General features: G+C 31.3%; 12 protein-coding genes and 1 long non-coding RNA gene across 16 annotated transcripts in view; 7 read left to right on the forward strand and 6 right to left on the reverse strand.

Moving 5' to 3' along the window:
* The window catches only part of Pto (serine/threonine protein kinase Pto), an 8,902-nt gene extending 1,116 nt beyond the window's left edge, over positions 1-7,786 (reverse strand). Inside the window, 3 exon segments of the mRNA NM_001320229.1 lie at positions 6,959-7,383; positions 7,385-7,564; positions 7,661-7,786. Coding sequence (NP_001307158.1) covers positions 6,959-7,383; positions 7,385-7,522 — 563 coding nt within the window. The 5' untranslated portion in view covers positions 7,523-7,564; positions 7,661-7,786.
* A 12,778-nt stretch (positions 7,787-20,564) lies between these two features.
* Positions 20,565-24,152, reverse strand: LOC138348468 (uncharacterized). The gene is made up of 3 exons (XM_069297667.1): positions 23,888-24,152; positions 23,233-23,520; positions 20,565-21,223 (listed from the first exon to the last, which is right to left on the reverse strand). Exons 1-3 carry the CDS (start codon positions 24,150-24,152, stop codon positions 20,565-20,567), a joined length of 1,212 nt encoding a protein of 403 aa, XP_069153768.1.
* A 2,774-nt stretch (positions 24,153-26,926) lies between these two features.
* On the forward strand, positions 26,927-27,654 carry LOC101264325 (uncharacterized). 2 transcript variants are annotated; one of them, XR_741387.4, is made up of 2 exons: positions 26,927-27,190; positions 27,314-27,654. It is a non-coding gene; the product is annotated as an uncharacterized lncRNA (long non-coding RNA). The 2 variants fall into 2 exon arrangements; XR_011221121.1 differs by having other exon boundaries at positions 26,945-27,190; positions 27,293-27,654.
* Positions 27,655-35,508: 7,854 nt separating this feature from the next.
* Positions 35,509-45,366, reverse strand: LOC101264626 (AP-1 complex subunit mu-2). Its single transcript, XM_004239071.5, has 11 exons — positions 45,029-45,366; positions 44,382-44,522; positions 43,946-44,008; positions 43,667-43,843; positions 43,495-43,598; positions 38,807-38,914; positions 38,409-38,505; positions 38,215-38,312; positions 37,938-38,079; positions 37,711-37,833; positions 35,509-35,995 (listed from the first exon to the last, which is right to left on the reverse strand). The coding sequence occupies exons 1-11, from the start codon at positions 45,155-45,157 to the stop codon at positions 35,897-35,899; spliced, it is 1,281 nt and encodes a 426-aa protein (XP_004239119.1). The 5' UTR covers positions 45,158-45,366; the 3' UTR covers positions 35,509-35,896.
* Positions 45,367-48,034: 2,668 nt separating this feature from the next.
* LOC101264930 (peroxidase 39-like) lies at positions 48,035-49,850 on the forward strand. The gene is made up of 2 exons (XM_004239072.4): positions 48,035-48,779; positions 48,907-49,850. The coding sequence occupies exons 1-2, from the start codon at positions 48,036-48,038 to the stop codon at positions 49,651-49,653; spliced, it is 1,491 nt and encodes a 496-aa protein (XP_004239120.2). The 5' UTR covers position 48,035; the 3' UTR covers positions 49,654-49,850.
* LOC101243892 (protein POOR HOMOLOGOUS SYNAPSIS 1) lies at positions 49,842-53,877 on the reverse strand. 2 transcript variants are annotated; one of them, XM_010322628.4, is made up of 8 exons: positions 53,459-53,877; positions 52,017-52,133; positions 51,235-51,300; positions 51,018-51,121; positions 50,713-50,909; positions 50,575-50,627; positions 50,409-50,436; positions 49,842-50,119 (listed from the first exon to the last, which is right to left on the reverse strand). In XM_010322628.4, exons 1-8 carry the CDS (start codon positions 53,759-53,761, stop codon positions 50,061-50,063), a joined length of 927 nt encoding a protein of 308 aa, XP_010320930.1. In that variant the 5' UTR covers positions 53,762-53,877; the 3' UTR covers positions 49,842-50,060. The 2 variants fall into 2 exon arrangements, with proteins under 2 accessions (XP_010320930.1, XP_069153977.1); XM_069297876.1 differs by having other exon boundaries at positions 50,713-50,924; positions 53,459-53,860.
* Positions 53,878-54,802: 925 nt separating this feature from the next.
* Positions 54,803-55,501, forward strand: LOC104647464 (agamous-like MADS-box protein AP3). The gene has a single exon (XM_010322879.2). It carries the CDS (start codon positions 54,803-54,805, stop codon positions 55,499-55,501), a length of 699 nt encoding a protein of 232 aa, XP_010321181.2.
* Positions 55,502-57,098: 1,597 nt separating this feature from the next.
* On the forward strand, positions 57,099-65,415 carry LOC101265236 (glutamate--glyoxylate aminotransferase 2). The gene is made up of 14 exons (XM_004239073.5): positions 57,099-57,476; positions 59,256-59,456; positions 59,998-60,063; positions 60,151-60,268; positions 60,839-60,920; positions 61,010-61,097; positions 61,246-61,404; positions 61,840-62,013; positions 62,107-62,238; positions 63,598-63,663; positions 63,778-63,842; positions 64,542-64,633; positions 64,710-64,866; positions 65,120-65,415. The coding sequence occupies exons 2-14, from the start codon at positions 59,340-59,342 to the stop codon at positions 65,247-65,249; spliced, it is 1,446 nt and encodes a 481-aa protein (XP_004239121.1). The 5' UTR covers positions 57,099-57,476; positions 59,256-59,339; the 3' UTR covers positions 65,250-65,415.
* A 10,842-nt stretch (positions 65,416-76,257) lies between these two features.
* On the reverse strand, positions 76,258-82,659 carry LOC101244188 (pentatricopeptide repeat-containing protein). Of its 2 annotated transcripts, XM_010322630.4 has the most exons (6): positions 79,158-82,659; positions 78,397-78,881; positions 77,887-78,111; positions 77,731-77,753; positions 77,548-77,657; positions 76,258-76,819 (listed from the first exon to the last, which is right to left on the reverse strand). In XM_010322630.4, exon 1 carries the CDS (start codon positions 82,410-82,412, stop codon positions 79,269-79,271), a length of 3,144 nt encoding a protein of 1,047 aa, XP_010320932.2. In that variant the 5' UTR covers positions 82,413-82,659; the 3' UTR covers positions 76,258-76,819; positions 77,548-77,657; positions 77,731-77,753; positions 77,887-78,111; positions 78,397-78,881; positions 79,158-79,268. The 2 variants fall into 2 exon arrangements, with proteins under 2 accessions (XP_010320932.2, XP_004239478.2); XM_004239430.5 differs by having other exon boundaries at positions 77,548-77,753.
* Positions 82,660-87,648: 4,989 nt separating this feature from the next.
* Positions 87,649-92,382, forward strand: LOC101265542 (F-box protein At1g70590). Its single transcript, XM_004239074.5, has 3 exons — positions 87,649-88,912; positions 91,346-91,479; positions 91,880-92,382. The coding sequence occupies exons 1-3, from the start codon at positions 88,351-88,353 to the stop codon at positions 92,231-92,233; spliced, it is 1,050 nt and encodes a 349-aa protein (XP_004239122.2). The 5' UTR covers positions 87,649-88,350; the 3' UTR covers positions 92,234-92,382.
* Positions 92,383-104,542: 12,160 nt separating this feature from the next.
* On the forward strand, positions 104,543-105,100 carry LOC101265825 (transcription factor KUA1). The gene has a single exon (XM_004239075.2). The coding sequence runs from the start codon at positions 104,543-104,545 to the stop codon at positions 105,098-105,100; it is 558 nt and encodes a 185-aa protein (XP_004239123.2).
* Positions 105,101-108,545: 3,445 nt separating this feature from the next.
* LOC101244487 (transcription factor SRM1-like) lies at positions 108,546-109,178 on the forward strand. Its single transcript, XM_004239431.2, has one exon. The coding sequence runs from the start codon at positions 108,546-108,548 to the stop codon at positions 109,176-109,178; it is 633 nt and encodes a 210-aa protein (XP_004239479.2).
* Positions 109,179-109,960: 782 nt separating this feature from the next.
* Positions 109,961-119,705, reverse strand: LOC101266123 (amine oxidase [copper-containing] zeta, peroxisomal). Its single transcript, XM_004239076.5, has 12 exons — positions 118,970-119,705; positions 117,574-117,683; positions 117,185-117,490; positions 116,700-116,812; positions 116,252-116,582; positions 115,948-116,163; positions 115,609-115,845; positions 115,091-115,276; positions 114,192-114,332; positions 113,394-113,662; positions 110,913-110,994; positions 109,961-110,215 (listed from the first exon to the last, which is right to left on the reverse strand). Exons 1-12 carry the CDS (start codon positions 119,181-119,183, stop codon positions 110,090-110,092), a joined length of 2,331 nt encoding a protein of 776 aa, XP_004239124.1. The 5' UTR covers positions 119,184-119,705; the 3' UTR covers positions 109,961-110,089.
* Positions 119,706-144,179: the final 24,474 nt, after the last annotated feature.

Raw genomic sequence — 144,179 nt, forward strand, 5'->3', positions numbered from 1 at the left:
ATTTATGGAATTTGTTGCCTTAGAATACTTGCTTCCCATGATTGAGACTTGAGTACAACTTAATAACCTTCAAATAACATTATTTAAGCTATCACTGAGTATAAGATAATTTTCTGATTGTGTTTTACTATTCAGGAAAACAACTTATGGCACCTCCCAGAAATAATTTCACACAATATATCTATAGATAATCTGAAAGGATGAGAACAGAATATGTTGTGGGGTCCATCCAATTATTCAAAGTTTTCATTTGCTGCTCAAATGTCTTCAATAGCTGCTCAAATGTCTTCAATACCTGCTAGGGTGCAAAAGTGTCAAAGAACCTTTATCTCATATCATATCATATATTATTATAAGCATGAAGCTCAAAACTTAAAAGTTGAATTACTATTTTATTTTATACTAAATAAAATTATTATAAAAATATTAATTAAATATTCTATCATTAATGAAGAAAATCATCATATTCAATACTACACCATAATGTCCACATACATGGCATATTTAAATTTTAACAAAAATCAATTAAGTATTTGGGCATACAAAGAGGTGAATTAATATGCTTTCAATTGTCCTTTATTTCAGCATTTTCAATACTTTAAAATAACTTTTCATCTTACTAAATTAATTCAATGTTTGTAAGGTTTTTTCAACTTCCAACTATAGTTATAGAATTTTATAAATAGTCACTTTAGTGAAGCATGGTAAATTCATTGAAATTTTCCTCTGCAGTTTCAATACCACATGTCCTTTTCTTCTTTTTCATTATTTATCTTTAATGTGTCAATTAAAGGGTTCCATACAAGGGCCGGTAGATATAGTTAAAAATGTTATTGGCATGAATAAATGAAAAGTGTGTGTCTGTTTGTTCAAGATTTAAGCTGATACCTCTTTTTTTTTCCTATTGTTTTTATTTAGTTAGTTACGTTTGAGTATTATTATATTAAGATGTTTGATGTTTCTGATTTGAAGAAGATTTGGAAGTTGTGTTAATTGCAAGAATGTTATGACTTCGCTAATTTCTTTCATTTTATCTAATAATAATATTTCAATACTCGCGTGAAGTAGGAATCAAAATAAATATGTTGATTTCAGTTCATTTGTGAAATTGTTTTTTAAATAACCTTCATGAGTTATAATTATTATATCACTCTCTAATTAGTTCGAGAGAAGAGTATTATGAAGGATCTAATTTCATGTAGCAGTGATATTTTTATCCATATTGGATCTTAAAATTGTTGAGTCTAAGTCTTTATCTTTATCTTGTCTATGCCAAAAAAGAACATTATGAAACTTGAATTTTAATTATCAAAAAGTAGAAAAATAAAGAGTTATAAGATTTAGGAGCTTAATAAATTGCAATTTTTTAGTCTTTCAATAATTTCAATAATATCAGCTTCTTATGAACTATTCATATAAAAAAGAAAAAGAAAACATAATTAACAATTAATTAAGTAAACTAAGAATATAATATTACATCATTGTGTGTATATATGTTAGGAAAAAGTTAGATTACAATTCTATTCCTACATTAAATTTCAATGTTATAAATTATTTAATAAACTAAATATTGAATAGTAAATCATCATATTAGTACATGAATTAACCATTTATGCACTTTTAGTCAATTTTATAATTAAGGATTTGCGTTTTTTTTATTAGGATGATATATGAACTTTCAATTGTAAAAACAATGATTTTTTTAGTAAATACCAATAAATTTGAAGTGGAGAAAATATGTCATTTACAAAACAAAATTTATATAAAATATTTGGGATAAACGTGCAACGCACGTTTCTGAAACTAGTATTATTATAAGAGGGAACAAAAAAGTTAAAAGTTGAATTACGATTTTACCCTTAATACAAATTAAAATATTATAAAAATATTTAACTATTTAATTTAAATATTAAGTTACATTATTTTAATGGAAATGTTAATGACTTTTGCACTTCTTTAGAATAATTCTTAATTAAAATATCTAATTTAATTTATTTTCTTGAATTATTTACCCTTTAAATAGATACATGTATATGATTTATTTTCTAAATTAATTTATGTTCTTAATTAATATTTGTCTTAAATTTTTGTAACACTTGACCTTTCAACTTTGTAAGTGAATCTTCATATTTCAAAGCTATATTTTTTCCTATAAATACAATCTTTTAACATTATTTTTATAGGAAGATTTATATGTGATACAATTTTTGTGTGGAAGACTAGAGAAGCTTTAATCAAGTGAAGAAAATTTCAAGGTAAGAAAATTTATGTCAAGATTACAAGGCATAGTATGATTCTACTAAAGTATCGAAGCTTGATGTATTTTTTTTTACTTATTTGTCGAGATTGGAACTATGGTAAGACCCCACCATTTATGTAGTTAAATATCACTTCCATTAACTTGTCTTCCAAATATTTTAATTTTTTATGGTCAAAAGTTGAATGTTTATTACTAAAACTTTGTTTCAATTTGCATTATCAAGAAAAAATAGGAAAAAGATTGTCTTAGAATTTTTCTATTTTTCGTTGGTTGCGTTATGCTAAACTTGCTCCTATATATGATATTTTATCTTTGTATTTGTAATTTTGTTTTAAGAATATATTTGATTGAAGGGTGTGTTTTTTGCTTTAGAAAATGAGACAAATACAATCATAAAAATAGTGTATAAGACATGCAAAACAATTAACGCCTACAAGATTTTCTAATTTCAAATTATTAATAAATACGTTTATGCATTTTAAATTTTAAATATTTGTAAAGAATCATTCTTACATGTGCTTGTGGATAAAATCTATAGTTTTTCGATAATTTTCATTAAAATTATCATGAGATCCAAATCCCAAAGTCAAAAAAATGATACACCAAAATGCTTAAGAAGTTAGAAGATCTTCTATCCTTTGACCAAATATTGCTCATATTAATTTTTTAACAAAAAAATTTAAAATATATTTTAACAAACTTTTAATTGTAAGAATACTAATATTGTCATTTTGACTCTCCATTAAATTAAAATCTAATTTATTTAATTAAATATTAATATTTTATTTGTATAATTATATAATTTAAATATCAATCATTGCACTTTAAATCTTAGTTATTTCCTTCTAATAAGTTTTTTATTTATAAATTTGAATTACTTAATTGTCTTCTACTTAATGAGAAGGAGAATTTCATCTTTTACTAATTAATGTCAAACATTTTATCTTCTTGAAATGTATAAATATTAATTTAATTTCAACATTTTACAAAAAAGACATTTTAAGAAAGTTAATCATAAGATAGTGTGCCTCCATTTTTATTTTTGCTACTTTATTTTATCTTTTAAAACAAAATTATTTATCATTTTATTCATCCTTATGAAGTAAACGTGCAACGCACGTTTCGGAAACTAGTATTACTAAAAGCATGAACAAAAAAAAGTTGAAAGTTGAATTACAGTTTTACCCCTTTTATGAATTAAATTATTATAAAATATTTAAATATTTGATTGTATAAATTTAATTAAAAGGTTAATGACTTTTAGACTTCTAAAAATTGATTTCTAATTAAATATCCAATTAATTAATATTTGTCATCTATAATCTATATGTATATAATAATTATAATTATTTTTTAAAAAAAAGTATTTACTAAATTGCTATATTTTTCCTCTTTCTCATAACTTTTTTCTTAACCCCTCTCATGAATAATATAACTTATGTGGATAAAGTATTATCCTTTATGATAAATAACGAATTTAATAATATAAAGGGTGCAAATCTGCAAAATGGAGACACACGTTGATAATGTCCTCTCGATTATTATTAAAGAATGAGTCTATCTTCACAAATTTAAATTCATTAACGCTTAATTATGTGAAAAGAACTTTAGTTGTTCTTTTTACATGGTTTGCTAATTTTAACTTCTTTTTTCATATTCTTCATTTATTTATTATTATTTGTTAATTACTTATTCAACTTTATACTCTTAATATTCATAACTCTCATATTTTCATATTCATAACCTCCAAATATTTAAACTAAAACTTTAATATATCTTTTGATATTCCTTCTATTCTATCTATATAAATTCAACTTTTTTAATCTCATGAAACCCTACCAAGATTATTAGGCTATCATTTTCATTCTATAGTTAAAGTAGATGAAGAAACCTCTTGAAATTTGATAGGATATGAAAGGAGTCGATAAGAACTCAGAGAGTTATGTACTAATTTTGTACTTATTTTTTCATCTATACATACATCAGTCTTATAAGAACAATGTTTACATTAGATCTTTCTTAAATCTGTTTCTTTTTGTCTTTTTTTTTTTATCACCATCAGACTTCTTAATTTAGTTTTTTTTTATGAATGTTTTATTGCGTAAGTCTTTATTCTTATTTTGTAATTGTTACATTATATTATTCATTAATTTACATATATATTTCCTTAAAATTTTTATCATTATAACAAATCTATAAAAATTCACATAGAATACACGTGCGAAGCACGTCCTCAGAAACTAGTTTGTAAAAAAAATATCAAAGATATTTGAATTGTTGCTTTTCATTAATGACATTAATAGGATTTATTTTATCTTATAACACAAAAAATATAGAGAAAATATTAGAGAACAAAGTAAGTTTATTATAGACTATATAAGAAAATAGTACGGGAAGGAAAAATAGAAGGCATTATACATAAATATGTCCTTTAATTTGGTTTCGAATTATATTTATGTTCTTCAATTTTGGGTGTGCACAAGTAGACACTTAAACTTATATAAAGTTGAACAAATAGACACATATCCTACATGTCATCTTTTGTCCTATGTGATGTCTTATGTGTATCGTGTCATGTAGGACTCTGTGTTTATTTATTTAAAAGTTGGATATTTAAAGTGACTGTTTGTGTATTGTGAAAGTTGAAGGTCAAAGTTAAAATTTAAAGCCAAATTTAAAATTCAATATATGTATTATGCCAAAATAGAATATGAACAATATTTAGTGAGATGGAAAGATTATAAGAGGGTTACATAATACATATATTGGACCCTAAACTTGGTTTCAAAATTTAACTTTAACCTCCAACTTTCATAATGCACAAACAGACACTTTAACTATCCAACTTTTAAATAAATAAACACATGAGTCCTATACGGCAAAATACACGTAGGACACCACGTAGGACAAAAAATGAAATGTAGGATGACATGTAGGACATGTGTGTCTATTTGTTCAATTTTATACAAGTTTAAGTGTCTACTTGTGCATACCCAAAGTTGAAGGGCATAAATGTGATTTGAAGCCAAGTTAAAGGGCATATTTATGTATTATGCCTATATTTTTAGCGTATAATAATCACTTTAAATATTGTACTTGTGACTACACAGTGTAAAATTTCTTGTTATAGTGATATCAATTATATTCTCATTTTATCCAAATTATATTGATCTTATATAATTTTATGTTAGTCCTCATTCTTTCCAACAGACTAATATATATCAGAGTTGTATTCTTTTTTCTACAAAATTTGTATTTTTATCTGTTCTGAATACACATTTGCACTTGAATACAATTTAGATGTTAGTCCTCATTCTTTCCAACAGACTTAATATCAGAGTTGTATGCTTTTTTTTATACAAAATTTGTATTTTTATCTGTTTCGAATAAACATTTGCACTTGAATACAATTTAGATGAAGTGATATAAATTGTATATTCACTACAACAAAAACAGTTTTTAGCGGCAATAAATTAGATGTTAATATAGAGTGCTAAAGTGTTTACCGACATTAGTTATGTGTCATTAGAACCAATGTCGCTAAAGGCTTTAAAGACATATACAAAAAGTGTTAGTTACCGCTAAAAATACAAATTTAGTGGCAATTAAAATTAATTGTCGTTAATGGTCATTTTTTATGTAAAAATCTAAGCTAATACAATTTATAATACAATTAAGTTTAAAATATATATTCTTTTACTTTGTAATATGATACAAACAGTGAATGATTGAATAGTTTTGATTATTTATATATTGGATATTTGGAATACAAAATAATTTGAAATTCTATTCAGTTGATAATCTATAAATTAGACATTGAATATGATATATTTTTGAAATACATAACAATTAAGAAATACATTTTTTGTTTTGGAATCAATTTCTAAATTGAATGGACTTGAATTGGTTGGTAGAAAGTTTCTAATACATATTTGGATGAACTTTATTTCTTTCAACTTCATTACTGTTTTAACTACATTTAATGATGTCAAAAGGGTGAATATATTGTGTAAGGGGCGCAATCCAGTTTATTGTTGACATGGTCTATTCCTAAGTTATAAAGGAAGTAGATTAATATTTCATATTAATCTAAGGACGATCATCCGGATTTGATAAGATCGTCCAGATCTGAGCATCAAATGAGACTTGCAGTCAAGGGCTGAGCTACAGTTGTCTCTTATATAAATCAAATTTTGACATAAGTTAGAAGGTTTAGTAAAGTGGTTGCAAAAAATCGATGATGTTGTGTCTTCCTCCGATGCTAGCAGCATAATAATATTCTTAAGGAAAATCCTGACTCCACGGCTGCTTGCAGTCAGGATCATCTTAAATAACAGACTTTTGGAGACAAAGTGCATACTCCAGTTTCCACAACACATCACCCATTGATGGCCTATCTTTACCAGACATTTTACCCCTATTTCTCCAAACTTCGTGAGGGACTCAGGTCTTATTTTAGCTGCAAGATTGGGATCTACGATTTGTTCCAACTGTCCATTATTATGCGACTTCACTGCCCAATCAGCTAAAGCAACCATATCCCTTGGAAGAGATGGTTCTATGGTAGACCTACCACAAAGAGCTTCAAATAAAACAACTCCGAAAGAATAAACATCAGATTTTTCTGTCAGCTTTTGCCGTATAACATATTCAGGGTCAATGTAGCCGTAAGTTCCTTTCACGTTTGTGCTTACATGGGTTTGATAAAGCTGATGCCATGTCTTGGATAGTCCAAAATCAGTAATTTTTGGCACAAAATTCTCATCAAGCAATATGTTTGAAGATTTGACATCACGATGTATAACTCCGTTAGTATGAAGGTAGTGTAGACCTCTGGCTGCCCCTATGCATATCTCCAGCCTCTGCTCCCAGCTCATGGAGGGTAGATCTGAGCCAGTCAAATGGCTCTTGAGGTTCCCATTCTCCATGTAGTCATAAATTAGAACCATCTCATTTCTTTCATCGCAGTATCCTATCAATGAAACCAGATGCGGATGGCTACGGCGTGAGAGTATCTCAATTTCTGTTCCGAACTCTTCAATACCTTGCCGGGAGTCACGATTTTGCCTTTTCAGGGCGACCTTTGTTCCATCACGCAAAACACCCTTGTAAACCTTCCCAAAATGCACCCTCTCCAATGAAAAACTTGTCATCAAAATTGTTGGTTGCTTCCTCCAAATCTTCTAAAGGAAATCGATAACTTTTAAAAGAGTTTGAAGCATCACTTATGGAATTTGTTGCCTTGGAATACTTGCTTCCCATTAATACATAAATAAATCTACTAGTATTTGACAGCGCAAATTTCTACAGCAAAATCGGAGAGTTACAAGTAAATCTCATGATTCAAAACAAAAATTGAACCCTAATTGACAAATATCTCAACTACAGTAATAACATTACCAGAGCAATGGAGATTTGGAGGAGAGACTGACAAGTTTTACTGTGCAGCTTGCCTTTGCCTTTGGATAATTATTGCAACTTTTTTCATGTTTATATAATAAAAAACTATATTATAAAATATTTATTAAAAAATTTTATAATTTTATTTTAAAAGTGACAAATATGATAATTAATAGAGAAATAAAGGAGTACCATTTTCCTTTCGTAGGGTTAATTTAAGAACTTTGACTAATATTTGGTGAGTTATTTTTTTATATTAAATTTTTTGTTTGAAATATTAAATTAATATAATTTAATTTAATTTTAAAAAAATAGTCAAATATACTTTCAAAAAACGGAATATAATTATTAAAAGTGGACGATGTGAGTAGTTAGTGTTTTGAAAAATTAAATTCTTTTATCTTAAACTTTTGTTTAAACGTACAAAGGTCATATAACTTAGAAAGAAGTTTAAAAAAAGAAAGAAGATTTTTAATTTTTTGGTTTTAAATTAAAGTTATGTCAGAAATATCAAAATGTCCATTAATCTTTTAGTTTTAAACATGTCACGTGGTAAGTTAAAGTTAAAGTTAAAGTTAAAGTGTTATAAAAAAAAGAAAAAAATCATTTTTTAAACTAAAAAAAAATATGATCATTATTTTTTAAACGGAGAAAATAATTAAGTTCATCTTAATTTACTAATGATTAAATAATATGAGAGACAAGAGGTTGTTCCCATGGTGTGTGGAGTGCAGCTTCTAATAAATTGTGAAATCCATATCTTTCACTGGTCAAGCTGCTCCATATCTCTCTTGAACTCGAATGCTGTTCAAGAGAGATCGGAGGCTCGAAACTTTATGTTAGCTTTGAAAAGTCCATTATTACAGAGTCACAATGAGATATTAATATAGATCGAATGCTTGAGGGATTAAAATTCTTAAGGACACATAGTGAATTCTGAGGATTCGAATAGTTTTCGTGATTTTTTTTTATCTTTTATTTTTTCTATTTTGCTAATTTTAATACAGAAGATAATAATTAACGCTCTTTAAATATTGTCACTCTTATAACTGATTGATAGCAAAGATTAAAAAAAGTTACTAAGACTAGTAATCATTTTATCCTTCAGAAATATACTATTCGGTAATTGACTCTTCATAAGAGACTTTTGTGAATCACACCCTCGTAAGTAATCACAAAGGTATTATAATATAACATTCTTTTTCTAGGTTGTTTAAAAAAGTAATATTAACCTTTTAGATTTGAAAACTCATTAACTTGTGAAGTTCGTAATTTATCCTTAGTGACAGATAAATTTTCAAAGTCACCAAAATAGTATGTCATATGTAGGACCAAATATTTGGAAGAAAGTTTCTTTTTTTTTTACTACTTCCTAAAAGCTTTCATCCTTTATGATTATTTTTTTTATTTCTTTTGACAATTTAACTCATAATCTTAAAGTTAAAAGTAAAGGATACTTACTTACTATTCGAGCAACTATCTTTTTTTAGTTAGAAATTTATATTGATTTTTTAAAAGAAAAATGCACAGGTACTCCCTAGACTATGATCGAAATTCAAAGACACATCTTAACTAAACTAAGGTCCTATTATCTCTCTAAACTTTTTTTTTTTAATTTTGTGCACTTTTTGTCTTACATGACATACTCTGTGACCCATGAAATTGAGGCGCGTGAAAGATATTTGGATGTCATATAAGCCAAAAAAGTACACAAAATTATAAAAAAAAATATATAAGTTCAAGAGGTAATGGAACCTTAGTTTAGTTAAGATGTGTTTCTAAAATTTCAGTCATAATCTAGGAGTATACATGTGCGTTTTCCCTTTTTTAAACAAGATTTGCATGGCTAATGTGTGAAGGAATGTGAAAATCTTCTCAAAGGACATAAGATTTAGGGAAGAGCCATATTTCAAGGGGTGTGATGTATGACGTACTATCAATAATTATTCAAAGGAACATATGAAAACTCAGTCTTGTCTGTTGAGAACAATGTTTATTGGTAAGTTGATCTAATTCCTAGTCTATAAGTATTAGGATTATGCTTGGAAGCGGAACCTGAATTTATCGGTACCGGCCCCGTTTTCGTTCCGGCCCGTTACTGGTCCAGTCTCGTTTCAGCTAGTCACGGTATGGATCAATAGGTACGGGGTCCGAGACAGATAACGGGATGGAAACCGAATTTATTGGTTAATCCCGTTTCGATAAATCTCGATTTCGATCCCGATCCGATTTAAATTTTTTAATTTTTTTTTGAAGTATCCGTTGGAGAGCCGTTGGGTAACGGCTAGTGGGGCCCACCAATGGCTCATTGACCCAATTAACTCCACATCACACACCCCTACCCCTTAACTTTCTTTAATACCCCAACTTTTAAAAACTACATTTTAATCCCTTTTATTACCTATAAATACCCCTAAACTTTCATTTTCACTCACAAAATCATCTTCTATTCTCTCAATTCTCTAGTCTCTACTCTCTACTCTCTACTCTCTAATTACTCTTATTCTTGTTGAAATTACGAATTTGATACTTACTCACTTTTAATATTTAAATATGAATTCCGTTAAAAAGGTTGTTGAAAAAGATAAAAAAAAACATGGTTGAGAGGGTTAAAAATACGACGAACTTTAGATCCACCAATAATTAAAAAACAGGTAGCTCTTCTAAATCTACAATAAATTTAAATTAAAACTAATATTTAAAAATTATATATTTAATTATAATTTGAAAGTTTAAATTTTACAAGTTTTACAAACTTTCATACTTTAAAGTTTAAAAGTTTGAAAAGTATAAATAATTAACTTTAAAAGTTTGAAAAGTATAATTTTTTAACTTTAAAATAATAAAAGTTTTAATGATTAATTGATTTTAATGAACTTTTTTTACAAAAATTAATGGACTTTCTCGAAATCTGATCCGGTCCGATTCTGTACTGGTTTGCTAGCGGATCGGCACGAGTAGAGCCATTCCTATCCGTAACTATTGGTACCTATCCGTCCCGATTCTGGTACGATTCTGGATGGTGATTTCTGATTCTGGTTAATGCTTTTTCGATAGTCTCGTTACCGGTATCATTGCCAGCCATAATTGGGATTCACATTGTATGATTTGGTCCACTATTACATGTTGTGATCATGGCATTGAGGGCAATTGATGTAGATTGAATTGATATGATGATTATCATGAGTATGAAGTTTATATGAGTAGTCCTCAATTCTAATATCATGATCTAGGTGTATTAATGATGTGAAGTAGAATGTCTTTTGAATTTTCAATTTTATAATAAGAAAATAAGAGTATGTCAATTATAAAATTTTCTCATTTTTTTACTTAAAAAAAAGAAATAGTAAAATTTTCAATAATTCTACAAATAAATTTAAACTAAACAATAATAATATAGAAAAAAATTTATTATAATTTGTTATTTGAGAAAGATAACAACATAAAAATGATGATATTTTAGATAATACTCAAAATGAAATTATCATTCACATTATCGACTTCCAAAAATGTGTGGGGCACGTGTCAAGTCTAAAAGAGTTTTTTGAAAAAAAAGGTGAGGTAATTTTTAAAATAAGGTAATTTTTTTGAAATTAAAACATTGATTTAAAGAATTTTTGTAATTCAGTAAATATGAACTTGTTAACCGGAAAGATAATATATTCTTTTTCTTAGACAATAAAAATATGTGGAACTAAATAAATTTATGGTGAAGATTTTTTTCCTTTTTCTTGGCTTTTTTCTTTTTTCCTTTACAATTCCATAAAGTTTTTATTTTTAAGACAAGAGGAGGTCGAACATGTGGTAAACTTCTAGTCTCAATGTTAGTGGTTTGATTCACCAATACGGTAAGAAAGTGGAAGCTCCTAGGAAATGAGTTTTATATGAAAAGGTTCTTCGGTCATTTTATTCGAACGTTTTAAGTGAAAGATATTTATCATCTGAGCAATCAAATATTGTCGAAAAGAGTCAAAAAAAATTGTACATTTCGCAAAATGAAACAATCTCTCCCCCCTAAAGTTTTTCTCTGATATAATTAGTTCTAAGTTTCAACTTTAATTATTCTTGTCTTCTAATTGCAATTAAGATAACTAATCCTTTTCATCTTTTATATTTTACTTTAACCAAATTAAGTTTAATTCCAAATTAAACTTGTCTCACTACAATTATACAAGTGCAATAAAGGATCTATACTTTTGAGGATATAAAACTTTCTGTTGATAGTTAAGAAAAGAAGAAGAGATTAATGTCATGAGGAAATGTTTCCTTGTGTGAAATGCAAACTTTTTTGCTCTTTTTCCTTTTTTCATTCCCAACTCAACAACAACGGGATGACTCAGATGATAAGCACTCTTCATCTCCAATCTTAAAATTGCACATTCGAGTCGTCTAGGGAGCAAATAGGTGAGAGCTCATAAGAGTTTATGTCACGACCCAAAACGAGCCGCGAGTGGCACCCACACTTATCCTCCTAGGTGAGCGAACCAACAAATCTAAACTCCAACATTTACCAGTATATCATTTATGAGTAACAAAATATAGTGCGGAAGATCCAAACTTATAAATGTAAACAACTAAATAAACTTCCAAAATTCAATATTTATTAATCCCAAAATCTGGAAGTCATCACATCAAGAACATCTATCCTCAAATTTCTAAATCTAAGAGTATTTAAGAAGCTAAAATAAGTAAAAGAAATGGTCCATGTCCGAACTTCAAAGACATCAAGACGTGAAGGAGAAAATCCAGTCCGAGCTAGGAACAATAGCTCACCCTAAATTCTGATGTGCTGGAGACTGGCTAGAGTTGAGGGCGAGTCGAAGTCGATGGTGCACTTGCTGCACTCCACAAAACAACAAGAAGAGAATACAAGTAGGGGTCAGTACAAGGAACACGTACTGAGTAGGTATCATCGGCCAACTCAAAATAAAAAGCAATATATACTAAACAATAATATAAAATCAACCACAATACTTAACAGGTGGCAAACGACAAGTACAAGAACCCTTGGCAACAACACCAAGCACACCTATGAGGACTCAAGCCTCCACACCATACGCATTTGGGAAATAGGTTCTTCAAATTTGAGCATATTAACCTAATTCAAGATTCCTTCTCTTTATTATTATCGTGTCGGAACGTGACACTCCGATCTCATATACCGTGTCGGAACGTGACACTCCGATCCAATATTACCGTGTCGGAACGTGACACTCTGATCCATTATTACCGTGTCGGAACGTGACACTCAGATCCATTATTACCGTATCGGAACGTGACACTCCGATCCATTATTACCGTGTCGGAACGTGACACTCCGATCCATTATTACCGTGTCGAAACGTGACACTCCGATCCATTATTACCGTGTCGGAACGTGACACTCCGATCCATTTATCTCATTATTTTATTTCATCAAGTTTTCCTTATGTTAAGGCATCATCTTAATAAAGAGTATTTAAGATTAAAGGTTCAACAATCTCATCATTCTAACCAACCACAACTGCACAATCAAAACATACAATCACACAATCAAGTACATAGAAGACTATACAATACCACCCAATACATATCAGTCGCTATTTAGAGTTTATCTATCACATATAAATAAACCATAACCTACCTCCACCGAAGAATCGTGATCACCCAAGCTACCTTCCCAATGCCTTTGAACCTTTTCAATCTGAAGTCTAAGTCACTTGCTTCTTCTTCGTTCTCTCTCTCTCGCTCGTTCTCCCTTTTTTTTGTTCTTTTTATTTTTCTTCTGCAGATTCTTTTTCTTTTACCTTAATTATCATATAATCCATTATGATAAAAGTAACCCACTATTTATTTTCCTATTATCTCTTTTAATCCCCAAGTAAATAAATTATTAAACTTACCCCACTAATTTCATAATTATAATCATGAATAGTCCAAAACACCCATTTAAATTTTAGCTGAAATCCGACCCAGGGTGGGGTTACGCAGCGTGTGACGGTCCGTCGTATCTATGACGGTCCGTCCTGCAGGTCCGTCACAAAGTTCATAGAGTTAAATTTCAGTAGTGAGGTTACGCGACTTGTAAAGGTCCGTCGTATCTACGATGGTCCGTGCTGCAGTTCCGTCATGAAGTTCAGAGAGTCGATCCCAGTACCCAGGTTTCAGAATTGAAGTGTTTTGGAACGAAGACGCTCGACGGACCGTCGTGCCTATGACGGTTCGTCCTACCTGTCGTCGAGGGTAATGAGGAGAGCAGCAGAAGAAATTACACAAGTATGGGACGACGGAGTCCATCACGGTCCGTCGTGACCATGACGGTCCGTCGCGTGATCCGTCGACCCAGTCAGTTTTTATCAAAAATAGTTCTACTGCTCGAACCGTCTAAACAGGTCGTTACAGTTTAGTCCGAATAAACCCTAGAGTAGTGTTGTGAGAATGTTGGTTTGTAAGCGATTATGAAGTTGTGAAGAAAAAGAGAAAATAACTCCATAATTGTTTATAGCTATGGTTCTTTTTACTAACTCAATGATAAGAGCTTCCATCTATTTGTTTCACTCAAACCCGCAAACTTGAGGTTGGTGCTCTAAGAGCTCTCATCCTTAGAGCCCTCTAATGTTTTTAAGTAGTTGTGGAGTTGGTTTGAAGAAACCTTTTTTAATTCCGGTCCTTCTTAAAAAGCTTTCACATTTTTGCTTCTTTTGATGACTCGAATCCATAATCTTGAGTCTGGAGGATGAGTGTGCTTACTATGTGCGCAACCTCCTCTTATATCCGGAGAAACCTTTACCTAGTTGTGAAGGAAAAGAGCAAATAAATTTGCATTTTTCAAAAAAAAAATAAAATCTCATTAAGTTTTTCCTGCTAATTAGATCAAGTTTTAACTTTGTTCTTTTTTGTTAGTAATTAAGGTAATTGATATTAATTACAAGGGATCAAAAGAGGGGGAAAAGGAAGGATTACAATTTTAAGTTTTTTAATTCAATAAATAAGAATTTGTTAATGAAAAGAGTAAATAGATACTCTTTTAGTTAGACAATGAATGTATATATGTGTGACTTTTTTAACAATAAGATGTCAACTCTAAATCGTAAAATTGAAAGAAACTTTAAAAATTCGCATCAGAGGAATATAAATAAATAACACAAAGAAATTAACTTCATGTTGAAGATTTTTTTCCTTTTGAGAAATGCAATTTTTTTGCTATTTTCCTTCACGATTTCACGAAAGGTTTTTCTTTTAAGACAGAGAGTCTTGAACACAAGAGACAGTTGTTCATGTGGTAAACACCTTAATCTCCAACCTCAACGTTGTGGGTTCGAGTCGCCAACTCGGTAAGAAAGTGGAAGATCCTAGGGAATGAGCTAAAAAGATAGTCTCTAAAGAGCTCCCACCTCTATACCAAGTTGGTGATTCATACCTACACTTTTCGGCTTTGAGATAGACGATATTTACCATCTGAGCAACCAAATCTTTTGTCCAACAATACCTTTATGGAGTTAAATTTTTTTCTTTTATAATTAGTTCAAGTTTCAACTTTCTTCTCATCTTACTATAATGATTAAGGTTTTATAGTAAAGTTAATTCGAGAAACTTTTGTTAACCCCTCTTTAAGAGCTCTCATTTTAAAAACCTTTTAGTGACTCAAATTCACCATCTTAAAATTAAAAGTGAATGATGTTTACCATCTGAGAAACTTTCTTCTCTCCGAAGATCAAGTCTTTATGGAATTGTGGACTTCCAACATTCTAGTCTTCTTATTGTGTGATTTAGTTAAAAAGAGATTTTTTTTTAAAAATGATTATAATTTAGTGGCAAACAGCTACTCGAACCCCTTGACCCACATTCGCAGTTAAAGGGTTGTCTATGAGTTTGTGCAGTTTAAAAAATCTTTCATTACATATGAATTTGTTATCAAAAAGAATAAATTTGCTTTTTTATTAGACAATGAAGTTATATATATATATATATATATATATATATATATATATATATATATATATATCACCTTTTTAACTATGAGTATATCACTTATACGGTATGCGATATATAATGATATCATTTCGGATGGAACATTGTACCAACTGGTTCGGACATCATTTTATCGCTATACTCAGTGGTAAGGATGAAGTCCGTGTGGAAAGTTTTGATAAGAAGGGGATGTTCTTGTGTTCGAAACTCTCCTGGCTGAAAAAAATTTCTCAAAATTGTTTTCTCTTTTTTTCCTTTTCCTTCACAATTCCATAGAGGGTTTATTTTAAGATGGGGGAATTTTAAACACAAGAAGAGGTTGTTCAAATGGTAAACACCCTTCATCTCTAAGTTCAGTATTGTGGGTTCAAATCACCAACTCTGTAAAAAGTGGGAGCGAGCTCCTAGGGAATGAGTTAAAAGAAGTTTCTAAAGAGCTCCCACCTCTCTATTGAGCTAGTGATTCGAACCTGCAATCTTGATGCGGGTTCGAGTCACCAATTCTATATGGTAGTAGGAGCAAACTCCTAGGAAATGAGTTAAAAGGAAAAGGTTCCTAAAGAGTTCCCACCTCCCTATTGAGCTGGCCACTTGAATCTGCAATCTTGAGCTTAAAGATGAATGATATTCTTAGTTATTCGTAAATATAGTTCTTTTTTTTTTTAAAAAAAAAGACATTTATTTTCTTTAACTATAGTTTTTAACATTCATTTATTACATCAAAGCCACTAGATCACGACGTCTAAGGTTGACCTTAAGGTCGTTCTTCATTAATCATTCAATCATATCATCATATATTATTAGAAGTGAGAGGCTCAATTTTCAAAATTGAATTACTCTTCTTTTATGCCCTTTTACTAATATATATATATATATATATATATATATATATATATATATATATATATATATATATATATATATATATATATATATATATATATATAAGAGTGTTGATGTGGCAACTCTCATGGACCAGCATTAGTATTATATATTTTGTCTTTTTCCAAAAACATTTTTTCTCTTATTTTCATCTTGATATATTAATTAAATAAAATAAATACCCTTTATTAATCATTTCTCTTTAATTCCTCCATTAATTCTTTTATTAATTAGGTATATGTACGTTAAAAGGTTTACCCCTCTAAATATTTAAACATTTCTCTATTCCTTCTTAAAAGTATTACTAAATTATAATTAAGACACTAATTATAAATATAAGTTACAATTGTACGTATTGATTACTCCATTACTTTTATAATTTATATTATTCAATAGTTAAAAGTTTATTGATTACTATAAATACTAGAACCCTTACATCTTCACCAATATAAGAATTTTTTTTTATTTTATGTTTCCTTTCTTCATTATATTTAGGGATAATGTCCAAGTACCCCCTCAACCTATGCCCGAAATCTCAGAGACACACTTATACTATACTAAGGTCCTATTACCCCCCTGAACTTATTTTATTAATAATTTTTTACCCCTTTTTAGCCTACGTGGCACTATCTGGTGGGCCCAACGATGGTTGACTTTTTTCAAACTAGTGCCACATAGGCTAAAAAGGGGTAGAAAATTACTTATAAAATAAGTTAAGGGGGGTAATAGGATCTTAATATAGTATAAGTGTGTCTCTGGGATTTCGGGCATAGATTGAGGGGGTACTTGTGCATTTTCCCTTTTATTTATACTAAGTACATCACTTTGGTTATGTCAAATTTTATAATATATAGTTTATTTGTTACTAACTTCTATAATGTGGAAGATAAGATGAGTTTATGACAATTTTGGGAATTTAAATTCAATGATAACAATGTCTAATTTGTGTTACCAATATACATCACTTTGATTATGTCTAGTTTTATGATATTCTACACGACCTAGCAATTTACTGCTTTTAACTTTTCACCTAAGTGTGAAACAGGTTGCCTAACGTGTTCCAACAAAGCAGTAAAGACAGTAAGTAAAAGCACACTATATTTACGTGGAAAGACCCGGCTCAAAAGGTGTAAAAATTACGACCTATACCCTTACACGATTTAACTCCAACTTCACTAAATCAACTACAAGCCTCCACAAAAGATAGATTACAAACTTTGCAACCTACCTTAACTTCAAGTTACGAATTTGAATTACAACTCTTGTAATCCTAGGAACTAACTCTAATTCTAACCTTCAACACAAACCTCCCAAGGTATGTGTTCCTAACTCTTCGAATTATCACAACCCTAAGACAATACTCCTAGTTCAGTTTATAACTCACTGAACTAAGATTACATCAAGACTCATTCACAAAGAAAAGCTCCTAACACATAAACTCTGTAAAGGATTAGGTTCTTCGATGTGTTCCTTCAGTTCGTTGGTAGCACTTACGAAGTGAATTTCTCAATCGCTTTTTTACTCAGTAACTGCACAAGTATTCTAAACGACTTCACTTCTATTTAAGCACATTTATCATAGAGTTATTGTTCACTTCAAACTTCTTATTGACTTGAACTCTCTTGACTTAGAGTTCTACTTCAAGTAAGACTCCTTCTTCAATTTAAACTCCTAACTTCTTTAGACTGCTTCTTCAAATTACATTCATTGATTCTTTTGTATTGTAGTCAAACTCTAACACTTCAATTCAGCAGTAACTTGAAGAGTTCTATTTTAAGTGAGACTTATTCTTCAATTAAAACTATTTGTCTCTTTAGACTCCTTCTTCAAATCAAACTCATCAATTCTTTCTCTTCAATTCATCAAATGTTTATTTCCGTGGGGTTTTTGACGAAGTTAACATTATCCATTTTTTTATTTCTGCACTCTTGACTTTATTCATTTTAGAAGCTTTCTCGAATTCAACAGCTCGTGACAGTGCACCTTTGTACCATGTTGACTGACGTGTTTCTTCTTTCTTTGTCAATCATCAAAACTTCATAAATCCCAAAAAAATTGCCCCTTTTGATGATGACAAACCTCTTTTCTTTGTGCATTCAAACAGTTTTATTTGTAGACACTGAAGCATAAAATACTAACATGAAACAAGTTAGTCAATCGATTATAAACACTGCACAACTCTTATCTTCCCCCTTTTGGCATCATTGAAAAGTTATGTCAATCCTATAATATACAAGCTAGATTGATCAGTTAAACAATTCATGCACACTGACTATCCCAAGACAATCAGATAACGAGTTCATGCAACATAATAATGTATTATAGAGAGCAAGAACATGAGCCATTAAAGCAATCAATAATTAATCCATCAAACTAACAGATAATGTTTTATACAAGATCAAAGTCATACTGAATGAAGCAAAAACGACTGAGCACTAATCAAAAAAACAAATAGTTGACATGAGTAGAAAAAAACATAGGGACTAACATTGGAAGTGAAGCAAATAATGGAACAAGTGGAGATAGTAGTGTCAACAATCTTTATCAAGAACAATCTTTAGAGCTTAAAGTCATATCTGATTTTTTTTCCAAAAGCAATATGACCAACCTACAGTACAACAATCTTATTAGTGAAATTATTACTTCAACCTTTTCAGTGGAGTAGCAGTTTTCCTCATTGACGCATATAGGTTAGCATGGTTTCTAGATGAGAGTTCAAGGTGGAATAGAGAAAAAAATGTGTTTTAGGAGTTGATTCTTCCTCATAACTGAAATTGAGAAACTATCTGCTTTAAGCTTGCAAAAATAATTCAAGAAGACAAAGTGAGAGAGAACAATTTGAAAGAATGATACTCTTGCACTTGGACAATTAATTTTTTTCTGTATTAGAACAATTAATACATGGAACATGAGTCCTCTACTGTTTTACTTTATACAATATTAACCTCCATCAATATATAACATACCTGATAAGAGCAATTTTGTGATCATCATTGCTTGTTTTTACCATTTCTCTACACAATCTAATACAAAATTAGATTAAAACAAGTAAAAGATCTAAAATTGGGACACACAACTGAATGTGTAAGACTTAATTGAATAACATTTTAGCTCATAAAGTTAGGAGAATAATTATTCTAGCCAATCATTGAGGGGAGTTCATGCAATCTTAATCATCCCCAAGTCTAACTTATTCTTTTCATAATGCTCCCTACTTAGTGTGCACAATTCATCAATTGTCGTTCGAAAAAGAACAAGTTGATCCAACAATCACATACTTTTGTAGTCAAATCAGTTTTAAGATTCATTGTTCCCCCTATCAATGTGTCCTTAGTTTGTTCAACAAATGAAACATGTGGTACAACGTGTTCCAATTCACTCTTTTCAGTTTCACTTTAATCCTCACCTTTTTTTCGCTTCCCCCTTACACATGCATTACCTCCTTTTTTTTCTTTTTCCTTTTTTTTTTAAATGACACATTCCCCCTTTTGTGAAGTGAACGAAAGTAACTTTTATTTATCTTCATTTATATCTCTTACGCAAGCAATATTTATGAACTCATCACTTGCTTCCTTTCTACTTCACCTGCAAAATAACTTAGAGGTTAGTCTTAGGAACCCACACAAGCTTGGGTCCTTTCCTATGTTCAAAAGGGTGAATCAAATTTCTTCTCGCCTATCTAGGCCACTGGTTAGTGGACCTGTTTCTGCCAACAGACAAATCTGTTTCAATTTGCAAACTTAGTTTTTTTCTAAAATAATTAGCAATTGGACACTCACTAGTTGGATGACCAATTTTTCCACAAATATAACATAAATATTCAGAGATAATATTTTCTTTATGGAATCATATCCCAGTCTTCTCATTGTACACCCTATCACTCAATTTGTTAAGAATTCTAGATGAGTGAGTCCATCTATTTGTCTTCTCAAGGTTTACTTTTATTTGAGAGATTTCAATGTTTAATTTCCTCACCTTTTCTTTTTGTAAAAAAAAAAAAAAGAAGTCATTTTTGCATTTTTTTCAACTCTTTTTCCAGCTTTTCTTCAGTTACACTCATATTTACTTTTCCTTATTCAGTAATTGTCATCTTTAAAATTTCAGACTTTAGATCTAGGTTAGATGACTCAAGTTTTTCAACATGTTTCTTCAGACAATTATTTTGTTTATCAGTTACAATTTTGTCATCTTTGAGATTCATGTACTCAAGTTTTTGATCTGCAAAGGCTTTAAACAACTTATCTCTTTCACATGTTAATTCTTCAAGGTCATCAATTAACCTATTTATTAATCCAATTGATCGATTTTTAGAAAATGAGTGCAGTTTTTGTTTAAGATCAGTGATACTAACCTCAGAATTTTCATCATCTTTAGCGTCTGAATCGCCCAGAGCTAAGAATGTTGTTTCATCAATGTCATCATCAGATTCTCCATCTCTTGAACCCCAAGCAGCTACCATTGCATATTCCTCCTTTTTCTTTGAATTCCTTTCCTTTTCCATCCTTTCTTTCCTCCAATTAGCTTCCCATTGCGAGCAGTTCTTTACATGATGATCCATTTTTTCACACTTGTAGCATCCATTTTGAGATTTATCATTTACCCACTTCTTTTGATTGGTTTTCTTCTTTTCATTTTCCTTCTCCTTCCTGAGATACTTCTTATATCCTTTTGCTAGAAGTGACATTTGATCCTCATCATACTCAATATCTTCACCATCAGACACTTTCAGGGCTAATGCGTTTTTGATACGCTCAAACTTACTTCTCAAATAAGAAGTAAAGCGGTCGTGTCAAGTAAATAACCCAACTAGTGAGGTTGGGATCGTTCCCACGAGGAAAATAGTCTAGACTTAACTTCAACCTATTATTACTATTGTTTGGTCAATGACTTCCTTGGAAAGTAAAAACATAAAAAGGGGGGGTTTCTATCTCTAAATAAGTGAAAATAAATAACAAACTTGAAAGAGACACTTGACAGCTTTTAATGTTGGGTTTTAATCAATTAATCAAAGTAACTAGGGTTTACGTGTTCCCCACAGGTTCATAACTTGATAACTCTAACTATAACAATTCTTTCCTAGTATCTTGCATGCAAAATGATAAGTTATGTATTTCTAAATCCTTGGTCTGGCATCTAGAAAATCTCACTCCGCACCTTGGTCCGGCTACGTGTGTTGCTATCCTAACCCTTATCCTTACCTCATATTAAGCATCGTATTCGATATTTGACTAAGTTATTACCTCGTACCAATCAATACTAGCCTATTAGATAGTATATACTAAATCTATGTTAATAATTCTTTTCCTATTATCTACCTCCTTGGTCCGGCAAGTAGCATTAAGGCGAGTTCTAACGTTGACCATCCGTTAAAAAGACTTCTAAACGAAAGAATTATTAATACATGCAATACACTAATCTAGAATTGTTATTTTAGTTAGGGTTTATCTCATTATTTGCCTATGGTTCCCACAACCCTAGTTATGGAGTTTATTTACTCATAGCCATAAACACAATATTCAAATATATTAAATACGAATTCATGTACTTACTTCAATGAGAAAGAATAAAATCCAAAGTTTGCTTGATTAATATCCAAAAATCACTTGCAAGAATCTCAAAATCCAACACTAATACACAAAGTCTAAAAATCTGATGTCTAATCTCATAGAGTCTAACCTCAAAAACGAAGTTTTTCGAACTATTTATAAAAAAAATAAAAACCTAATTAAACAAGGATTCTAATTGCTGGAAATCTGCCAAAACGCGGCTGGGTCGACAGACCACACGACGGACCGTCATGGACTTCGTCGTCCCATACTTGTGCAATTTCTTCTGCTGCTATCTTCATTCCCCTCGACGGCAAGTATGACGGACCGTCATAGGCACAACAGTCCGTCGAGGGTCTCGTTCCAAAACACTTCAACTCTTGGAATCTGGGTACTGGGATCACTTCTCTGATCTTCACGACGAACCTGCAGGACGGACCATCAGAGCCACGATGGACCGTCACAAGCTTCGTAATCCCACACTTGGTCAGACTTCCCCATCTTCCTTCAGCAGCTGCACTAAGCTTCCACCTACGGACCGTCACAAGCACGACGAACCGTCGTAAGCTCCGTAGGTGGTCTCTTCTGCAATTCTTCGCTCAAAATCTCCGCATTTAGCTTTGGACAGATTTCCTGCAAAACAAAGAGAAACTTATATAAAAATTAGCACAAAAAGGCTTTTGGACACTCTAAACTTAAGGAAAAAGTATTAATAATACCGTGAAACCACGGTATATCAGTTTTCGCTAAGCATTTCCCCCTTCTTTAAGTCATCCATATTCATCTCATAAGTTTTGAGATTTTCCACAAGTTGATCAAATGTCATGATGGAGATGTCTTTAGCTTCTCTTATGGCAGTTACTTTTACATCCCATTTGTTTTTTAGGAAGGATCCTTAGCACCTTGTCAACATGTTCTTCAGTGGTGAGGATTTTTCCCAGTGATGACAACTAGGGGTGGGCATTCGGTTTTTCGGTTCAGTTTGGGTTTTTTTTCGGTTTTTTCGGTTTTCGGTTTTTGTAAATTGCGTACCGAATACCGAATCAAAATATTTCAGTTCGGTTCGATTTTTGTTAATTCGGTTCGGTTTTTATTAATTCGGTTCGGTTTTTTAATTCAGTTTTTTAATGGGCCTGTTTAGTGGGCTTTTTAAAATTTTAAACTTTACAATTTTTTCAATTTTTTGTTTCATACTTTCATTTTTCAACTTAATGGCTGCTGCTGAGTGCTGTCGCGGCTGGCGGCTGGTTGCTGCTGTCTGCGGCTGGCTGCTGCTGTGCTGCTGGCGGGCGGCGGCTGGTTGCTGCTGTGCTGCTGGCGGGCGGCGGCTGATTGCTGTTGTGCTGCTGGCTGCGGCTGGCTGCTGCTTCCCTTGTTGTGCTGCTGGCGGTGCTTCAGTGAAGACAAGAATGGTTGGAGTAGAAGAGGAAGAGGAGAAAAGAAGAGGAAGAAGATGAGGAGTGAATTGAAAGGAAAAAAAATCTGGTAGAAAGAGAAAGAGTCAAAGTAGGGTATTAGGGTTTTTACTTTTTTTAAAAAAAATATTTAATATTAATAATTATTAATTAATATAATATAATTTTTAAATTATTAAATTATAATATAATATTTCGGTTTAAACCGAAATACCGAATTCCAAAGTGTAATATGTACCGAAAATCGAACCAAAATACCAAAAATACAAAAAATTAAATCGAATACCAAACCGAAAACCGAAATACCGAAACCGAAATTCTAACAAAATTCGGTTCGGTTCGGTGTTTCGGTTTTCCGGTGTTTATGCCCACCCCTAATGACAACTCATTTATCAACTCAATGAGTCTAGTAATCATTTCTAACATAGGCTCACCTTTCATCATTTTGAATGTTTCATATTCAGTGAATAGCATGGCTACTCTGAATTTCCACACTTGACTTGTTCCTTCATGAGCATCAACCAATGCATCCCAGATTTGTTTAGCAGTAGTAGAGTTTGAAATTCTGTTGTACTCATCTGGTCCAAGACCACAAACAAGAATGTTTTTGGTCTTAGCATTTTTCCTGAGAGCTGATAAATCTTTCGTGGTGAAGTCAATCTTAACCTTTTGTACTTTAACTCCTTCGACAATCTTCATTGTAATAGTGGGTCCTATATTTATCCTATCCATAATTCATAATCTTCTGCTTGAATAAATCCTCCATGTGTGCTTTCCACCAGCCAAAGTGAGACCCATTGAACATTGGGGTTCTAACAGTTTACTGTCTTTCGCTGTGACTAATAGGTGGTGCAGAATTCATCTCGATCTTTTAACTTAGGTGTTAACCTGTAAAAGACAACCTGTTTTGATACCAATTGATATTCTACACGACCTAATAATTTACTAATTTTAACTTTTCACTTAAGTGTGAAACAGATTGCCTAACGTGTTCAAGCAAAGCGATAAAGACAGTAAGTAAAAGCACACTATTTTTACGTGGAGACACCCGACTCAAAATGTGTAAAACCACGACCTTTACCCTTAAAAGATTTAACTCCAACTTCACTGAATCAACTACGAGCCTCCATAAAGATAGATTATAAACTTTGTAACCTACCTTAACTTCAAGTTATGGATTTCAACTACAACTCTTGTAATTCTAGGAACTAACTCTAATTCATAACCTTCAACACAAACCTCCCAATGTATGTGTTCCGAACTCTTCGAGTTATCACAAACCTAAGACAACACTCCTAATTCAGTTTATAACTCACTGAACTAAGATTACATCAAGGCTCATTCACAAAGAAAAACTCCTAATACATAAACTCTATAAAGGATCAGTTTATTTGTTGTGTTCTTTCAGTTCGCTGGTAGCACTTGCTAAGTGAATTTCTCAATCGCTTTTTTGCTATGTAAGTGAACAAGTATTCTGAATGACTTCGCTTCTATTTAAGCACATTTATCATAGAGTTATTGTTCACTTCAAACTCCTTATTGACTTGAACACTCTTGACTTAGAGTTCTACTTCAAGTAAGATTTGTTCTTCAATTCAAACTCCAAACTTCTTTAGACTTCTTCTTCAAATTACCTTCATTGATTCTTTTGTATTGTAGTCGAACTCTAACACTTCAATTCAGTTGTAACTTCAAGAGTTCTATTTTAAGTGAGACTCCTTCTTCAATTAAAACTACTTGTCTTTTTAGACTCCTTCAAACCAAACTCATTGATTCTTTCTCTTCAAAAAATCAGATGTTTATTTCCATGGGGTTTCTCACAAAGTTAAAATTATTCATTTTTTTATTTCTACACTCTTGTCTTAATTCATTTTAGAAGCTTTCTCGAATTCAACATCTCGTGACAGTGCACCTTTGGACCATGTTGACTGACGTGTTTCTTCTTTCTTTGTCAATCATCAAAACTGCATAAATCCCAACATTTTATAATATATAGATTATTTGTGACTAAGTTCTATGGTAACACTTAACAGTGTAGAAGAGAAGACAGGTATAAGACAATTTTGAGAATTAAAATTCAATCTTGATGAGTACAATGTTGCTCTTTTCATTTCAATTTGTTTGATGCCTTTTATTTGCAATAATCTTTTTTGTTGTTTTATTTTTTGTTGCTTTTTTCCTCAAGTTGGTGATTTTATTGTACTTATTATTTTGTGTATAATTTTTTTTTTTGTAAATGATCTTTATCGTTTATAATGGAAGACATGACAATATTTAGGGATTTAAGTTTTAAGTTTGAAAAATTCACTAGGAAAAGGAACCCCTACGTTACTGTTTATGCCCATTAATCTTCAATGGTGTAGTGAATATTGAGAGTGTGTACAAATTGAATATTAGAGGCTAGGACAATTTTCTTTGGTATTCCTACAAAGATTATTTTATTTATTTGTTTAATTTTAGTTTATTTTGATTTTCTTTGGTACTCCAACAATGATTCTTTGATTTATTTATTTAATTGTAATTTATTTCTGCACTAAATAATATTATTGAAATTTCAGGTAAATTATTTTTAATTTTAAAGACTTGAATCGTTTGTTCATTATCCTTCAATATTTTTTTATTGTTTCAACATTTTATATATTTTATTGTGAATAATGAAATTAATATATATATATATATATATATATATATATATATATATATATATATATATATATACACACACACACACACACACTCTCTCTCTCTTTAGATTCTTTGGGTAATTGAGACAACGTATCTTTCAATTTATTCATTTTTATATAAATAATAGGCAGTATATTATATTCGTACTAAAATTAGTCAAGATAGAAAATAATTTACAAACATTTCATAATCTAAGATTGGTGAAAGATGGGGGGAAATTTTCATTATAAAGGAAAGAATAATAACTTTTGAAGGAAAAGAATAGATATTAGAAAAAACACCGTTTTTTCGTAAAAAAATATTCATTAAATATATTTACATTAAGTTTATTATATTGTTAAATTAAATTTAAATTTCATAAAGAGTTAAACTTAATACATTAAATTTACTTTTCTTATTAAAATAAAGAGAATAAATTTAGGATTTTTTCCCCATAATATCGGAGATTCTTAAGTGATTTAAAATTACAAAAAATTATAATTTAATACTAATAATAAACTTAATTTAGACTTAAATTTTATAAATTTCGATTAAAGATTATAAAGAATCTTTAGAAATATATTTAGTACTCAACTATTCAAAAAATTAGTTATTTAACGAGTAACTTTTTATCTCACGAAGCGCGAAGCGCGGCTAATTTCACTAGTATAATATATAGATCAATATTTTACACTCATTGAGCTAAGTGATGTTAGTAATTTCTCGAGTTATTAGAGGTAAGAGTGTAATTTCCGCCAAAGGCTTAAGTCACGTGATATTCCTCAGCCCGTCAGTAATAAAAGCAAAATATGGCAATAAATCCCTCTTTGTTGTACTATAAGAGTTGAAACTCGCCGGTGAGATTCTCCCTCTCTCTCGTCGGAGAGACGAAGAAGATAACATACAGAGAGAGGAATGGGACAAGAAGGGAATTGGGAGTGTAGTAGTTGCGGTGATAAGAATTATGCATTCAGATTTTTCTGCAATAGGTGTAAGAAGACTCATCTCCTTGTTGACAATACAACTCCTCATGATTCAAGTGGTTCCTCGAATTAGGGATTAGATCTGTACTGGTATGTATCTTTCTAAATTTGTATCTTTTTTTTTCAGCTCTTTGATTGATTGTGCTGAGTTGTGATATTGTCTTAGTTGTATGTATGTGAACTTACTGATAGATGTTGATAGAGGTGACGTAGGATTTGGATTTCAGTTGATAAGCTTCGGTAGCCAAATCGATCAAGCTTTTAAAATCGGTTCATTTTGTACAGTGTTACCTCAACGAAGTACTTTTGGTGAAATGGAAGCTAAGTTTCTGCTCAAGGCTCATGTAATAAGCTACCCGCCAAGTAGTGAAAAGTGTAGATCAATTAGTTCATAACCGAGTTGGACTCACTTGCACCCGTTAATACATGTATATAGTTAATTATGGATCATATAATTAAATGTGCACTCTCAAATATATAAGTTGAGTTGTTGCATTGGTCCAACACTGCGCTTCTTCGCAACTCACAAGCATAGTGTGCTGAGTTCGATTCTGGCTGTTGCATTTTCACTTTGTTTTTGTTTTTGTTTTTTTCAAAAAAAGACTTATTAAAAATCTCAAGCGAGATTTGAACTAGCAACCTCAGAGTGTATACTGAGTCAAGACCATCCACCATAAGGTGAACTATGTTAGCTTCTAAAAAATGACTTATGCTACTCTCTATAAGCACTTACTTTCTCCCAAAAGTTTGACAAAATAGAATAATTGGATCTGCACTAGTATATATCTTTCTGAATTTGTATATGTTTTTTCAATTCTTGGATTGGTTGTGTTAAGTTATGAAATTGTATTAGTTGTGTGTATGTGAACTTACTGATAGATGCTGATAGAGGTGATGTAGGAGTTGGATTTTAGTTGATAAGCTTCGGTAGCCTGTTTGGTCAAGCTTTTAAAATCGGTTCATTTTGTAAAGTGTTACCTTAAAGAGGTACTTTTGGTGAGAAATGGAAGCTAAGTTCTTGCTCATGGCTCATGTAATAAGCTACCCGCCAAGTAATTAGAAGTGTAGACCAATTAGTTCATAACCGAGTTTTACCCACGTGTGAAAGAGTGGGTGCACGTGTACCCATTAACACATGTATATACTTAATTAAGGAACATATAATTAAATGTGCACTCTTAAACACATAAGTTGAATTGTTGCATTGGTCCAACACTGTTCGTTGCGCTTCTTCGCAATTCACAAGCACAAAATTTCTTATAATTTAGTGATCTTTTATAATATTTATTCGTTTAAAGTAATGTAGGACTAGGCCCAAAACGGGAAGTATCAATAGTGGCTTGTATTTTGATATTGTTACATCATTTTAGTGGGTCGTGAGTGGGTGTGGGGTGGGTTGATGCCAAAAGGGGCATAGTCAATGTGAGGGAGTGAAATCAAGTATGTTACGGTAAAATGTTAGCACTAAAATTCAACTTTTAAATTGATAATGCATTTCCAAAAATTAATTAGTCTAGAAAAAAATCTTTTATTTTAGTAAGTATATAAATTTTTTAAATATAATTTAAATTGAATGTTAATTTTGGTTATTTTAATACATGTCAAAAGTTTGATTTTCATTATAGTTATTTATTAAAGCATTTACGGATCAAGTTAAATTGTTAAATATATTAAATGTCATTTTAAATTGAATATGTATGTTTAAAACTGTAAGTATATTACTGTACTTCTCTTTCCAAGTTAAATGATAGATTTATTTGAGCAAGTGAAAATGTTGATTTAATTACTATAAAGGAATTGAAAGAATTTAAAAAATTATTTACCATGATAATTAAAAATTTCAAGTCAAATATTGTAATGGAAGATAATCTTTTTTTCATGATGAAAATTATAGTACAACATTTATATTTAATTGACGCTCAAATCTGAGTTTTAGGGTAAGCAAATGTGCATTTTGTATGTAGTTAATAACCCATCAAATTATATTTAGAACACTTCATCATTAATTGATAAATTTCATTTAGTATATTAAATATTTACCTATTTTAAATTAAAATTTCAGATTTACTTACCATAAAGCTCAAATTTGAGTGTTAATTCAATAAAAATGTTTTACTATAATTTTCATTATGAAAAAAAAATTACTTTCCATTGCAATAATTGACTTGAAATTTAATTATCATAGTGCATAATTTTCCAATTTTAGTCATGAAAGAATATATTATGTGTGTGTTATATTTTATAATTTTGTTATTCTATTTCAATAATGGTACGTACTACACGTGCTTTGCAATGATTTTTATTAAAGATATTTTGTCTATTAGTATTTTGTGTCTCGTACATGTTAAATCTCTTAATAGTATATTATGCATTTGAATTATACGTACGACAACAAATAAGTTTTTAAATGTGTTTTTTTAAACTGGTAACTACTAGGATCATATTTACAAGTAAATTGGGATCCTAATGTTGAATTTAAGACTTCAATAATAGATACAAGATCATTAGACTGAATTTGATTACACCAAAAACATAGAATCAAGACACAATTTAGTTTGATTTGTTCCATATCATTTTCTATGTTCTCAAAACACTTAGAATTTCTATGCTTCTAGATTGTCCACTATATGTTGATTAATATGATTTTCCACGTACTTCTGCTTTTTGCTAGAACCCTACCTTCTTCCAAACTTTGAAGGGCCTCTGTAACCTTTCCTGCATAGTCTACGAGAAACCTTGAAAGTTTATGAATAGCCTCCAAAGTTGACATGTGATATGAAAGTTAAGGAACAAATGTCGAATAATTTCTGCTTGTTCTCTGCAAAAACATTCATCAAATTGTCTTGTGTAAGGACAACTTTCTTAGATAAGAGCCAAATAAAACATGATACATTGTAGGGTATATGCGTTTTTCATATAGTTTTTTTAGTTTCGGTTGACATTTTGTTGATTGTGACTATTCAACCATATGTATGTTTTGCTTACACTAAAGGTTCCTCTCCCTCTGCCCTGCCACCAAAGCTCATCTTCCCCTTCTTATGTTCCTTTAAACTGGCCAATAGTGTTAAGAAAATCTGCAACTGTTGTGATTTTTCAATCATTTGCTTGTCTTCTGAAACTGATTTCCCACCCATCAGGTATCCACGTTCATGTAATTGTTCTTTGTTGGTTTAACATTAAGTTGTGGATATCTGGGTAGATATTATTTAGAATCCCCATCTCATGCTAGTCATCTTCCCAGAAGCTTGTCTTTTCCCCTTTCTAACCTTAACCTTGGTTTTTATGAGAACCTACCAATTTTTCAATCACCCATTTCAATCTCTCTGTTAGTACTTTTGAGAAGATTTTATAGATGCTTTCTATCAGGCTAATAGATCTGAAAGCTCTCAACTCGGTGATACCTTTCTTCTTGGGAATGAAAGCAATGAAAGTAGCATTGAAGCTTTTTTCCAACACTTCTTGGTCATGAAAAATTTGGTATTCATTATGTCATGTTTTACGATCTCCCAGCATTTAAAGTAAAAATCCACGGTGAAACCATCAAGTCCTAGGGCTTTATACATTGCACATAGTTTTAAGACTTCTCAATACTTCATCTTCGTCAAAGTTCCTTCGTAAAAATCTATGATGAAATAACTGTATGCACATCAGAAAAGATTTATAAAAAGGCAAAATTATATGAATAATTAAATTTAAATGATTACGAAATGTATTGTTGGTTCGTTTTGTCACTATTTCATGAATATATACATTTTAGTCACCTTCTTATAGGATATTTTTTCCCCTATCTACCCCTACTTGTTCAAAATATTTTTATACTGTCAATCAAATAATACATTTACCTTTTAATAATAAATTAATAAATTGTGAAATATTATTGTAAAGTTCATGAATTTGACTAGTCCTTAGTTTATCTTTTATTTTATAATTATATGGACTTATCCATTAATTTTAAATTTGTTAATTCTTTTAATTTTCGACTGTTAGAATACTTTTCATGTACTCTATTAAGTTTTATATAATATATATAACATTATTGGAAAAATTATAAGATGCAGTTTCACAATTGATTTGCACAGTAATTTAGGTAAGTGTATTGTTATTTAAATTGAAAGCTAGATATTCTTCAAGTTGATTACTGATTTGAGGCAATAAGACGTGAAGCAGTTTTTGTCAAAGAACCATTTTGTGGTAGTTTACCTCCCATGATGTTGATTAATTAGTTAAAATTATTGTGCCTTCATATTGTTAATCTTTAATTTGTGTTACGCTTTAAGATGTAACATGGATAACTACAGAAAAAAAATGATAAACATGAGATTATATACTTTAAAGGTTTAATAAAAAATTTGAAGTTATTTGTCTATTGCAGTGTTCAAATGCGTGAAACACGTTGATTTTAATCGTTTGTCATATTACATCCGATATATATATATATATACACACAAAATATTTTATTAATTATTTATGTTAAATTCAAAGATGAAATGACTATAAGCTTAAATCAGACAAAAGGTAATCTTCGCTTTCAAAATTCATATAACTCATCGCAAGTTTGAGCTAATATTATTATTTTTAAAATTACTTAGCATGAAATACACGTGCAACGCACGTACTCGAGACCTAATACTATTAAAGGTAGAAAGAATGTAAGTCAAAAGTTAAATCATGAAAATACCCCTTACCTATTAATTTATTTTTCTTAAAATCATTTTAAGAAATTATTTCTCCATTTAAAAGCAATTTCGTAGCTATACCTCTTCATTTTCCCAACTTATCATCATATTACCATAAATAATATAACTAATAAAAATAATAATAATTAAAAGTGGAAAGCTCCAAAATTTAAATTTGAATTACCGTTTTACCCTATACTAAATAAAAAAGTTATAAAATATTTTATTAATTAAATATTTAATAGTAATCATATATTAATTTGTCACTTTTCCTTCACATATAAAAACAAAGAGAAATAACACTTCTATTAAATTACTCCAGTAAATAGTAGTATATATATAAGTGGAACCAAAATATGTTAAAAATTGAATTATCAAAATATCCATAAAATATTTAATGACATTAATATCCTTCAATTAAATATTATTCCCGCAATAATATTGTACAAGAATATAAATATACACCTACTTCAATGCATTAGGCTATTGAACATATATACATAAAAATATGCATTAGTATTTTTTCATTTATTTAACTCCTATTTATGTTATATTTTTTTGCTAAAAAATAAGTCTTTCAAATAAATATGAACTGGATAAATTAAAAGACATGGAGTTATGCGTTTAATTTATGTAAATTTTTTATTTTCCAATTTGTAATGCAAAATATAAAACATCTCTTCGTATTAATAAGCATATGAAGAATTTGAAAAGTTGGTTGGTGTATTCAATGTGGAGTAAATTTTTTTGATCAATTCAATACAATATATTCATTCACTAAATACTACTAATATTGTGCATACATAGTGAAAAATCACAAGACTACTATCCTAATTCATCAAATTATTAGATTATCAATACTAGTTTGTGTGGGTACATTTTCTCATATTTATTTTGTATTTGTGTCTTTCTTTTCTACTTTATTTATGTTCTCTATTCACATTATAAGTTACTGTCTTTAATTCGAATTATTCATATATGTTTTTTGATTAGTTGAAAGTCATCTTACTTGGATAGATAAATGTGTGTATCATAGTTATTTCACCTCTTTGAACATAGAAGGTAAGATTACTTTCTTTTTGATCATAACTTCTTAGAGTATCATGAAACTGTATATTCTTGTTTGTGTAAATTTTGGTTAGGAATCAATTTACATAATTTAATATATATATATATATATATATATATATATATATATATATATATATATATATATATGTTTTTGTTGAATTCACATATGATAGAACCAATAACTTTGAATAGGCAAAGCGTACACGTACCTATAATAATTATGATTCATATACATTGATTAGATATTTTAGCAATTATATTGTTATCACTAATGATAATTATTTTTTTAAGGTGTATATCACAAAATTGACAATGATCTACTAGCTATCATAAGAAAAGTATATATTGATCTAATTTTTGTGCAATTTTTACAGGATACAATTCATATTCGACAACAACTTCTTTATATGTATATGTATGTGATTATACAAAGATGGAGGTTACATTTTCTTAGAAAGAAGGCAAAAGTTTTAAAAACATGAAATATTTTGAATTAATAAGAGATATTTAAATTATGTGTTATGACATATTAAAAAAACTTTTATCAAGTTGAATATTTGATGTATTAAAAAAATTGGGAAAATGCACAAGTACCTCCTCAACTTATGTCCGAAATCTCAGAGACATACTTATACTATACTAAGGTCCTATTACCCCCTGAACTTATTTTATAAGTAATTTTCTATTCCTTTTCGGCCTACGTGGCATTAACTTGAAAAAAAAAAGTCAACCAACGTTGATCCCACAAAATTGTGCCACGTAGGCCGAAAAGGGATAAAAAATTATTAATAAAATAAGTTCAGGGGTAATAGGACCTTAGTATAGTATAAGTGTGTCTCTGAGATTTCAGACATAGGTTGAGGGGGTACTTGTGCATTATCTCAAAAAATTACATAATTATAATTGTTTTGAATATTACTTTTGAAATTCATTTGATAACAATATTTCAACGTGATATATCTTGTATTGATAATAATATTGATTGGATAGGCTCACCATTCATTAGTTTTATCTTGTATATTTTCTCTTCAATTAGTATGCAAATTATCACACAACGATCATCTACAAGACATAGATTGATCAACTTTCTATTGAACTTTTGCAAACGCTGCTCTCATTCGACAACGTCTTAATATGTATGCAAATGTGAAAATGTGGAGACTACAAAAGTGAAAAAGAATATGAAAAAACTCAAGACAAGAAATATTTTGAAATCACACTTGACATTTAGATTATGAGCTATGACATATTAAACAAAGAGAAATTTTTATTAAATTGAATACTTGATATGTTCTAAGAATTGTATAATAGAGCTTATATATTTCTCTTCAATTTTTTTGCAACTTAACACACACTTATTATAATATTTTTAAAGTTCTTGTACTTAATTAGCATGAGATACACGAGCAACAAACAAATTCGAGTATATAAATATCGTTATAACAACTTCACACAACTTAGCATTGGACACACGTGCAACGTACGGGTCCAGGACTAGTATAGTGAAGGAGAGTTTGATGTAACCTGATGACTAAAAAGATTAGATAACTCGTAACGAAGTAATATATTTCAAGATAAGTTAATTATTTAGCTAAACATATTCTTGATCCACCACTAAATGTTGCATACTTATATCAATCTTCATGCCTTTCTTGTTTCATTATTTCCGATTTAAATTTTAAGCAATCTTCTCCCCACACGGACTTCATCCTTCCAACTGAGTATGATATTCGAACTAGCTGGGACATATGTTCCATCAGAAAGAATATCATCACATATAGCATATCGTAGAACTGATATATATATATATATATATATATATATATATATATATATATATATATATATATATATCTTCATCGTCTAATAAATAGAGCACATTTACTGTTTTCGATAACAAAGAGTTTGGACTTACTAGTTCTTAATCATTATGAGACTGGCCAACTTGTAAAGTTATAGTGAATGCTTATCGAATTTTTGGAGATATGATGACCATAAATTTAAGATACATTTTATATCTATGACTTCGATTTTGCAAAAACTAAATACTCTCTTTTTTTTAAACTAATAGTTTTAAACATGTTAGTACGCTTGTGCAACTACAAAATTGGGTCATGTGTTTGCCAGTCATAGGAAATTTGCTATAAAATCATAATTATTATTATCAAGAAAAAGGCTGTAATCGTGAACATGATATTGAATTAGTTGTTTCCCTTGGAGGTTAAGAATTAAGATAGTGCTTGTTTACCAATATGGATATACTGTGGTTGAACTGTTTCATCTTTAATGAAAGGTGTCGAATTTAAGCTTTGAATATAGCGAAAATCTTGTTGAAAACATCACTCCAAATTAACCCTACAATACGCAATCCAAATTTAGTCTGGGCACCTGGAAAACCAAAAAAGAAAATGTATATCATGCTCCTTTAATCCCCTTTTATTTGATCTATCATTGAGTTAGTTTGCCTTGTATGTCATTTGTCCCAAAGGCTTGATCATAATTATATTTTCCTCTCATCCGATAAATTCGACAGCCATGATCATAATTGATCCAACGATAACGACGTTTCAATTTTCTCATAACAAGATCCAAACCGTTAAAAAGAAAGCTACTCAAAGACTTCCTACAGGCAAATGTAATCAACTTTAGAAGATCTTGAAATATAAAAATGAAATTCCCACCATTATTTATCACAATTATAGGCCAATGTTGTTGACATCAATCAACAATTTCCAATGCGAAAACACGAAGCTAACATGAATAGTAGCAGAAGATGAACAAGACATACAAGCAATAGGAAGTTGGAATCTGCCTTGAAGAAATATTGGATATGAAACTTACCGTCATAAGTTTATGATACAAGAAAATGAACACTATTACATATAAGAGTCGATTACAAACAACAAAACGGTCCCTGGAAAATATTGTTTAACATCCGGTTTGAACGAGCAGTTGCCTTTTGCCAAGCAGCTCAAAATTCTAGAACTTGGGAGTTAACTGAGGCCTTCTACAAACTCAATTGGCTGGAAACATCATCTGTGCTTTGACCTTATACTAGTCTTAACTCGTATTCACCAGCCATAGTAATATATCTCACCCATGGAAGAGCCTGATAGCCACTTTTCTCAATAATCTTCAAGTAGCGAACCTGACATTCATTAAATACATATTATTGCAATGTCAAGAACATGCTATATCAGCTATTCAGCTTAGAGAACAGATTAAAACAAAAATATGCTTGTTTTGTTATGGGCCTTTGAAGCACGGGGAACAAATCCCATACTAGGTGGCTTGTTTTATTTGGCTGGTAATCAAGCAAGCTTGTTCGACTCGGGACAGGCTGCAGAGGAGGGGAATACAACTTTGCTCCAGTGCCACTTATGTGGTAAGTATGCAGAAACAAAGAGTCACCTTTTTTTGTTCTGTAGAGTGACTAAGAACTCTGGGACGTACTTTTTGCTATGATTGGTTTGAATTGGTCAGTGCCAATGATTACACTGATGATTTCCAGCTAGAACAGAAAGGGAGGCACTAAAGATTTATTTTTTAAAAAAATAGATGGAGTATGATCTCAGGCTGCATATGGTGGACAAATCTAAAGAGGAAGGAATCTAAGATGTTTTGATGGAAAGAGCAACCCAGTACAGAAGTATTTTGCTTTTTTTGGTTTTGGTGTAAACAGGAGTACATATGTGACACTGAGACTCTAATCCAAGTTTTAGAGTCTGTTTAACATAGTTTTTGTCTAATTTAGGTTTTGCTCACACTCATTATAATTATGGCTCCACAGCCTCTTTTGAAATATAAGTTTGTTACCATCTCTCTCTCTCTATATATATGTATATATATAAATAAACTTCCAGCACTGAACAAAGGAGAAAAGTCATAGAAGGCAAGATATACTATAGGTGACAGCTTGATCTACACAGCAGAGCCAGATTAGATCTGAGGAAAAGTTTGACTACTGCAGATTGTTACTTCGTGTTCTTTGGGAAGGCATGTGGGGAACTCTGAGTGCCTAATTGGAATCCACTTACTAGTCAGTATAGTTGGTGTCTTATAAGCTCATCTCCCCACCTTTAAATAATTTGAAGTTTATTCGGCTGGTTAATTGTAGTATTACAGCCTACACCTTACCAGGAAATCAGATAATGTTGACCATGGTTAATTAGACTTTAGTATATGCAGTTGTTGGGCATAAAGATGACAATCAGCTATACATTGCCCTCTTCCAGCACAGAACCCCCGCCCTGCCTCTCTTTTCATATTGCAGTGTCAAGCAATACCAATAATAACCACTAGCAAGGAAAATAATTTAAAAAGGAGTTCAACTAAATGGACATTTTGTGTTCTGTTGTGCCAATTCTAAGATTTTTACAATGTGCGTCTACAGCAGAATCGAACCAGCCACATCACCTCATTATCCCCAATATGCCTTTGCACTACAATAACCCTTAGTTCCCAATACCATTTGAAGTGCCAACACTCACTGTAAGTCCTAATTCCTAATCCCATCTGACTCCCCTCCTGCCTTCCCAGCCTGAGAACTAATCAAGTACATAGAATTAACAGCTCATCCGAGACTCGGTGGTTTCTTAATATGATAGACCAAGCAAGGATATCAACATGGGCCTAAAGATTACAGAAATAAGGGGATGCAGACTTGGAAGTCTACGACTAAGTAAAACCAATGCTTTTAGGGGTTAGTACGACTATGCCTTTGTAATACTCTTTCTGAGAGCCACAACTGTGGAGTGTGGTCTTTACATTTACAATCAACATCTTTTGGAACCCTTCTTGAACAAATATATTTCTATGGATAAATTGCTGATCTTAGAATAGGAAAAAGAGTCGAGGGCTTACCTGTATACCAGAAACAGTAAAATAAGGAATTTCAAATTTCACACGTATAGGAGCTTTTCTCTCAGGAACTGATTCTTCTGCTGTAATACTGGGAAGAGTAAACTCCGCTCTCAACATATATTCCTGAAAAAGAAATGGCATTACATATAGGCAAATGTCAACAAGAGAACAATCAGAAAAGTTACACAATGAGTTAAAACTTCAACTATGATCAAGTCAACACTAACCTTACCACCTGGGAAAGATTTTATTTTCCAAATCAGTGCATCTTTTTCAGGTGCATAAGTAGATGATCCCATTGATGTTCGGACATTTGGATTTGTAGCATCCGTTGCCACAGGTAACTCAATTTCAACATTAGTTGCAGTACTGAAATTATTGAAGAAACTCATAACTGGACATGGAAAACTTTGTTATAACATAATGCATGCAATACACAGTATAAGTAAAATGGCGCATCTAATTAGCTGAGTTTTTCACTGTAATACTTGATACACATCATACCTTCGTTCCTTGAACTGGCTCCGTGCTTTAACCACAATTTCCATACGGCTCCTAGAATGCCTTTCCACTTGAGCTTCCACCCATATGAGAGGCTTTACCTGAGACAATTACCATCAAGGGTTTAAACAATTTTGCTTAAGAACATCCACAAGGGAACTAAAAGTAATACAAGACCCAACAAGCTCATAATTTACCTGAGTACCAAGTCTGTAGGTCATAAGATCAAAGGCTCCATCTGGCGGTATAAATGATATAGTGCGATCATTTTCAAATCGGGCCAAGCGAACACACCTAAATTAGTGGAAGAGAAAGACAAGGGCAATAAGATAGTGAAATGGGTTACTATTCAAAACTAGACAAGACTCAAGACATGGATAAAAGCCTACAGGTTGCTGGTTCAACAACCACATACTTCACTAAATTCCTTTTAAAGTGATAGGTTTGACTTTCCAGGCCGCGCTATTTAGTAAAGTATTTCATCTTTGAGAAGCATGTTATGCAACTAAATCAATGGCCAACCCACATAACTCCGTTTGGCAGGAAACCAATATATCATAATCCCACAAAAAGAAATAACTGAACAATTTCATACTGATGAAACTTGATATCATCAAGATCAATGGCCTTCCCCTTGGTAGTTCGCCCTTGTGCTTCCAGCAACATTCTATCATTAAGACCAAGCTTACACTCAGGCATGCCACTGCAAAAAAGAAACAAAAAAATGTATATTCAGATAACAGTCACTCTATATACAGTAGGATAATACCAACAATTCACACGTGAGGGACTGATAACCATGACGTTTAAGAAGTGGAACTAAGTGTCTTCTGAATCAACACGGAAAAACTACCTGGCATTCAACTTGTATCCCTAAAATGTCCCAGATATTCAAATAGAAGATAAGATAGTGACACTCCAACAGATGTGGAATAAAGAGCTCACCGAAAACTGAAAAAGTTCAGGTAAAAAAACAACTCACACACTAACAAGTAGACACATTGTTGTTGCTGTTGTTGTTATTATTATGTTGTTGTTGTTGTTGATAAAGTAATAAATACTATTGATGTTTGGGCAAAATGTGCCTGTATACAAGAAGAATACCAATAAGTAGCAAACCTACAAGAAAATAGTTTTTGTAACGAAAATAGTTTTTGTAACGAACGACACACAATCTTCTATTCTATACATAAACAGACCTCATCAGTACTCTAAAAGGAAAAAAGTAATAAGAGGTTATTCCTTATTCGCATAAAATTCATCTCTACACCTTTGAATTTCGAAAGCTCTCATATTTCTCTCCAGACAACTCACATAAGAGCTAGTGGAGAACGTTCCAAGACCTGTGTCTCTTCTTCTTCATTCTACCAAAACTCCAACTGGACATGGCTTCTTTCACAGTGTCTGACATCAGCCAACTGATTCCAAACCAAACTAGAATTTCCCACCATGACCTCAAAGCTACCTGACAATTATGAGAAAATGGTTGACATCTTCCTCCGAACCCTTACACATAAAGCACCAATTAATGCACAGAACCTTCATCTCCTCAAGCATCTCAGCAGTCAAAATCACCCCTCCCCTCTAATTGATAGCCAAGTGAAAAAACCAATGATAAAATGGAGATCCAACTCGAGTTATATGGAATGGCAACCTCCTCCCTAATTAGAAGCTTCCGATAATATGAGTTAATAGAAAACACTCCATTTTTCCCAGCCTTCCAATTCCATACGCCGTGCCTATCTTCTGAAGTACTTTGCTTGTGAAGCAAAGTAGTCAGATTTTGGAACTCTGGCACATTCCAACTATGAAAGTTTCACCTAAACCTCAAATCCAAAAAACCATCTCCACCTAGAAACCTCCAAACATGTTGGACAGTCATCTCCTTCTGGAGTGAAATTATGTAAATATTTGGGGATGTACTTCTCAAAGTATTTCCCCCACAAGTTGATCATCTTTGTTACAGAAAAAGTTACTCTCTGTAAGGTCGGGTAACAATGCTACTAAAATTAGCTCACGTTTTACCTTCTTACCCAATTTGACCCACTTTGTATATAACTTGATTGTTTTCATTCCTTGGGGCAATAACCCTTTTTTCTCCTTTTGTTTCTTTCTTCCTTCTGCTTCGTTCTTTTCCCAGCGCTCATTCTTTTCATCTTCAATGTTAATGAAGTGTCACCTCTAGTCCCTATTCACTCTCTTCAGTTTTAATCTAGTGTCCAAAGTAAAAAATTCATAATGATGAATGTCGAATCTTGGGGTTATTGCATATATAAACAAACTTCAGTCCAAAAGTTTTTCATTATGTTCTTTTAAGCAGTATGGAGCAGTAAAACAGATGAACTCATTGATGGCCTGAATGCATCACATATTACTCTGCAAGCCTTAGCCGGGTGGAAAGACAGATTGGAAGATGCTTTTGATGGGCTTTCTTTTTCACTTCTACTTTATTGCTAAGGTGCTTCTCTGTCATGCACTCGCCTTCATCCATGGTTGTATATAAATATCAATGCCAATTTTAGGGCTTTAATTTGGTTGATTTATTGTGGTTGATTGTGGTTGATTGAGAACTTGAAAAATAAAAGTTATCATTGAACCCACTTCAAAGCTATATTTGGAAATTGGGTTTTTTGAGTTTGTTAGTTGTTTGGGTTGGGTTTTGTTCCAATTAACTGGAAACTTCAAGAGGTCTTTGAAACTTAAACTTGAGTTAAATTTAAGAGGAGGCACTAGTAAGAAGAGGAAGTCAGTTTTTGTATAATCGTATATATGGGTATACAGCTTCCTTAGACTATTTCTGACAAGTTTAAAACACCACCAACTCAAAAATCCAAATTTCTCACGAAATCATATTTGAATTTTAAACACAGTTAATTAATTTTTTCCAGTAATGGTGGATTATTTTAAAAATCTAAATCACCACCCAAATGCATTTGATTTGTTGAACTAATGTTTGAGTCACAATTACTGATTCGGAGATTGAGTTAGAAGCTTGCGCTTTTTTAAAAAAAAACTGAATAGCAACTTCGAGAACCTATTAGGACTTTGATGTTGAATCTTGACCTATTATTTTAGGGCTTCAACTTTGCAAAGTTGTTTACAGGCCACCTGGTCACAATGTATGTGTCTGGACTATACTTGTATGTAATTCTCTCTTTATTAAATCAAAATGTTTGAAGAAGGGACTTGCACTCAAATATTTAACAAGAGTGATGAACCATAAACAATGGGCACATGGCCACCTGGTTGCAATGTATGTGTGTGGACTGTACTTATATGCAGTTCTCTCTTTATTAAATCAAAAGGTTTGGGGAAGAGACTTGCATTCAAATATTAAACAAATGTGCAGTTGGAACATCTTTGAAGGTGATAGAGAATGCACTAGCGCTTGAAGGCCTTGTATTAGTTTCTAAAAGGGAACATAAACAAAGTGGAAAAGGGAACTAATTTCCATTCTGACTTTGGTACTTAAAAGATTTAACATAGGAGTGCCAAAATTGGCCCTTACATAGTGTAACCCACCAATAAAAAGGTTAAAGTGTAGGATATGTACGCTCTTTAGGACATGTCAGTTATAGGCTCCACACATGGTGTCCCACAGATTTCTCTAGGTGGATAGGAGGCGTGAGAGTAAGCACATCCAATTGATTGTTGTTGTGGGCCTCTCAAAATATTTATTAATCATTGAGTTTTACCCAGCTCTTGACCTTCATCACCTTCATCAGGGGTGTCAAATGGGCAAGTTGGCTACATTTGGCCTGGTTAAAGTAAGTTTAGACTTTAGTCATATATAGGTTGGAATGTATAACCCACCAAATGCTTGCTTGGGTCAAATAGGCCGGCCAATTTGGGTTGGACAATGAGTAATAACTCATAACCCAATCTGCTCAACTCAAAAGGTTTTCATTAGTTGGTTTGTTCTTTTATAATTTGTTTAGTTATCAACTCAAACTAATAAAAAATGTTTTCTTCATTTATCATGACTATTTCAAATAAACCACACATTAAAAAGATAATATGTTTTGATAACTTTCTTACTAATCAATTTGGGCTACATATGCAACCAAATTGGCCCAAGCCTTTCTTTTAATTATTGGAGAAAGTATTTTGCTGAAGTGCTGCACAGTATTTACAGAGACATAACCCATAGCCGCATTACAAATCAGTAACAAGCTCAAGAATTCTATCATAACCACTTTCTCATTTGCAATTGCCAAGTTACACCAAAAAAAATTTAAAAAGAAAGTAGAAAAAATGCATCTATGCTTCATGCAAGTGATAAATTCCTTCTACTTCACAAATTCATGGGTTCCTTTCATGTAGATGATCCACCATGTGACTGAGATCACTGAATTCCAGGTTTTCAGTTTTTCCTTTCCCAGACCTTTCATGTGACAGCTTTGCAGCATTCACAGGAACTAAATTGAGCTATCCCAAAATGACAGACCAATGAGCATATACACAGCCCGATCTGCCCAAGTCTGGTGGATTATTCTATTATGAGCTAAATTTGACACCCCTAATCTTTATCTACAATTTTGTGACAATTGAAGCAATGAACTTCCCCACCTAAGTAGAGGGCTCTCTATCTAGACAGAGAGAGAGAGAGAGAGAGATCCTTGGAACTTCTACAGATCATCGCCTAGGTTACTCTAATTGTAGGTAGTTGTAAGATTAGAGCATAGAAGAACTAGTCCAGCGTGGTAATATAAGAATCCAATACACTCCTAGAACATGAGTATGCAATGAAACATTTAAAATGCCTAATTTTGTGCGAAAGATTTTAGTAATTCTAACTGCCACTTGAACACTTCGCAGATTATGATGATCAAAATTAGCTTGTATACCAAACAATTCTATTGGTGATGGTGAATTTCTTTGAGGCATGTATAAAAGATTGACGAAATTCAGGAAAAAAAGAATATTTGGCGAGCTCTTTACAGCTACATCCAGTGAAGAATAAACAAGTGGTGTCTGAAACTTAGATCTTTACATTAGAAGCACAAAAGAAGGTACTCAGTCAAAATTCTTCAACACCTATATGCATAAATGTGCAATGCATAATCTGTTAATCATGCTTCTGATAATACTATCTGACACTAACTAAAGAAGTTAAACTCTTGCAGTTGGAATTTTTGGAATCTTAGATAACCAAAGGGATAGGGGGGAAACGAAAAAAAACAAATAGAGGTAAACATTAACATGAATTTTCCTTCTGAGGCATGAGCTAGATGGTAGGTTCAGTAAAAAAAGGAAAAAGAATTTACAGTGCAAAGAGCAAACCTCAAGTATGCCCTCATCTTCAGTGCACCAACAACATCTGATCTCACTATTTGCCCATTGCTGTTTACAAGTATATTAACACTCTCCACAACATCCAAAAACACCTGAAAGAACAAACTTCCATGTAACCCAATGAAGAAAAATATCTTCTTAAATAAACATGTATACCTACTTCATTCTTCTTGTAATTTATCCCTTCACTACGCCAGGACACAGCATTTGTAACTGCCATTGGAGGCCTTTGTGTAACCTCCATCCTATATGCATCAGTTTTTATGAACTCACTAAGAATTTTTGCTTCGGTATATTGAGGATAACCAAAGTCCATCATTTCATCAAGTAGCTCATACTGCAAAGACAACGAACATCAGCTCAGTCTGAATGAGAAAATATGAATGACAATTTCCTATCTAACTTTTGATCTTAAAGAGACATGAAATATTCCTCATACCACCACAACAAAATTATCGCGAAGGGATTCTTCTTCTAGCTCTTCAAAATAATGCTTGAATACCTGTCAGAAAGGTAACATATAAAAAATGATAAATCTCCCCAAGTTCCAACCAAGAAACCATTACTCCCTCCATTACATTTTTACGGTACTATAACTATTAGAGGAGTCAAACAAAAAAAGTTCTTCCATTTCAAGAATAAATTTATTTTTAAAATACTGTGACGTAGATACATAGTTCAGTTAATATAGTTATAATCATATAATATGTAAATTTTACTTCAAAATTAGAGAAGTTGATGTCCAAATTGATATTGAAAGTTGAACAGATTGACCCTAAACTCCGAAATCTGCCATTATTCTCATAACTGAGAGAGTAATTGATTTTGGATTAACATAGTTAGAGTACAAATCCTCAAATATCAGCATAACTTACATCTACGACACGGTGTAGAAACAGAAGGAGACTAGCTGCATTACAGTTCTGCCTTGATGCAGTCATGAGATACACATTGTTATGCTGTATAAACATATAGGTCACGCCATTATCATATGCTACAGGATCCAGAGGATCGCCCTGCAATGGATAAAATCACATAACAATCAAATTACACAGCAAACTGCGAACTGCTCAAGCTCCTACTAAATCAAAACAAATCAACTTCCTGGAAAAGAAACAAAAATGTAGATGATAAAAAGGCATACATATCAGAGAAAAGGTAACTTTGTTTTAATATTAATCATCTTAACTTTGACTTCTCAATGAGATTTGCTCTTTTTAAGTAGAGTGGTACAACATTATTATTGATAGAATATAAGTCCTTGAACCTATGCTTGCACAAATTTACTTAAGATTTGAAACTTCAAAATTCAAAACACGTGAAATCTTCAAAAGAAATTATAACTCTTTCTCCGTTCTATTTAACTAAATTGGCATCATTTCACATCAAATTACACCAATCTCCACTCTCCTAAACTCAAATCTAACTCCAATTTCAAACTAGAACCATTTATTAGCGCATCAACTTGTGATAAATGTTTCAATTTCTCATATTAAATTCAAAAGAGAGAGGAAAAAAGAACCTCTTTTTCAATGAGCTTGGTGAAGAATCGTTCCGCTTGAACTGAAGTGACGTCTCCACGGTAATCACGCCAGACGAGGACCCGGCCTTTGATGTCAAGGAGGAACAGCGCGGACGCCGCCCCTGCCATGTGAAGTAGTACGGATTCCGATCAATATAGCAGATCGGAAAAGCTGTCGGAGAGAAGCTTTCCGGTGTAGATCTACTGGTGGTAGAGTAAAAACGATCAAATATAAGCTCCGCAGTGAATCTTCATGCGTCTGGGTTTTGAGATCGAAATATTTGATCAAGTTGTTGGCATGTGCTTGCAGTGAAATCATATTTGGGCCGTATCGGGTCAAGTAGTCCAACTTCTGTCGGGTTATTTGACACAATTGTCATTTTTGCACTGTTTAATTTTTACCATTGAGCTAAACAAAAATATATGTGGCAAAAAATATTTTCCATTCGTGACATAAGTTTATATTTTCATAAAAGTTTAATTAGCATGGATCTTATATCGAGGTAAAAGTTTAGTACATAACTCATAAGTTATATTATAAAAGACATAACTTAGTTCCTACAAAACTTATGTCAACTGAGGCAAACATCAGCTTTAGATTCCACAAGTTATGTCATATATAAAAGGCATAACTTATTTTTATAATACTTGTATCGTGAGGCAAAAAAAAAATCTGACTTCATATAGAGCGGATTAGATACTATTAAAACTTACGCCAAATAATTTAAGACTGATATTTTCTAAACTTATCTCGAGCGAAATTAGGTCATAAGTAAAGATGTTTGACCTACTAAGTTTCATTAAATGAACAATAGAGGCAAAGATTAAAAATCATCATATTTGAAGATAAAATTGAAAATCATCATGAAAGAAAATGTAAGTGCAAAACTTCACTTTTGTTGCCAAGTGTGTTATTACGTGTCTTTTACAGTCTCTTATATGCAAATAAATTAAAAAGAAAATAACAAATAAATATTTTTCAATCATAATTTTGGAGTTTATGAAGCTAGATCACATCCTCTTTTTAGATCCAACTTTTTTAGGTCCCCATATCTAAATATTGAAATGATTCCGCGACAAAAGAGACTCAATTTTTGATTCCATATTCAATAACTGACGAGTACACTATTTTTGAATTTTAGTGTATATGAGAATAGATATGATCAAGAGATTTTTCGAGGTTCAAATCACTTCATGTGCTATTCTTAGTTTGTTATATATAGGAAGAAATATTTGAAAGTGTATCAAATAATTTAATCATTAATCGTTTTTAAAATATGACAGTTTATCGAGTATGCACAATTATAATGGCAATGTCTATATTCATATGTTATGTATAAAATTTTGTTACTTTTCAAGTATACGTTGAATATTAGTACACATTTTTAGTCTGGTTACTATTAATTATTCAATTTAAAGTCATAGTAGAAAATTCATAAACATTAATTCTGAATATATCTTTAGGTAAACTACGTGTTTTGTCTTCCTATGGTGAATTTTTTTTTATAAATTAGTCACATAAAAATTATGTCATGTTTAAGACCATATACAAGTTTCAATTTAAATTTTTATACAATATCACAAATATTATGGTAAATTTTTAACGACAAATGATTTTCATTTTAACAATAAATGACAGAAATTTGAAAAGATTATTTTCTGTTATAAAATTTGTAAGTGGTCATAAGATATCATCTTCCAGAAAAACAGACATGTGATACAACTCTCAGCTTGATCAAATATGTAAGATTTAAGAGTACCACATCCAAATATAGCTACTAGTCTTCATTGTAAGGTAAAAATCATATCTAAAATTGAAACTCTCAGATGAAATGACAATAAATTCTTTTTAACTTCTTTCCATTGGGACATACAACAACCAACCAACATCAAGGAACTGTGGTTGTTGTCCCAAATAAGGATTTAGCTTTTCTATATCACCAACTTTAGATGAAAGAAGATTTACAATACTTGATAAAACTATCATATTCTTGTACTGTATAAGTAACAATAGGCTTAGAATCATCCTTTTCTCCACATCCACACAAGAGATGGAAAGTTACTTCATCTCCAGCTCTATAACTTCTCTCTTCTCTACCAACTTCCCAAGCTTCCCCACTATAAATTTGTCGCGATACATTAGGAAATGCATCGCCAGGCTGCAACGTGTACAATGTATCATAGATGTATCCTATGGTACCATTAACATTTTTGCAAGTACAAGGGACTGTGACTAGATAGTCTTGCTTCCCTCGCGAGTGAGTAATTGGTTCTATTTGTGACTTGTTGACAGAGTAAAATGTCGCGATTTGATCTTTGTTGAGACTATTGGTGCTGGTAAAGTAGAGAGCTACATGTCTTGATTTGATTCGTGCAAGGAAAAGGGTATATTTGAGACAATTGAGTTGGAACGCCAAATACAAAGTTTCTTAAGGACGAAAAGAAATGAGGAAAGAGTAGAACTAGTAATGCATACTTAGAAGACATAGCTATTGCTTTAAATTGTCTTTCTTGTGAGATTATGAAGAATAAGAAGTTATATATATATATATATATAAATATTCTCTATATACATATTAGAAAAGGAATGCGTTTGATTTTTCTAATGCAACAAGACCTTGTTTTTATACAAATTTTGGCTGCATCAAAATTAACGCGACCACATATATACAAGTTACACTACTTGTGTTGGCCATACAAGAATAATTTTTAGTGGTAATAACTCGGAATAATAATATATCAGTGAAATACGATGTACAAGATTTTTTATTTTTTATCCTAGCAGCTAGGGAACTGAGAAAAGAAAAAAGGAACATAAATTAAAGTTGTTAGATATGTCAGGAAAGACCCCCCCTTGTTTTGAGGGTTGACAAGATTATTAGTCCAACCAAAATGAAAAATAACTACCCAAAGATTTTTTAAGGTTTACAGGCTATTAACAATGATAGCCTCAAGTTATTCACAGTCAAAGCTTAATAAGTTTATAAATGGGATATATTGAATATCAATGAACAATTTTAATGCTATTAGAAAGATGGTAGGGAAGGCGAGGATTTTCGCTGGTCTTTTTCTTATTTGCATTGTCCTCCCTTCGCTGGCCTCAGCGTTTGTAGATCATCTACCTGAAGTTGGCCAAGTAAACGATAACAATGATGTACCGATCCATGTTAGTACTGTTGCTCACTTCAGCGAAAAGCAAGTTAAGGAGGCAATGATAAGAAGGGCAAAGGCAGTGCATGATCTGTGGGCAAATTTTGGTAATAATGATAAGGATGATGTAGCTAAAGAAGATGCTGCACCTGTAACTCCAACGCCTGTTGATTCAACACCTACAACTACACCTGTTGATCCAACTCCAACGCCTGTTGATCCAACACCTAATCCTGGGCCTGTTAACCCTGTTCCAGCTGATCCAACACCTAATCCTGTGCCTGCTAACAATGTACCTGCAGGATATCCAGGAGCAACTCAAGGGCCGCCTGTGGCGATGGGATATGGGGGTGCACCTATAACACAAAATCCATCAGACCAACAAACTGTGCCTGAACAGGCAGGTGCTGCTCAGAACCATCCAACACCGGAAGAAATTAAAGAGCAGCGCAAACATGCTGGATTACAAGTGGGATTTTACGATAGCACTTGCCCGAATGCTGAGAAGATCATTAAGGATGGAATGAACAGAGCTTTTGGGAATGATTCCAGCATGGCTGCTCCAATTGGGCGTCTTCTGTTCCATGATTGCTTTGTCAATGTAAGTTTTCAGTGTGCAGATTCTACAATGTACACCTCTGAAAATAGGTTTTGCTATGCTTTCTTAACAATGACAACCAAAAGAAACCCTTAAAAGTTTCATGAAAATTCATTTATCTAATGTACAGGGATGTGATGCGTCTATACTCTTAGACAAGACACCAAGTGGTGCAAGGGTAGAAAAACTCGCCCCCACCAATGGTGCAACAATTAGGGGATTTGAACTCATTGACGAGATCAAGGCTGAGCTTGAGGCAGAATGCCCTGGCATAGTCTCATGCTCTGATCTTTTGGTATACTTGTCAAGGGATGCATTTGTTGTATCAGGTGTCCCTTACTACGACGTGCCTGGTGGACGTCGTGATGGAATGGAATCCCTTGAAGCTAATGTTATTGGAAACCTCCCACTTCCTGATAATACAGTGGACAAGATGATTGACCTGTTTAAAAAGAAAGGCCTGACTGAAGAGGATTTGGTTGTCCTAATTGGTGCCCACTCCATTGGAGTAGCCCACTGTTTCAGCTTCCGTTACAGAGTGGATAATCCAGTGAAGGCTACTATGGTAGATCCAAGACTCGCGGGAGTTATGAAATTCACATGTACCACCCCAATGAGTACTCTGGCTTTTGATACCACCACACAGTACAAGATGGACTCCGTTTATTACAAACAGCTGTCAGGGAAGAGAGCATTGCTTGAATCTGATGCACTTTTGAATGAAGATCCCAGAACAAAGGACTTCATCCAGAAGTTTGGTGACGATGAAAACGGATGGTTCATTAAGTTTGGTAAGGCCATGAATAAGTTGACTTCAATACAAGTGCTCACGGGAGACCAGGGGCAGATCAGGAAACAATGCCGGTTTGTCAACTGAAAACTAGATATAAGTCTCTAACATGCAACAAAATCGAATTGGTTCTTCACTTCATTTTCCCCCCTTAGAAGCTCATAGGACTAATTTAACAAACATATGTAGATGGTGCATGACAGCTGTAGGTTACTCATCTGCAGCAAATTAAACACCATGTACAAAGCAATTTTTTGACTCAAATGAAATCACAATTTTTTGAACTTCTCCATTTTACTCGATAGCTAATCTAATTGCTTCAAAACAACAATTCACCGGAATAACTGTCCAGTACAAGTTACAACTGTTTGCTTGTTTTGATGTAGTATATAAGTAAATTGCAAAAGAAAACGAAAAGAATTCCCATGTTTCAAAAATTAAGAGGAAACCAAGCTATGATTTGTGTATATATATATGTCAGCCTCTTGGTGCAGCTACAGTACTGTATTATCTCCCAATTCATGGATGACTTTCTCAATTTTGACCAGCATATCTGTCAATATCAGGAATTTGGCCAATTAGTACTCTAAACCAGTCAAATCAGATCTGCATATGGCTGCTTTATGCAACTGCGAGTGATCATATTTACAACTCGTGTAGATATTACTTAAGCAGCAATTTTCACAATGGTTCGATGATCACTTCAAGAACAATTCCTTTAAGGCTTTCCCATCAAGTAAAAGGAAAAAGTAGTTGAATAAAAAGAAGAATGAAATATCAAATGATGGGCAAGTTTCACCGACCAAAACCTGGAAAAGGGCCTTTAGCATTTGAAGACATACCTTGGAATGAAGAATCTTCAAGATATTTCTGCAAGAATTAAGCAGGTGGATCATACATTGGAACATAGTTAGCTCTATAAGTTTGACCCAGCCAGCCAGCCATTTAAAATTATGAGAAAGCAGAACTTTAGCTGATCTTTATACAAGATCTAAACAGATAACATACCGCAATTTGGTCTTTGAGGTCAACCTCCTTCGTCATACTTGACTGTGCAGCAACTGCATCCAGTTAACAATTATTAATGGTACTAGTTTTGAATCAGAAAGTAGAGAACATTGTGACTAGTTGACCGGTGTAAAGAACCTTGATCAATTTCAGGGCAGCAGTTCGTCAAGAAGGACGTGAAACTGGGAGGAAAAGCTGAAAGAATCTCATCAGCTTCACGACTTAGTTTCGTTTCCTCTTTATGTGAATCTTGAGAAAATTCAGGTGCCAAGTTCAGTGGCATGTAATTGGGGGCAGAGTCACCGGAAGCTGCACATATCCATCCTTTGTTCTCCCTGAGAAAACCACACCTTCAGTAAATCATACATTAATAACTTAATACGGGTAAACTCTACATATCTTGAGATGGGATTTTGTGTTAAAGAAACTGTGGTATATGTCACCTGTGTGAAGCTCCATCCAAAGGATTAAACTCAGATTGGGAAGATATTGCTGAATCGAATTCAGCACATGGAATGAGTTGAGGATTTGCATTGTCCAACTTTCCCTAAGAATGTCACATACAAAAAGCATAGGAAGGAAAATAGTTGTAAATTATTTAGGAAACAAAATTCACTGTGTGAGAGAAACTCATAGAGAACATCATAGAGATTTAAGTACCTTTAAAACATTCATGAAATTCTCTATCTCATAGATTGTCAAAAACCGCAGGATGAATTTCTGAATCTGCAAAAACAAAAGGACAATTGAAGTTCAACATTAATGGTTTTACGCATAGAACCATGCATATAACTCCCTTCATAAGGATTTGGAAATGAGGAGACTGACAATCAACTTATCTCGAATTGTCCAGTATGACAAAGCTTTGATAGAATAATATCCTAAATTTGCAAGTTAAAACATACATTACAACTAGGAAGCTTGAGTGAACGACTCAATGCCTGCAACAGTTATGTCAACTGAACTTCCCAGGCTATTTCTGAAGACTGTCTATTATCTTACGTACTAGATGGTACAGATCTTGGATAAAATGCATTACTTAAGTTACAGAGCCCAGATCTGAGATGGTTCAAATTCTTTAAGCAAAGGATATCACCACTCTCATGTCAAATTATGCACTTGTTGAGGACAATCATCTTACTATAATAACTAATAGACATGGTAAACTAGCTAATTCAAGTTTCATCCATGCAATATTTGTATTTCACAACTATTTGCCTTTCTCCTTTTCTTATTATAACTTCAGCTATTGTTCACCTCACCTAATTAAGTTTTACTTTTCTTGAGCTACTTCTGTCTTAATCCATTTCTTAATCTCGTTATATCTCTAGCAGTCTAGTGTATCTTTCCTAGAAAGAAGACGTTTTAGCTGAAAAGAATAGGGGTTTAAAGAAAGCTTGATGTATAATTAACAATGACTTCAAAAAAAAACAAATGCTCACCTGACCAACAGAATCCCTATAGCTCACGAGGATGGCTCTACTTCCTCTTGCTGGAAAACCTGATACACATGATACCTGAGGCCATGAGAACATCAACCGTGAAATGTAATGCTCTTCCTGTGAGAAGTAGACAATGAAACCAGAAAAAAGTCAGAAGCATGGGATTTCTCTTTTAGCTTCTCATGCAGAAAACCTACTAACTGTCACGTCATCTAAGAGTTTATGAACCACAGCAAGTAACATCCATTACTTGTAGAACTGTAAGATGGCTAAGAAAAGAAAGCTGATAATGTAAAAGAATAATGCTTGTGGTCGGCATGAAAGAACTCTTCAAGCCGTGTAAGACAAGTTTATCTGACAAACAAGAGGTAACAACTGTGCCACATCTTATGCTACCAAACAGAGAATTAGTACACCAAGAATACATTAGGCCTCTAGTATTCAAGAAAAACCAGCATTGGCCCTCCTGCAATAGTTTCAATGATGCACTTAAACCTATACATGATTGCTTCTGCATTTCTCTGTGCCCGTGATATTTTTACTATCAGCAATATAACTTTCCCTCCTGGAAAAAGGAAGCATCATTAATTTTCCTAACATAGCAAGAAGAAATTGCCTTCGTTCAAGCAATTGCGGTGATTATTTTACCAATTTTAAACAAACCCAGAACACAACTTTTGCATTAAACAGAAGCAGTACCAGTTCTCCAACACAGTAAAAGTGAGATCACGTAGTGTAAACAAGTTCATGCAAAAATTAATTGACTCTACAATTTAAAGATAGATTAAAGTTAGAAATAAACAATTACATCGTAAATTTCATGATGGTAATAACATCGGAACTCGAAAATTATGCATGTTTATTTTCAAATTCAACGAGATCCTTCAGAAATTCAGCAAACAGATGCATCCATCCTAATAACAAGGAGTATCAGCAGGAAAGCAGCTGATGCTCACATTAACTCTGTGAGCGAGAACCAACACAAGGAAGAAACCGCTAGAAGAAATAAATCAAATCTTAAGATCTAATGATCAACAAATTCAAACTAAAATTAACTACTAATAGTACTATATAATGGAATGTTTTCGCCAATTAAAAGAAATTGCATCATAAGTTCACAATCAGCTGACAACTAACATTCAAATTCAGAAGTTATGCATTTTCATTTTCGATTTCAACTTCATCCTTAGAGAAACTCAGCAAACAAATTTTATCAATCAAAAAATGAAACACAGAAACAAAACTAAATTAGTTGTAGCGACTGCAAGGACTACAAATTACTGTAAATTCAAAGCAACATCAAATTAAAACAAAATTTTAGATCAAATAATGGAAATAAGTTCGAAATTGTACGTTTACTAATTCACTTCATCCTTTAGAAACTCAGTCGACAAATATATCAATCAATTAGAAGAAATAATAACAGAATTGGAAGTGCTCACGAGGATTCTATCACCGAGAGAGACGACGAGAATGAAACCGCCATTAGGATCAAAGCTGCTGGTGCGGAGTTTGAGAGAAACGATGGAGGCAGAGGAGATCCATTTGCCGCGTTTACCGTCCTTCCGTCCGATGGAAGAAAGAGAAATGAGAGACGAATGAGAGGAGTGAGGAGAAGCTGGACAGACAATGAACCGAGCATATTGAACTTCCCAGTGGTTGGTTACGGTAGCGATCGACATTGAAGAAGGCAGCGCCGCCTGCTCTGCCGCCGTAATCGGTGACCGTGAATGTGATCCCGCCATTTTTTCAAAATTTTAGTTGTTTGCTGCATATACTAGCTTAGATCATGCTGAAAGCAACACTCATATACTGCTACTAGCAAAGTGTACCTAATTATGTTAGGGGTCAAATTTGGTACAAAATTTGGAATTCACTTTATTTTATATTTATCGAGAAATACTAGCTAATTTCAAAAATATATTTTATAAAATATCCTTATTTAATCAATCTCACACATAGAAGTTTATTACTTAAAAACTATAAAAAGAAAAAAATAAAAAAAAATAGTCAAAAGTCTCCTCATCTATTATCGTATTCTCTACTATACACTTACACTTTACGAAAATTCATCACCCAAATTTATATCAAAAAATAAGTGGCACACGTCTGCCACGTCATTCACCTTTTTAAAGATTAAGAAAATATTGTGTGTTTTTTATTCTACTTTTCATTTTAATATTATCCTTCTTCTCTTTTATTTCTTGCTCTTTTTTTTCTTTACTTCGACCAAATGATTTTTCACATTAGCAGAGCAAGCTTATAATTAAAAGTTATTGAGTGAAATTTTTTCTTAAACCTTCATAACATTAATTGAAAATTTATCATGATTCTTGTTTGAAGAAATAATTTTTTTTGAAAAAGGGTCGACAATAATAAAAAAGAAAAAGTTATCCTTTGATGTTATTCGGTAGGATATGCAATGAATTAGTTGTACGAAAAATAAGTGATGATCACAAAAAAGATTGATAGTTTTCAATATTTGGAGACTTTAAAATTTAATTTTTTAGAATGGATTTTAAATTTTAATTTTGATTGAAATTATTAAAAGCTTTAGCAATTTTAAAAATGATGGAAAGAAAAAAAATTGTAAGAAAAGTTGAAAATTTTAAAAACAAAACAAAATGAAAACGGAAAGAAAACAGAAAAGCAATATAAAATAAAAATATAATTAAAATTGTTGAAGGGGGTAACAAGACCCAAAGCGTGTAGTTAAAGGGTTTTGACTATTTTGTCAAAATATAAACCCCTGAGCTTACTCTCTTTTCTTTCTTCTTTGGCACACAATGGAGAAGAAGAATAAGGGCAACATGCTAAATTACAAGAAGAAAAAAGAAACTATCAAGAAAAAAACTAGAGAGCTTTCAATCCTCTGTGACGTTAAAGCTTGTGTCATTCTTGTTGATCCTAATGGAAAAGTCGATACATGGCCTGAAAATCCCACTGATTTCAACCCCATTATTCAATCCTACAAAGAAAATCTCTGTCACGGCAAGAGAAAACGAATTGACGATGATGGGTGTTTTGAGAAAAAGTCGAAAAAGAATCATGCTCTGTTTTGCGATGATGATGAAAATCAGTGGCTTAATGATGTGTTTAGAGAGTCGAATGAAAGTTTGTTGGTGAAATTGAATTCGAAATTAGAAGCTGTGGATAGAAGAATTGAATTCCTGAAGATGATGAATTATGGGAATGGGGTTGTTGGAGGATCAAGTTCAAGTGCGAAAGAAAGTTTACTTGCTAATCAAGAAACCCATAATCGACTTGAAAACAGCAACGCGTATAATCAAGAAACAGAAATTGCTATGGCGGCTGAGTTTTGGGTGATTGGTGGTGATGAATCTGCTAATGATCGGGGCAAAGAAATTGATTTTCTGAGAGATAATGCGACAGTAAACAATTTGAATAATGTGCAGAATTTTGGGTATGATGATCATCTTTGGCCAGTCATCGCTACTTCTGAATTTTCGACTTGTATTAATTAAAACCACTGATCTATGTAGATTAACTTCTTTTCTATTGTTATTGAAGATGATTCCAGCCATTTGATAAAAAGTAAATTTGATTCCGACGAATTCACTCGCGTTTCTGCATATTTTATTTTATATTCGTATTAAAATATCAAATAAAATATACATATAGATATCCTAAGAATCCTATAGCATAATGAGATGGAGGGTTCAGTGGTCTCCGAGAATTCCACTCTCGGCTTTATGTTTTAGGAATTAATTTCAGATAAAAACATTGAATTTTTTTAATTGAAAAGTGGCAAATGATTATTTATATTTTTTTCAAAAAGAAAAGAAAAGAAAATGGGTATAGAAAATTAGCAAATGATAATATATATATATGTATATATATAAAAATACAAAACAGTTTATGATAAAAAAAAATCTTTGGGTTATACTCAAACAATACGATTTCTGCTCAGACATTCAAATTTTTTTAACTTAAATATATTTTCATTGATTTTTACTCAGTTATTCAAAAAATTTAATTCGAATTTATTTCCAAAAGAGGTTTAACTTTTATTGTTCATTTGATTGCTATCACTTGATCTTTGTCCCTTGATATTATACTATATACTATCGCCTTGCCTTTTTCATTTTTTTCTTATTTATTTGTTTTTACACGATACTATTTAAAAATCAATTTTTAATCTTTCCTAGGATTATCTCACGTATCAATAATTAATTATAGTGAATAATTGTTATTTGCTTTTTGAAATTATTGAGAGTTCTATCCAACTTTTTTTTAATTATTTATTATTTTACAAATTTGACCCGATAAATATAAAGTACACTTTTTGGGGCAAGAGATTTTTTTCAAAAGATGAAATTTGAATAGTTTTTCACTTTAGATTACTTAGTCCACCCCCATTAATAATTATTTTGAATATAAGTGTTAAATTTGAAATATGATTTTTAAACTATCATCAATATACATAAGTTACAATTACTAGTGGAAAAAAGAGAAAAGAACTTGTAAAATTAAGTCAATATTGACATGGGCTTGCAAGATAATTGCATTCAAAGTCCTAGTGCTTCAACATTGGGGAAGTTGAATCCCCATTCCAAAAATCATTTTTCACTATACTAACTTATCAAAGTATAATTTCACAAATAAAATATGAAATAAAAGTCGCAAATTTTACTCTTATTTTTGTTAGGTTTTTAATTCGTGATATGTACAACTCTAAAAAAAAGAAGATTTTACATGTTTGGACCTAATAAAATACAACAAAGTGTGGAAGCTCAATCAAATACAAGCACTTGTAAAATAGTGCCAGTCTATGTAGTTGGTGTCCACATTCTGAAAAATCAATTTTGAATCGATTTTTGGCTTATAACTTAAAAATAAAAAGTTATAAGTTAAAAAATTTATAATTTAGGATTTTAAATTTATTTTTATTATTTTAATTTTCAAAATGTGTTTATAAGTTTTTAAAACATTATTCAAACACTTCAAAACTATATAAAAAAAAATTTTAACTTAAAAACACCTCAAATAAATCAATTTTAAAAAAACACTTCATTTTTTTCCCTTTTTGTCTTAAATACACGTATACTAAAATTCCATTTCAAATAGTACAATAATATTTCCTGTTATGATTATGAAGTTTTAGTCCTTTTTTGAGTTTAGTTAAAAAAATAAAATAAAGTGTGATGTTGTGAGTGGATATGAAGAAGCAAAACCACAACTGTATAGTTTGAAGGAGCACCACTATTTGCTTTATCTCCAAATTTGTGATTCAATCAAATTTTGCACATTAATCCAATCTTTACAAACTGTTCAGTGGCTGTGGTTTCATCTTGGAATTTATGTCTTCACACTTGGCCACATATACAAATAATAATATACTATAATTATCCCCTTTTCCTTTACACCCCAATAAAAAATAAATTGAACTTCTCACTCACCATTCACCAAACTGACTCACAACACTTGCCTCCTAACTGTGTAAGTCATGCCCATTCCTTTTTTCTTTCTTTTTTTTGATTCTGCATATTCTTTGTGTGTTTTAATTGGATCGATATAATATATAGATTTTCTCTTTCATCTGCTATGTGTGTGTAATGGAGGGTTTTTTGTCGTCTTTTGATTTTGTGTAGTGGTGAATATATGCCCACAATATGCTTTCGGTCCAATTTTTATTGATTACTAGGCCACATCCTCGAGCGTGAATTTGTTAAATTTGATTTATAATTTGTTAATGTAGAATTTGATTTGGGGTGTGTGTGGTCATTTGCACTGTTGATTTTATGATTAGCAGTTTTCTTTTTTGATTTCTGTTGTAGTTGAAATCATGAATGACCCTACTGAAAGATTGACCAAATCACATTATATGTAATTGGGTTGGCACTTTTCCTGTGTATAATATGTTTGATTGTATTTGGTTTTTTTTTTTAAAATCAGAGTGTTGTTGGTATAATAATCAATGGGCTGAGTGTTTTGGTCAGAACAGTAGCTAGTTGTATTCTTAATCTTGTTGTATTTTCTTGTTTAACCTAAAATCTGGATTAAAGATTAACAATTAAATTTAGTGAGGGGGAGAACCATGAGGTCTTAGGTTCAAATCCCAGACCAATAACAAAAAACACTAGGTGATTTCACATTTGTTCTATCCTTGGAGGATAGAGTTACTTGGTGGTATCTACTGTTGGTGGAGGTGACAGGTATTCCGTAGAATTAGTCAAGATGTGCGAAAGCTGGTTCGAGCGCTACAATCATAGATAAAAAGATGTAACAATTATATTTATAGAGTAGTGTCAAAGGCAAGTGAATCATCTAACTAATAGTTAACCTCCCGATATTATGAACTTGACTAAAATGATATAAGACATACAATGAGAAGTGTGTAAATGATAAAATAGCAAGAGAGAAAGAGAATTTTTATTGGGAACTCGTGGTTTAGCTAATGAACAATGTATCTGAGTAAGAACACAATAGCTTGTTACAATTTAAGCAATAGTAGTCGTAAAAATCAGATGAGATACAAGTGGGGATAAGGGATATTGTTATAGCACAACACCAGAATAGCTAATTCCTAATATTTCGGTCCTCATTATGATCGTTATACACACATCCTGTATGTAACTCATACTGATTTGTAGAGGCGAACATAGGATTTCTAAACATGGTTGCACCACTTTAAAAAGAAAGAAAAAAATGTACAAAGTGGGAATTAATCCTCCTTTAGGCAAATAACTCAACATGCAATCAAGTGCACCATTTAGCCTTCTTGTAGCATGGGTGCCAACAAATAATACCGTACCAGTTTTAGAAAATACATACATTAATTACCTAGTTTTACGACGTTGACGAGACCACGGGTTCATATGCCCCATATTTAGCTATAAATTCACCACTGTTGACTTGTACCCGCAGTAGAGGATCCTGTATATTCCTGAGTTGGCAAGTCTAGATGCTTATCCTATCCATACATTTGTCAACTGACCCAATGTTTGATTGTGGGATAAGACTATCTTACTGCGGCATGACGAGTTCAGGGTAAGCTTGTTATAGATTCGGAGCAGACTTCCGAGGTTATTTCTAACCTCTTGCTGGAGCGAACTTTGATGACTTGGAGCTGCCTAGAGTTGTGCTGTTTTCGAGTTGTCCACATGTCGTATCCATATTTACCAATACATTTCTCTTTGGTTTTTTGGTGCCACTATGTTTTGTTGCTTTGCAGTCATTGTTCCCTTTACTGATTATAGTTTCTTCATGTAATTGTAGGTTTTGAGCCGAGGTGCTACATTGCCAGTACGGGCATCACTTTGCTTGGAATTTTAACTAAGAGGAAAATTTTAATTCCTTATAATGTCTTCTAAGGCATTAGACTATGAGAATCTGAACGAAAATGTCAAGAAGTGCCAATATGCTGTCAGAGGTGAGCTGTACCTTCGAGCTTCTGAGCTTCAGAAGGAAGGCAAAAAGGTATAAGTTGTCAAATTGTTCTTGTCTTTTCCTATAAAATATTCTCCTGGTGACATTTTATAGATTATCATGTACTGAAATTGACTAGATACTTTTAAAATAGGTATTATGGTCCATTTTCCCTCTGAGTCACTCATAGTTTGATATTCCAACAAGCACGAGGAATTGCTGTCTATCAAAACTTTGTCATCATGAATTTATAGGCCAACTTTAGGCAGCTTGCAAAGATTTGAAGCATTGAACCAGTCATCCGTATCGAGCCTAGATTTTTGCCAAAACCTGTTTGAATCCCATGAAATGCATACAAATTTATAAATTCCTCATCTAAATAATCCTGAGATACTACAAACTCTTATGATGTGATGCTACAGTTAAACAACTTACACAATAATAGTAATTAATCTATTCAAGAGTCCTAATGTCTTATGACCAGGAGACTTATTTTTGTAGATCCTAATGTTTTGAGGAATCGTTTGAATGAAGACCATTTAATTCATTCAGAGCGCTGATATACTATCTCATTGTTCCACTTGTTCTGCAGATCATCTTCACCAATGTTGGTAACCCCCATGCCCTTGGGCAGAAACCACTGACATTTCCACGCCAGGTTTGTAACAGTTGCAAAATGCCTGTTTTTATATGATGCTTGAGAAATGGTTACTTGATACATGTAAAAATACTGGACTCATTTCAGGTCATTGCTCTCTGTCAAGCTCCATTTTTACTGGATGATCCGAATGTGGGACTCATATTCCCTGCTGATGCAATTGCAAGAGCCAAACAGTTTCTTGGGATGACTTCTGGAGGTCTAGGTATCCTTCCGCAAATAACCTTTAATTGTTACATATGCACGTCCCTGTGCCATGTTTCTCTTCCTTCTGGCTTTCTTTTATGCCCTTGGCTGAGCAAATACACAAACTAGAATTTGTTTTTGCTTTTATGTCAGACGTTATTTCTTTTTCTTTTTTTTCATTTTTTTAATGTTTCAATGATATGTTATATTTTTGCTTCACCATTTACTCTTATTTCCTGCTTATAGTTTCTTCATTATATTATGTTCGTGAAATCACGATCTAGTCAGTCTCTGTAGTTTCTTATATCCTAAAGGACTACTTACTTATTATTCCATCGGAGGGGGTGGGAGGTGATAGTTGGTGCAATTTAACTTGTGAACTGTTGAAATTGAGCTTATGCATTTAATCCTTTCTCAGCGGACAAAGCTAAATTAGACTACAGAAGCTTGACTTTCTATCCATCACTAACTACTGATCTGTGTTCTTGCTATGACACTCAATTGCAAGCAACACATATTACTGTGGCCCAGTTTTGAGACAGTGATTCTTAGAGAGGGAATGATGTATTCTATATTTGCCGGTAATTAGGTGCTTATAGTGACTCCCGAGGCATTCCTGGTGTAAGGAAAGAAGTTGCAGAATTCATTGAGAGACGTGATGGATATCCAAGGTTGGGTTGCTCGTTCCATTCTACCTGCTCTGGTTTGATGTTCTCAAAAGTTGATTATATAACTGATATCTAGTTATTTTGTTTGACAGTGATCCAGAACTCATATTTCTCACAGATGGTGCCAGCAAAGGAGTGATGCAGATCTTGAACAGTATCATTCGCGGCCCAAGTGATGGGGTAACTGATAATTTGATATGAATAGCAAGATTTTCCTCTTCATATTTTCCGTCTCCTTTCATATATCTTGTTTTTAACTTAGATAACTCCAGGTTTTTATCTTTTACATGCATTATCATACTCTTAATGAGTGCATATTTGTTGCTAGATATTGGTACCTGTTCCCCAGTATCCACTATACTCAGCTTCAATACAATTATTGGGGGGTTCTCTTGTTCCTTACTACCTTGAAGAGACTGCAAACTGGGGTCTTGATATCAATGACCTTCGCCAATCAGTTGCACAGGCACGATACAAGGGAATAACTGTGAGTATGCTGAACTTCTGCTTTCCATTTACATTAAGAAAAATATGGTCTCATGTTTATGTGAATTCCGAGTATAATTCACCAAAGTCAGTTTTATTAGCGACATCAGGCTTGCTGGACGTTCAACCTTCTTTGTCTGTAACCTCAGCCACAACCCCCTCCTCGACCCTCTAGTAACTCCAAGAGAAGAAAAAGAATGGAATATAAAAGAGAGAGCACATGTGGGGCTGAATACTACAAATATTTTCAGAAGTTGGCAAAACTTAAAAAGCTAGTCAATGGGACTGGTTTCTTAATGTGACACATTTAGATATGTCTGCAAATAATAGCGGAATTACTCTTTTGCTTTTAATGCCCTAAAGTATCTGATCCTCTGCATTTATTAGGCATGTCTAACATTAAACTGTACATATATGTTTCTTTGTTTCTGCCTAGGTACGAGCTATGGTGATTATAAACCCTGGAAATCCCACTGGACAATGTCTTAGTGTGGCAAATCTTAAGCAAATTATTCAATTCTGTCACCAAGAAAATTTAGTATTACTTGGAGACGAAGTTTATCAGCAAAACATTTACCAAGATGAGCGCCCCTTCATAAGTGCAAGAAAGGTACATGTGCAAAGTTTTTGCCTGAAGAATTTATAAGCCAACCAGTATTTTTAGATCCTACATACTCATTATTTTATTCACGAAAATATGAAGGTTTTATTGGATATGGGACTACCATTAAGCAAGGAGGTTCAGCTTGTCTCGTTTCACACTGTCTCCAAAGGATATTGGGGTGAATGTGGACAGCGTGGAGGATACTTTGAGATGACCAACATTCCTCCCAAGGTTTGTATTTTGCTTCCATTAAAACTGTAGGGATACGAATATATTTGGTAGTTCTTGCTTATTGTGAATTGCTTATTCTCGGTGCCACATTGTATGTCATGGTTTGAATTGGAAAAACTCCAATAGTGATAGTGAAAAGTATAGTGATCTCATGACACGTTTTATTGGAGTGGTGCTATAATAGTCTTTTCTTTGTAGTGCTTATAAATGACTTATTTCACATTTTGGGGAAGTCTTAAAAGACACATTCTCCAATGTGGATTGTGGATTAGCTAAGAACATTGGCTAAAAAAAGAACAGGAAGGGAACAGATGATCCATATATGAGATATCAACTAGTTGGAATTAAGACTTTAGTTATTGTTGTTTCTTTTGTGTTAGGTTCAGTGTTTGGCACGAGCTTTTCAACTTTAGTTAAAGACTTGTCTGCCACTGTTAAGTTAAGTTTGATAATTAGAATTTCCTTGGCTCTAGATAAACCCGAAGTCTTGAAATAGAAATTACTGGTACTGTTACCAAAATGGCCCGAATAGGGCAGAGCTGAGCTTTCAAACTCTAGTTAAAGACTTGTATGCCACTGTTAAGTTAAGTTTGATAATTAGGATTTCCCTGGATCTAGATAAACCAATGTCTTGAAATAGAAATTACTAGTACTGTTACCAAAATGGCCTGAATAGGGCAGAGTTGATAGAGATTAGAGATGATTCAAGTAGCCATAACTAGTTATGATTGAGAAGAGGTTCGTCGGTTGATTAGAATAATTTGAAAGAAATCTAGGTTGGATCTTGTAAGCGGACCATTTTTCGTACTATTCATATAGTTTAGTTTAGTTTTTTCTAAGAAACTGTTCAGTCCATCATCGGTTGTTTGAAGGGAGATTGGACTCTTTAGATCGTCTGGGGCAATCCTCACCCCTTGAGCTAACTTTTCCGATTGAGTTAGGCTCAAGGTTCATTTCTTTACCATGGTACCAGAGGCAGGGTCTCCCCAATTATTGTTTACAACATGTTGAGCCCCCATCTCATAATGTGCACGCTCCAGATGTCCAGTCCTCGGCGTGCAGGGGAAGGGGGAGGCTGTTGCGTCCCACATCGGTTGAGGATGGGAGATTGGACTCCTTATGTGGTCTTGGGCAATCCTCACTTCTTGAACTAGCTTTTACGGTTGAGTTAGGTTCAAGGTCCATTTTTTAAAAATTAAAAACTATTAACAATGGTGTATGTTATGATACATTGAAATTTATAGTCCACAATGTAAAATTTTCTTGGTTTTTGCCTTTATACACCTAACACAGTTTTTCTGGTATTGAACTCTTATTTACCTATGACAAAACCTTTCCTTTCCGCATTTGATGTTCCAGGCTGTTGAAGAAATATACAAGGTTGCTTCAATTTCACTCAGTCCAAATGTACCTGGACAGATATTTGTAAGTCAACTTTTACTTGTCTTTTCCGAGATAATATTATGTACTTCATATTAGGAACATCATATTTCAATACCATTCGACCAAGTTAGTGATGTCCTGTTCTTTTACTTACAGATGGGGCTCATGGTGAACCCCCCTAAACCTGGAGATATCTCATATGACCAATATGTCAGAGAGAGGTATGACACTAGCCCATGAAATTCTTGCAACTCTTTTTAAGAAGTGAGAAATTGGTGCGACAAAAAGAAAGAACTTTTTTCTTTTCGATGGGGTTTTGGATATGGACTTCGGAAATATTTGTCACTGAGTATCTTCGATCTTTGAACTAGTGAGTTAAAAGAAAGCTTAACGTACATCACAGGTTCGATTTTCGAACGTGCAGTAGATAAAAGCCTGATATTAAAGTAGAGAAGGGTAAAACGGTAGGTTCATTATTTATCGAGTTTCATATCTTGTGCTGCTACAGGCCCTTGGGAATTTCTCGGTAATTAAAACAAAGAAGAAGAAAGAAAGCTTAAAGCTACAAATACATCTATTCTTTGTCACCTATTAGTATTAGATATTTAAATAAGCGAAACCATTAGAACTTTTGTGGTCGTTTAAACATTATTAAAAGAATGCACTCTTCTCCAACATAACTCCCAGAACAGGACATTTCTCCACACATCTAAATCCTAATTCACTGTCTTATCCTTTTTTTCTTCTCTTTTCGGAACTTTTCTGGATTTATATCAATATCTTTCTACCGTGATCAAGGATTTGAATTCACTTATAAATCTCGTAGTTTCTTTTTCTCTCTTTTTATAATTTTCTGTGATAAAACGCCCCCACAGTCTCTGGTTCTTTAATGATGAATATTAACTTTATTCTGATTGCAGTAAGGGTATCCTCGAGTCATTAAGGAAGAGGGCACACATGATGACTGATGGTTTCAACAGCTGCAGAAATGTTGTTTGTAATTTCACAGAAGGCAAGTCACCGGTTAGCTTTTTATTAAGTGAAAAGCCAAATGAGCTCCCATTAACTTTGTGAGAAAATATTTTCAGGTGCAATGTATTCCTTCCCGCAAATACGATTGCCTCCTAAAGCAATAGAGACTGCAAATAAGCTTGGGAAAGCTCCTGATGTTCTCTATTGTCTGAGGCTGTTGGAAGCAACTGGCATCTCCACCGTCCCTGGTTCAGGTTTCGGTCAAAAGGAAGGGTGAGTTTTTTATTCTATTCATATTGCTACCTCCATTCCAAAACCTTTTCAATGCCCTTATATGCATTTCCACTGACTCTCACCTATCTGAAGTTAGATTAATATTGGTATTACCGCGTAGTTGACAGTTGAAACGCCTATAGTGTTAGTACATTGTAACGCGTTCATTTCCATCTCCCTCTCCTCTCAAGTACTTTGTAACGCGTTAAAATAGGTTATTGTGGGATTAATTGTATGGTTGTGAACAATGTAGGGTGTTCCATCTAAGGACAACCATCTTGCCAGCTGAAGAAGACATGCCAGCAATAATGGAAAGTTTCAAAAAGTTCAATGATGAATTCATGGAGAAATATGAAGACCACAAAGGTTATTCCAGGATGTAATAGAAAAAAGATGGTTGGAGTATTTATTGTATATGTTTTTACCTTGCAACTACTGCAACTTTTTTCACAAACAAATTATTGTACACTACTTGATCTCTTCTCCCCTCTTTTTAACTTTCATTTATGTGTTTATATATATATATATATATATGACTTGCTAGATTTACCATGTGGTCTATAGATTTCCTTTTTTTCCCTTCTGCATTTAATTTACTTAAATCAGACCATATCATATTAAAACTTTGTTGATTTTAAGTAGGTGTTTGACCATGTAATTTGGAGCTTTGAGTTTGATGTTTTGATATGAAATTAGTGTATGTATTTAAAATCAAGGAATTAAATTTCAAGTTTATAATTCTAATTATAAGACGACTCATAAATTTATATTTTGTACAATTATTCATGATTTTCAATTTTATAGGAAAAAAAGGGTAAAAGCTCTTTGTGGAGAGATTGTCCATATCATATGTGAGTATTATCGAAGAATATCTAATAACTATTATTATTAAAAAGTAAAATTGTATCATTATAAAATTACATATTTAATAGTTTGTAACACGTAATCACAAATATTTATTTATAAAAAAAATATGGACATGTATGATATGATTTTTACATGCACCTTGATTATTGTTTGATTTGATAAATTGATGATTGAGACACACCAACTTTTCAAGCATGCATTTAAATAAGTTTAGTTATGAACATAAGGAAGGTGAGTCTAATATTTGAAAGCACAAAAAAAAGTGTTATAAGGTTAACGTAAGCGGAAATCTCTGAAATTAAAATAACATAAATTATATAGCGATATAAAAAAAAGTATTTGTTTCAAAAGATAACAAGAAATAAAGATACTCAAAAGAGGAAAAAAAAACTTTAACATAAAAAGAAATTAGAAAAAGGAAGACATTAGAAATATGAAATTAATCTAACAAATTTAGTTTCTAACATCTTTTTAAGGATTAATTGGTTGAATAAATTTATTTTACAAAGATATAATTGTTATTAAAATATTAAAATTTATGTTCAAAATATGTAATGCAATTTTTAAAATTGCAGCTACGTAAAGTTCTCAAACTTTCACGTGTACCTTCCCAGACTTTTTATTTCCTTTTGTTAAGAAAAAAAGAACATTATTGGTGAAGATTATTTTTTTTAATATAATCGAGACTGAGTTCTACCAAGATAATGAATATGAGATGAAATTGAAATCATATATGTAATGAGATATTTTTGTTAAATCTAAAACAAAAGATTAACCTTAATAATTCGAGTTTGTTTTTCATGGAAAATTATTGTAAATTTAATAATATAATATAAATATGTTCGACCTAATTTCTTCACAACATTTTTGAACACTAGGTAGAATTCTTCTTAAATTTGGATCAAAAGTCAAAATTAAGTTTAAGCGGTCCAAATCCAATTTTTAATTAAGAGATCGACTCAAGATTTGAAGTTCGAGAAATTTCAAAAATAGTAGTGTTATAATTTGAGTACTATTAATTTATAATCATTGTTTGAGATGTCATACAGTTTGTTTTGAGGTATCAAACAATCATATTCATTGTATACATAGGTGCATTTAGATCAAGAATGGAACTAGAAGACTAGATATGAATTTGATCGAATTTTATAAATTTTTCTCAGATAATAGATTTGTGTTGAGAAATTCATTAGATATAAATATAAAGTTTAAAACACAGTTATTAACACTTGAAATATTCATAAATTTTTAAAATCAGAATCCATAAAATTAATACCTTGATCTATCTTTACTATAGGTTGCATTATTTAATAAAAAATTATATCGATGAATACAAGCTATATTCATGAATATATCCCAAACTATATAGAAGTTACAAATAACAATAAAAGAAAAGGGGTGAGGGGGATTATATTTGTTTGCTCTAATTTTTTCCATTTATATTCATTCCCTCTAACGTCACTTATATTTATTTGCTCTAAATTTACTTGTATTCGTGCACATATTTAAGTCGTATTGGATACGCATAAAGATAAGAGAAAAAAATGTATGAAGCTATATCCATTTGCTCTAGTTGTATTTGTATTTTTTTATGCTTTTTTGTACTATTTATATTCATCCGCTCTTATATCACATATATCAAAAATATAAAAATACACAACATAAAAAATAAAAAAATATAGATATACAGAAAGAGAGAGAATGGAGTGGAGTCATGAAGTGGAGAGAAGCTAACGAAAACAAAAAGGATATTCAAAAAAAGTAAAATATATTTTAATAATATTTAAATAATTTATATGCATCTCAATTATTAAATTCAAATATTTATTTTTTAGGTAGAAACACAAATATAATGGAAAAAGTCCTTTGTAAATAAAGTAGGGCGTAATTTGACGGCTGAAAACGAAAGAAAAAGTAAATTAAATAGGCACTAATTAAGGAATCTAAATAAAGCCAAAAATCATCAAATCATAATTTTTTATTTTAAAAAGAAAAACTTTATATTATTCTTTTTTTTATTCACTCACTGGCCATGTTCAGTAAATTCTCACGGGCACATTCACTCCTTTTGCCTTTAAACCCCTTTAATTTTATTCTTGCTTTTGTTTAAGTCACGGTTTCCTCGACTCCTTCTTTTCCTTCCCCCTTCCTACCTACACCTATAATATATTACGTTCGTCCGTCTCAATTTATATAAATTAGTTTAACTTATATACCGATTAATAAAAGAAAGAAATTCTTTTTTTTACAAAATTTATGGTTCAAAATAAGTCATAATATTATTAAGAATAAAATAGAGTATTTTAAAGTTTAAATTGTTACTAAATATAAAGATGTGTTGTTTTCTTATATTGAGTAAAAAGAAAAATAAGTCATATAAAGTGAGACACACGGAGTACTAATACTTTGTTTATTCCTATTTATACTCGAAATAAATGTTCTTTAATACTGATCATTTTACAAAATCAATACATAAATAATAGTGTTCTCTCTCTTTTACCCTTAAGAGTTATTATAACCTTGAAATATGAATATGACCTAAACTAAATATTTATTGGTCAATCTTATTAATCAGGATTACTATGTATAATCGTTTATTGAAAACTTGCTCTCAAGAAAATACTAAATGAACATATAATAATAAACTTACTTTAATTTTTTTAAAATTGTGATATATAAATAAAAATACAGAAAAGAGTATGAAAAATATATCATCCGTTTGGGATTGACTAAAAAGAGGGAATATATTTCGTTTTTTTGTTTGCTTCTTTAGATTATGTAAAAGTAACACAAAAAGTAGTGGTAACATTAATTTATTTAAACATATATACAAACTCACACTCTTACATTTAATATTCTCATCCTCTTCCTCCTTCTCCTTTTAAATAAAGCTTCTATTGTCCAAAAAAAAAAAAAAATCAATCTCAAAGAGTACTTACTTTTTCTTCTTCTTAATTCCTTTCTCTTCAAGATTTTTCCAACTAGTTAGAGAAGAGAGAATATATTCCCTTTCCAATATAAAAAGTAATACTCTTATCTTCTTTTCACTTTTTCATCTTCTATTTATACCTACCCCTCAAAAAATTTGATTCTTACAATATATTTCATGAGAAAAATGGGATTAATTTCTAAAAAATCAAAGGATGGAAATCATGTTTTAGAGTCATCAGAAGGCAAAAAAGGATGGATGATTACATTGAGAAGTCCATTGAAGCCTATATTAACATCCAAGAATTGGAAGAACAACAAACATGTTGATGATGATGAAGAGGAACAAGAGATTGCAACAACTCCAACATATGAGGAATCAAAGTTATCAAGAAAGTATGTAACATGTCCACCACCTCCTAAGAAGAGAAAAACATCATCAAGGTGTAATCATCATGACTATAGTAGTAGTAACAATAATAATAGGGAATTCTTTCATCCACCATTAGACTTGGAAAGTGTTTTTATGAGCATGCACACTTTAAATTAATTATTTACCGAGCCGTGAATTCAGCTATTTTGCAGAAATGCAAGATAAGACTGTATACAATAGATCATTTATGTGGTGTGTAATCAGCTCTTTGCAGAAATACAGGACAAGACTGCATATAATAGACCTTTTATGTAGTCTGACACTTCTCTAGATCCCGCACATAGCGGGAGCTTAGTGTAATTGTTCTTTTTTTTCTTTTACTTTTCCTATTTTGATTAGGTTTAAGTTCTCCCTTTGTTAATTTACTCAGACTACTTAGGTAGTAGCTTTTAATCTTGTTTGGTTTCCACAATTTCATGTGTACTACACGATTTCTCTATAAATAAATAAGATGGGATTTTCACTAGTTATTGCATTTTATTTTTAAATTTCGAACTTGTTTATGTTAAATATGTAATCATCTTACTTAAAAGTTTAAATGTAGAATATACTTCTTATCTATGTCTTCTAATTTATGATTTCTACTTTATATATTAATGTATCTTTCACAAAACACAAACCCCCTAACAGTATTTCACTCTATTTACGTCACATTCTTACGAATAACTTATAATTAATTTAGAGTTTAATGAATTTTTACACTATTAAATAACCTTATTTTATTGTAATTAATAATTTGTTTTATTTTCAAGATTAAAAGTATCAATTTTTACGGAAGATTTTACCTGTAGAATATGATTTGATAGTGAATTTTTCTTACAGAATTGGTGTTTACACAATTTAAACACATTAATTTATATTTTATTTTATAAACAATTTTAAGGATATTTTAGTTATTCAAACATAAAATTATGTCACCATTTAATGCTTGTCAGCTATTTAATTTTATTTTTTCTATCAATAAGTGAAACATGCCTAATTTGTCACTTTAGAAATGACAACTTTATGTAGTTCATTTTGTTTGTAAATAGGTCCACATTTTTGCAGTTTCCTGGAAAAAATATAACTCACTTTTTTTTGTTGCCTTTTCCTCCATGCATATTTTTGGCAACAATTCAAAAGAAAAATAACAATACTATATACTAGAATTGTTGTTCATTTTTGCTTCTTCTTCATCTAAAACTTTAAAATGAAGGTAACCAAATCAAATACATGAAATACAAGTCCAAATCGATCCAATCTAGGTATGGGATCGATATATATATATATATATATGTCGTTAATGTAAAAATTTATTACACAATTAGTATAGTTTAACTTACTATGATTGTAAAATTAAGAAATGAACAGTTGCAATAATCATGTTCAATTTCTATAATATATAATGAGTATTTAATATTTTTATATATTATATGTCTAGACATAACAACAATAGAATTAAAATTTTCATCAACCAAAACAAAAAGAATAAAAAAATAAGCACTTGAGATAATAAACTAAATTTAACCTTTAGCATTTACACATAAAAATCTTTGGTAAAATTAACCCATAGTTGAATAAAGAAACATTTATTACAATGTTTAAACTTGTTAAAAAGTAGTTAATGGTAAAGAATAAAGAGTAAAATTAATACCCTACCACCCCACATTTTTTCACTTTTTTTTTTCCCTCTCAAGGTATTAGATGCTGGTTGCTTGGAACATTTTATAATACAAGATGCTTTAAAGTTGATTGACTATATATATATATGACAAACATGTTACAAAAGGTTCCAATTAAGTCATATATATACAGTAAACATAACATGAGTAATTAAACCTTTGAATGTACTATAGTCTATATATGTGTCATTATCTTCTTTAGTCTTTGTTTAGTGTCCCACATAACAAATTATATTAATGACTGTCACTCATATAGGTGTTAGCTAGGATATATATATGTATAGTGGGAACCTTCTTTAATTTGAAATGTGTGATTTTTTTTCTTTTTGTCATAAGAATTTAGGAACCAAAAGACAATGTTACATATCAAGGAGTAGGGGCCATATTGGATTAGAATCCTAGGTGAACTTCTTAAGTAGATGCTATTAAATTCATGTTTTTTCAACCTTCACTTCAATACAATTAATTCAGATTTGTAACGCGTAAAATTTATTAAAAAGGAAAATATTTATGTTCTTTGAGAATTTCTTTATTTTTATCTGGCTCAAACTCGAAATCTATGAAGGCGGAAGGATACTACTATCCATCTCTTCACAATTGATGGTTTGTAAAATTGATTTTGTCATGTTATATATATATATATATATATATATATATATATATATATATATTTTATTAGTAATGATGTTAATAATTTAATTATCATTTTTATTTGATTATATCGTGGAACTTTTGGCATTATATAATCTAATTCTAATGAATTCTTGAAATCTATTACTTTTTTCGTTTCAATTTATATAACATTGTTTGACTTGATATGAAATTTAATTATTTTTTTTGAAATTTATGTCTAAAATTTTTGTTGATTATTTGTATAGCTGTAAATTTCATTTTGGTTAGAAGTAAAATTTAACTTGAAGTTATTTCTAATTGTAGAATTTAACAATATGCTTTTTGACATAAATTAAAAAGAAAAGAATATGACGTAAATTGAGAGAGAAAGCATATACGGATTATTGTTATCACATTTTATAATTGGTTCTTCAAAATTCAGGCTATTAATTATAGTGTATATAGTCCATATTATTGGAGAGAGAAATTTGATTGATATTTTAAGAGTTTAATTGGTATCTTTATATCTTTAGGCTTACATAAACAAAAGACCTATGCTACAATATAGTACTTACTAAATTAATTATATACTATACTAGCCTCATTTTTTTTTTTGATTGGTTTATGGAATGTTTATCACAAAAGAACAATAAACAGCATTGGTTAAATTAATTGGGAAATTGGGAATATTGAGAGGGATCAAGTTGAATACATTTAATTTTTGATAATATAATATAAAAATGTAAGTGATGTATGCACAAGGGGGAGTTCACCTAATATATGGCTTTGTCAATTTGTGTACACCAAATGTAAATAAACAAAGTATTTTTGGGATCTGAACCAATGAATAGGCAATAATATTTTTTCTGAAGAAAAAAATGGTACTTTTCTTTTTAATTGGCATAGAAGTTCCATATATTGGAGGTTATTAATACACAAGGTTTTTAGTAAAATCTCATGAGTTTTAATGCAATTTTTGAGCAATAAATATTATTTTCTCTGTTTCTAATTATTTGTTTGTATTTTTTTTTATTTTTTTAATTATAAACTTATTTTGATAAATCAAAAAAGGATAATTTTTTTGACCTATTATATTAATTAATTACTTTGTGAAAAGTCAAACTTCTTGAAAATATTAAATTTTAAATTAATCCACTTCATAATTCATAGGAGTAAAATGATAAATTCATAATGTCAATTATTGATTTCTTAATAATTGTGTCAATTCAAAAGTGAACAAGTAATAAGGGACAGAAAAAGTAGTATAAGTTACTTCATCTGTCCAACAATAGTATCCACTATTAACTTTGTACATTTTAAATAAATTATAAATAAAGAATAATTTTATTATATCATAATTTGAATATAATAAATACAATATTTTAAAAAATGTAACTAAAAAATTACTACAATTAATAATAAAGGCAAATTAGGAACTATGTATAACTTTGAAACTAAATGTAAAATTAATTATTAATTTTTATACAGTGAATAAGTATTGCTGAACATTTTAAAATAGTATAGTAAAAATTATTGTTTAACGGAGAGAGTATAATCGTTCTAATGCACTCAGAACTTAAATATTTTGTTTTGGAAATTAAAAGAACACTCTATAAAATTGCTAATTTCAAAAGTAATGTTTTCTGAAAATGCACAAGTATTCCTCAATTTATATTCGAAATATCAGAGACACACTTATACTATATTAAGGTCCTATTACCCCCTAAACTTATTTTATAAATAATTTTCTATCCCTTTTCGGCCTACATGACACTATCTTATGGGCCCAACGTGTGTTGACTTTTTTTTCAAGCTAGTGTCACGTAGGTCTAAAAGAAATAGAAAATAATTTATAAAATAAATTTAGGGGATAATAGGACCTTAATATAGTATAAGTATGTCTCTGAGATTTTCGATATAGGTTTGGGATACTTATGCATTTTTCCTTTTCTTTTTCTGTTTGTTTTGATATATTTATTTATTTTAAATTTTCTATTCTAGAAATACTCTCTTAAATAAAGATATTTGTGCTTGAATGACAGTTCAAGATAAACCTTATATATCTCCAGAAAAATACCTAATTTTATACCAAGTAAAAACACTCATGGTCACAATCAATAAGGCACTGATTTTAACTGGTGGCAAAAGAATACTTAATAACTTAATTTCTCTAGTAAACTACTAATGGCTCATGCTTAGTCTAAGATGAATTAATAGTATTCTAAATCGAGCAATGAACTTAACTACTAATGGCTCATGCATAGCCTAAGATGAATTAATCGTATTCTGAATCGAGCAATGAACTTATTTGAATTAGTGACTTTTATATCAGAGTAAGTATGAGACACTTACTAATTAAAATTTATATTTTTATGAAAAAATTTATATTAAAAAATAAAGTATCCTCTAACGAGTCATATATTAACTAGCTAAAGAATGTGAATATTCACACATAAACTCAAATCCTTAACTAGTACACAAATCAAGATTATTATAATTATAATTCTTATCCCTTAGACAATATTCTATATGTAATAGTACGAACTTGAATATTTTATTCTTAGAATTAAATTTTCAAATTTCAAAACTTTCAGATAATTATGAAAAAATATTGGCAGGTAGAATATACCATTTTATACCTTAAAAGTACGTTTACATATATTTTATTACATGTTTTTGGTGTTATATGTATGTGGTACATGAAAAGTTGATTTTTTTTATTTTTATTCACTAATTGGTACATTCAACATTTTAGATAAACTCATTTTTCCAATCAACAACATCTAAATGGTGGAAAGTGGTAATTATTAATTAATAGGGTGCAGTTAGCTAGCTCAATTATTGAACTTTAATGTAGTACTATATACTAATTAAGGACCACTTTGTTTACAATTGTTTTGTTTTATACACATCTAATTATTCACAATTGCATAATTGTCATTGATTTTTTTGTGGCAGTATTCATCTGAAATAATTCAAATGAACTATGTAAAAGATAAAGTAACTTGGCTCTTTCTTAAAAGTGAAAATGAAAATGAGAGGACAATCCAACAGATTAAAAAGCCACTTACTCTTTTATTTTAGACGTAATATATAAATGTTACGCCCTCTAATTTTGAACGTACTTAAATAGACACTTAAATTTATATAAAATTAAATAATTAGAGTTATGATCTCCTATGTAGCATCCTGAGTGAAAATTTGTATTATACGTGGGTCCTACATGTGTAATGTCACGAAGGATGCGTGCAACATGTGTCTGTTGTTCAATTTTATGCAAGTTTAAATATCTATTTGTGCACGCTTAGGAGCATAAATTTCAGTTGAAATCAAGTTGAAGAATATATTTATGTATTAAGTCTTTATTTTATGAAGAATTTGAATTTTATATGATCGTCATGCTTTATCTCAATTTATGTAATACTTTATGTATAGTTTTCAAATATATAAATATTATTTTAAAAACTTGAAATATCTATATCCCAATTCACAATCAAAATTAAAGTCTTTTTAACCCTAGTATTCCAAAAGACTTCTCATTGAAACAAAACTATTATAAACTAGCTATTAGTAGTATAATTTACCTAGACATGACTTTACTTTGTTTTTAAATTAGAAACTTCCTTGATAATAATTTCATTTTAAATAAATATTTTATCTCAATGATTATTGGTGGAAAATAAAATAATTATTAAGATAATTTGACGAGAAAACTTTATTAAAATATTCATTTTTATAGGAAAAGAAGAAGAAGAGAAACTCACATTATAGGCTCAAAGTCCATTGTGATGTTATCTATAATAGCAAAGGCTAAGAGAAAAGTTTGAATGTGGAAAAAGGTGTAGGAAAAATCAGTACACCTTTGATAAGGTGAATAAACAGGTGACTTTGACTGAAGCTTCAACTTAATAGATAAGGTTTGCATGCTGTGTTTTTTTTCTCCTTCCAATATTTTGTGTCGACGTTGAAAGACCAATTAAATTTGACTTTCACACTATAGAATTCATTAGGGGATGACACTGACAACAAAAAAATTTTATACATAAAGCTCATATCTATGATCTTTAATTATGAGCGAAATACTCCCATCACAATTGGGCTCGGAAAAGGGGGGGGGGGGGGTGGATCTAGGTAAAAGTAATCTATATTTAATTTGTATATTTACCTAACTTGATTGTTTCAATATGAAAAAAATATGACTATTAAGGACCCGTTTGGTAGCAGATGTTAATTAAAATAGTCCATGAATTAAAATGTAGTCCAATAAAAATATTGTCATATAATGTCTTATTTAATCCCTAGAAAAGGTATGGATAACTAATCCAAGGTTTAACAATCCTTGGATAAGACCCCCAAATGACTAAACTATCCCTAAATCTTTTTTCCTTTTTTTTTTTTTGTAATTTAATGCTCTTTTTAAATTTATATGAGAATATTTATAAATATTCTTTTAAATCCTCCAAATTTGTTCTATGTAATTTGATGATTTCACAAATTAATTTTTGTCTCCATGTTTGATTTGTTATATTGAGTTGTTTTTTTAATTTTTTTCTTAAAATGTAGTTCACCGTTTAACCGCTTGATTTTTTATTTTATAAGAAATAAGATTTGTTTAATTGAACAAATTAAGTAGTCTTAAATCTATGTTAAGTTTAAGGTATATTTGACCAGCAAAAAAAATTAGAAATATATCGTGCTATCAAGGATCTCTATGGTGACATGTCACGCCTCAAAATTAATACTATTTTAAAAAAATATATTTTAATATTTAACTTGACAAATTAAATAAAATATAAATTCTCATAATAATTCAAGGGTATATTAGGAAAAAGCTAATTCTAGAATTGTAAACCAAACATAAGGTTAAATGGAAAACAACGAATCAAACACTTGACAAAACTAATCCCTTCATTGTACCATACGACCCCTTTTAAGGTCATATAATCCTGACAGTTCATGTAGTTGATAATCCTGAGTTATAAAAAAAAAACTTGTTTGTGCCCTAAAGCATATCACTGTAAGCATCTATTCTGTTATCTATAGGCTGACAAAAAAAAAGACAATTACAGATCCATTGAAGTTCTCACATGTATTTGAAGATACTTAGTTTGGATGGGTCGCACCAATAGGACGAACCAAATGAGTTCTGCTTCTGCATCATGAACTTTGCATAGCGGAAATTACCTAGACGGTTTGTAGAAAGACCTAGGGAAGGAATGGAGGATTCTAGAATGAAGAAATCGGGCGTTGTATGCACCATATCCAAGTTATCCAGCCAAAGAAGCAATGTCACTCCATCGTTATCAAACTGACTGCAATCTCTTACTATCCATGAAGGTCCCCCACCAAAGTGCTTTCTACAGATCAGAATCATTCTCAACAAGTGATTGCTATCCACTTTAACAAATCCCAAGTACTAACTTCTCCACAGAACTGTTAATTACATGTCTGCCTGCCAGGGGCAGAAAATCAAAATTAAAATCAAATGAGATAATAGTTCATTCGCAATATAAAATGAGTGGACGAGAAGACTAATCAAGGGTGAAAGTCACAATTTTAAACTATACGCGACAAAAAATGCAAAGAGAGAGAAACATACTCAATCTTGCAATTCTAAAGAACCTCTGTAACCAAAAAGGAGGGAATAAAATAACAAAAATTTTGTCTCTCATCTTGAGCAATCTTTAGGCTAAACAGCACAATAAGAAATGAATGAATTAGACAAAAGCTTCAGCGAACTAAACACTCAGTTTTCGAAGACCTCTGCAGTAAATAAATGGAAGTACATGTCCTTGAGATACAAGGAAGTCCTCCCTACCTACTCCCACCATCCCAACTTATGTAACACTTTCTTTTTTTATCGGTCCAAAGAAAAATCACACACTTCTATTTAGAAAGAATTTAACTTTAGACTTCTCAGTCTACCTTAATGAGATGATTTATAGCCACAAAAATATATATAGCTTATATTAGACACAAGTTTCAAAACCATGTGCGCAGTCAAACACCATCACAGTCGCAAGGAGTAATCAATTTGTATGTATGGACTTCAGTTGTTCTCACCCTTACTATAAAGTATCTTCCTTCTGGGAACACGGTTAATCATATTTTTTTAATTTATGCCAAGTAACCATGTCAGATAAGTCCTCTCATTATGGATTAAGAGAATAACATTCTTACCTTCAATACCGTAACAACAATACTATTCGTCCAAAATCCCAACATATCGAAACAAAATTGCAGATGGAAAACAACCACTTATTTCTCATAAGGAGGGGCTAGCTTGAAGCCTGAAAATATACATATAATTAGTGATAGAAAAATGAAGAAAAACAATCATGTCATCCAAGGAATAGAGAAAACCCAGGCTAGAATCGCTTCTCTCCCTGAAAAAAAAAATTAGAAAGATGAAGTTAGTAAGTAGGGAAATATAAAAATTTGAATAAGATACATAACCAGCAGCCTTGTAGAATGCAATTGAACAAGCCATAATAATCTTTTCATAGCTGCAAATATTACCTCAGTCAAATATTCATATAAATTGCAATCATGGTTTGTCTTTTTGCATCTGCTGAGTACTCGTAAAAATGCTTGAAAGGTGTCTTGCAAATTTCCCAGATTCACCTAGACACATGCAATCATAACATCTTTCACTCCAATCCTCGATACCAAGATAACCAGAACACCCATAAAGCAATAATCCGTCTTCCAAGGGAAATCCAAATATAACCCACTCTCGAAAATCTGTAGGATAATAGCAAAGACAGTGGTGTTTAATTTATCAATGTCATCAAACACTGTAACACAATATGTAATAAGCTAGGTCGCTGAGTCCTAGTCTCATCTATCTCACTAATATTGCAACAAGAGCTACAAGTAACAACAATGAAATAAGCTTTACCTTAACTAATAAATACTTGTCCCAACTCACCTTTTGAATGATGAAAGCAGGAGGGAAAGAAATTTATAACCAAATAATGACATGTGCAAATTTTATATATAGACTGTAAATGTTACATGTAAAATTACCGCAATAACAGTTGGAATGACAGTTAGACATCGAATAAAGCTTTATGTATAGTCTGCAAAAGTGCAGATAAAATGCCACAAAGTTGCCACAGTCTTGAATGGCCTATGCAAGAAGGTCAAAATTCCCCTGTGCTTCTGCTTTAGAAAGAATACTACTTTATCCATCATGCCAGTATCCTAACACCTAGATTTAGAGGCCAAGACTTTTCTTTTTATGACCATGGTGTCCGGGATAGCTTTCGCACACCTTGACTAATTCCACGGGATACCTCAAACCTCTCACCAGCAACAAGTATCAAGTAACTCTGTCCACCAAGGCCAGGAGAGATGGGAAGAATCACGTAATGTTTTTTGTCTCCGTTCAGTTTTGAATCTGAGAGCTCAAGGTTCTCAACCACTTCATTGACCACTAGGCCACACCCTTGGGTGCCTTTAGAGGCCAAGATCTGCTCTTCTTGGTGTAAGGCTTCCAATTCTTTTTCCACCTGCATTGGATATCAAACTCGTAGTTGGCTCATAGTTCAAATACTTGAATTAGATCTAAAAAGTGCAACTCAGCAAGGAATGTTATGTTATATAATTAGAAGAAATCAAAAGAAAAATAGTATTTTCTAAGTAGAATAAACTCCCACTACAAAGTTACAAAAATAATTTTGAACTGTTTGTGAAAAATGGATATATGAGTTTGCAAGTTGATTACCTAGTCACAATAAAAACATGCAGATTATATTGAGGCATAACTCAACAAGAAGAAAACATACCCAATAGAGCTCTTGTATGATTGCATGGTTCTTTGTTCCGGCAAGAAACACTAGAAGTGCTCAGACCATATCTAGAGAAGCTAGTCAATTTTGTCTAAAGACAAATAAGCTCTACGTGAAACCAGTAACAATTTTTGCCACTTCATTGGCATTATCATACTCCCCTTTTGCACACAATAAAGCAATACAAGAATAATAAGAATTGAAGTCGAGGAACTGCGTTATTTGAGTGTCTTGACTATGACAGTTGTTTGATGCCTTCACCAATTTCCGACTCTCACATGACCTGGAGTCTATATCTATTTTGTATTTGCAGGGTGAGTCTTTAGAATCGGCTCTCTTCTCTCTAACAGGGAAAAACATGGTCACCACTTCATTGAGAATATTAACTGCCTCTTGGACGCTTCCTTGCTCACACAACAGAGAAAGAAAACTTCTAATTGACTCTGTTCCAATTTCACTTTCAACTCTATCAAGAAGATCAATGACAGATTTTGATTGGAACATCTCCCTCAAAATGCATCGAGATTCTTCCATCCTCCCTTTATCACATAAGCCTCTCACCAAGTACATGAAACCCAAGAAATCAGGAAGTGTACCTCTCATTTTGAACTCAGAAAAGAAGCCAAGAGCTCCCTCCATGTCACCCTTCTGACAATAGCTGTTAAGTACTGCACCGACAGTGAATTCATCTGGAGTTAGGCCTTTAGCTTGCAAATCAAGAAGAAGCTTCAAAGTTTCCTGGACTTGACCTGACTTGCTGCATCCATCAATTAATGAATTGTATATGTGAGTATTCGGTCTAAGATCCTTCAGGGACATTTCCTCAAACAACCTCGTCGCATCTTCTAAAAGACCTTCTTTTGATAAAGTGTTAATGAGTATACCATATGTGATTTCAGAAGGAACTATATTATTCTTTTCTAATGAATCGAATAACCGAAAAGCTTCAACCACGCACCCTTGACGACACAACCCATTGATAACTGAGTTATAGGTTATAATATTGAAAGAAATTCCTTTATTCTTGGCAAAATTACAGAGATCTAATGCCCTGTCAATATGTCCTCCTTTGCAAAGGCCGTCAATAACAATTGAGTAGTCAACCACATCCAAGAGTGGTAGCTTATCTCCCGCTCCCATAACAAGGTCAAAAGCATCCAGATATCGGCCACCTTTTGTCAGTGTCCTCAAAATTATAGCAGGAAAAGTTACCCTAGATACGTCACCTTTCATAGTAGCAAGAAACCGAACTGCTGTTTCTACATTTTTAATGCAAAGAAAGTACACAAGTATCTCCTTTTCTCTAAGCTCAAACATCCCATAATTTTTTATGAATGTTGTCAAAAGGAGGCCAGTCAAAAAGGTTTTGCCACCATAGAGAAGAGATCTCATTATAAGATAGTAAGAGTTCTTGCTTAGTACAAAAGCATTACTTTGGATCACCATTAATAGATCGAATGCAGCCTCTGATAATCCTTTGTTGCACAGGAAAGAGACAGCATCGTTACACAATAAACCAAAATTTTCATGCTCAATTCTTCCCAATCTCTGAAACAAATCTACAACTCCATCAGCACCCTTAACTCCAAAGATCTTTTTGATCAATATCATATAGATCCTTGTACTTAAAGGCAGACCTCGATCTATTAGTTCAACAAATACTTCAACTGCCATGTCCGGCATGTCATTCTCACAAAGCCCCTGAATGGTGCAATTGTAACATGCAGCTGAAGTTATAGATGCCTTCCGATATTCATCAAATATCTCAAGTGCCTCATCTAGCATTCCTACTTTAGAGTAACCTTCAATCATTGTACAGTAAGTAACATAATTGGAAGTCAAGCCCATGTCTGATATTTTCTTATATATGGCAAGAGCATCCTCAAACAATCCCATCATAAATAGGCCTTTTATAAGCAAGTTGCACATAGTAATATCCAGAGAAACATCAGCTGCTTCAACTCGATTTTTTGTTTCTAGCATTCCTGCGAAATTTTCTTCTTGCATATAACCATGTAACAACGTACTATATGTGATAATATCTCCGGGGATTCCCTTAGACACGTCATCTGCCTCAATCATCCTCCCTACTTTGCACAATCCATTAATAATGGTGTTGTACGTGACAACACTAGGTTTTATGCCTTTCTTCTCCATTTCACCGAGCAACTCAAATGCGCGTTCTATATCACCCTTCCTGCACACACCATCAATTAACACTGCATAGATAAACTCATCCGCTTCAATCTGCAAATCTTCAACAATCTTAAACACTGCAAATGCCTCACTCAGTTTCCCTTTCTTGCAAAATCCTAATATCACTGCTGTAAGAGTAACCAAATTAGGTTGCAGACCACGTTTTCTCATTGCGTATAGGAAACCAACTGCTTTCTCCACATGCCCCTCCTTTGAAAACCCATCAATAAGTATTGTATAGCTTATTGTATCTAACTCAATTCTCCTACACACCATCTCACTGTGTCTGCACAGTGCCTCTTCAATTGCTCCTTCTCTAAAATACCCATAAATCCAATTACTGTAAAAGACAACATCTAATTCTAATCCATATATCTGCATCTGAGCAAGTAAATCCGAAACCTCATCGATTCTTCCTAACCTACAATAAGCACTTAATAGTCCTGTACAAGTAACAACATTGGGCTTCAAATAACCTAAACTCACAGCATTCTCAAAGAACTTAACCGCAAGTTCAGCCTTTCCAACACTCAAAAACCCAGAAATCACACAACTACATACAAAATTATCAAATGGGTATTTATTTTTCTCATTGTTCATCAAATCTAACACTTGAATTGCCTCATCCATCTTTCCCTGACTACATAGACAGTAAATCAATGAAGAAAAAGCGTACGAAGAAAGCAAAACACCATTACTCACTGAGCAATCCTGCAGTATAGAAAGCGCCTTCTCGGGGTTTCTTTTACAGAGGGGTTGAATTAATGAATCAAATAAGCGTTTCTCCATCTGGGTATTCTTCTCCTTCAAGCACTGAACTGCCTCATCATATTTATCCTCTTTGACAAGCGCTTCTATGAAAATTCTGCGTGTCTTGGAATCTCCTTTGAATTGGTTTGATTTCACCAAATGTATGATTAGTTTGAATCTTTTGGATTTAGAAAGGAAGAAGAGGAATTGATTGAATTGAGTAGCGGTGGGAGTGAAACCACTCTTCAATAGAGAAACAAGGGCGAGAGAGAATGGTCTAATGTTAGAAATCTTAGAGAAAATCATGGCCTATAGTTCTATACAGTACGATTTGCGAACTAATTTGAGAAAAAAATGGAAAACCAAAGAGCAAATACTGTTCAAATACCGAAGATGAAGAGCCTAATGCAGCCAAGTTCTTCTTCAATAATTTTCCGATCAGGTTTCACTGGTGGTGTTGCATAACTTTGCCTCTCATTTCCACCGGAGTCGAGTTCAGAGCTTTTGCTCCACCACCCTGTATTTGGTTATGTAACACTAACCTACTCGCAATTTTGACTCATTTTTAATTGTTATATTATGTTTTAAAAGTTAATTCAATTACCTCCGAAAGAACAACTAAATTATATTAATTTCATATTTTAAATAAAAATTTAAATATTTAAAAATTATAAAATATAGTAATATGATCAAAAAAATATAACATAAAGTAATAATTAAAAATTTTATACTTTGATTCTTAAAAAAATTATGATAAATAAAAATAAACGAAGTGAGTAGCTATTAAGCTAACCTTTCTTATTTTAACATTTTAGTAATAATAAATCTTTTTGTCTATTTATCAAAGTAATGAAAAATAATCAAGGATTAATTTCATACGCTTCTAGTCAACTTCATATCACTAAGTTACTTTATTATACATATATATTGGTTGAAAATATGAATTTAATACACGGATAACTTACACTATGTTAGGATTATCATTATCCATTGTATTATATTGTATTGTTACTATATTTTTAATGTTTGTTTTGATTGTTACTTAAAATGTACTGTATTGTTAAATTTTGTTGTTACGTAATAAGGGAAATCTCTATTTTATGAAACTACCAATTTGGTGTGTTTCCATTGTTACTTAATTTCTTTTTTCAATTATATCTTTACATAATATTTATTTTAAAATATTATTTTACCCTTTACCTTAAATATTTAAATCTAGTCAAACCTCCTACCCTAGAATAATAAAGATATTTAAGTAATTTATAAATTATAATGTAGTACGATACAATCAAACCAAACAATTAAAATGTTACTAAACAACAACAAATAATACAATCTAGCCAACCATTGTATCTACCATACAATATACTACAATAGAGTATAATACAATACAATATATTATGAAACAATGGGTAATAATGATCCAAACAAATTGTTAGTGAATGATGTGTTGTAGTATGTTTCTGAAAGGATCCCAAGTCAAAGGAAGACAATTGACTTCAAAATTAAGAGACTCGAGTTTATATTAGACATGCATTAAACAGTATTTCTCAAGAATAGAGTTTATGATAGATTAAATATGTTATCAATCTGCGTTAGAAAATTAGAAATTACTGATTTTAATAAATTGTTCAAAAATACGAAGTAACTAAAATTTATAGAAGCAGTAAGAAAGATAAATAGAAATCTAATTCACAAAAAATCTGTAAAACATACCAGAATGTGAGTAAAGTTTTAATAAGAAAAGATCAAGTCCACTGAACTCACGATGTCCCCTTAAGTAAATTATTTTCCTCTAGTATCCGAGGCATGATTTGGAATATAACCTCCCAGGATAAAATAATCTAAATCACCAGAGTATAGATACCAAAAACTCTGGTATCAGTGAACCAATCAACAACATGAAAGTACACGAAGAAAATTTTTGTGCAGAAAAAGAAGAAGAAACTCAGAAAATTTGTGAGGAAATATTCTGAAGAATGAATAGTATTTATAGAAAAGAAGAGCAGGTTCGGAAAGGTTGTAACCCTTTCAGAATCCACACAATCATTAATGAAAGTTTGCAACCTTATAAATGGTACTAACTGTTCCTGAAAGTTGCAACCTTTCAGACAGTCATGGTGGAAATTTTTTAAATAGAAAACGGGAAAGTTTATGCGGATCCGTGTCGGGTCGGGTTAATCAACTAAAAAATTGAAATGTTTCGGTCAATTTTAACTAAATAATTGAAAACGTCACTAATTAATTGAAAACACTTTTGGCCATTTAATTTAATTAATTAAATAAATAATTAAAACAAACTTTGTCCAAAAATAATCTCTTAATCGATCATTTGCCGAAGTCAAAGCCAAAGCCGTAGCCGAGCGAGCAACAACAACGCATGAGGGGAGTCCCTCTTTCCAACCCTTTTAACAATTAATAGGAGTGTTTCCATATTTAAAATCTCCTATTTTTCTTTCTACCACCGATGAGGGACAAATGCCTTTTCATTAAAAAGCATAAGAAAACTTTGCAAGTTTCCAACTATTCAAGTTATCAATTTTACAAGTTTCGTTTTTCCCCTCTATTTTTCATCAATTCTTGCGACATACCCAACAAAATATGATATGCTTCACATATTAACCAACTTTAAAAAAAATATCTAGAATTTACTATGGTGGTTATGTATCCACATAGTACATGATAAATACAGAGTACAAATAATGATTAGGTTGTTAAATGCTTGAGAAATATTGTTTTAGGGTTAAATTATAAATGTGTATTTATCTCGCTCTCACTTGTATTCCAACTAATTTCATTTTTACTACTAAAAATTTTGAATCGGAATAAACCTCAAATACTCTATCAAGTCAAATTGTTGGACAATTTTATCAAGATTCCTAAGTGGGGTAAAATGAGAGTTAGTTGCTTAAACCTCCTCACTTTCGATTATTATTTTGAAAAGTGAAATCACTCAGTACTCTAAATTTTATTTAGCAATAAATTACGATTCTTTATCATCTTACTTCAGTTTAAGGATTTTATCGGGATTTTTCCTTTTAAGTATGTGAGATTTTATTAATGAGTACCCTTTCACTTAATGAGTCCTAAAGAAAACTTCGTTCTTTAATTGATTAATTCTATAAAACCAGTATTTCAATGAAAATCATGTATTTGATCATATTTTAATTTTTCTTTCTGAACAGTCCATGAATACATGTTTTTTAATTTAAAATTCAGTATTTTTATATAGTTATTTTCACGAGTCCTCAAAATAAAGAAATTCATGTTTTTGAATATGTGTGCGTTAAACTGCATGTTTTATTCAGGTTGATAGAATTTGTTGTGATTAATTATACATTCATTCTTCGGGTTATACATGTATAAGATAATTTTAGATAAAATATATTATTTTAATCTCAAATTTTAGTATTACTGAGTTATTCAATATTATTAGTATAACTCATTTCGGATGCATATCTCGCATACTCAATAGTCAATGAATTCAAATAATTGATTGCATATCTTCTTGCATTGTATTATTTTATAATATAGGTTTAGATACTTATAATAATCCAGGTCGTAGTTAATATGACACTCGATCAACTCACTAGCAGTGTTGGGGAATTCTCATTTTTCAATGACAACTCCTGTGTTTATTTCATTTGTTTAGTCATTCAATTGTTGTGTATAGATCATAGCGTCATGTCAAAATAGGTTAACTTTGGGCCACTTGTGACTATAAACACAATGTTATAACTAGAATATGGTTTCGGATCGTGACAACATGTTGGAATAATTTTAGTTTAACTTTTAAGGAATTTTTAACCAAACTAAGTCATTATATGAAATAATTTACCAAAGTAATATATTTTTCTAAAATTTTGCAAAATCAGTATAAACGTATTTCACGGTAACGTTTTAGGGTATATTTTATTTTTTAAAAACTAACAACATTAGGTTGATATACGTTACTGTAAGTAACGTTTTACTCCTAAAACGTTATTTTCAGTAACGTTTTAGGAGTAACGTTTTAGGAGTAAAACGTTACTATGAGTAACGTTTTAGGAGTAAACGTTACTGTGAGTAACGTATATCAATCTGACACCATCAACTTTTAAAAAATAAAATATATCCTAAAACGTTACTGTGGAATACGTTTATACTAATTTTGTAAATTTTTTTAAAAACATATTATTTTGGTGAATGGCTTTATATAATGACTTAGTTTGATTAAAACCTCAAACTTTTAAGATGATTTTTCAAAATAAATAAATTTAGTTTTGCCTAGTTTTGCGAGTGAATTCTCTCATTCTCATAAAACTTTTAACTATTTTTAAAATGACATACATATTTAAACATAACTGAAGTTTTTTATTTCTATCTTTCTACTTTAACTGTAAATACATCTTTTTTATTTTTAAATATTACTTGTCAAATGCTTATTAAGTATCATTACGAAACATTTGAAATAATAATTAGCATAGCGATCTTTGGACCGGAGAATACAACAATTTTCTAGCAAATTATCTACTTTCAAAGGCTAAATTGGTCAATCCAAAAATTGTTAATCCAAAATTGGTTTACACAAATTGCATTTATTTCAATTAACTTAATCCTAAAGTTTGAACAACGATAACTTACCATAACAATTAACATTACAACTTCACAAAATTCGTGAAACCTTATTCTACTTAGTAGATTTAGAGATATTATTAAAAGAATCTTGACTTACATATAATAAATTAAAATAATTTTGAAAAAGAAAATACGAACATGAAGAAAACATGATAACTAATAGGGAAAGTAGTATAGAGCATTCAAAAACATAACAACTATACCAATAAAATAATTTAGAAATTAAAACACAATAAACAACGACTGATAAAGACATTTAAACAAAAAAATTAAATGAATAGGCTAATTCTACGACATACACGATGCTACAAATTATCATCAAGCCTATCTCATTAAAAACGAAACAATGCTCTACCACCTACCAGCCTTCTATCATAATCCGCAACCTCTACACCCTCCTATCTAAGATCATATTCTCGATAAATTGAAATTGTGTCACTTCCTGTCTAATACCCTTTATCCAATACTTTCGACCTATCTCTGTCTCTCCTCATACCCTCCGTATCCAACTTCTCACCTCTTTACCATTTAAGCATCTCTTTTTCGCATGTTCAATTATATATTGATCTCGCTTTTGAATACCACCCCCATTTTATCTCATATATACTCATTTTTAATTTTATCTTTCTTAATATGTCTACCGTTACTTATATTTCTCATTTATCTTCAAATTCCGATGATCCATCATCAGATCCTCCCAAAATGAAAATAGAGAAAAAGCCAAATATGTGCATTTAACGGCTTACTACAAATGATGAGCATGTCACTTTCGTGAGTACATCACAAAATACGCGTTTTCTACGACATAATAACAAAAGACTCAAAACTTCTCACACGCCTCCTACACTGCCCGTACCTTCTACAAAATATATTATAATATCAAAATTAATTTAAATATATTCTTTGTTATAGTTTAAATTTATATATACTTTTTATTATATTTTGAATTTATAATTTTTAAATTATATTTCGATGTAAATCACAAATATTTATTGATAAAATTAAACATAAAATCATAAATATTACTTTCTTCGTTTAAAAAAGAATGATATTATTTTTTTTTGATTTGTTTAAAAAAAGAATGATATTTTTCTTTTTTGGTAATATTTTACTTTCAACTCATCACGTGACATATTTAAGTCCACAAGATTAAGGACAATTTTTGTACATTTGATATAACTTTAATTTAAAACCATAAAATTTAATTTCTTTTATATTTTCTTAAACTCCGTATTTAATAAAGAAAAAAATTCTAATAATTTTCTTAATCATTCAACGATTAACTTATATTGACCATTGCTAATATAATATATTTATACATTTAACTAGTAAATATAATTATTTTTAACCGATCGACCAGTTATAACGGTTAAATAAAACCATTCAAGAGTTATGTAAACTAATACTGTTATTTATATATTATGTTTTTATTTTTATAACCAAACATTGTGCTAAAAAGATTCAACCTTTGTCTCTCTCCTTATTATATTTCTTTCCATTTCAAGAATCTGAAACCCCTTCATCTCATTTCTTCTTTTGAACAAACTCCATTTTCATTTCAATAGCAATCGCCTTCACAAATTCGAAATCTTGTGCTAAATTTGGTTATCATTTTCCTTCAATTTCAATGGCAATGGCAGCGATTTCACCTGAATCCCAAATGATTCAAAGAACATGGCCGTGTAATTCGGACGGTGGTCCTCGTTTCACCGCCATTTCGTTTATCGGAAAACATGTCAATAAGAATGATAATCGAAGAATAACAAACAACCCCACAACCAATAATTTCCAAATTAGTCCAAAAAATCAAGATTTCGCTGATTTTTCACAACTTCCTGACGATGTGCTATTGAAAATTGCAGCTAATTTCACTTTACCTAATTTACGTGCGGCTTCACAAGTATGTAAGTCTTGGTGTGATGGGTTGAAACCTTTAAGAGAAGCTATGTTGTTTCTTAAAAATGGGAAGCGGTTTAAGCATGGGCGTGGAGGGGTGAAACCTGATTTGAATAAGGCTCTTGAATCGTTCCTTAAAGGTGCGGCTCTTGGGTCTACGTTGGCTATGGTGGATGCTGGATTGGTTTATTGGGAAATGGAGAGGAAGGAACAAGGGATTGCTTTTTACAGAAAAGCAGCTGCGCTTGGTGATCCTGCTGGTCAGTGTAATTTGGGGATTTGCCTCTTGCAAGGTACCTTTTTCTTAGTTTTGCTCATCCAGTTGAATTGTTCTACTTGGTGTGCTAGCTGTGAATTCGGATTAAGTGTTGCCCTTTTTACCTTGAAAGATTCCTTCGAGAGGGCTATAGTTTCGTCGTTTAGATACCGGGAATCTTATGGTAGACTCTTGGTGGATATATTACCATTCATCTTCATTATATAGCAAGGTGACATAATTACAAGTTTGTTTATACTTGGCGTAGTTTATAGTCGTAGTCGAGTAGTCTACAAAGTCTAATCTTTTAGTGGAAAAAATCAAATTGGCAGGACGATTCTAAAAGTGAAGTGAATGCATAGAATATAATCGGGTGGTTGGAAGAATCGCAGTTTGTGGTATAAATAATGTATATTAGTAATGGTAAATGTTGATACAAATTTGGCACCTTGTTGGTGCAATCAATGAAATAAGTACCTTATATGTTCCGGAAAAAAAATAAGATGGTAAATTTTTGTGTCGAAATGAGCACAATTTTTTAGGTCTATTTGTCCTGAAACGTTGAAGGCCGCAACACGTTTTATGACTATTTGTCCTTTCCTTTTATGATTCCTCTGGTGATTGTATCTGTGAACAAGAGTAGGTTCTGCTTCTACCAATAGTATTTTTGTTGTTTCCATTATGCATCAAGTATGGTGAAATGCTACTTCTTTAAAATCGTTATATGTCTACATATGCATGTGAAGTCATGTGATCGCTAAGAGCACCCACCATTAGTGCTCAGAAATGGCGGGCAAAATCGGATATGGGTGAGTTGAACATGGCTTAGAAAAGAAAAAAAAAAAGGGATAAATATCCTTCCTTCTTATTTTGATAAGGATGGTTATATTGTATTTCACTCTTTGCTCAAGAAGCCACCTACCTTTAACAATCCAAAAGAGAAACACTCGCAAAGCTATTTCCTTTTTTTTGGTTAGTGGGGTAGGGGAAATGTGTTTTCTGAAACAGAAAGTCTCCAACATTGGATGGGTCTTGTCATCTTGTGGAAGAAAGTTGTGAAACAAGAGACTTTTTAATAGTAACTGAAAAGACGAAAATAGTTTAAAGAGCTATAGCGGGATATAGGAAAGGATAGGACTTTTTATAATCATAACTTGCAAGCAGTGTTATCAAAGCGCGCTTAAGCCCTAAAGCGAGGGTCAAAACGTGTTGGTCACTTTGCCTCGCTTAATGTGCACTTTAGTGTCGTCATCAAGACTCTAAGACATACTTCTCATTGTGAATGAGAATTTCCTGAAGAGGCAATACTAAACCAGTGATATTTCACTTTCTCGTAAAAACAATCAATTTCTTTGTCCACATATTTTTATTAATGCTTATGATTATTAGTTTTGAACTAAGCATATATATATTTGTATGTTTTGTCCATTGCGTCTTTCCTCAAATCCACGCTTTATTTGCTCTTTGCGCTTAAAGCGCCAACTAACCTTAGAGCTTTTTTGCGCTTTTTGCTTTTGATAACACTGTTCACAAGCCATTTTAGGCCAACTAAGTATGATGGACCATTAGTTAGTAGTTTGTTAAAGTATATATTAGATCAGTAGTGACATAAGATTAAATAATAAGTAGTAAAAATACAATTTGGTGCTCAAGTCGCTGTTGGTCACATGGTGAAAGTTGAGGAAATTAACTACTATAGCCTGGCAACATACAAAGGGGAGAAAAGTTTTGACACTAGTAACTGAAGATATGAAAATATATTTAAATTCAGGATCTAGCTAAGACAAATGAAGATGAAGAAAGGATAAAGTATCTAAACAGAATACAAGCAATTGCAGTGCTTATTGTTTTTTGGTCTGGAATAGGTAGTCAGTTAGTTCTGATATTTATATTGGTTCAATAGTTTGGACAACATATATTAGTTTCAGTATAGTAATACTAGGTTTACCCAATGTAGTGAGGACAAAAAGAGTAACACCAGAAGCAAGTATTGTCAAATACAACTCACACTTGCACCCGATATGGTCACATCTAATTAAAAATGAAAACTGAAAGAAAAAATAAACATAGAAGTCGACACTAACGGTAAAATATGAAATGCTAAATCTTGTTTACAGCACTTACGAGTAATCTTTGGGTTGCGATGAGCAAGTCCCTTTTTGCAGTAGGTTGTATGGGTTTGGTAGGATTGGGATCTTAAAATCCATATTTATCCATCAAATATTCATTTTTCAAATGGATAAAATGGATATCTGATCATTATCCAGCCATTTTTAATTGGGCGGTTGGGTCATGGATGGGTACTTGTTTTTCAAATCCGTTTTGCCAATGCTACCTACCTGAAACTAAGCTTTTAATTTGCACTGAAGAGTTCTAAATGGAAGCATTTGTTTTGCAAGTTTTAGCATTAACTTTCATTACTTTTGGTTATTGTGTCTCAATGCAGTAATGACCTCTTTACTCTATGCAGTTAACCCTACGGACACTGAGGAGGCTATTAAATGGCTGTACAAAGCTTCCGTTGCAGGCTATGTTCGAGCTCAATACCAACTTGCCCTTTGTTTACATAAAAATCGTGGCCCGAGTAGGAATCTTCGTGAAGCGGTATGAAAATTTTATTTGCTTAACCATTATCTTAGTGTAGTAGACGTACAATATCACTTTGATTAACATTGTTCAAATTTTAGATCATATCATACTTCAAGGTTCTGGAATTAAACTTCTGATTTGTCAAGTAAATTTGATTGAATCGAGATTTAATCTATAAATTCCAGAGCAGCTACATTATCAGTTAGGAAATATAAAGGATTTCTTCATCATACACAAACTGGAAATTTTGAAACCGTTATCCTCAAGAAGCAGCACTGTAAAAAATGGTCCTAAACTTGTCCCCATGGGACCTAAAGTTTTAAATTCACGATTATGGTTAAACAGAAATTATAAGTATAACTTTCTATAAAGATTACTGAATTGTTCCTATGACGACTTTGCTTGTGAAATGCAGGTAAGGTGGTTTCTGAAGGCAGCAGAAGGTGGATATGTACATGCTATGTACAATATAGCAGTGCGCTACTCAGTTGGAGAAGGTTTAGTTCAATCTCACAAACTAGCAAGGAAATGGATGAAGAGAGCAGCTGATCGCGGGCATAGCAAAGCCCAGTTTGAGCATGGACTCAGTCTATTTTCCGAAGGGAACATGAAGAAAGCTGTTGTATATTTGGAGCTTGCCACGCGTGCTGGTGAGACAGCAGCTGATCACGTCAAGTATGTTATACTTCAAGAGATGTCCACTTCTTGTCGTGACAGAGCCATGCTTCTTGCTGATAATTGGCGTCCTTTGCCTTCTTCGTCTCACTGATTGAGTCTCCTTCTTGTTATTTTTTTCAGCCTCAATGCTGCCTAAGCATATTTTCTCTAGCATGCATGCTACTTTTGAACTTGTTCAAGTACAAAGTGTAAATATACATTAGTTTTTCTTGTAAATAATATTTTTTGCTTTAAAAGTTATCATTTCTGTATGGTTTCTACTGAATTTGTCATTTCATTGAGGCACAAGACCATTTCGACTTTCTTGATTCAAAGCTTCTTTGCATAATAGTGGGACTGTGTTTAAGAATTCATCATCAACTTAACTAATGTCCAAAACACTTCATAAAAAAAATCTACAAAATTCCGGAGATATAAAGAAATGATGAAAGATTTTTAGAATGATATCATAGAAAAAAAAGTCTAGAAATGTTCTTTTCATCCCTATCTAGGTTCTTCCATCAACAGCTATTCATAGAGGTGGTTCATTTGAGTTGCAACTAACCAAGTAAGTAAGGGGTCGTTTGATACAAACATTGATAGTGCAGGCATTAGTAATGCATGGATTAGTAATGCAGGGATTAATAATGCAGGGATTAATTTTCGTTCACTACTTTTCACTTAATTTTGTGTTTAATTTATAATTCTACAAAAAAATTCTTTCCAATTATATCCTTGTGTTGTTATGAGTGTTTATTTCATGTAACTGGGTCAAGGTAGATTAACTACCGGACCAGATAATTTTTTAAAGAATTATTTATTCCATTTAATTAGTTAAATCAAATACATATATATAAAATTGTTTTTAATTTTAAGGTGTGATGTACCATTAAGAAGATCAGTGATGACACAATGTATTTCTAGTTTTTGTGGGTTAAGTATATATCCTAAACTTAACATAGATTTAAGACTACTCAAATTGTTTATACCTAAAGCTTATTTTTATTTTTATTTTTATTTTTAAAACAATAGTTCAAGTGGGTAATTGACAAATTATCTTGAATATAAGCAAAAATCAAGAAAAAAATATTAGTAAAATCATTAAATTATACCAAACAAATATAGAGAATTAAAAAAGAACATTTATAACCACTCTAATATAAATAAAAAGGAAATTAAATTACACAAGAAATTTTTTAAAAAAAAGAATAAAGGTTTAGTTTAGTCATTTAGGGATCTTATCCAAGGTTTAACAAACATTTATAACCACATATGATGAATAAGCAATCCATGGATTAAATTAAATGAAGTAACCAAACAATGTATTAGTTGGATTAAATTTTAATCCATGGATTATTCTACCTAATATCGCCTACCAAACGGGTCCTAAGTGCTTAAACAAAGCAAATAAGAAAATAAAAGTGAGTTTTTAAGTAAATGGTGTTTCTGACGCAAACAACAAGTAACTGATTAAATTTGTAAGATCGAAGCGGATCCTTATTTCGATTATTGCAAAAGATTCTTACAAACACAAAAAAGACTTTGTTTCAATTGTCAAAACTAGACAATTAAAATTTTTGTTTCACCATCGTCAAAACTAGACCATCAAAATTGAAAATATTAAAGGAGTTTGAAAATACTAAAGGAGTTATACAAATGAGAAGAGATACAAAGCTGACAAGTGCTATATTTACAAGTCCAATCAACAAATATAACAACCTAGCAATAGTTATTTTATCGAAAAAATATTTATTTCAAGAATTTTTGATTTTTTGAGTCGCCACTTAATTTTTAAAAAAAATCAAGAAAACATGTATTTTCAAAAGATTTAACAGATTAATCAATTGAAAACATTTAAAGGGGTTCGGATATTCATATTTATAATTTAGGAAGGTATTAAACACCTAAAATATCCGTTAAATACGATTTTTCGGCAACTAACTTAGATTGGCTAAAACTTTTCTTACAAAATTTATTAGAAATTGTTTGAAAGTGAGTTCTTAGTTTTCATCTAAGCGAAACTTATAAATTAAAAAATTACTCCAATTTTAAGTTTACTAATGCATTATGACATTCTTACGGAGATTTGAAGTTTTCTAACTTTAAAGTAACGACAAATAAAAAGACAGATAAGTAAGCAAAAATAAGAGAAAGAGAGAGTGAGTTTGGAGAGAGAGAGTTTGGGCCTAAACCCGGGTTCTGCCCGCCTGGACCGAAATTTGGACCCACCTGCTTTTGGTTTTTGACCCGTTTATCATTGTATATGTCCTAGTCGAATAGTCTAACTCTAACGATTTAACACATCAAATGACAAGGGCTTAGGCCAAAAATAACAAAACACAAAAGAAAAAAATAATAAATAAAGTGTGCCTCTTTTGGCCAACTTCTTTGAATCTTCCGATTTCTTGGCTTGCTTTGATTTCTTCAACTTCATAAAATCTGTACGCCGAATACATGGATGGTTGGTTCGAATAAGAGGAGTTTGAGCCTTTTTGGCTCTCGCAGAATGCAGGGAAATAAAGAGTTTTTGACGAACTCGGGCAGATTTTACATGCGAGACGACAAAAATAAAATGGGAAAATTGTATATAATAACGAACTAATAACTTAAAATAAATGGAGTAGCTAGGGTTTGATTTAATTGTGCTCCATAGCAAACCTTAGCTAAAATTTGTCAGGCGTCTCTCTCCCAAAAATCTCGCTCGCCACTCTCCATTCTTGCTCGCCTCTCTCGCTCAGAAGTGTATAAATTCTATTTTCTGTTTTATATAAAGCGAGAGAAAATTGTATATACACATGCAAAAATATATATCTTCGTGTTATACACTTAATTATACAATTTACAAATATTTTACTTCAAATATTGCAAAGAAAAAGGCCAACGAATTATACAATTACGAATTATACAATTGCAGTAAAATACAATTTCTCTAGCTTTATACAACAGAAGTGTATATATTGTGTTTCTGTTTTTGTATAAAGCGAGAAAAACATATATCTTCTTGCTATACACTTATAATTATGCAATATACATACATTTTAATTCGATTCAACTGTATACAAAGCAAATTTCATAAAAGTATTGCAGCGAAATAGGCAGCGAATTATACAATTTTGCATTATACAATCGCAGTGAAATAGGATAACGAATTATACAATTGCAGCGAAATAGGCCAGCGAATTATACAATTTAGGCCAGCGAATTATACAATTGTATATGTATAGCGAATTATACAGTTTTTATGTTTGCTATGGAGCGTAATTATACAAACTTTGCTATAACATACAAATATGAATTTTTTGTTTGCTATATGTGAAAGTTGCCCAAATAAAATACATTAACGCTAGATTATGATAAATAAATAGTGGAATAGTAATTGATGAACATCATGAATAATGGACAAATTTATCGTTCAGTTTTTGTTTAAGTTGTAACTGATGTTGAGAGTTTTAAGCATATGTTACTTTTTATAAATTTTTTCTCTCCCCTAAATAGCTCCTGTTTGTTATATAAATTTTGTATTCTTTTTAATTAAACAAAATAATTAAAATTTAATCAACATACATAATAAGGTAAAATTTTAACATTATCACTAAATATTGAAAGTGTTGACACTATACCCTATTAAATATTAAAATATTGACATTTTAAAAAATTTCCCTAATATATCAAATGACAAGAGCTTAGACCCAAAATAACAAACACAAAAGAGAAAAACAATAAATAAAGTGGGCCTCTTTTGGCCCTAACTTCTTTGAATCTTCCATTTCTTGGCTTGCTTTGATTTCTTCAACTTCATAAAATCTGTACGCCGAATACATAGATGTTTGGTTCGAATAAGAGGAGTTTGAGCCTTTTCGGCTCTCGCAGAATGCGGGGAATAAAGAGTTCTTGACGAACTCTAGCAGATTTTACATGCGAGACGACAAAAATAAAATACATTAGCACTAGATTATGATAAAATAAATAGTGGAATAGTAAATCACGCAAACCTTGTGTAACAATAGGTCTGTAAGGACATAACAACAACAAAAAAAGAGATACAAATTATTGGTGGTAATGCCAAAAAGTGATTTATGTGGACAAACATTTATCAGTGAACTTCAAGTGAAAGGGGACTGAAATGCGGAAAATAATAACAAGTAACAATAATGAAATAAAAAGGACGTGAAACTCACAAAGTCAAGTTAATCTACAAGAAATGCAAATATTAGGAGTTGATTTGAGAAGAGAAAGTCATTAAGAAGATAAAGAAACCAATTTGCTAACAAAGAAAAATTACAGACAAACACATGAATGATAAATAAAATCTGCACCAAAAACATAAGTGATTCAACAGGAAACAAACCTTTGGAAAACGAGTAGTACTAAACAAGGCAGATAGTGAAGTTCCATGATCCTGTTTGACTATTTCGACATTTTAACTTTTACGATAAAACTATCAGCAGCCAACATTTTGAAACAAAATGGAGAGTGAGCAAAATGAAATTAAATTAGTGACTGATATATGATATGATTAAATATTATGAGAGCATACAGTTGATTAAGCAAGTCGAATTAGGCAAAAAGAATGCAAGGATAAGAATGTTGTTATACTACAAATTCCAAAATTGACAAACTAAACCAAGACAGTAAGCTTTAAGCTCGACATTGAAATTAGATCATGAGGTTGCATAAAAATATATACACGACACTAATCATACTATTCGAAACCTTGGTGACATAAATCAGCAAAAAACCAGCCAAGGAAATATAAATTTCACAACATGAAACGAATGAGAAGGAAATAGGGCTGATGGTAGAAATATCAGAGTATGTGTTACCTTTCCGGGTGCAGCGAGACGGATATTACTATTATTATTTTTCGAATTTTGAGTATTGATAAAATTTGAATAATTATAAGAATAATTATGTAAGGCATATACATTAGCTAAACAATATAAAACAAAGTCAAAACCTTGTTTAAAAACTTTCAAGCTAGAATTTTATTTATTATCATTGAAAAATTGTTTAAACTCGAGAAGCTCGCTAGTTAATTACTATCGAGGATGGTCGATGTTAGGTGTCAACAACAGTAACATGCAAATTGTAATAGAGATATAAATTTGTGTTCTTACACAATTCATCTACGTTTCTTCTTTGAATGATCTGTTAAATTTTCACTTTCATCAACTTGATGATCACAAATAGTTTAATGCTATGATTTCTCTCTTCCATTTTCTTGTTTTTTTTTTCTTTTTGCTTCAAATCTAACGAAACGATTGGGAAAATAAAAAATGCACCAATAATTTTCTTGCACTTAAAATATTTTATTTAATTATAATTTTTTATTTATTCATTTCCTTCAAAATTATCTTCAACATACTTAGTTACCTAAAGTTTTATTTGTATTTTTGTTTTTGTCAACAATCGGAGCTATGAGTTTCGGATTGGAATTCCATTGGTACCAACAACTCCTGTGGAATTTTGTCTAGGAGTGTGGTCGTTTTTTATTTTCGAAGTTGTTTCATGGATGTGAGCCATTGGGCTGGAAATTAAAGTATAATTAGGGCAAAAGTTGACTTTGGTCAATATTCGGATTGAATGTCTAATGATTTCATTGGATTTGGGGGATAATTTTAAGCATAGGTGATGTTTCGGTTGAATTTTCAAAGGTTCAGAGGGCAGTTTGATATTTTTGGGTGAAAGTTAGTTGGCATAATACATAAATGTGTCATTTAACTTAGCTTCATTTCATATTTATGTCCTTCAATTTTAGTTATGCACACGTATATAACTAAATTTGTATAAACTTGAACAAATAGACACATGAGCCCTACGTAACACGATACACATAGGACACCGCGTAAGACAAAAATAACATGTAGGAGCCATGCAGGACATGTGTGTCTATTTGTTCAACTTTATACAAGTTTAAGTGTATAAATCTACACACCCAAAGTTTAAGGGCACAAATATGATTTGAGGCCAAGTTAAAGGCATATTTATATATTATGCCAAGTTAGTTTGTTGTGACTTTAATGAATTTCTGGTCAAGGAAGACCTCAAATCGATGTTTCAAAGATTTCATCGAGTCTGGAACATCGAGTTTCGTTGGATAGCATATCTTATTTGTGTGATCATAATTTTGAATGAATCTCAAGAGTCTTTTCGGTGAATTTTTTTGAGCCTTGGTGTTGCTATTGTTGTTGTTGTCGTCTATTTAAATGGCCATCACGATCACAGATTCCTCTCTTGCGATCACATAAGGGTCTTAGGTTGTGCTTCATGATTGCGAAGGGTTAGGTCCTTAGGCATCACGATCGCGTTGTCTATACCATGATTGCGAGGGTCAAATTAATGAGTTAACGATCAATGCTCATTGTGATCGCGAGGCGTGGGTCATGATGGCGAAGAGTTAAATTAACCTGAAAAGTGTTCTTCTTTAAAAATCGGATTTCTTCCCCATTTCACGATTTTTGAACTTTGGAAGCTCGATAGAGGCAATTTTTCAAAATTCTTCGATTAGATAACAACTTTTAAATCCCCATCTTTTATTACTCATTATTTATTTTAAGATTTCCCCACCTATTTGCTAATTTTGAACTCAAACTTTTCGAATTTTTTCAAGAACTTGGGATTCGAGGAAAATGGTAATTTGAGCTTGGTTTTCATTAGATTATGATCTAATAAAAATACTCAATTAAATTAAAAGACTTGATACTTTTTCATATAACGTATTGCATATAGAATAATGTAAATATTTTATATAATTGTTGCCTCAGTCGAAAAAAGTTTTTCCAAAATTAAAATTAGTTAAATTTTATTTAAGATCAACGATGAATTAGCTATATTATCAATGTCTCAAGAGAGATTAAATGAATTAGCTATGTTGTTACAAATTATTTATTCAATAAGATATACCAACTATTAGCAATTATTTTGTTGCACTTAAATTATTTGTAAGTTAATTTAATTATAATTTTAACTTATCAACAATCAATATGAATGGCATGATTCACAAATCTAGTAGAAAATAGGCATTTGTGCATCGATCACAATCAAACAAGAAGAACGAGCGTGTTTGGACATTACTGAACTTAACAAAATCTCCCAAATTAATACCAAATTTCAATTAAATAAAATACCCAATTGTGGAAGTTTATTGTGAATTATCTAAAAGACTTGTTCATATTGTGTAAGGTTTAACGCACTTCTACAACCAATTTTTGTGATATCTAACCATTGAACAGTGTTCAATTACTTTCATAATTATGTCAATAAGATGTTATCTTAATTTCGATATATTATAATATTGATAGCTAAATCACAATATTAATTAGCCTATTTACTCCTCCATTAATCACTCATTGTTGATCGTTGGAGCGTCGATGACATTGACTATTCTTTTCTTGTACATAGTGTCATCACCTCTTGTTTTTTTGGTAGAGGAAAGTATACAAATATTCTTTCACTCTTGTGTTGGATTTTATATTAGAGAATCTTTGTTAGTTTCTCGCTCCTAGTTGTATTCTATAACAGTTTGTTGAATTCTGGAGAATACATTTATACAATGTAAATATATATGTAAAGATGGTGTATTTTGACACGCGTCAAGCTATGAAAAATATGTACATATATTCTTGATGAATGTATTTTCCATAAGATATCCAACAGAAGACACAAGTGAACCTCTCTTTTCTCTTTCAAAATATTTCTGGGCATGACTCGCAACTTGTGTTGGTACAAACTCTTTAACAATTCGAGTCCAATTTCCTTTTTTCAAGTTTGTCCAATCCAATCAAGAACGCTCTATGTTCATCTTTTTCCCTTACTACTACGACTAGTACTATTACTACTCATCGCTCTCGTTTTACTTGTTGATTCTTCTCAAAAGGAAGAAGCATTGTTGATAGTAATCTCAACGCTAAACGATTTGATAGTTTCTTGGATTATTCCTTTTGTCATTTTTTCTCACTAAATAATGTAATTAGAACCATAAGAAGCTTACGATGAGATTTCAATAACATAAACAATCAAAGAATAGGGTGTACAGTAGAAACAGTGTCGATGATCACCCAATGTGTTCTTCATTGCTCTGCCTGTTAATAAAACGAATAAACCAAAGGTTAGCCTCTCTTTCTCATGTTTGTATTGTTTCAACTGATTGATTTTTTGAAATTCATCACTAAGGTGACTCACTTGAATTTAGTACAATGAAATTGTCGAGTACCACTTTATTATATTTATTAGTGCAAATAATATAATAAAGATATTTATAATCAACAAATTATATAAATATCACTAAAGGCTTTAACACTCTGAATACAATAATATAAAACTCAACTGTCGCTAAATGTTGAAGTTCATAGGGAATTCATGTCGAATTTAGTATATTGAAATGCTTGAGTTCTAGATCTTGATTCCAGTCATTCAACCATGCGAATATATCATATGGTTGAACTAAAGAAGGTGGTTGAGGTAAGTATATTCTTTGATGTAGTTCATAGGGAATTCGTTTGAATTGAAATGTTTGTTAGGATCGAATCCACACACACACTTAATGAATGAAGAATACAAAACTTTCAAGAGAAAGAGATAAGAGATCTAGAGAGAGAAAGAGAGAAATCAATATTTCGTGGTAAAACCCCATGAGTAAACTTCCACGGCAGTGGGTATATATATTAATAATTCAGAGTATTTTTAGTTACAAAGAATAAATAATACAGCCTAAAATTTAGGTCGGGGTGCTGCCCTGAAACCCCCCCTCCTTCGGATGGGGGGCTCCCTCCCCCCCATAACCCCCGGCAACCTCACCGCGGAGGTTGAACCGCGTGAACATCAATATATAACAGTATATCAAATATTAATCAGGCTCCACAACCTAACAATGTTTCATAAGAATGTGTGGCACTATGTGTATAGGCACCTAATAGAAGCAAGTCAAAAATCTGAACACAAGACTAATAATCCCATGTTCAGCATTTGTGCTAGCATCTTCTTGTGAGAAAATCTTCTCTCAATCTTTTGTATCACTATAGCGATAGTTTGAGATTGATACTAACGATTCCTGTTATTGCTTATGGCATGTGCTTGGGATCCATGGGTTCTCGTCGTTTGTTGGGATATTGGTTGTGTATATGAATAAAACTTAGATAGATATGGTTGCTTTTGTAAGTTATGTTTTTTTGTTTTCTGGTGAATCCTTTGAACCTCCTAATCAAGTTGTGAGGAAGAGAGGTACAAAAGGCGTGAAAGGGATTTTAAGGAAAAAGCCAAAGTAATGCTATTGATAACATCTTCATGCCAAATTCATGAAAGTTGTGCAACAACTTGGCGAAGGTGTTGAAATTGAGAAGATTGGCAATCGAATTAGTGAGGTGATAGCATCTTAGAAATGCTCAACTCGAGAAATATAATCAAACACTTAAAGAATGCATTGATTGAGGTAAATATGATTCTTGAAGTGTTTGATTGAATTTCATGGAGAACTCATTTGAATTCAATACATCGGAATGATTTTCACTGTCCGAGTATTGAGTAAACATATTGAAATGATGTTCACCATAATAAGTGTCAAACTGATTTTCTATCATTTTGCCATTGAATGGCAGAGCTCTAGATATCGAATCAAGCCATTCAATCTCGCAAAAAAATCATTTGGTGGAACTAAAAAAAGTACTCTAAGTGGTTGAGGTAAGCATATTTCTCGAAATGGTTCGTCGAAAAATAATTTATCTATCATAGAAGAATTCATCTCCTTTATGGTGACATTAATCAAAGGGAAATAATCTTCAAGTGGAAGTGTTTTCTTTATTTCTCAACAAGCTTTTAAATAGATAAAAGTTATTAATAACAGAACACATAAATTACTCCTAATTATTCTGATCTAAATAACTCCACTAATCTTGTAGCCTAAAGACCTGGAAATAACATATTTAACTCCTACTCAATAGAAACAAACAAATCACCACCAAACAAATAAGCTAGTATTTGTATGTATTGACGTAACTATATAGTTTAATATAAGGAATAAATAAAATCAATTGAAAAAAATAGAAGTAATTATAATAATAATAATAAATAACAATAATATTAATACTGTGCGTTTGAGAAAAAAAATTTATATAAAACAAAGGAACTTTAAAAGTTATATGTATTTGAGAAAATTTTAAAGACAAGGCAGAGAAAAAAAAAGTATGTGTATTAATCTATTTTAAATAGGGAAATTGTATGAAATAGCAAGCAATTAATATAAATTTAAATATTTTAGTCATAGTTTATTTTAATTGTAATTCGTAGTAAATATCTCCGTTTTTTCATCTGATTCGATATACAAGTAGCCATTATATATTTTTCGATATAAAATATATTTGTGTTTGTATAAAGAGCGCGAGAAAAGTGTAGATACAAATAACATACGTATATTTTCGTCCTATGCACTTAAAATTGTACAAATACAAATCTTATTATACAAATTACAATGTATAAAACTTTATAAAAAATTGAACAACTTGTATGAAATTGGATGTTTGTAACGAATTCTACAAATTAGAAGCTCCATAGGGACATAAATTTATTATGATGCGCGATTATGCAAACTATAATTATAACATTCAAATATACATTAATATTTATATTTATAATATGTGAAAGTTGCACTTTTTAAATAATACATTTTTTAATTGGCAGAATCTATTTTAAATACAAGGCAAAGAAAATATATTTTTTTTCAAAAAAAAATGGAACAAAAAACATGTATGCATGCCCAACAACTTATTGAATTAGGTTGTGCCTTCACTTAATCACATACGATGCAAAGAAATTTAGGGCAGTATGACCTTGTAAAATAGAGCGTGACTTTGAAATTTCAATCACAATTTAAAAAGATATAAGTGGATCAAGAAGATAAATATAGAGATATTTCTAGCAAAATAGGTGAAAACAAGATTATTTTTTTTTAATTTTTTTCAATAGTTTAAGGATATTTGAGATCGTTGTTCTATTTTATTTTTTTTAACATTTTCCTACCGTGAGACTTTCTTAATTATTTTCTTGTGTGGAGGTATGGTGGTAGATCCGAAGAAGACAATCAATATGCAATGACACTGTATGAAAGGTTCAAATTTTCACTCTAATAATAGTATCCATAATATATCTTTGCCGAATTTGTTTGCATGAATTTAGGTAAAGGCGATTGTTTAATTTGTGAATTACACATGATAGATATACCATGGATAGTGCTATCAGTGACAAAATTTGAAGCTCTCATCTTGTCAATGCATATATAGTGTCAATTTCAAGGCCGTTTCTATAAGTTTTGGGGGCTTAAAGTCAAACTTTAGAGATCTTATTTTTTTAATTAATAAATATAAATTGAATAATTATAACATATGAAGTAAGAATGTAAACAATGTAAACTTTTATTCAAAAGCATATAATATAAAGTTTAGAATAGTAAAATTGACTCTAATTTCCCTTGTGGCATGACATATTACACTCATCTCCCTTATTTTGATATTTTTGTAACTAAGCTAATTTAAGTGATAAATTTTATTTGATATTCCAAAACTACCCTTATTTGGCTTCTTTTATTAATAAAATTCTAGGCTTTAATATAATCTCCTCTCAAGAAAATCTCAAACAACTTATTATTCGTTTTGATTAGTAACTTTACACATATAAGGAATTTGAGTAAGTTCTTTAGCTTCTTTTTAGTAGATTTGATGTGTTTTATAGTTGATTTGTCATTAAAATAGGATTCAGTAGCTAAGTGTAGAGAAGTAGAATCTTTCAGCCAGCCTTTAGATTCATGAGGATAGCTATGAGTCGTGGGTTTGAACTAGGAGCCTAGAGTGGCGGAAGCTACAAATTTATAATGGTGTGCGATTGTCAAAATAAAACAAAAAAAAATATTGTGGTATTTAAGGCTTAGAACCCAAAACTTCTTAATTTAGATAGACACACTTCAAACCATGACTCATAGACTATAAGGTGACTGAACAGTTCTACTTTTCCACGCTTAGCTATCGAACCCTATTTTTACTAGCAAACCAACAATAAAACACATCAAATCTACTAAAAAGAAACTAAAAGAACTTACCCAATTCCTAAGTTTTAAGAATTTAACGTATATACATATACAACATAATTTTTCGATAAATGGTATCGAAAAAGTAGAAAATATAAGTTTTTCCCTTAATTAATTAGTACTAGTCTATTTTGAGTAACGCTATACTTTCGTTTCTTGCATTGTTTACCTTAATAGTAATTTTTAAGTTGTAATAACGTATTTATTTCCTTATTTGGCTCATGAATACACGGTTTCCTTATTGTGTCAAACCGATTAGGAATAGGAAAGCGAGTTAACGGCTAACACACTACTACTTATATAAAGAATTGGAAGATATTGCACTTCTTACTCATTCTAAAAACAGTAGTTATGGCAAATACCATCAAATTGTTTGGCGCTGAAATTCATGTGAACAACGTTGAAGAATCAACGAGTTGTTGTACTAGTCGTCGTAGTAGTAAGGGAGGAAGATGGAGTGAAGATGAACAGAGAGCGTTCTTGATTGGATTGGATAAAGTTGGAAAAGGAAATTGGACTCGAATTGCTAAAGAGTTTGTGCCAACTAGGACACCAACACAAGTTGCGAGTCATGCCCAGAAGTATTTTGATAGACAAAAAGAAAACAAAGTAAACAAACACAAAAAGCGCAGTGTCTTTGACATTGATTTGGACGAAGAATCCTCAAATACTCGTCTTGAATTGTTGTCGAAAAGGGCGTATAACAAGAAAGATCACAAAGAGATTTTGAATGAAGAAAGTCCAATTTCAGCAATGCCAATCAGATACATACTTCCTCCTAATGGAAGCTATGCCTGTTATGAGTTTAATTTCATGTCAATATCGTCAACTAATGCAACTCCAGTAGTCCGCGGGGCTTCGTCTCAGTCTAGTTCTGCGTCCACGGATGATTTAGATCTATCTCTCTAGCTATTTCAACACACAACATTTACCCAATTTTGAATCTTTTCAGTAATGTACAAGTTAACGGCTTTATGTTTGTGTCTCATGATGTAACTATTTTGTATTTGTCACTTGGGGTAGCACTACAATTTTCATTGTAATAATATTGATCAATACCCAAATTACTGCAACTCCTGATTTAGAAGAGTAATATCCTAGACTTGGTTCTCCCGAATTAGTACTAGTTAGGAAGTTAAGGACGGACAAGGATCATCGCGTAAAGTTTCATCTGATTAAGGGTGAAGCACTTATGTTGGTAATAAAATATATTAAAGATAATTACTTAAATAAAATTGGAATAACCTTTTTTTTTAAACCTTCCCAATGAGTTTCTACATTTTTGTTAGGATTGGAAGTGAGGGTCACTTTACAATACAATCCAGCAGGCGATAACTTCTTCTTAATTCTTATCTTATCATAAATAAAAGTGTAAGAAAAATATTACTAATAGTTGGTATATCTAAATAATTTGTATTCATTTTCCTATTTATGAGTTTCAAGCTGTAAATGTTTTTAAAAAAGTATTTATTAATTTTAAGCAAAGACATGATAAAAATTTATCTACGTTTATAATTTTTCATAGAAGTAACTCCTAGAAGACAACAATATATTTAGTGAAATCTCATGACTGATGTCTGAAGAGGTAGAATACACACAAACCTAACCACAAACATGAGAAGGTAGATAGATTATTTCAGAAACACCCTCGGCTAAAATGCAACAAATTCCTATATATGAAGAGAAAAAAGAGACAACGAAGAGAATAGAATCTAGTGAGGTTTACGTCCCCATGTGATTTGCAGGCTATTACACAATGGAGGTTTACCCAATGCGCACAAAGTGCTCACCACAGAGTGATCACCTCGAGAGGTAGAGATTGTCACACAAATTGAAGCAGCTGCGAGTCATCTGATTTAAAAGAAAAAGAGATTTCCCCTCTTTTGCAATCAGTTTCGCTACAGCACCCGCTGCTCTAGCTAATTGTCCACCCTTTCCAAGTGTGATTTCTATGTTATGTATGGCCGTGCCTAAGGGCATATCGGTTGAAGTAGATTCTTCTTTTGATCAATCAAAACCCCTTCCCAAACTGTACAAGCTTCTTCCAAAGCATGCGGCTTTCTGGATGTAGATGATGATATCTATACATATGGATCTTATATATATCGTAGAATGAAGTACCACATGGGTGGATATATATATGAATCCAAATCTGCCGAATCACTCATGTTATGATCTTCTACATCCTGGGTCTTCCCGTTCCGTCATCTGGCTTATGTTCTTCATGTAGCATTCAGATGAATAGCGGGACCAAAACCCGTTGTCTTACCACTTGACCACGCCCCATTTAGATTTCTATGCGATACTAATAAAGTATATTGCTGGTTTTGTTTGTTTGTCAACTCTAGCCCAAATATCTATAGAATCGATTAGATTGGTATTCGGATTTTTCTATGTTTTTGGTATGTGTAGATATAGAACTCAACTTAATTTATTGATCATTACATATAATTCAATTAAGATATTGTATGAAAATATTATTTTTTCGATTCTCCTTTTCTCAAAGGAGGATTTTTGATTGGGTGGGTTCAAAGAAAAAGAAGGATTTTTTGTTTACCTTACTTACTTTCCTTTTCCTTATATAAATAACTCAAATTATCTCAATTGTGCCCCACTGCCATTGGAGCACTCTCTGATACGTGTTCTGGAATTCTCCAATTCAGTGGAGTGGGGCTTATCTTGAAGCGGATTCCAATGTCATAGCTTTTGCCTTCCCCGCTCGCTCTGTTTTTTTTTATTTGGAACCCAGTTTCACCACTCTATCTCACTATGGCCACCCTGCTGGAGAAGATTACTGGACCACCTTCTCCCGTATTACTACCTTGTTTTGTTGTGCCAAAAGGAACTAAAAGCGTACTTTGCTGCTAATCTGGTAGCCATCTAGCAGTATTTCCTATTTTTTGATTAAGTTCTTTAACATAGGAGAGATTACCTTATAAATAATTGGATAATTGTTATACAACTACATTTTGACGAAACAAATCCATAAAAGTTCAAACAAAAAAAACAAACATCATCGGCTACTATTTTTGGGTAATTGTTGGAAGAATTGAAGTTGTCTGAATTTTGCTGGGCTTGAAAGAACTAAATCAGACTACTGAAAGTTTAGATAGTCAATTAATCGAATCCTAAAACAATGTTGGCAACAAATCAATTAATGACACTAAAGTACACTAGAATATATTTGTGCAGAAGAAAAGACATTCACAAACATTGAAGAACCTTTATTTATAATTTTTTTTATAATTTATAATCAGTTACTACGAACATTTCATATGCTTATTGTATTTTATTGAAAAAATCATAACTTTTCGAAAAAGTCATAACTTTCCGTAAAAGTCATTATCCTTCGGAAAAAATCACAACCCTTTAATAAGTCACACCTCTTAGATTTTCTTTCATAAAATTTAGAAAGCACACTCTATTTTCTTGTACTACAATTTTAATTTCCTACTCCTTACTTGTCTAATTTGGATTTCCCAATGCTCATACTTTGTTAAAAGAAATCCGTAAAAGAAAAAAAGAAAAAAAAATGAATCCATGTCATTATTATGGATTAACGGAAAATCATCCAATTTTACAAACCCATTTTTTCCATGTGGCGAATGATGAATTGTCCATGTCATTTTTTAAAAAAAATAATCAAATTTCCAAAATCGATTTGACTTTTTTATTTTTATAGATGCATAAATAACATTTTCTCAAAGTTATTTCCTTATTTGGTTCATGAATACACGGTTTCCTTATTGTGTTTAACAGACTCCAAACGGATTAGGAATAGGAAAACGAGTTAACGGCTATCACACTACATGTATAAATATTATAATTGGAAGATATTGGTTGCCATTTGAAAAGAAAAAAAAAAGAGAGTAGTGAGTGAAAAATTATGGCAAAGAAAATTGAAGAAACCATCAAATTGTTTGGCGTTGAAATTATTGTGAACAACGTTAATTTTTGGGGAGAAGAATCAACAAGTGAGACCAGAGGGATGAGTTACTAGTCATCATATTAGATAGTAAGGGAGGAAGATGAACAGAGAGCTTGAAAGAACTAAATCAGATAGCACTAAAGTACACTAGAATTTGTTTGTTTGTTCAGAAGAAAATACTATGAGGAACCCTATATTTATTTATAATTTATATACAATAAAAGATAATTTATTGTACAAAAATCACGTCTTTTGGAAAAATCACAACTTTTCAGAAAAGTCACGACTCTTTTGAAAAGTCCCACCTCTTTGATTTTCTTTACTATTTAGAAAGCGCACACTCTGTTTTCTTGAACTACAATTTTAATTTCCTAGTCGTTAGTTTTCTAATTTGGATTTCCCAATGCTCATACTTTGTTAAAGGAAATGCGGGATAGCAGCAATCGTAGTTTTAAACTATTTGGTGTTAAGATCAATAATGATGAAAAAAAGAAAGGAAAAAGATGGAGTGAAGAGGAACATCGGGCGTTCTTGTGTGGATTGGAGAAACTAGGAACAGGAAATTGGAGTGAAATCGCTAAACAGTTTGTGCCAAGCAGAACGAGAACACAAATTTCGAGTCATGCTCAGAAATATTTTGCATGGCAAAAGACTAGGAATGACAAAGCAGCGAAATCAACAAGTAATGTGGAGTTGTCATCGTCTACTTCAGGGAAAGAAGAAAGACCACTTTCACCAATGCCAATCAGTTACAATGATTCTAATAATGGGGACTCAGTGAATTTACTATCAAGGAAGCAGGAAGGAAAATGGACTGAAGAGGAACACGAAGCATTCTTGATTGGAATGGAGAAAGTGGGAAGAAATTGGACTAGAGTTTCCAAGGAGTTTGTGCTAAGTAGGACGCCAACGCAAATCACGAGCCACGCTCAGAAATATTTTGAGGGTCTAAGAAACGACAGAGGACCCAAACGCAGTGTCTTTGACATCACTTTGGAACGACAATCCACAACTACTTGTCCAGAATCTGTCACGAAAGCCAAACAAGTCTTGAAATGATTTATGATATTGATCAATCTTTTTTGTGTCTGCCACAATTATCTCATCTGATTTTGTAATTATTTACTCTATTTTTATGCTAGTGGTTTTTCATTCCAAACTGTGTCGTATACCTTTTGTTTTTCTTCTCAGCCACCGTATTCTGATGAGAGACGTTCAACTTTATTACAGAGGGGGGCGGGGGTGACTCTGGACTGATTAGATTGTTTAACACCTTTTCAGTTTGGATTTAATGAATGTGTTACTTATTCTAATTATGGATTGAGATGAAAAGTTTATGTACTTGGTTTATCAGGTCTAGTGTCCGTCGAAATGGAGCAAGATCATTTTAGGTTTTTAACTTCTGTGCTTGTAAATGGGGAACGATGAACTACTAATATGAAAGACTTGTTCGGTTATCAGCCGCTACTATTTTTCGGCAATTGTTTGAATATGCCTTTAAACGACCGAGTCTTGCTTAGCAATACTTCATTCTAAAAATATAGTTGAAGTACATGTAGTATAGGTTTAAACCACAATAAGCTTTGCTGTATTGGTATAGTTTCAGTATTTTTACTTATACATTAAAAGGGCTTTTGTCATAACATATCTGCATGGAAGAACCAAGCATATTGACGTGCGATATGCATAGTTGGTAGCTGAGGGAAAAATTATGATGAATTAAAAGAGATAGCAGCAGGGGAAATGTCTTAAGTTTCTTCCTCGGGATAGCACGAATTCTTCAGATTGCAGTTGGGAGTATTTATTTTACTTAGCACAAAACAAGACAAATTCAGACACCATAGAACAATAATATGCCAACTTGCAGTCGAATGTTTATGTTCACAAGAAATCGCTTATTCAATCCAAATACAAAGATAAGAAAGCATTTGTGCATCACGATCCCTGAAGACAAAACTAGATTGAATCTATCAAAGCTTAGACATTACACCATCGTTGTGGCAAGACTTTGCCACTGTCCCGTTTTCCTTAATATCTGAGTCAGACATGCTGGGAGGAACATCAACAGCTGGGGAGCAATTGAAGAACCCATGAGGCTGCATCATAAACAACATTTATCAACAACAGAATTAACAGAGTCATGTGGAGCATAGAATTTACAAAAACCGTTGTAGGTGTTTCACAATGATGGATATCACCATATCCTCGGAAAAGAAATTCTTTTGCTTCGAGAGAAGACAAAAAAAAAAAAAAAACTTGAAGGTGGGAGCCAACCTATCAACTCAAATGCAGGTACACAAGTCCAGAAATATTTTACCAACATAAACACAAGCTGTAAAGATATGGAACAAATGCCGCGTCGAGTGCTAGTAGTGTCACAAGAAACACAGCCCAACCTATTCTCAACCCCAGTTCTATTTTGTCAAGAAGTCATTAATATCCGAGGACTTGTGGGGAACAAGCTAGAAATCCAGCATATAGAGGATCCTCCTCTACTGACTTACCACTTAAATACAAGACTACAGCTTCAGCAAGGTTCAAAAATCCATGATGTCCCACTAACCCACACATCACATGTTGTGATCATGTCACTCCCACTAGAACAAAGCCTTTAGCTCTCCCAGCCCCAATCCATTGTGAAAAGTAAATGGGTGAGAATTAGATAATGCTAAACACCTGTTGATGGATATGCTTAACTGGGCACATGTTTTACCAGTGAAAAGGATTTCTACTGTATATGTGGAATGACACTGCCGATCAAGAAAGAAAAAAGTCAAAGCCCATTTACTATACCTGGAGCATAAAACCAATGTGTTCCACTGGCATGACAGGCCAGTCTTCTAGCCGTGGAACATGTATAAGTCCAAAAATATACCTGAAAATTTAGAAAACTTGGTCAGCATAACCAGAAATATGTAACAAGCTTGATAGCCATAATGTTTCGTTTCAATTTTTAGCTGTACTAATTGCTCTTTTATCCATTTTTTCATCATTCCACTGAACCCTCCCTTCCCCTCTTCCCAACCCCTTTAGTGAATGTCAATAACATATTTTCACTCCAATGGTTGCACTTTTGTGTATCTCCTCTTTGTGAAGTTCTTTCTATTAGTGCCGGCAAATTGAGCTCATATTTCAATAACTCCTCAAATCATCTCATATTCTAATGAGTTGAGTGATTTTTTACTTGGATAAAATCGGGTTTAAACACATATTCAACCCATCAAAATATAGGTATTCGTGGGTAAAGACCAAATAGGTCAAGCTTCCAACAAATTATTCCTCTCTATAATTGAAAAGGTGCAATCTTTGACCCTCCAAAAAATTATATATATTAAATGTACATTTCATTGTTAATAATAATTAATTTTTAAAATTTTATATTGGATAACAAACAATAGTGTTAAGTAAGACACTGATTAAAATGCATTAAATACGTTTTAATCCTAAAATACAAATATTCTTTTACTTTGAAATCAAAAATATTTCCCCCTTGTTATTACATGAATTTTTTTCAATATTAAAAAGTAAGATTAATAGGGAACAACAATTGAAATTAACAGCTCCAGTCACAAGAAAGAAAGTGGAATTTGCTTTGCAGGGAATAAATAATCTCAAAGCCCCAGGTAGGGATGGACTTAATGCTGTATTTTTCAAGAAGGCTTGGCCTGTGGTGGGAGAGGAGACAGTTAATGCTGTACTAAATTTCTTTGATACAGGGGAAATGTACAAGGCAATCAATTCAACAAATGTGACCCTCATTTCCTAAGGTGCAGAATCCAACCAAAATCAATGAGTACAGACCTATATCATGTTGCTCAACATTATATGAAATCATAGCTAAAGTAGTCACTGCCAAACTAAAACCTGTTATGGAAACATTAGTGGAACCAAATCAGTCAGCTTTTGTGCCAGGGAGGGCTTTGAATGATAATGTTATATTGAGTCATGAATTGATCAAAGGATATGGTAGACAAGGAATTTCTAGGAGATGTATGATAAAAGTGGATATGAGGAAAGCATATGATTCCTTGGAATGGACATTCTTGGAGCAAATATTGGAAGAAGTTCAAATGCCATCTAAAGTCATAAAATGGAACATGCAATGTGTCACCAGTCACCTATTCCATCCAGGTAAATAGACATAACACAAAACCTTTTAAGGCAAAGAGGGGAGTAAGGAAGGAGATCCAACGTCTCCTTATTTGTTTGTGCTAGCCATGGATTATCTGACCAGAATTTTAAAGACTCTGCAGGGAAAGCCTGAGTTTCACTACCATCCTAGGAGCAAAGAACAAAAAATAGTGCACTTAAGTTCTGCTGATGATTTGCTGATGTTTTGGCTATTCATCATGAATCTGGCAGTAAATGGTAGACTTGCAACAAAGGATAGATTGGCAAAATGGGGAATTCTACAAGTATTAACTCGTCCCTTATGTCAACAAATGGATGAAGATCATGATCATATTTTCTTCCAATGTACATGCAGAAGAGGTGTGGAGGGGTATACTGCAGTGGCAAGGCATAACAAGAAGTGCAATGAATTGGATTAATGAGATATAATGGGCAGTGAAATACATGAAAGGAGGAAGCAATAGGACACTTGTGTATAGAATGGCAATGGCAAGCACCATTTATCATATTTGGTTAGAGTGTAATGCTAGTATATTTCAACAAAAACATCAGGCAGCAGGATGCTTGATCAGAAGGATAATTCAAGATATCCATGGGAGAGGTATAAGGTATCCTAGAATAGCTACTAGATTATGCAATTTGAATAACTACCCATAGGAATAGCTAGTAGATATGGAAGTTGGTTTAGCAAGGATGGAGCTTATGTCCATACCGGCTAATTTTCTTGTTTTGTAACGTTTACTTGGTAAATAAAATTTTACTTACCAAAAAAAAAATACTTTTTTTTTTACTTTTATGATATAATAAAACTAACCAAAGTATTTTAACATTTTTCATCCAAAAAAAGACCATAAAATTTTCTCCACATAAGTAAAGTACTATTTACTCATGAAAGTAAGGGTAAACTTGTATTTTACCCATCCCATTTGTTACCCAATCCATTTTACCCACACATGGGCAGGTTCAGTTATTACCCATTTTCAACCCGCCCAAATATGACCCAACCCGCATATTCGCCACCACTACTTTAGATGATAACCCTTGAAATAACAGATGAGAATGGCCAAGACACAAGAAAAATGAGTAATTAGTATACTTTTTTGTCGCCATAAGAAATCTAATCTGTATTGAGAATGGACTAACCAAAGAACTATTTGCGTTTCTTCTAGGGATCGATTCTGCTGAACCCAAGTAGCCAAACCTTCACCAACACGGGGATTTTGATTTGGAAACTCTCCTCCAGGAAACATCTCTTCACGAGAGTAAGGGGTGACCCAAAGATTATGCTTTAAGAAGGCAGCTCTCCTCAAGAATTTTGCCTCTGAACCAGCTAGTGGCAGACAATTTGAACCTGGTACTAGCTTATAACCAGTTAACTGCCCAGTGCGATTGACTGTTCTTGTGTTCCGGATCTGTATATTGAAGAAAGAAAATACCATCTAACCATCATGTCCAAGTAAAAGCCAAACTAATCACCATAACACAACAGAGGGGTAAACAAATACACAAGACTGACGATAACAACAGCTTTAGCAGTCCCAAACAAGCTGGGATCGTTTAAGACAGTGACAATAACTTAAAATAGACAACTTCAGATACACATGATGGAACAGCCGAATAACACAAAAAAAAAAACATGTGCTGGATTCACAACTACCATAATTGACAAATTAAATAAACATCAACTGCGGCAAGTTTGCAAAATGTACTACTATTGCCATTATTTAAGACTGCAGCATTTGAGCTAAGAGAATAGCCACGATACAGCTTCTGCCTTCAGTTTTGATAGAAGGATACAGGAATACAGTACATCATCAAACAAAAAGTTCATACCATTATATTATTTACTGTTTAGGCAGAGCATAGAAGCTACATAACCCATATATAAACTTTACTATATCCTTTGATAGAAAAGCTCCAATAAGAGATGAGGAAACTTACAATCCAATGGCGTGCAGTTAAAGGATTACAATCACGCATTGCTTCCAGTTCAGTTCTAAGCAATCTTTCTTCAGCATAAAATGCATTATTATGAACATTATTTTCTCCTGGTGGTTCAACTCTAGCGTTTACTTCAACCACCTAATAAATAAACCTTAGGATCAGATTTCACATGAAAGAAACATATGGAGAAAAGTTCATATACCGAAAGTAGGATAAACAAGGAGGATATTATTTTGTCCCCAGCAATGAAAATTAGTGTGTTATACTTCGGCAAATTATATCAGAAACCCATACATAAATCCTGAATGTACTACTCATGAACAAATAGCTAAATTTAGTCTTAATAATTGATTTCCTTTTCATTGCCCCGAGTCATCAATACATGAACTGGTTCAAGTGGTCGGTCGATCTCTGATGTAGAAATACCAGTCAAAACAGCATTTCAGACTTCCAGTCCAAACATAATTTGGATGTTTCATGAACTTTTCCAATTTTATCAGGTCTCTAACAACAAGAAACATGTAGCATTCAAGCAAAAAGGTTACTAGCAAGATAGAGATGAATTAAAAAAGAAACCTATGGTTGAAGCTAAATGTGTTGCATACTGGAGAAATGATACACGGTTCCTAGAAATGACATTAGAGGATCCAACCCCCGTGATACACCATCACAGTATGTTTAAGGAATTGAACAAAAGACATGTGGGAGAAATAATCAGAAGGATCTGGAAGGAGAAAAGGAAGTTGCAGACAATTAAAAGAAAATATTTAGGTTGTAATGCCCACAAGGTTCCAAAAACCTCCTCTTTGGTAAAAAAGATAAAAATAAAAGGAATATCAGAAAAGTCCGGCGCAGGATTCACAAGGGCTTTTGGGAGGACTAATGTGAGGGCATACCTGATTATGTGATTCCCCTGATTTGCAATCAACAGCCATATCCATGCGAGCCACAAAGAAGTGCTGATGTACAGGTGCATACAAGCCAGGTGCAATAGTTGTTCCATATTTTCGAACTTCCCCTGGTAGAAGAGCACCTAAGCTGAGAATTCCAGTCAGCTTGACCTCAGCCTCGATCTTCCCATCCTGTGGTGAGAAATAAGAAATTGATGTTTGAATATCCAAATCTCAAAATCCATATGGACAAAATATCTCCACATTTTCTCCTTTTTATCTCCTTCATAAAGGAACTACATACTACTAATTTGATTAAAGTGGAACTCCTGCTTTACTGAAGTGATGAATGTACAGTCTAGAAACATGGAAATGCATGCTCAAAATTAAAAGCAAACAATGCTACAAATTGAAGCACCACCAGCTGAATTTAGCTAAAACAATTAAATCACATGACGTCGGGAAGAGATTATGCAACCAATGAAACCAACAATTTAGCTCTTATTTATAGAAGGGTAAACCACCTGATAAAAATGCCAGTAAAATCCATATTCATAGTTTGCCACGGTACAGATGAAAGACACAGTTAGCCGTCTGGAGCGTCGTACTTCAGCTAAACCAGTTCTCCAATCTTGATGCTTCCATAAGATTCCATGATCCTCCTCGTGTAAACAGACACAATTTTCAATTGTCTCAACACCGCCAGTGAAATTTGTAAAATGCGCATCGAAATATTTAATGTAACCTAAGCAATCACAACCCTGCAATAAAAGTGAGCACTCATATGAGATCGCAAAGTTAAGTTCACTGAATATTATACATGGAAGATGCATTTTCACAATGCCAATAAAATATTTCCTGACCTTCTTTAAGGAATGTGCATTTTTACCAAGCCCATCTTCCCCTGCATCAAAAGCATTTTTTCTGTAATGTGGCTCATTTGGATCCCCATAGGGCACAACCATTTCAATGAAGCTCAGTCTATGAGCAACAGGTCTACGGCCTCTGCTACCATCAATATACGCAACAGAATAGATAACCAGGCCCTCCCTGGGGGTAAAACCAATACGAAAGTTCCACTGCATAGTATAACAATAGTTGGTATAGAAGTAATTAAATCATCCACAGAAATACAGAAAAATGATATATTGTTAAAAAAAAAAGTACCTTCTGCCATTCAACAAAGTGTCCATTGACACGGAAGCTAGGACCTTCAGGTTGAACAATAAGAAGAGGTTTAACATCGCTTCGGTCAACCCCTCCTCTCGTTTCACCGGCAGTGTAATTTCTCAATGGATCAGCCGGTGGTAATGGAACCACTTTACGATCTTCAAACTCTATCACAACCATATTCTGCATATCAACAACTATATGAATTCCTTCAACTGGGCGAGCATAGCCATTTTCCATAGGACAGTCACTCTCAGTTCTACAAAAGATAAGAGGTTTTCCTAGACGGCGGTTAGGTGCATCAGCATCACTGAAGTAACCTGCACACCTGAATAACTAGGAGTGTTATTATATCTAAGCCATACTATAAACAATGCTATATAATATAGTAAGAGATCACATGCAATGCTGTTTACAGAGAGATTTAAAGAACAGAGCAACCAACCAGGCATCGACCATCACAAGATCCATATCATCTATTCCTCTCTTCTTCATTGCATCACGAAAAGGAGGGAAATCCTTCACCACGGCTTCGCATTCAGCATATTCAACGGCGTCCTGCAATACAGTTAACAGATGACATTTCTCTTTTGGGTGCAGCAGTAAAACAGGGTTCTAATTCTTGTGTGACCAAACATTATAACTGTATTTCTTCCATTTCTTCCACTGAGAAAAAAGAAAAGTCACAAGTATGTAGAGCACACAACTACTGAAGCCACTATTGTGGCTTTTTAGTCACAAGAAAACACAAGCACAAAAGTACTCCAAACATCAAAATAGCTTTCTTATAGCTCTTGATAATTCACTCAGGCCCAATTTAGTGGAAATAATTGGTGGAAATGTTAATCAAGACCCTGGTAAAATCACCTAGCAAAAATTCTTAAAACTTTCAACATGATATTCAACTTATAAGTTCACATAGGCACCTACCATTGGTGGCTGTATATCGGGCACGACTTTAGATGAAATGACTTTGCCACGGTGGTGGCCTCCTCGAGTGACAGCATGAACCTGTGAGAGCTCAACAATCCATATGCTGGTCTCATTTGATTTCTTGTTATAAACAATCAGTTTAGCTTTCCTTGGAGGAAGTTTACTGGGAATTACAGGCCCACCTTTTGTTCTCGGCAATAAAGATGGTTGAAAAGGAGGAAAGAAGTACGCATCAGCTAAAGCAACCACACTCTTATCTGGTTCCACCAAAACAACCTCAACAAAGCGCATGCTATCTCTCACCTAAACATCGAAGTACACTGATAAATATTGATAATAAGAGAATCAGAAACAGAAAACATCTATATGCATAGAATAATAATGACCTCGGGAGTGCTTCCAGCTGCCCTGACAGTTGCCACGGCCACAGAAATTTCAGCAGCAGTTAAGGGGTCCAAGGGATGGTGAGTTTGAGCCCTCAATAAGGTAGGCAGTCCTGTCAACATCAAATTTGAACAATTGTACGTGAATGAGCCACAAATTTTCTCAACGTTCCTTACACACCAACTCTTGATATAAACTTGTCATTCCAAGTTGATGACTAAGACTAACGGTCCAGATACCTAAAACACTTTGCAGACAAACCGTGGATTATTTGGAAATCTAAACTCTCGAGCTCTAACTGAACTGCCCAAGTATCTACAGTGCATTCTGGCCAAACCTTGGATTTATTTCAACTCTCAAATTTTGTAATTATGTAATCAAATTTGTTCTATAGGTTTGGCTTCCAAGTCCTGACCACTGTGGTGCTAGACTAGACTTCAGCAGTATAAAGTATTGTCTGGTGCTTTAAGTTGTGATTGAGTCGAGGTCTATTGGAAACAACCTCTCTACCCCATGGGTAAGGCATGTGTACATCCTACCCTTCCCACACCACTCTTGTTGAGTATGTTGTTGAATTGTGATTAAATGATTTAAGGAAAATGGAGAAGGCTTACATTAAAACACACTCCACTGCAACATATGAGAATAATAATAATTTCATATGTATAAACCACAATACCATAAGATTTTTTAGGCATTTGGCTCTGAGAACCTCTGGGAAATTCAAAATTATTGGAGGAATAAAATGTATTGAGCACTTCCTGAAATGAAAAGCGAAGTCATCTTCCAGCTGGAAAGCACAAACTTTAAGAACATTTCAACCGTCGAAAAATGTTTTTCTTTTTTTTCTTTCACACTTTTTTTTTCTAAAATATTGCTTAGAAAACTTTTTCCAGAACTTGTCAAACAAAAAAAGAAAAAACAATGAACTCGTGACTGACACAAAGAGGAAGACGGCGAGAGGAGGATATCCCTTGCCTGGGAACAAAACACGAGTAAAAGTTGTGATTTACAAAAGGAAAAGTGACAAATAAACAAAATCAGTCACGATTTTTCACCATTTTTATGCCCTTTTTCTCTTCTCTCCAAATTTAGAAAAGGTGAATCGGCAATCAAGGTGAAGGATGCAAGTTTTACATGCTGAAGAGAAGAAAGAAGGTAAACCAGTAAAATACGGCTCCGCACAAAGAAACAAAATTAGCTTGATAAGTCATGCGTATTTTCACACGCTTTCTCTCAAAGTTTAACCTATTAGCAACACGAATTAACATTTTTCAGCAGCAGTCATCCTACAAATAGCCAAAAACAAGGCGGTACGATCGAGATTCGAGATATTTCAGTTCTGCATGTACATACAGAGCAACAAAATAACAATTCAAATCATGAAAGCAAATATACCTTTCACAGCAGGCTGCTGATTTTGCGCAGAAGGACGATCAATAGAATCAATCACAGCCGTCAAAGTAGAGGGAGCAGCAGAACTAGCCGATCTGGTGGATGAAAGATCAGAAACATCAGTTACGGTTCCACCAGCATTCCATTCAGTTTCAGAAGCGGCGGAAGCATTTCGTGAAGGGGCAGAAACCGTCGTCTTTTCCTGAGCTGAGGCCATTGTAATGGATTGGTAAGTTCACCGTAACCGCCGTAGTACTTGTTACTGTAATAGTAGTAGTAGTAATCCTCTGACATACAGAGATTCACTATTCTCCTTCTCCGATTTGACAAATTCACCACCTTCTTCCGACTGATTCTTCTCTCTGCGAAAACTTGTTTTTGAGTTTTTCAATGGAGAATAGTGAAGACGAAAAAGCGTGAGTGGAGTAAATGTTGGGTGGTGGGGTGTACTTATATAGTGGAGAATGAAAAGGAAAAAGAAGAAGAGAGTCCAGGGGTGGTAGGGTATCTGGATTGCGAATAGTTCTTTCTAGAAAAAATAACGTAACGTGAAGTTAACAGTGCAGCTCATTTTTGAGCCTTTGTTTTATTTATTTCTCATTTAAAAATTATCACGAATTTATATATTTATAAACTATTAAAGTTATATATAATAAAAAAAAAATAATAGGTAACACATCTCTTTTAACTGGTATTTACATTTATCTAATTTTTTTTGGTAAATATTCAAAGATATCTTATTTATTTATTTTGTAAGGTAGGACATCTCTTTAATTGGTATATATATTTATCTTTTTAGCAAATAATCAAAGATACCTTATTTATTTATTTATTTCTTCATAATTGTTAGTAATCTTTTACCTATTTTGTTTATTTCTAAATCATTATTACTACTGATCTCTTTTTTTAAAAAAATATATTTCTGCCTTTTGTTTCCTTCTTTGTAAATTCTCACAAGCCTCTTTAAACACAATAAACACGCCTTTTTAGAATGAGTGATGTAATTTTTTGCTAATACAAATATACAAAAATGTGTTTATTTATTTATTTTGGTCTTATTACTAGTAATCTCCAATCTTATTTCTTTCTATTCTCATCATCAAAAAATTATATTCTTTTTATTAGTATTATTATTATGTAATTTATATTAAAAATTAAATTATTTGACTGTGAAAATTAAAGTTATATCTTATAAATTGAGACATAAAAAATTATCATTTTTTATAGCGGTGAAAAGCACATTGTTACTATATACTCCATATCATAAAAACATAAAAAATTTCAAAAATAATGTCAACAAAGATATTTGATCTATTATTACTAGGTCAACTTTCACATATAGCAAACAAAAAATTCATATTTGTATGCTATAGCAAACTTTGCATAATTGCGCTCCATAGCAAACATAAAACTGTATAATTCGCTATACATATACAAGTATATAATTCGATGGCCTAAATTGTATAATTCGCTGTCCTATTTTGTTGCAATTGTATAATTCGCTATCCTATTTCACTGCATTTGTATAATTCACTACCTATTTCGGTGCAATATTAAGTGTATAGCAAGAAGATATATGTTTTTCTCTCACTTTATACAAAAACAGAAACACAATAATACACTTTTGTTGTATAAAGTTAGAGAAAATTGTATTTCACTGCAATTGTATAATTCGCAATTGTATAATTCGTTGACCTTTTTCTCTGCAATATTTGAAGTAAAATGTTTGTAAATTGTATAATTAAGTGTATAACACGAAGATATATATTTTTGCATGTGTATATACAATTTTCTCTCGCTTTATACAAAACAGAAACAGAATTATACACTTCTGTGTATAAAGCGAGAGTGGCGAGCGAGATTTCTGGGAGAGAGACGCTGACAAATTTTAGCTAACGTGTGCTGTGGAGCACAATTAAATCAAACCCTAGCTATTTCATTTATTTTAGGTTATTAGTTTGCTATTATATATAATTTTCCATTATTATTATTGTTATAAACATAAATAATTAAAAAAAATATGTAATTAATGAACATTGATTTGATTTAGATTTAGATTAATTAATAAAGAAATAATCCACATACCTTAGATACCTATTGTGACTTTAGACTAGGCTTTCGATTAGTGAAACTGTTTGGTTGTTTTTCTTCATATGTTTGTTTTAAAAGAATAGATAAATTGTAATTATAATGTATTAATCTTCTGTAAAATTACGTTGTCTCAACTTAACATGACATTTTGAAGTATCCATTTATTTGTTGATTATCTTATTAAAGTAAAATTGGTTTTATTTACCAAAGAGCTAATAATAAAATAGAAATCAATAAACTGAGACATGTAGCCCGAGCCTTACTTAAACACCTAACACATATTTCATCTCTATCTAGCTATTTCAATTATATTCAGGAATATACATTAAGTTCTCCTAGTCTACTTAATAATTTAGGTTGTCGAAATTATTAAGTGTTTGGCTCATTATCTTCAATTCTATTTGTTTCTGAATTAAAGCTCTTTAAAAAATAAAATTAATCATATGTTTGAATTATTATGTAATTGAATAAGATCAATAATTGTTGGATTTTTTTTTATCACCTTCTAATTAGTTATGAGAAGAATAATTGTGTTCTCATGTTTCTATTTTACTTAAATTATTAGAAAATAAATAATTTTCATCTTAATCAATTGATTACTCATAAAATGTCAATTTTCAATTTAAAAAGGATAAATCATTTATTTTTAAAATTAAAAAGACGATCAACTGTGATAAAATTTAATAAATCATCTACATTTACACATAAAATATTAATATGTATGTAATTTTTTAAATTGCTAAAAATACAAATAATTAGTAATATATTTGTCTTAATTAGTAAAAATATTAAATAACTCGCATTTCAAATTTGTATTAAATATATTTAGTAACAAACAACTTTTTCTAAATAATTTGTAAACTAATTTATCTTGAAAAATTTACTAGTACAAATATAAAACATAAAATCAAGAAAATGAACAAAATAATTAAAATATTTGAGAATATTTTTATCTTATGGCTTATATATTACTAATACCTCCAAATGGAAGGTATTAGTAATACATCATATAATACCATATATGATGTATAACTAATCTATATTAGTTATACATAAGTCCAAATTCCTACCAAACATAGTGCTAAACAATATCATACATAATATATGAACTATTTATTTTAATACAACCTACCAAACGATCCCTTAAATCATATTAAAAGTGAACAAAAAGTACAAACCAAACAAAAATAAGATTTAAAAAAAGTTACATTAAATTTCGAATTTTTACTAACCTAATCACGAACAAATAAATACCAATGATTTGGTCGGAGGCTAAATTTAACTTGATCTACATGTAATTATTTAAATGTTAAAGGCTTTTATTTGGACACAAAAAATCATCAGTCTCGTCATCACTGAAAGCTAAATAATTCTATTTTTAAAAAATAAATATATTTCTAAAGAGTTTCTTGCATTCAATAAATCATATTATTTATATTATATTACTAACTTTCAACCTTTTTTCTGTATAATATTAATTTTAAAATATATTCGTATCCACTATCACTAAAAAGTTTCTAGGTGCTCTAATAATTCATATATATATTAAGTATTGACTTTCAATTTCCAATTTGCGTATTATTTTCGTCTGTCTATAATATATCATTGAAAAATTCTCTAAGTTTGAAAAGTAAGAGAAAAAATATTTTTACTATATATTAAATATTTGTTTAATTATATCTTACTCTAAATTGTTTTTATTAATTATATTTTAAAATTTCAGTTTTGTTTATTAATGTTTTATATTATACTCAAAGATAAGAGTAAGATTAAAAAAAGAAAATATTTTTAAATAATTTATTTATTTATTTTTTGAGAAAAGATGATAAGGGGAAAAAAGGTAAAAAAAAAGTAAAGTGGATTCTTTGAAATTGCTTTTTGAGACCCTTATCGCTTCGCCAACTGTTATTGGAATTGAGTGATCAAACATCGCTCTGTTCAACTTTTTAGATTTCGTACAAACCTTACTTTTAAAACTCTTTAGCCCTTTTCAAAGTGCAAATTATTATTATGGCTATCAATCACATGTACCATTTAAGTTTTTATAGTGGTTATTTGAAGTTGATTGGACTTCAATTAGATTATTAAAAATAATAGTGGGATTAGAATTTTTAATATTAATAGATTTAAAATATTTAGAAATAGATATATGAAGGAGTCGAAGGGGTTCAACATCTTCTATATATATCTAAAAAAATAATTTAATTATATATAAATAATATAATTTTTTAAATTTGGCGGACTCAAAATTTCCGTTTATGGGATTTGAAAGTTTGTATAAAAGTAAGCACACTAATAGTGTTGAAAAAATTAGTTGGTAACTTTGAACTTTGAATCATATATCAGTGAGTGTTATCTACAAGAAAAAGTCTTAGGTATCTTAGGTCCATAATCCAAACAAATAGGGACATTGATGATCACGTTCCACACCATATTGAATTAGGATCGGTGAAATGTAGGCTCACATTTAGGGTGCTGAGCAATAAGAGTTTATAATTCAGGTCGAAAGATAAGTTCTACAAAGTGATTATTAGACCAATTTTTTTGGATGAGGTAAAGTGTTGGTCAACCAAGAACGTCTACATTTAGATGATAAATGTAGAGAAATGTGGGAAATTAGACTATGAGCCCACATCTTGATTTAACTTGTTAGATTCGAATATAAACAATTAAATTTATTCGAAAATATTTGAATATACTAAACAAAGATAATAAGATAAGCACAAAAGTTGTATGAAGCATTAGAAATCTAATGCTCAACATTTGTGCTAGAGCTGACGACGATATAATGACGTTGTCCATGAATTAGTAAAAACTGAATAGAAAACATGAAAAACTTAGGCCGTTTGGTTACTGTATACGAGGGCATGTTATTCATGATATTGCATTAGTTTTATTATGTTTGGTAAAAGTTTTTTATTAGGTTGAAAAGTCAACATCACTTATACAATGTTTGATTGCATCTTTATAGTCCTACATAATAAATAACAACATAATTTATGAGGGAATGTATGTATAAAGTTATGTAGGGTACAAGATGGAATAAGTTATGTGGGTATTACTTATACATATATTGAAGTAATAAATTATATATTTACCCTGTTAATTCATTTTATTATTTTTAATTGGAAATTTTATTGTTTTTCTATATATATGTTTGTTGTTTTTATTTTTATTTTTTATATTTAGACCATTTTTGTTTCTTTTAATTTATTTATTTTCTTAATTGGAAATTATATTGTTTCCTATCAACATGTGTTGTTTTTATTTTTTATTATATATAGATTAGATTATTTTCATTTCTTTTTATACTTACTGTTTTGATTGATTTATGCAAATATAAATATTTTTAAATATTAGAAATTGATTGTATATTTTTTGACGGTACATATGCTAATCAAATATTAGCATTATATATTATTCAATATATTTCACATTTTATTAGCATGTACTATTATTTTGTAAATAATATATATTAATAATTTATAACAAGTTTAATATTCAATAATTAATAACTCATGTATTGTAATCACTAAATAACTAACTTAACAATATCTACATAACTAATATCCACATAGCTAATACCCGCATAACTAAACTCAACATAATTAAACTTTGCATAACTAATACCTATATAACTAAACCCTGCATAACTAAACCTTGCATAGCTAATACTTAACATAACTAAAACCTGCATAACTAATACCTGTATAACTAATACAGGCATTACTTTAACGAGTAACCAAACAATGCACAAGAATATGAGCCTAGTGCTTTTGTATTGTTGGAAATTGCATCCCATACAATTGTATGATACTATATATATATATATATATATATAGGTTACAAAGATAATACATCAATTAATAGAAAAATTTTAGTTGAACTTTAAAGTACTATGACCAAATGGTTGTCGTTCACTATTGCGTGCACGATATTGTAGGATCATATATAACTAAGATCATTTTGTGACTTTAGAAACCCATCGAGGTCGATCATCTTCGACACTGTTCATTCCACTCAACCAATTTCCTTGAACATTCTTTATTGGTATCATTTTTGGTGGCAGAATCAAAATTTTAAATAAGGGATTCAAAATTTAAAAAAATACATACACAAAACAGTCTAAGGGAGGTCAACAACGACTATATATATCTAAAAAAATATTTTAATCATGTATAAATAATATAATTTGTCACTGATCATGTTCAAGCTGCTTTTAGTCCAATACACAATATTATTTAGAAGTCAATTTCACATATATATTTTCCTAAGTTTAAGTGTTTAACTTTTTTTTCATTTTAAAAAGAATGAGATAGTTTAACATAGCACGAAATTTTTAAAAAAATAAAGAGAAATTTTCAATTTCGTGATTCTAAATTAAAGTTATATTAAATATATTAAATCTTAGACCTTAACTACGTCGTCACAGAGAAATTTAAATAAAATTATTATGAAAAATCAAAAAAGGAATATATTTTTCAAAACAAATTAAAAAAAAAAAAAACTCAATCGTTCTTTTTTAAAAAACACAAAAAATAATAAAAATTTTCGAAATGTTACTTCAAAATTTCCATCAACACGTATCTTTCACCAACTCCCATTTCTTGTCATTTTCAGCTGAAGTGTCCTATTAGGACTGTAACGTGCAATAATGCAATTTATTTTTATTTTTTATTTAAAGTAGGAGTTTATGGTGGGGACTCCAAAGAGAGTGGAATCTACTTTATATTGTTAAAAAAATATTTATATCTTTATACTTGTCTCTATGTTTTGGGTGAATATTCTAAAACTAAAAATATAGGCAAGTCTGCTTGTATGAAATGTAGTTGCACTGATATTCTCCATATGAATAATCACAATATATAAAATAGATAATTATTTTTACGTGACATCACTAAAGAATGCTATGATTTTGTACCACTAGTCAATTTTTAATGGAATCCAACGTGGGTGGATTAGGGACTCTAAATTTCTTTCTTCTAAAAATACATTTTATTTTATATATATATATATATATATAAATATTTTATGCTTTTAAATAAATAAGAATATTTACTTTTGTATATTTTGAATATATTTAAATATAACTTTTTTGATATGTTCGATAATTTTCACATTAATAATTATCTAAGATGAGATGATTTTCTATATATAGTGAGTTTCAAATTTTTGTGTAACTCGAACACTTTTAAATATAATTTTTTAAATATTTTTGATAGTTTGACAAATAAAGAATTTATATATATATATATATATATAGAAAGAAAGAACGTACGAGGATGCACTACATATTGCCTCCACATATAGTAGTATGACAACAATTATTTTTCTTAATCCATGTTTCTTTTTTTACTCAGGTTTATATTAAGTGAATTGTTAAAGTTTTAGATATTCTATAAAAAAAATATTTAAGGAAGTAAATTCAATGTTATTTTTTATTATTATTCTTTTGTTTATTTTTAAATTATTTGATTAGAAAATGTAAAATAATTAAAAACTCTATGTAAATATAAAAATAGTTCTAACAATTTTCTAAAAGTTTAAAATAATTTAGTAGTAAAATCGTACGAAAATACGTTTAATATGAACCAAAAAGGAATTCCTCCCCTTATCTGATGCAAATCTGAATCAATAAATTTCGATTCATCCTCTTATCTCGTATAAATTTAAATTCATAAGTTTCGAATATCAAATAAATAATCTAATCGTATAAACTAATGAATAAGATAAAAGATTTTTAATAAAAGACATTTTCTAAGCAAATTACATTTTTCTAAAAAAAGACAAAGACAAAAGGCCGTAAATGGAATGATAAAATGTAGTGGGTGACAAGTGCGAATTTATTTCCTTTTTTATCATTAGGATTATGCTTTGTCTATTGGGAGAAAATATTTATACCATTAATCTAATATAAAATATTATATAATATTACACTCGGTTTAGATTATATTTATACATAAATATCTCTTATATATTCCTATACACTTGTATACAAGGTTGACATATACTCTATATGTGTTCAAATATAATATTGTATAATAGAGTTTATTGAATTACGTGTGTAATATTTCATATTCAAGTATATATTTGAAAGTTTCTCCATTATATTTGTATGAGTTCGGAGCCTATAGGGTGATAAATATTAATAAAAATTTTAAATTGGTATATGAAATTTGTAATTAACTAAAACAGCAAAATCGCTAATGAAGTAGTGATGTTGGCCGCCGAAAAAAGCAAAATCGCTATTGTTGCAGCGATTGTTAATTTAATTTTTTTTTTAAAAAAAAAAAATTAAACAAAATCGCTTCCAAAGGAGCAATTTTCAAAATAAATCTTTTTTAAAATAATTTTTCTAATATTGCTACCTCAGCGGCGACTTAAGTTTAAAATTTTATTATTATTAACTTTTGCTTCTTCTTTTTTTCAAAAAAAGTTTACATCAAAATTTTAATATTTATTTTTTAAAATCGAATGCCTGTCAAGTCTGTGATTTGTAATTAAATTTATTTATTTATTTTTTAAAATTAAATTGCTAATTTTTTTTGATTAAAAATTAATTAAAAATTGTTGGTGATATACGAAAAATTGATTTAAACTTCTTTGTTTAAAAAGAAGCAAAAGTTAATCATAAAAAAAATTAAACTTAAGTCGCTGCTGCCGACATATTAAAAAAATAAAAAAAAATATTTTGAAGATTGCTTCTTTGAGAGCGATTTTGTTCGAATTAATTTTTTTAAAAAAAATAAATTTAACAAATCGTTGTTATAGCAGTGATTTTGCTTTTTTCGGCGGATAAAATCGCTATTTCGTGAGTAGTTTTATCGTTTTAATTCAAAAGAAATTTTATATACCGTTTTGAAATTTTGATTAACATTTTTCACCAATAGGCTCTAGACTCATATTTGTATATATATATATATATGCTAATTTACAGAACGAAGAAGAAAATGACAAGCACTGAAGTGATGATTCTTTACTTATCGCCTTTTAACCCCTCAACTAAATTTGCGATTACTGATGAAGCACTAGTAATTTCTACATATATCCAATTAATTGGATTTCTATTTTTTTTTTGTTGAACTAAAAATGTCGACATTGGTATATTATTCGACTTTTTAAGGCCGTTTATGCATTAATATAGTAAGGTTATTTGTTAGTCAAATGGTCTTTTTACTTTCATATTCCATGTTTCACATTTGAGAGTATACTAAAAAGCTTTTTACCCTTTTTATCTTGTTTTCATCTTAGTTTCAAGCATGCTAACAAGTTTAAAATTATTTTGATGTGAATATCGATGCAAGACTTTTCAGCGTGAATTCAGATTTAATCGGGATTCAAGAATTTCACAAAAAAGAGGTTAGCGAAATCCCAACTCCAAAAAAAGAAAAGAAGCTCGATCATGTATAGACCAGTCAGGTTTCACCACAAAGCCTAGCTCATCCTAATATAATGTATTTGTATAAATATGTTTCTCAACCATTTCTATATGCGAGATAAATCAACCATTTCTATAATCGAGATATCAAGATCCATTAGGCAAAAAAATATCAATATCAAGATCATATCAACTAAATCCATCGTACAATTCATTTACAATGATAATTTGCTTTTGAATAAGGGAATCTATACAATTAAAAAATGGTGATTATGTATCAAAATCAGTCCAAGAAGGTAACAATATAAGAGTAAAAAACAAAATTAAAGTAGACATCCACTTGCATGGTGCATTATGTTGTCGAGTAGTAGTCAATCTCATTCAAACTTTTCTTTGAAAAAACCCACCTAATTCAGACTAGACCTATCACATACATACAAATTGTTAAATTCACAAGTCAATAATAGTGATAACAACTTATTCTTCGATATAATTTTTTTATATAGTATAAATAATCTGTTCATTATGATATGATTAATTTCTTTTACGAAATTTAAAATAATAGCCTTTCAAAAAATAAAATATAAATTATTTAATTAAATTTTACCTTAAAAAATAATATGATGGATATTTGAAATCTCAAATCATACTTGATAAATAATTCGAGATTAAATCATGATCTTGTCCAAAAGCTTTTCACGTGCTAATTGGGGTAAAATGTAGATCCATCGTTGGGGGTTGAGATATTCGTAGTATTATTTAACATGAATTATCTAATCTATTCAATATTCTTAAAGATAATTATTCCCTGTGTTTTATTTTATATACCAATATATAATTGACTAGAAAATTTAAATGTACTACTTCCCAAAACATTCTTGGAATTTGAGTTATTTTAATAATTATACCATCATATTTTTTTATAAGTATTTTATTATTAAAAACACGCCTAGCTATGGAATATTTTGCGTTCACGAGACATAGGTTATGGACAATGGCTAGGCCAATAAGAACTCCAATTTTGGGGTCTTTTATTTTATTTGTTTTTTAAAAAAAATATAATTAATAAAAATTATAATATACTAAAATTTATTCTCTTTAACCTTTTCAGAAGAAATTGGGAATTTTTTTTTATTTTGCCTTCATATATTTTGTCGGATAACATTGACGTAATTATGTTATTTTTTTCTTGAACTCCTTTTAATACTCATTTTCTCCAATTAGTTAGAATAATACTTTATTAAAAAAAAGGAGGAGTAAATAATTGGAAGTGTTAAACAAAATAAATTATAAAAAAAATAGTTTCTTTTATTATTTTCAAGTAGCATTGCATCGAATATATTGACGTAGGGTAATATAAATTATATTAGAAATATATCAAATTATCGACTTTTTTATTCGTATTATATGCTTGTAACTCTATTATTTAATAAATTTATCAATTTGTTGCTTATAGAATTATATTAACAGTTTAGGTAATGATTTGTTTTTACATTGAGATTGATAATATTTTATAGTATATAACTAACAATTGAAAAAAAGAAATTGTTTTAGAAATTGATTATAAAAAAATATCTGATAATAATATGATTTTGTTAATGAACAAACGCCTACGAAATATTATGATTTTGTTAAAGTTTTTGTAACGACCTGTTTAGTCGTTTTGAGCAGCAGATTTTATTTCTGGAAAAACAGGCTGAGACGACGGAACCCACGACGGACCGTCATGGGCACGACGGACCGTCGAGGGTGTCTCGTCCCAAAACACTTAGAAATTCTGAAATTTGGGTGCTGAAATCGACTCTCTGAACTCTGTGACGGACCTGCAGGACGGACCGTCACAGGCACGACGAACCGTCGTGATTTAACCGTTTCAAAACGCTTCAACTCTTGAGAATTTGGTACAGGGAACGATTCTCTGAACGTCGTGACGGAAGTGCAGGACGGACCGTCGTAGGTACGACGGGCCGTCACAGACTCCTTAAGGAAATCGAGTCTCTGACGAACCTGCATGACGGACCGTCGCAGGCGCGACGGGCCGTCACAGGTTGCGTAATCCCAGTCGGAGTCGGATTTCTGGTTAAGTTTTAAAGGGGCGTTTTGGACTATTCCTGCTATAATTATATATTTTGTGGGTTTATATTAATAACTCAATTTCTTGGGGGTTAAAAGAGGTAACCTTAAGTTAATTAGTGGGTTATTGTTGCCACCTTTTATTCTTAATTATATGCTAATTAGGGTAAAAGAAAGAGGGTTTGAATAAGAAAATTTGAAAGCACAAGAGAGGGAGAAAACGAACGAACAGAGAGAGAAGAAGAACAAAGCTTTGGGAATTGCTTGCTTGATCACTAGTCTTCGGTGGAGGTAGGTTATGGTTTCTCTTACGATATTCGTAGTAAACTCTTAATAGCGAATGATATGTATTGATAATATTGTAAACCCTGCTATGTGCTTACTTGTATGCTTGCATGAATGTAATTATATAATTGTGATTATATAAGCATGATGAAGTTATTGAATCCCAAATCTTGAAAAATCCTAATCTCTTTGTTAATGATGAGGCCTTGGTATAAAAGAAGGCGTGATGAATTAAAATAATGAGATTGATGATGCCTTGGTAAGAAAGAAGGCTTGATGAATTGATAGAAGGAGATTAGTGGATCGGGTGTCACGAACCGACACATAGAATTAGTGGGACGGGTGTCACGAACCGACACATAGAATTAGTGGATCGGGTGTCACGAACCGACACATAGAATTAGTGGATCGGGTGTCACGAACCGACACATAGAATTAGTGGATCGGGTGTCACGAACCGACACATAGAATTAGTGGGACGGGTGTCACGAACCGACACGTAGAATTAGTGGGACGGGTGTCACGAACCGACACATAGAATTAGTGGATCGGGTGTCACGAGCCGACACATAGAATTAGTGGATCGGGTGTCACGAACCGACACATAGAATTAGTGGGACGGGGGTCACGAACCGACACATAGAATTAGTGGATCGGGTGTCACGAATCGACACGTAGATGTAGGGGATCGGAGTGTCACGTACCGACACAAGAGGACTAATGAATATGAGGGAGCGGAGTGTCACGTACCGACACAAGAGAAATAAAGATAATGAATCTTGAAAGATGTTAATATACTCAATCTAATGAACATAATTCCCAAATGAGTATGCTATTGAGGCTTGAGTCCTCATGTGTGAACTTGACGGTAATTGATTATGACATAGTACTTGTTGTTGCTACATGTTGAGTATCATAGTTGATTTTATGGTATTACTTGGTATATAATGATTTCTATTTTGAGTTGGCCGATGATATCTACTCAGTACCCGTGTTTTGTACTGACCCCTACTTTTATGTTTTCTTCTTGTTTAATTGTGGAGTGCAGCAAACGTGCCGTCATCTTCGACTCAACAGTAACGCTAGCCAGTCTTCATTACTCCGGATATCAGGGTGAGCTAATGCTTCTAGCTTGGACTGGATCTTCCTCTTCATGTCTTGATGCCTTGAAGTTCCGGCATGGACTAGCTTTTATGTATTTTTAGCTTCTTAGAAACTCTTAGATTTAGTAATTTGAAGTAGATGTTCTTGTGATGATGACTTCCAGATTTTGGGGATAATAATAGTTATTGATTTTATTAATGAGTTTAAGTCTTCCGCATTAATTTATGTTGATATTACGTTGAAATGTTAAGGTCTAGAATGATTGGTTCGCTCACATAGGAGGGTAAGTGTGGGTGCCAGTCGCGGCCCGGATTTGGATCGTGACAGTTTTACTTAATATCACCGAAAACTAGCAAGTGTCCCGGCACATCTTTTTTTCCTTTTTGATTGTTTTTTTATATATCCCTAATACTAACCTCTAATATATTTTATGAAATCGGTTCGTTTTTCATTTATTTATCAGCCATTTAAAAAAACTTATTTTTGAAAAAATATTTTTAAATAGAATATTCCAATACAAAATATTTCTCTTTCCTATCAAACACACCTTCATATTTGTCCTATTGATTAGTTTTTAAATTCGACAGCTTTATTAGGTGCGGATATACATAATTGTAATTTGTATTTATCTCCAATATTAGTAAGCTACAACTCAACATATGAGGTCAGCTTGGGACAAACAATATGTAGTATATTAGATTCCTCTATAAATTAAAATTAGAATTAGAATATTGGATGTCTTGTCCTTAGGTAAGATAGATTTTTGTTCTTCAATAATAATCTAGTGCTAAGTTTTTTCAAGAAAGTTCTCACATTATATTAGAGGACTCAGGGCATGTTTGACATTATTGTTAAAAATAATTTATTTTTAGAAATATTTTTTATATGGGTTTTTAAAGTAATGTTTTTTATTAAATTAAAATGAACATTTTTTATATTCTCAATCAATATTATACATTTCGGGTGGCTAAAATATTAAATTATTTTTTTCTGATCTTGCAAAAAACAGTTGCTAAATTTTTCTAATTCTACAAAATAATATATAATAGCATAAAATAATAATATATAAACGTAAAATAAATTACAAAACTTATTATATTAAAAAGAAATTCTTAAATGAATTTACCCAAACTAATGAAACATGCTACTTAATTAAGAAGAGATATATTCATAAATATGTATATATGAAAATGATATTTTAGTCTTGAGAAAAATAATTTCTTGTTTTTACTTTTGTTCTTTTAAGAAGCAGAAAATTTTAGCTTTTTTCCAACATCAGAAAAATTGATTCTACAATTTTAAAGCACTTTTATTAATTAGCCAAACACCGTATTTTTCAACAGAAGCATTTCTTTTCTCAAAATAAGTGTTTCTCGCTTTCCAATAACAATACGAAACAGACTCTCCATTAAATTTAGATTTGTGGGCATCATCAAATGTCATATTACGGCCAGAGTTTTCTGGACAAAGGCATCAATATATTTATAACTCGAATTTAAAATCTTTATTATCACTCTATAAAAATTCTTTTTGGTAATTTAGTACTTAGTTGTTTATTCATTTAGATTTATTTGTTTTTATTAAGATTAAAACGTTTGAATCTAAATGTGTATTTAAATATTAAAATGTTGTATTATATTTTGAATAATAAAATAGTTAAAACTGTTTAATTATTAAATAGTAATCACAATTGATTTTGGTGACACATGTTCATAAAAGTCGCAACTGTTCATTATCCATTCGCACCTTTTAAAAATCCAACAATCCCCCGCATGAATGGGGAATGACTCGATGACAAAGAAACAGACAAGTATGTGTACTTTACAAGCAAGAATTAATTGCATCTGGATAAGTAGGTTTCCCCTTGGACTTTCTGTAGTGAACATATGTCTGATATACTCAGTCAATCGGTAGATGCGATATCTTTGAACCGTCGAACTTTGGTGTATACCTAGACAACCATATGTCACACAATCAACCCTTTACCGTTTATGGTTCTTACAATTGTGTTCGTTTTAGCCATGAACACCTCTTGGTTTCATGAGTGTATAGAGAGATGAGCTTTTGACAATCATTTTCTTTGAAGCGGCTTACACTTTACACTCACATAGGTGATTCCTAACCGTGTTATCGCGTATATACACTATTTGGTCAACTCTGTCAAACTTAGCAAATCATTAAAACCATTAAGCTTTATTAACTCATTAACAAGCCTTAATGTTGTATCCTTGTCCCTGAGCATTGTCTTCATCATGAGAATGGATTGAGTTTGTTGACAATGCCGAACCGTCATTCACAACTTTGTTTTTCTCCTTGAATCTAGCTCTTGGGATCTGCAGTCTGCTAGATAGAGTTACCGCCATGATGACTTGTCCTAAGCCGTAAATTCATTCCTTTAGATGATCTTTTAACTTCCTCTCTAGTTAGGCCTTTTTTGTAAGTGGATCCGACACATTATCCTTTGACTTTACATAGTCAATTCTGATAATTCCACTAGAGAGTAGTTTTCTAACGGTATCATGTCTATGTCGTATATGACGAGACTTTCCGTTATACGTCATGTTCCATGCCCTAGCTATTGCATCTTGACTGTGAAAGTCTATGCATACTAATGTCAATGGTTTGGGCCAAAATAGAATATCTATCAAGAAATTTTGGAGTCTTTCAATTTATTCACCGACCTTATCTAGAGCACCTAGCTCAAAGATCATTGTAGAGCTAGCGATACATGTTTCTTTTGAAATATTTCTAAGAGATTGCTCCTCTACCAATAGTAAATCATATCCACTCGTGAATTTAACTTCATTCGTCCGATGATTCAATTTGCATCACTATATCTTTCAAAATTGTTGGATATTGTTATAATGCAAGACATAGTTTTAAGTATTATTTTAAATATTCCAAAACTCTATTTATTGTCATCTAATGAATTTATTTGGGATCACTTGTGAACCGACTCAGTTTAAAATAGCAAATGCTATATCTGATCGCAGACACTATATGATATACATCATGCTTCCCAAAACTCTAGCACAATCCAATTGTGAGTCACTTTTGTTTTCACTCTTTTGAAATGCAAAGCTCACATTTTTTGGAGACTTGACAATATTGACATCCAAATATTTGAACTAGTTAAGTACCTTTTTAATGCAATGAGACCGTGAAAATGCTATACATTATGGAGTTCTACGAATTCTTATATCTAAGATCGCATTAGCAACTCCAATAAATTTCATTCCACTTGCTTTATAACATACATTTAGTAGCATTTATGTCATTAGTTTCTCTATTGATGATCAACATATCACTAATATACATACAAAAAATGACCTTATGATTTTAATGTGAACACATTTATCAATTTAATCATTCTTCAATCCATTTACCGACATGGTTTGATCAAATTATGTCATTGTTTGGGTGCTTCCATAATGTGACTTAACAAGTTCACAACTTTCAAAATTGTTTATTGACATCATGTTTCTAAAGAATGAGTCTACAGAAGACACAGAAAATGTTACAAAATCATACTCGAATGAAGTAAATGTCCTTTAACATTACTAAGTCTCTGAATCTCTTTATTAAGTACATTATCTTTTTCATTTTCTAGGCCTTTTAGACCCTTCTCTAGACTACTCAAATCTAATTTTACAGTCCACAGTCGTAGGTCCTATTTTAATTCTTTTAGGAATAGAAACTTGGACTTTGACTAGATACCCCCACACTTTGAAATATTTCAAGTTGGATTTGCTTTCTTTCCATTTCTCATATGGAAAAGATTGTATTCTGATCAAACAAAATCGTTTTCTTTCTAAAAAGACAAAACTTTTTGTTGTTCACTTTTGCCGTAAGGATAGTTCCTCCATACAAGTTTAAGGTAAACCCGAACTTATAAATAATGCATCCATCATTTCTTTTATTTTTTCACACTGATTTTCAACTTCGATATTACATTGTCTAGACATTTCTATTGCTTCATCCTTTACCATTCAGCAAATAGACATAGTCATTTATAATGCAATTCTTGATAAAAGTAACAAATACTTTTTCCCACCATCAGATGGTAATAAATTCATATCACAGATGTCAGTGTAAATCGATTCTAAGGGATTAGAATTCCTTTCAACAGATTTATAAGAATGCTCAACATACTTAGATTTCACAAAAACTTTGATATTTTTATTTATTGCACTCAAATTTAGGCAAAAATTCTAAGTTGATCAGTTTTCCTTACAAGGTTTTGTAATTGACATGCCCCAAGTGTTCATGTCACAAACATTGACTCAAGCAAGTAAGAACAAATAAAAACATTAAGTTCGAAAAGCTCTTCGCGAGGTAGCTTTTTCCTCACTAATATTTTGTTCCTATTTCTTACAATTTTGTGATACAAACATTGTTTAGATTGTCAAATGTTCTTTTCAGAAGGACATTTCCATAACTTTCAATATGATTGTTATAGAACTACCCATGAACAAAGTTTCATCGGGTTCAATAAAAATAATATAGTCCAAATGTTATTTTTACAAAAACATAACAAATGACTATTCACCAATATTCATGTCTATGCAAATACTTTTATTATAATAGACATATCTTTTCATGAAAAATCACAACATTTTAAGTGATATTTTTTTCCATAAAAGAACACAATTATTTTGAACAAGTATATATATAATTTGGATGTTTCATACTAGTCACACTTATACTAGTAATAGAGAAACTCAACAACCACAATACCAAATATACTCCAAGAATTTTGTGGGTATAATATAATACAAAAGTATCATTAAATTTCATATCTTTTGCTCCAAAGTTAAATTAGACACCATGTCTAATCATAAGCAAATAACCCCCACATTTCAAATGTGATCTCAAAAATATTTTTCAAATATTTGAAAATAGTTTTTTCACATATTTTAATGTTGGAAACATTATTCTACGAAAGGATTATAGTGCTGCAATTCTCTTTGGCAATATTTACACAATGTCAAAGTTCATTCCATAGAAATACAAAATCACAAATTCTAAGTCACTGATATTTTTTCTCTAAAAAATAGACATACCACTTAGTTTTTAAATACTAACAATAAGGACAAAAAAAATTGTACAATTTATTTCTATATTATATTGAAGTTTATAGAAAATCAAAAGTATTTTTTTTGTATTCTACTGATTGAGAGAATCTGATCATGGAAGTAGATGCTAAATGCATTACTTCTCCATAATTCGTTGCTTTGTTTAGCAAGGTCGAAGTGGGAATGTAACAAAAAAATTTTATGGTATTCCGTTTAAGATTACCAGGTAACCTTCTTATTAAATTATCTAAGGAGGAAAATAGTTCAAAGAGTTATCATCTTTGATTTTTTATGAAATATTGCGACTTTTATGAAATTATTCCTCTCTAGTATCCGAGGTTTGATTTGGAATATGACCTCCCAAGGTAAAATGATCTCAATCACCAGAGTATAGATACCAAAAACTCTAGTGTCAGGGAACCACTCAATGACAGTAAAGTACACTTAGAATACTAAATTTAATAGTTGAAGAAGAAGTCCATGAATTCTATATTAAAATGAGATGAAATCCCTCAATTTATAGAAAACAAAGGATAGTGCGAAAAGGTTCTTATTGTGCCTTACCAGAAATGTCACAAACATTTGAAAAAGTCACTATCTTTCAGAAAGGTCGTCACCTTTCATAAAAGTCGCAACATTTCGTAAAAGTCACAACTCTTCATAATATTCGCAACATTTCATAAAAGTCACACCTCTTCATAAAAGTCGCAACTCTTCATTTTCCATTCACACCTTATAAAAATCCAACAATAGTTTGTGGCTGAAATAAGGTTGTAGATTGGTGGGTGAAAGTAGATGAAATGGCGGTGAATTTTTTTTTTTTTTTAGAAATTCTCAAATAGACATCTTAATAATATAAAAACTTGTTATAAATCTTAATCATTTAGACCTATACGAGCTCATTAAATTATTGTAAAATATGAAAAACAAACGCACTTAATGATCTCGAGACTTAATTTATCTTCTAAAGGTAAATGAATACTGTTTTCCAGTCATTATCTTTTGGTTTGTTTTATTAGATTGTTATTTCGGTGTTTCTAACAACTAAGAAATCATAGAAATCGAAAAGGATTCATCTATGACATCGGAAAACACATCAAATTTCATAGATACTAAAGGAGTCACAAAAGATAAAGTGGCACCAAGATCCAACAATGCACAAATATTAATTGAAAATGCTTACAACCTATCAATAACAATATTCAGAGAGCTCTCTTGATCATTATTTCCTATTTAATGTTTGATATTTATATAAAAATTTATCTAATTCAAATTTGTGATACCCAGTGCTAATTTTGTTTCGTAGGTATAAGTGGATGACATATCATTCATACTTAGGAAATAGATGATGACTATGTAGAATTTATCATAGTCTAATTTTTCATTTGCTGAATGACTATTTAAACAAATGTCATAATAATCTTAGTAAATCATAATAATTTCACAAAAATAAAAATTTGCGGGCCGTTAGATTTGTGGAACCCTTATTTAGCACCAGTTCAAGCTTATTAGTGACATGAAATCAAAAGTAAATCAGAGTTTAATTTTTAATTATTTTTTTAATTTAAAATATGTCTTTCTTTTTAAGTAAAATATTTTAATTTTTTTTATGATTTCAAACTAAAGATACAGATATCAAAATATTTTTTAATCTTGTGGTCTTAAACATATAATGTGGAAGATAAACTTAAAAATTAATTTAAAAAATAAAAATATTTTTTAATGTTTCGAAACGAACTAAAAAAAATAATTAAAAATATAATATATTATTTTGTTTAAAGAAACTTATAATAATTTTATTATTTTTAAAAAATTGAGCCTTCAAATTTTGAGGCATAAGGCGCCTACCCTCTTTCAATCCTTATGGAAAATATCTTTTGTGATATATAAATTTGGGGAAAGTATACAACTATGCATTAATTTTATTGATTTTGCACCTCTTGGTTACTTCTTTTTGTTCACATTAAATGAATCATAAAAGAAAGAAAAAATTCCACCATAAATAATTCACTTTTTCACTGAATTATGAAAAATCCTCAACAATTTTAATGATATTCCTTTTGTCTCATAATATTTCCAGAAAAATCTCAAAATTTTAGCCTTAAATTCATACTCCATCAATTTAAGAAAAAAGATCTCCTTTCCTTTTTAGTCTTTTTTAAAAAATTGACTTCTTTTTTTTTTTGATAATAACTTTTCACGAGACATGTTTAAAGTCACAAGATCAAAGGGCAATTTTATACCTTTGATATAATTTTAATTTAGAATCACACGATCAATATTTTGTCAAATTATGTGCTAAATAAAACTAGATCAATTTTTATGAAACGGAGAGTATTAAAGTTGTAGCACCCCTTTCTATTCTTCATACTATAAACATGTTGTCCTTCTGTCTTTGAATTCAATGATGTAACATTGGCTCATCTTATCTCTTTTGTTTTAGCACCCCCTTTCCAGTTTATTTTTTAAAACTTAATCAATAAAAAATGTTTTAATACTTTTTTTCTTTTTCAAATTAAAATAAATTTATAATATGAATCTATTTTTAAATATATTTTTTGCAACACTTGATAAAAATAAAAAATTAAATTTAACAAACAAAATTAAATTTGAATTCTAGATACTCAGTCGTTATATGGTATATACTTATCATAGATGACTAAGAAGTATTTCATTGAAGGATGGAAGCATAACTCAATGATACCATGTTAGTATATGGATATATTGCGATGATATCATGGCGGGCTGAGAAGTGTCTCACTAGATGATCGAAGCATACCTCAAGAATATCATGTCAATATATGTATATACTATAATGTGATACGTCTATATATGAATATAATATAATGTATCACGGAGGAATGTAAAGTATCTCAACGATGGACTGAATCATATTTACTATATCAATTTCTTTTATTATATAAAAAATGAATAAATTAAAAGCAAAAATTCATGAATAAAATCAGATTAGGAAAGAAAAATACAAAAGAAATAAGGAATGTGAAGAGCAAAAGAAAACAAAAAATAATAGGGATAATTTTTTAAATCCACCCTTAGATTTAGCTTCATAAATCATAATACTTACAATACTACATATTCCTCTATTATTTTAATTTGTTCATGAATTGCTTTGCACTGTGCTCATTGTGAATAATTAGATTATAGGGTGCTATTTTTCCTAAATTTTGTTGAAAAAATTGTGGTCCAAAATCATCTGGGCATCTAATTTATAAAAATTGGCCCAACCTGCTATTTCTATCCATCATAAAAATTTATATATATATATATATATATATATATATATATATATATATCTGTTAATTAATTACTTAAATAGCTATAATTTGCCTTAGTTGCAATTTGCGACCTATTTTTAGCTATAATTGTACGACTCCGCTTTTTGATTTTGTATAATTTGTACGTTGTGTAATTTGAAATTTGTATAATATAATTTGAAATTTATATACTATAATTTGTATAACCTTTTACACTTCTGATGCATTTATTGTATAAATTCATTGTTTCGAGTTTATGCAAAAATAACTTAATTGTACAAATGTATAGTGAATTATACAAATAACTTAATTATACAAACGAGGCAGGTTAAATTGTAGTTAAACAAGTAAATATGCAAACTATAGTTATGGAGCATAATTAAATTTATCATAGTGACCATTTGTGAAAGTTCCTCTTTTCGATATAATTTGCATATAGTTTGAAATCTTTGAGCCAAGTGCGAAGGGATAGTTACAACCTTTTGTTGAACTAGATCACTAAATAGTTAGCAAATGTATAGATTTTATATATTTAGGAATAACATGCATATTATACATACAATATACATAAGTGATACATAAATTTATATATATCAACAGTATCGATAAATGAATTTTACTTAACTCTACATATATTTCCTTCAAATAGCTATAACATCTCAAATTTCCTCTCTATTCTTAAGATCTCATCAAATTTATTTTTCCCTAATAATCTCTCAAATCTTCTCCCCATATATCTCTATTGTTAAGTTGCCTTTCTCCCTCTTCCCTTACATATACATATTACAAAAATATACAAGACATTATATTTAAATTCTCTTTTATATCCAATGATTAATTAGTTTAACTAAATGAATATTGGGTTTTTACATCTAAATACACCAAAAATATAATGCATTAATATCACATACGATATATAAAAAGTAAATAAACTTTCCAATTTCATTTCCTATTATTACATTACTAATTTTTTAAATACGCTTAATCTAGTATGATTTAAAGTGGGAGGGGGGCACTATTTTGTTCATCATAATTTTAGGAGAAAGAGTATTTTGCTCAACATGACTTTAGAGATTGGATACAAGATTGACTAAGAGTGCCAATATTTTTAGGCTTAATTTGCAAAATAAAATTTTGGGTTAAGAATATGTCAATTATACATTAAGATTAATGTACATGTCAAATCCCAAAATAAAAAGCTACACGGTGCAATAATCTGTATACAAAAACCTAATGATATCAAATGCCCATACAAGAAGCCCCTTTTCACATTATGAAACTGGTCCTTTAGAATGTAAACTTCATTGGGCCTTTACAAAAACAAGCTAGCCCAATATAGGCATATTTTCAAGGGAAAATTGTATATAATAGCAAACTAATAACCTAAATTAAATGGAATAACTAGGGTTTGATTTAATTGTGCTCCATAGCAAACACTAGCTAAAATTTGCCAGTGTCTCTCTCCCAAAAATCTCACTCGCCACTCTCCATTCTCGCTCGCCTCTCTCGCTTTATACACAGAAGTGTATAATTCTGTTTCTGTTTTGTATAAAGCGAGAGAAAAATTGTATATACACATGCAAAAATGTATATCTTCGTGTTATACACTTAATTATACAATTTACAAATATTTTACTTTAAATATTGCAGAGAAAAAGGCTAACGAATTATACGATTGCGAATTATACAATTGCAGTGAAATACAATTTTCTCTAGCTTTATACAACAGAAGTGTATATATTGTGTTTATGTTTTTGTATAAAGCGAGAAAAACATATATCTTCTTGCTATACACTTATAATTATGCAATATACATACATTTTAATTCGATTCAACTGTATGCAAAACAAATTACACAATTGCAGCGAAATAGGCCAACGAATTATACAATTTAGGCCAGCGAATTATACAATTGTATCTGTATAATAAATTATACAGTTTTATGTTTGCTATGGAGCGCAATTATGCAAAGTTTGCTATAGCATACAAATATGAATTTTTTGTTTGCTATATGTGAAAGTTGCCCTATTTTCTATTAGGTGGGAAATTTCCGAGAGAATTTTTACAAATAGTCATTATAATAAATTTTATTATGCTCCATAGCTATAGTTTGTATATTTACAGGCTGTAGCTACGGATTAAACTGTCTCGTTTGTATAATCTGCTGGTGAATTTGTATGATTCACATGTATATTTGTATAATTGAGCTATTTTTGTATAAACTCGAAATAACGAACTTATACAAACGCAAAGATATGAACTTTAAATAGTTTTAAAAATTATGTTATACAAAAGTTATACATATTATATTATACAAACTTTAATTTATACAAATATGTGAATTATACAAATTCAAAATAATTAGCAGTGAAAATTGGTCGCGAATGAAAATTGACTAAAATTATAGGTATGAGACTAATTAACTAATATATATTTGCTTAACCATTTAACTTTCCCAAGTTCCTATATACACAAAAATAAGACCATATTAATCTACAATAGCGGTAATTTGGCTAGTGATAACACTTCACTTGGAACAAGCTTGGTTACTACAAACAACTTCCCTCCAACAAGGTCAAATTAACATTATCGAATGTTGGATTGTACCTATCACTACTATTGTGTATAACTTGTTATTTATAATTAGAATACAATGTTTTGAAACTACTTAAAAGGGGTCATGTATTACAAGGCACAACATAACTAAGAAGCTTATGTGTCAATTCGTGCTTAGTAACAAATGGACTTAAACCATCACCACAAATTGCATACAACTTTATAATTGAGTCGGTTCTGATACTAGTTTAATTAAAATATCTAGATAAATTATGCATATAACTTTAAGAGATCGTGACTTTATAGTCGAGCCGGTCCTGTTACAAGTTCTAATTGAGATATAGTGATGAATTATGAATATAATTTTAAAGAACCGTGCTTAACCTTCAATAAAATGAAAATGATTGTCTTCCACCTCCTACTCCCCTCCGATACAACTTATCTCCCCCATTCCCCCTCATCTCTCCTCCTCCTCTCTGTGATTTTTTTTATTCATAAATAATATTTTTTTAATTCATTCATCTGTAGTGTAGTTTTCATAAGTTCGTTCTTTTTCTTCTTCTTTGGCATTCTTTTCCAGTTATGTATGTATTTGTAGAGATTTAAAACTTGAAAAGTAAAAAGACAAAAAAAAGGCCCCTCAAGAAAAAGAAAGGGTGGGTGGGGTTCACGTAGATCTTGGTTGGCCTCACACAATCGAAATAGTAGTAATACTAGTTGAGTGTTGTCGGTCCTATGCACGGGCCAAACAACGTAAATGATAATGTCTAATTTGAATTGTCACCAGATATTTAAGAACTAAGTTGTATTTATATTTGAAAAAATATAATATATATATATATATGGAAAAGTCACACGGTATACACTTAAACAATAACCCACTATTTATTATATATTTATTTGATAATAATACAAAAATTCGATACTATTCTATTGATTGATTCGGGAGATTTTTCATATTCTTTTTACACCCCTACATATGATCATATATATATATCGCACTTACTCATTACTTCCTTTAATATACTTGCAAAATCAAATCCAAGCGTGTATCATTGGCTCATTACACTATCCACCATCCTATGCTAAATTATTAACACAAGTATCACTTTTATACCAGTGTTGGTACTTCGAAGTTTGCACCATAAACACATAAATCACATAAAAATATGAAAAATATTATCCATGACCAAAATATTTCGTTGTTTTGTACTTTTCAAGGAGTTGCTTCCTATTCCAAAAAGAAAAAAAGAGATTAAACATTTCAAAATATAAAGAGCTAAACCAATAAAAATTCATAGCCACATTTAATAAATTACCATGGAGAACATGTGTGTGAGAGAGAAAGCAAGACAACGTATTCGATCAAATCAAGA

Source organism: Solanum lycopersicum, chromosome 5 (assembly GCF_036512215.1).
Source record: "Solanum lycopersicum chromosome 5, SLM_r2.1".
In the NCBI taxonomy this organism is placed as follows: Eukaryota; Viridiplantae; Streptophyta; class Magnoliopsida; order Solanales; family Solanaceae; genus Solanum; species Solanum lycopersicum.

Excerpts from the sequence above, each read along its gene's own strand:
- LOC138348468 (XM_069297667.1), bottom strand. The coding sequence starts at position 24,152 with ATGAAGATTGTCGAAGGAGTTAAAGTACAAAAGGTTAAGATTGACTTC. Across the intron at positions 23,521-23,887 it reads AACATTCAAAATGATGAAAG|ATTTTTTTTCCTTTCAATTC; the intron begins GTGAGCCTATGT and ends TCTTTCTACCAG. Across the intron at positions 21,224-23,232 it reads CATTAAGTTGAAAAATGAAA|CCCTGAAAGTGTCTGATGGT; the intron begins GTATGAAACAAA and ends AAAACGCATTAG.
- LOC101264626 (XM_004239071.5), bottom strand. The coding sequence starts at position 45,157 with ATGGCAGGGGCGGCGTCCGCGCTGTTCCTCCTTGACATCAAAGGCCGG. Across the intron at positions 38,915-43,494 it reads AAGATGAGGGCATACTTGAG|TGGCATGCCTGAGTGTAAGC; the intron begins GTTTGCTCTTTG and ends TCTTTTTTGCAG. Across the intron at positions 38,080-38,214 it reads AGCCAGTTCAAGGAACGAAG|TACTGCAACTAATGTTGAAA; the intron begins GTATGATGTGTA and ends CAATAATTTCAG.
- LOC101264930 (XM_004239072.4), top strand. The coding sequence starts at position 48,036 with ATGAACAATTTTAATGCTATTAGAAAGATGGTAGGGAAGGCGAGGATT. Across the intron at positions 48,780-48,906 it reads TCCATGATTGCTTTGTCAAT|GGATGTGATGCGTCTATACT; the intron begins GTAAGTTTTCAG and ends TCTAATGTACAG.
- LOC101243892 (XM_069297876.1), bottom strand. The coding sequence starts at position 53,761 with ATGGCGGGATCACATTCACGGTCACCGATTACGGCGGCAGAGCAGGCG. Across the intron at positions 52,134-53,458 it reads CTCTCGGTGATAGAATCCTC|GAAGAGCATTACATTTCACG; the intron begins GTGAGCACTTCC and ends TACTTCTCACAG. Across the intron at positions 50,437-50,574 it reads ACCTCAAAGACCAAATTGCG|AAATATCTTGAAGATTCTTC; the intron begins GTATGTTATCTG and ends TAATTCTTGCAG.
- LOC104647464 (XM_010322879.2), top strand. The coding sequence starts at position 54,803 with ATGGAGAAGAAGAATAAGGGCAACATGCTAAATTACAAGAAGAAAAAA.
- LOC101265236 (XM_004239073.5), top strand. The coding sequence starts at position 59,340 with ATGTCTTCTAAGGCATTAGACTATGAGAATCTGAACGAAAATGTCAAG. Across the intron at positions 59,457-59,997 it reads TTCAGAAGGAAGGCAAAAAG|ATCATCTTCACCAATGTTGG; the intron begins GTATAAGTTGTC and ends CTTGTTCTGCAG. Across the intron at positions 63,664-63,777 it reads ATGTACCTGGACAGATATTT|ATGGGGCTCATGGTGAACCC; the intron begins GTAAGTCAACTT and ends TTTTACTTACAG.
- LOC101244188 (XM_010322630.4), bottom strand. The coding sequence starts at position 82,412 with ATGATTTTCTCTAAGATTTCTAACATTAGACCATTCTCTCTCGCCCTT.
- LOC101265542 (XM_004239074.5), top strand. The coding sequence starts at position 88,351 with ATGGCAATGGCAGCGATTTCACCTGAATCCCAAATGATTCAAAGAACA. Across the intron at positions 88,913-91,345 it reads GGGGATTTGCCTCTTGCAAG|TTAACCCTACGGACACTGAG; the intron begins GTACCTTTTTCT and ends TACTCTATGCAG. Across the intron at positions 91,480-91,879 it reads GTAGGAATCTTCGTGAAGCG|GTAAGGTGGTTTCTGAAGGC; the intron begins GTATGAAAATTT and ends TGTGAAATGCAG.
- LOC101265825 (XM_004239075.2), top strand. The coding sequence starts at position 104,543 with ATGGCAAATACCATCAAATTGTTTGGCGCTGAAATTCATGTGAACAAC.
- LOC101244487 (XM_004239431.2), top strand. The coding sequence starts at position 108,546 with ATGCGGGATAGCAGCAATCGTAGTTTTAAACTATTTGGTGTTAAGATC.
- LOC101266123 (XM_004239076.5), bottom strand. The coding sequence starts at position 119,183 with ATGGCCTCAGCTCAGGAAAAGACGACGGTTTCTGCCCCTTCACGAAAT. Across the intron at positions 115,846-115,947 it reads ATGCACATTCCTTAAAGAAG|GGTTGTGATTGCTTAGGTTA; the intron begins GTCAGGAAATAT and ends CTTTTATTGCAG. Across the intron at positions 113,663-114,191 it reads TAACTGCACGCCATTGGATT|ATCCGGAACACAAGAACAGT; the intron begins GTAAGTTTCCTC and ends TTCAATATACAG.